The sequence below is a fragment of the Armigeres subalbatus genome, chromosome 1, assembly GCF_024139115.2.
Source record: "Armigeres subalbatus isolate Guangzhou_Male chromosome 1, GZ_Asu_2, whole genome shotgun sequence".
In the NCBI taxonomy this organism is placed as follows: domain Eukaryota; kingdom Metazoa; phylum Arthropoda; class Insecta; order Diptera; family Culicidae; genus Armigeres; species Armigeres subalbatus.
Genome location: NC_085139.1, coordinates 20,767,668 through 20,904,321, shown reverse-complemented (window position 1 = coordinate 20,904,321; position 136,654 = coordinate 20,767,668). Strand labels below are relative to the sequence as shown.

Below are 136,654 nucleotides of genomic sequence, written 5' to 3'. Positions count from 1 at the left end.
TGGGAAAGATGCGCCAACGCGTGATTGGGTGGCAGCCAATCAACGCAAGGATGTGCAAGCTGAGGATAAAAGGCCGTTTCTTCAACTATAGCATCATCAACGTGCACTGCCCACACGAAGGGAGATCCGACGACGAGAAAGAAGCGTTCTATGCGCAGCTGGAGCAGACATACGACGGATGCCCACTGCGGGACGTCAAAATCGTTATCGGTGACATGAACGCTCAGGTAGGAAGGGAGGAAATGTATAGACCGGTCATCGGACCGGATAGTCTGCATACCGTATCGAACGACAACGGCCAACGATTCATAAACTTTGCATCTTCCCGCGGAATGGTAGTCCGAAGCACTTTCTTCCCCCGTAAGAATATCCACAAGGCCACATGGAAATCACCTAATCAAGTAACGGAAAACCAAATCGACCACGTTCTAATCGACGGTAAATTCTTCTCCGACATCACGAACGTACGCACTTACCGCAGTGCGAATATTGAATCCGACCACTACCTCGTCGCAGTATGTCTGCGCTCAAAACTCTCGACGGTGATCAACACGCGTCGGAGTCGTCCGCCGCGGCTAAACATTGGGCGGCTACAAGACGGTAGACTAGCCCAAGACTACGCGCAGCAGCTGGAAGTGGCACTCCCAACGGAAGAGCAGCTAGGCGCAGCATCTCTTGAAGATGGCTGGAGAGATATTCGATCCGCCATTGGAAGCACCGCAACCGCTGCACTAGGCACGGTGGCTCCGGATCAGAGAAACGACTGGTATGACGGCGAATGTGAGCAGTTAGTTGAGGAGAAGAATGCAGCATGGGCGAGATTGCTGCAACACCGCACGAGGGCGAACGAGGCACGATACAAACGGGCGCGGAACAGACAAAACTCGATTTTCCGGAGGAAAAAGCGCCAGCAGGAAGATCGAGACCGTGAAGAGACGGAGGAACTGTACCGCGCTAATAACGCACGAAAGTTTTATGAGAAGTTGAACCGTTCACGTAAGGGCCACGTGCCACAGCCCGATATGTGTAAGGACATAAACGGGAACCTTCTTACGAACGAGCGTGAGGTGATCCAAAGGTGGCGGCAGCACTATGAAGAGCACCTGAATGGCGATATGGCAGACAACGGTGGCGGTATGGTAATGAACCTAGGAGCACGCGCGCAGGACATGCGACTTCCGGCTCCGAATCTCCAGGAAATCCAGGAGGAGATCGGCCGGCTGAAAACAACAAAGCCCCTGGAGTTGACCAACTACCAGGAGAGCTGTTTAAACACGGTGGTGAAGCACTGGCTAGAGCGCTGCACTGGGTGATTACCAAGGTTTGGGAGGATGAGGTTCTGCCGCAGGAGTGGATGGAAGGTGTCGTGTGTCCCATCTACAAAAAGGGCGATAAGCTGGATTGTAGCAACTACCGCGCAATCACATTGCTGAACGCCGCCTACAAGGTACTCTCCCAAATTTTATGCCGTCGACTAACACCAATTGCAAGAGAGTTCGTGGGGCAGTACCAGGCGGGATTTATGGGTGAACGCTCTACCACAGACCAGGTGTTCGCCATACGTCAGGTATTGCAGAAATGCCGCGAATACAACGTGCCCACACATCATCTATTTATCGACTTCATAGCCGCATATGATACAATCGATCGGGACCAGCTATGGCAGCTAATGCACGAAAACGGATTTCCGGATAAACTGATACGGTTGATCAAGGCGACGATGGATCGGGTGATGTGCGTAGTTCGAGTTTCAGGGGCATTCTCGAGTCCCTTCGAAACCCGTAGAGGGTTACGGCAAGGTGATGGTCTTTCGTGTCTGCTATTCAACATCGCTTTGGAGGGAGTAATACGAAGGGCAGGGATTGACACGAGTGGTACGATTTTCACGAAGTCCGTCCAGTTATTTGGCTTCGCCGACGACATTGATATCATGGCACGTAACTTTGAGAGGATGGAGGAAGCCTACATCAGACTGAAAAGCGAAGCTAAACGGATTGGACTAGTCATCAACACGTCGAAGACGAAGTACATGATAGGAAGAGGCTCAAGAGAGGTCAATGTGAGCCACCCACCACGAGTTTCTATCGGTGGTGACGAAATCGAGGTGGTTGAAGAATTCGTGTACTTGGGCTCACTGGTGACCGCCGATAACGATACCAGCAGAGAAATTCGGAGACGCATAGTGGCTGGAAATCGTACGTACTTTGGACTCCGCAAGACGCTCCGATCGAATAGAGTTCGCCGCCGTACCAAACTGACTATCTACAAAACGCTTATAAGACCGGTAGTTCTCTACGGACACGAGACCTGGACGATGCTCGTGGAGGACCAACGCGCACTGGGAGTTTTCGAAAGGAAAGTGTTGCGTACCATCTATGGTGGGGTGCAGATGGCGGACGGTACATGGAGGAGGCGAATGAACCACGAGTTGCATCATCTGTTGGGAGAACCATCCATCGTTCACACCGCAAAAATCGGAAGACTGCGGTGGGCCGGGCACGTAGCCAGAATGTCGGACAGTAATCCGGTGAAAATGGTTCTCGACAACGATCCGACGGGAACAAGAAGGCGAGGTGCACAGCGGGCAAGGTGGATCGATCAGGTGGAGGACGACTTGCGGACCCTCCGCAGACTGCGTGGTTGGCGAAGTGCAGCCTTGAACCGAGCTGAATGGAGAAGTCTTTTATGTGCAGCACAGGCCACTCCGGCCTTAGTCTGATGATAAATAAATAAATAAAATAAATAAAACATCGTCGCCATGGATGGTACATAAAGTCTGCTCAAACCCATAAAACCATTAAGAAACATGCTCCCCGTAGATTTAATTTCAGAAAGAAACTTTTAACATAACTTAACAACATTCGCGAAGCATAGTAGAATCATATAGCTAGTCCGACTATTCATCGATTGTAAATCAAGTGAACATGGTATCAGCATAATCTCAAAATGAAACCCGGGCGCAACGCGAAACACTTCCGAAAAGTAACACAAAATATCGTAACCTTATAGATAGAAAACGAAAGATAGTGTAGAACAATATTGGTTTGGTCTCACCATAATCCATCTGAGACCCGATGAAAACTGTTGCATGCCATCCTTCATAAACGGTTTATTCTGTAGTAATTTTCTTGATGGAACAGGAAGAGCAGAGGGGCGGGGCAGTTGTAACATTACCAACTAGTTGAAAATCAGTAACTACGACTTTGATGGTTGTTTTGATGCTTATGATTTGATTGTGCTTCAGTAATAACAAGTTTATGGGCTGGTTGTGTGTATGCAATCTTGCAATTTTGAGTCTTGAGTCCAAATCCTTCAAAGTCAAACCAAGTCTGCACGCCAGTCATCACCACGTTGATACTCGGAGTACAATTTTTGAATAGAAGTCCACTTCACTTCACGGCGGTCACAATCAACCGCGCTTTACCTATTTGGGTTTCACTAGTGTAAATATTAGGCGGGTTTGGATTTTTTTAGACCAATAATTGAAATTTTTGAAATTATTATGAAATTTAGGCGATTTCTTGATAGATAAATCAATTCAAAATTTAAGTTCAAAATACTTACTGATGATAATATCGCATCAAATTTTATTAAAAATTTAAGTAGTTTTTCCTTTCTTTTCCATGATTGTTATCAAAAATAGGGCAAGATGCATGGCCCCACCCGAGATTGTTCAGTATAACAACTCTCATTTGAATAAAGTCATATTTAGGTAAACTAAAGTTACTAAACTTTGCTTTGGGTAATATGTTTTACGTAGATTAGGGTAAACTACGTGGTGTTAGAAGAGTCATTTTACACTAAATTGACGTCAGCGCTTAAAGTATTTCTGCTTTCTCCAGAGTTATTTGAAAAATTTCATAATTCTCAGTTTTGTATTGGAACGAGAAATTTATTCTTAGTGCATAGTTTTTCACTGTATGACAATTTATTCATTCATTTATTTAGTTAACATCTAAACAGATAACACTGAATCAACAATTTGACGCCACAATGCACGGTTCGAGGCCGCATCTCTCCATCCTCGGATACGCCCCACGCTCGCCAAGTCGTTCTGCACCTGGTCTGCCCATCTCGCTCGCTGCGCTCCACGCCGTCTCGTACCTGCCGGATCGGAAGCGAACACCATCTTTGCAGGGTTGCTGTCCGGCATTCTTGCAACATGTCCTGCCCATCGTACCCTTCCGGCTTTAGCTACCTTCTGGATACTGGGTTCGCCGTAGAGTTGGGCGAGCTCATGGTTCATTCTTCGCCGCCACACACCGTCTTCTTGCACACCGCCAAAGATGGTCCTAAGCACCCGTCTCTCGAATACTCCGAGTGCTTGTAAGTCCTCCTCGAGCATTGTCCATGTTTCATGTCCGTAGAGGACTACCGGTCTTATTAACGTCTTGTACATGACACATTTGGTGCGGTGGCTAATCTTTTTCGACCGCAGTTTCTTCTGGAGCCCGTAGTAGGCCCGACTTCCACAGATGATGCGCCTTCGTATTTCACGACTAACGTTGTTGTCAGCCGTTAGCAAGGATCCGAGGTAGACGAATTCCTCGACCACCTCGAAGGTATCCCCGTCTATCGTAACACTGCTTCCCAGGCGGGCCCTGTCGCGCTCGGTTCCGCCCACAAGCATGTACTTTGTCTTTGACGCATTCACCACCAGTCCAACTTTTGTTGCTTCACGTTTCAGGCGGGTGTACAGTTCTGCCACCTTTGCAAATGTTCGGCCGACAATGTCCATGTCATCCGCGAAGCAAATAAATTGACTGGATCTGTTGAAAATCGTACCCCGGCTGTTACACCCGGCTCTCCGCATGACACCTTCTAGCGCAATGTTGAACAACAGGCACGAAAGTCCATCACCTTGTCTTAGTCCCCGGCGCGATTCGAACGAACTGGAGTGTTCGCCCGAAATCTTCACACAGTTTTGCACACCATCCACCGTTGCTTTGATCAGTCTGGTAAGCTTCCCAGGGAAGCTGTTCTCGTCCATAATTTTCCATAGCTCTACGCGGTCTATACTGTCGTATGCCGCCTTGAAATCAACGAACAGATGGTGCGTTGGGACCTGGTATTCACGGCATTTTGAAGGATTTGCCGTACAGTAAAGATCTGGTCCGTTGTCGAGCGGCCGTCAACGAAGCCGGCTTGATAACTTCCCACGAACTCGTTCACTAATGGTGACAGACGACGGAAGATGATCTGGGATATCACTTTGTAGGCGGCATTAAGGATGGTGATCGCTCGAAAGTTCTCACACTCCAGTTTGTCGCCTTTCTTGTAGATGGGGCATATAACCCCTTCCTTCCACTCCTCCGGTAGCTGTTCGGTTTCCCAGATTCTGACTATCAGTTTGTGCAGGCAGGTGGCCAGCTTTTCCGGGCCCATCTTGATGAGCTCAGCTCCGATACCATCCTTACCAGCTGCTTTATTGGTCTTTAGCTGTTGAATGGCATCCTTAACTTCCCTCAAGGTGGGGGCTGGTTGGCTTCCATCGTCCGCTGAACTGACGTAGTCATCTCCTCCGCTGCCTAAACTTTCACTGCCTGTACTCTCAGCGCCATTCAGATGTTCCTCGTAGTGCTGCTTCCACCTTTCGATCACCACACGTTCGTCCGTCAAGATGCTCCCATCCTTATCCCGGCACATTTCGGCTCGCGGCACGAAGCCTTTGCGAGATGCGTTGAGCTTCTGATAGAACTTGCGTGTATCTTGAGAACGGCACAGCTGTTCCATCTCCTCGCACTCCGCTTCTTCCAGGCGGCGTTTCTTCTCCTGAAAAGGCGGGTCTGCTGTCTCCGCTTCCGTCTATAACGTTCCACGTTCTGCCGGGTACCTTGCTGCAGCGCGACCGCCCGCGCTGCGTCCTTCTCCTCCAGAATCTGTCTGCACTCTTCGTCGAACCAATCGTTCCGTCGACTTCGACCCATATACCCGACGTTGTTCTCCGCTGCGTCGTTAATGGCTGCTTTAACTGTACTCCAGCAGTCCTCAAGAGGGGCCCCATCGAGCTCACCCTCTTCCGGCAACGCTGCCTCGAGATGGCGGCGGCGAAATCAATTAGTCGTAGGCCGTTTTCGTTCGTCAGCCGGTGAGCGCTGAACTTTCCAATAGTCGGTCTAAACTCCTCCTCTTGGCCAACCTGAGCGTTCAAATCTCCTATGATGATTTTGACGTCGTGGCTTGGGCAGCTGTCGTACTCACGTTCCAGCTGCGCGTAGAATGCGTCCTTATCATCATCAGTGCTTCCGGAGTGTGGGCTATGGACGTTGATTATGCTGAAGTTGAAGAACCGGCCTTTGATCCTCAACCTGCACATTCTTTCATTGATCGGCCACCACCCGATCACGCGCCTTTGCATATCGCCCATCACTATGAAAGCTGTTCCCAGCTCATGTGTGTGTAGCCGCAGCTCTGGTAGATGGTATGATTACCTCTAAACGTTCGCACCATTGATCCCTTCTAACAAACCTCCTGGAGCGCTACGATGCCGAATACACGGACCTTGAACACATCGGCGAGTATGCGTGTGCTCCCGATGAAGTTGAGAGATTTGCAGTCCCACGAACCGAGTTTCCAATCGCTAGTCCCTTTTCGTCGCAGTGGTCTTCGCCGATGGTTCCGGTCCGTACTCTCTTGTTGATTGTTCGTTGCTTATGTTTTTTTAAAGGCTGGCTTGCAGGGCCTGACACCAAACCCCCTAAATTTCCGGAGGACCATTCCTCCTTATTTCCGGTGGACCATGGTGCACAGTTTCACTTAGAGTCCCTCGCTGGCACTCGGACGATGATCAGCCGCCCCTAACATGGAGAACAGACGCTGTTGTGAGCCGATCCTAAAATGGAGAACAGACGCTCAATAAGATTTACACCTCCGGAGAGGAGCAAACCCCCCCTTCCCTGTCAGCATACGACCATAGTTCCCACCGGGGTTGGTTACCCGATCTTCCCTAAGGTTGCTCGTATCCCGGCCAGCACCGCGGGGAGGTAGGGATAGGAGTTGCTGGGTAAGAGGCTAAGGACCGCGAGATGGGGTCTATTTTATTCCTTCAGGTACGCGAAGTACCAATGGTACGCTTTACCCAGCATTTGCCGTATGACAATTTAATGCACTTTGAATAATAGTTTCTTTCTCTTTTAAGTCGTTAAAACAATAAAACGATGTATATTTGCTTTGCACAGCTGAAATAATAAAATAAAAGCGACTTGTAAATTAAATTACAGCACCATTCATACTTGTAAAAGAAACTACAAGCCAACGCTAATAATTTGTACTTGTATTTTCTTTATGCAACAGTTACTTGTAAATTCTGCTAATATTATTAGTGCGCTTTACTTGTAATATTAGACTTGTAAAACGATACTTGTAGATTCATTATGCAACAGAAAAATACAAGTTACAAGCTACTCTACTAATATTATTAGTAAAATTTCGATTATGCTACAGGCCCCTGGTCTTGTCTAGAAAATTTTCTCGCCTTCCCTGGGCATAAAGTATCATCGCAGTCTCATGATATACAAATTCAAAAATGGTAACTTGGGCTAGAAACCTCGCAGTTAATAACTGTGGAAGTGCTAAATGAACACTAAACTCCGAGGCAGCATATGTTAGAGTGGTTGATGTAATGCCAATAAGAAGAGGTATTTTTAAATTTAAGGTCACTCCTGACGGAATCCAAGTTCCAAAGTGCTCGCGTTTTCGGGGGCACACCACTCGATTCAGAGGCGGCGCACAACTGTCATTTTTGTTGATTTAGCTTTGCTGCGTCGCAGCATGCGTGAAATAATAAAAATGACAGTTGTGCGTTGCTTCCGTATCGAGTGATGTGCCCCCGAAAACGCGAGCACTTTTAAACTTGGATTCCGTCAGGAGTGACCTTAAGAACATAATATCACTTTTTAACATTTCAAATCAACAAAAAAAAACAAATAAAACCACGAACTAGTTCAAAGTAGTATTTATGTTCCGTATTTCAAACTTGATTTAGCCTCAATGGACGTCTGCATTATGTGACCACTTGTATATGCTACCATCGTGGATAACAGTTTACTTGCATTCTGTTAGTGGTTATCTGGCATTTTGTAGTTTTACTAGATAGTATAAACATTTTTGTAAATGGCTTCCGTTGTTTGCTCCGTGTACTTTGTAAGGCATCTCTGTGATGCGCTCACAAAATTCAAGAACATGGAACTTTAAAATATGATTTTTTTTGGTGATAGCCCGACTGCTATCCAACTGTCACAAAAAGCTCTTATGGCGTCTGTACAGAAATCCAAAAATCTTACACTAAAACTGCAATCCACTTCTTGTGGTAGACTCTCCAATACTTTATAATAACCATTGCATTATTTTCCTTTCAAAACACCTCGTTTAACTAAAAGACTTCGGCAGTAACACCCAGTGAAACCAAGTTGAGCGGGATGGGTTGAGTTACCCTCTGATGTCCAGACTTTACATTTGTCTTGATGGTTTTTTGTTCCGGGCCACAGGGCCGAAAATTTGGTAGACCAATAATCCCACCAGCTAATGTAGCGGAGGAGGGGTTTTATCTAAAATTGTGTCATAGTCTCCTCCTTCCAGAAGATGATTATAAACACAATTGAAATACAATCGAGCATCTTTCTAGACCTGTCCAGCGTTGAATTCTGTTTCTATGATAATAAGTGGACGGTGCCGGGTTGCTGGTTTTTTAATAGACACGTATGAGATATGCAGTTAAGTTACACAAAAATTCGCTATCGAAAAATGAAATATATTTTCGGTGTCAACAGTATTTCTAGCATAACTTCTGGTACTCTCATCATATGAAAAAAAAATTATATGAAAATGTTTCTTAAAGCATCAGGAAAAAAATTTAGAAAATTAAAAATAACTAAAGAACTTGAAGAGAAGACGTTCAATAAATTGTTATTCAAAAATTGACATTTAACGTGTAATTTGCTTAGAATTTAGATCTGGATCGCGCGGATTTGGCGCGGAATGAATTTCATGTCGCGCGGAAATTGCGCGGATTATATTTTAGTCGGCGCGGATTTGGCGCGGAAAATATTTCAGGATCTGTAACCTGTACCAGGATACCGTCGGCGTATATCTGGCATAGTCTTGAAGGACCCCTGTCTCCACCTTCACAGTGTTAGATGATGTTGCACCGAGTTAGACTAGGAAGGACTGACTCCCCCTAACAAATTTTTGACAAAGTGAAGAAGATTTCCAGAAATCCACCAAAGCTTCAGTTTTTTCCAGGATGCCAGGTGTCCAATTCCTATTGTAAGCCCCGGAGATGTCCAGGAAGACTAGTTCGGTGTGATGCCAGCGTGCTTTGTCTCGTCGACTATTTGAGCAAAAGAAGTACGTACTGATGGCTCCCAGCGTCGCAAGGGAACGACGATACTAGGATTCCTCTGTCCAGCCAGAGTGTCGGACACCCACCCCTTGTTAATGCCCTCGAGACAGATGCTTGAGCATTAGATAACCAATGTTGTCTGGACTGACTGACATCCTTTTACTCTTGCGCAGGATCAGGGTACCTTTTACGAAATCTTTCAGGGTACTGACAGTAGGGTTATTGGGACTCGAAATGGTCAGCTACTAGCTTACAACGCCACCGATGGTGAGTGCGATGTCTTTGGATAATCGCTTCTCGGTCAAAAGGCTAGGCGTATATACTTAAATTTCAGGAAAAATATTCAATTTAGTGGGTCACGTGCCCGATCGTGCCCCAGTTTAACTAATGACACAAACTGTTGGTAAAAAAGATTGGATGAACCTTTGCGTGGATTAACGCTCAGTCCATTAACACTAACAAAGCTTTCAATGTTAGTAAGATTCTCTTTCAACAAGATACAATCCGCGTAGATCGTCACTATCGCGTTAGTTATAAATGACGGCAGTTTATACATACCCATGAAAAGAAGCCGCTGGCGTGGCCCAAATGACTACTTTGTGGAACTACTGATTTGAAGTCGAAAAAATCCGATGTATTGTTGAAACATTTTACATACTGAATTCTTCTCAATAGGTATATTTTAACTCATTCAAACTAAATTGCTCTGATACGACCGAAATCGTTTACACGAATTTAGCTATGTATACTAATAACATCGACAGACAACTTGATATCATTTTGGCATATAGTCCGGAACCATGGCCAATCTGCTCCTGGCTTTCCTGAATATCTGGAGATATATATGTACAGCACGGTGCATCCAGGTTCATCACCGCCCCGGTCTTGTAAATCATTTTAGTGGGATTTTGCTTAAAACTTTAGGAAATAAACTACAGCATGTGTAGCAAGGAAGCAAACTACAGCATTTCTACTTTATTGAATTTCCTCTCCATGACTGAGTACTTTGCTCTTGACACCTCTCATGAGGTTTTGTGTAATGGTAGAACCAACTTCTTTTGATACGTTTACCCACTGTTTCTTCAAAACCAGTTCGTTCTGAAATACCTTAGGTGTTTTCCAAAGTTTGGCCTTCATTGTGATGACTTCATGACCTATTTTTTTCCAATTGGACGAAGTTCCGGCGAGTTCGGTGGGTTGAAGTCTTTTGGTACAAAAAAATATTGTTATCTATATTATATATATATATATATATATATATATATATATGTATTATTATATCTATGGTACCACCAGTGTAACACCGGCCGCACGTAGTGACAAGATGCCAAATCCGGCCATAATAACGTCTCGTCTCCGCCCAAGTAACAATCGCAATGCTTCGAAGATTTATGCTAGTTTTATAGAGGTTTTATTACGGCATGTATAAATGCTTAAAGTTTTATTTTGGTTTTATACAGTTGTCATTTAATCAGATCCGCAAGAGTACTTGAGAACTACGTTTTGAATTCCAATATAAAACCACAGCTCTTTAGGTTTTATAACGCTCCTGTGTTCCTCCTCAGAGCTAATAAATGGAACTAACATAAAGCCAACAGTTTAGTTATATGTTGGTTTTGATCAGGACTTATAAAAGCTACCAAGCTTCGTAAAGTCCTGTATAAAACCCGCATATAACCTTTAATCCTGAAGAAGACCTGTATAGGAATACGAAGCTTTAAACTACTACAATGGATAGAAATTTCAAATTCAGCACAAAATGTTTGACCCACGGAAGTCTTTTCATTTCGATTTCAGTCGAAAAGTGCAGTTTTTTCTACGTCGTGAATTATGTAGGGGAACTGTTTTGATAGAGATGGATAACTAAGATGGATGGATAACTGAACATACATTCATCTTATCGGAGAGCAAACAAATACGGTACCAATTTCGTCCCTTCTTTTTGTCAACATAAGGGCTCCTGCTGAAAAAAAAATACAAATCAAATACCTTTCCATTGCTCTGCTTTTGATGGGATGAACATTGGAGCCATGAGATGAAATCCAGGAGTAGTTCCCTTATATATTTAGGTCGTCGAAAAAACTGTTTAAACAGCATTTGCCGATGAGGAGAATGAAAATATGCATTTCATCCATACATGTTTTACCACTTTAACACAGTAAAACACTTTTATGGCTCAAAATGTTCCATTTAACAATTGTCACTATATGCTGTTTAATTGTAATACTTATTTTAAGAATTACCTGCATGCGATGTCGAGGGAAAAAATGTTTGTTTATGATTTTTCTTGTATCTGTCTACGTTGCCATGTTGTCATTATACATAAAACTGCCAAGCTTTTAGTTTGACCAAGATAAAACTTGCTAGTCGTAACATGGTCTTGATAAAGGCCAAGATAAAACCTCTAGTAGATTCAAATGCCAAGATAGGGCCAGTTCAGGAGTAGTGGTTATATAGAGGCATATTTTATGCAATGAAAGTTTTATTCGAAAAAATGTCGCCGATATAAAAAAAAATGAATTTGATAATCGAAATATCATGCACATTTATGTTACACCTTTTAAACGGTAAAATTGATCATCTGAATACTATTTAAGCATAATGCTTTGATTATTTGATCAAACAAAGTGGTTATTCATTGAAATTATTTCGAAAGTAATTAACTAAGGCAATTAATTAAACTTAAAAAATTCTAAATAATAACAAATTAACGAAGCGCATTGCTGAAATACTGATTATTTATCATGGTTTCACCATGAAAAATCTCTGGCACGCCTTCAAACATGCATAGAACACTAAAAGCCAGATATGAACTTTTATTGAACATGGCTGATAATAATTCTTATATTTTTGTTGCTGACATGTAATCCATATAATGCAGGAAGAAAAACATATTCCTATTCGAGTACAAACGATAAACAAATAATCGACCTGAGAGTTGACAGCTGTCTAATTATCGGCTTGTTTGTTATATCATAGTCATGAAGTGGTTGTATCATGGTTATATAGTGGTTCTCAAAACCACCAAGTCTGGAGGAGGTTTTGTGTTGCATGTTTTATGTGAGACTTGAAGTATATTATAAAACCGTTGGTTCTGAACTAGAACGCATATCAGGTTTTAATGATTGCAATAAAACTGGGCCAACTGGCTGTAACATGGTTATATAGAAATCTACAGGAGGTTGTGGAAACTGCGTGGACTGCATGGAAGGTTTTGAGATTAGGTTTTGAAGAACGCTATAAAACTCTGATACAACCTCAATTGTTACTTGGGCGTGATACTGTAAGAAGGGCAGCAGGTGCTTCTAGAGGCACTCTTTTCGGTAGATTTGCCCATCGATGGGTTGTTAAGGGTTGCGTACTTAGTTGGTAGTGTAGCCTGGGCACTGTTGTCCTTCTGACATCAGCTAGAGTGAGAGGGTGCGTCCTGTGGGGTCTGCCTAGGATGTGGTGGAGTTCGACAGTGGGCTCTGTTGAACTTCTATAAAAAGCTGCATGTGTCCCCAAGCAAACCCTATCAAAGCGACCGTGTGCCGCTCAAAGCGCACTAGCCTAGTCCTGGTATTGGGTGGGACTTTGACCAAATTTGACCCGACTGATCGAGCGTCTGTTCACCAAGGAAGTGCGGCTCCAACAGCCTTGTCTGTTCTGACATCCAGCGTCTGAGTATGAAATGCTATTCCCCGGAAGCTATACCTAAGTTAGCAGCCCCATCCCGGTGGATAGGGAACCTTGGGCCAACAACCTACTGTTCCCGAAACATCAATTTGTTTGAGATCCCGATAATGAAAGAATACGGACTGATTTTACGGCGACGACTTTTAGCGCGAAACAACGGACACGAATAGGAACATGGAACGTTTTAACCCTAATCCAGCAGGGTAAATTGGCACAACTTGACAATGAGGCACGCCGCATGAAGCTTGAGATCCTGGGACTGAGTGAAGGCCGTTGGCCAAACTTTGGAGATCACAGAACGCCGTCGGGACAAGTTCTGCTATACTCTGGTTTACGAGGTGAACACGCTCCCCGGCATCGCGGAGTTGGCTTCTTACTAAGCGCTGAGGCACACTCTGCGCTTATGAAGTTGGAACCTATAAGTGAAAGGATAATCGTTGCCAGATTTAGAACACGGGTCCGAAACCTTACTATAATCCAATGTTATGCGCCAACCGATGCTGCCGATCTGCAATACAAAGAGAACTTCTACAGTCAACTTAATGCCATTGTAGATAGAATTCCGAAGAGTGATATCAAGATCTGTTTGGGCGACTTCAATGCGAAGATCGGATCCGACAACTCGAACCATGAGCGCATTATGGGACGCCATGGTCTCGGAGAAATGAGCGAAAATGGAGAGCTGTTCGCAGAATTTTGTGATGATAACGACATGGTGATCGGGGGATCGCTCTTCCCTTATCGACCGGTTCACAAAGTCACGTGGGTCTCACGTGACGGCTTCACAGAAAATCAAATAGACCATATTTGCATCAGCCGAAAATGGAAACGGAGCCTTCTTGATGTACGGAATAAACGTAAAGCCGATATCGCGTCTGATCATCAACTCCTCATCGGCGAAATACGCCTGCGCATTGCGCGGATTCGTCGGCAGGAGGAAAGAGTTGGACGAAGATTCGAACTGGAGACGCGTGCTGCAGATATTCCGGTAGGTGGCAGCGTGGAAGACCAATCACCAGGCCATCAAGACCAGGCCATCAAGAATGCCTTCATCCCCACCAGCGAGAACAATCTGGGCGAACTGCGCACCCAGAGAAAACAATGGATCACCGATGAGACCTGGAGGAAGATAGAGGAGCGAAAGCCGCGATAGAGCGATCAAAAACCAGAGGAGCCAAAGTCTTAGCCCGTCAACGATACGCGGCTCTTGAGAAGGAAGTAAAACGCTCATGTCGACGGGACAAGCGAGCGTGGGTAGACTCTCTGGCCGACCAAGGAGAGAGAGAGCCGCCGCAACCGGGGACATTCGCCTCCTCTACGATATCTCACGACGCTTAAGCGGGGCGAAGATGAATGCAACGATGCCTGTGAAAGACGCGAATGATCAGTTATTGACCGACTCAACTGATCAGCTGAAACGCTGGTTTGAGCACTTCGAACAACTTTTTCAAGTGCCAGCCAGGCCATCACCACCTCGGCATAATCTGCCTAGGATCCGACGTATAACACGTGTCAATACCGAAGCTCCATCACTGCTAGAGATTCAAACAGCCATCCAAAGCATGAAATCGAATAAAGCCCCAGGGGTCGATCGCATATCAGCCGAGATGCTCGAAGCTGACCCCATGACATCCGCTCAACTACTGCATCGTTTATTTTGTAATATCTGGGACACCGCAACTTTCCCGGTCGACTGGATGCAGGTATCTTAGTGAAGGTGCTTAAAAAGGGTGACCTAACTGTATGCGTTAACTGGCGAGGCATTATGTTGCTGTGTACCGTTCTCAAAGTTCTATGCAAAATTATCCTAGCCCGGATTCAGTAGAAGATCGATGCGACTCTCCGGCGGCAGCAGTCTGGATTCCGTGCCGGAAGATCCTGTGTGGACCATATTGTCACGCTTCGCATCATTCTGGAGCAGGTCAACGAATTCCAAGAGTCCCTTTACTTGGTATTCATAGACTACGAAAAAGCCTTCGACCGTCTCAATCACGAGAATATGTGAGGCGGACTGAGACGCAAGGGGGTTCCTGAGAAAATCATCGGCCACATCGAGGCACAGTACTAGGCCTTCTCGTGTAGAGTGCTGCACAATGGGGTCTTGTCCGACTCTATCCGGGTCGTAGCTGGTGTGAGGCAAGGATGTATTCTATCACCGTTACTGTTCCTCATCGTAATCGACGAGATTCTGGTAGATGCAATTGACCGTGAACCAAACCGCGGGCTGTTATGGCAGCCTATAACCATGGAGCACCTAAACGACTCCTCGCTCAACGGCACCCTGATATGCAGAGTAAGCTCAACGACCTTGCCGAGCGCTCCTCTTCGGCAGGTTTAGATATCAACGTTAACAAAACCAAATCGTTTGATGTAAACACGGTGACTCCTTCCAGTTTCACAGTACCCGGGCAACCAGTGGAGAATGTTTAAAGCTTCCAATATCTCGGTAGCCAAATAACGTCAGACGGCGGTACCAAGATCGACATAGGCGCACGGATCAAGAAAGCAAGGGCTGCCTTGGCGAGTTTAAGAAATAGGCAGACCCAGAGGTTCATGGCGTCGAAGCCTCAATAAAGAAATAAAAGAAGTCGACCGCAATCTAACCTGGCAACAGGTTAAAGCGATAGCCGGGCAACGCTCAGGATGGAGATCTTTCAAGTCCTTTGCACCACCGGAAGTGTACAGGATTCATAAGTAAGTAAGTAAGCCCATCGATGGCACCCGTCGTCATGGTGTACGGGTGGCTCACCTTGCCACACCCACATATGGCCTGCCTAATCAAGAACTTTTTGGCGAACATGTCCGCTTTCTTCTTTCTTACATCCTTAGGAATGGCCAGACGTGATGTGGCAACGTAAAGCTCCTGCCGCGGCAATTGCTTTGTTTTCTTTGATGTAAGTCTCGTCGCCCATCACGGTGCACCTCGGTTTCGTCAGCCACTCTTCGTACAGCTTCCTGGTGCGGGTTTTGGATACAAAATTTTGTTTGCCGTTCTGTGTTGGTCCCTTGTTGAAGTGGAAATCACTCGCGCTTTCTTCGTCAAATCGCGGATCTAAAGATTCGGTCGACGAACAGATTTCAATACCTTCCTTGCCTTCTGCGGATTAGTTGTCTTTGTTTTTGCCACTGCCTGGCAGCCGCTAGGTCGTGTCACATTGTAAATTAATGTCCAAGTCGGTGGTTTAATACACGGAACATAGGCAATTAACTTTGATTGAACTGAACCTGAGTTGCGTGTTCTTGCCTATGCAATACGGTCGGGTCTGAGCTTGACGACCGACTGGCAAATAGCACACACAACCTCACCACCAGTCTAGCGTACTGAGGGTCGGGGGTTCAAAGGGAAAGAGGTTACCTTCAATACAATTTTCAAATCAAAATCTTCTACATAATGTACATACATATTCAAATCTGAGTTTTTCAGAACATTGTAAATTAATCTCCAAGTCGGGTGGTTTAGTACCCGGAGCATAGGCAAACCTTGATTGAACTCATTACACTCTTAGCTAGGTTCAGTCAAAATTTCATCAACCTACACGTTCAAAAGGCGGCGAAGAATGAACCATGAGCTCGCCCAACTCTACGGCGAACCCAGTATCCAGAAGGTAACTAAAGCCGGAAGGGTACGATGGGCAGGACATGTTGCAAGAATGCCGGACAGCAACCCTGCAAAGATGGTGTTCGCTTCCGATCCGGCAGGTACGAGACGGCGTGGAGCGCAGCGAGCGAGATGGGCAGACCAGGTGCAGAACGACTTGGCGAGCGTGGGGCGTATCCGAGGATGGAGAGATGCGGCCTCGAACCGTGTATTGTGGCGTCAAATTGTTGATTCAGTGTTATCTGTTTAGATGTTAACTAAATAAATGAATAAATGAAATGAACGTTCAAAAGTTTGGCATTTGCTCAGTTCATTGAGCAGAGATGATTGGTATAGAGCAGTATGCGTCTCCCAGGCTTCTATAAAAAGTTCGTTTTGATATGATATCCGTTCGGTATAAATTTGTGGAACGAGAAAGGCAAAAAGAATGAAAAGGAATTTGATTTGATTTGTGAGCACGCAAAAAAAGCGAAGAGATTATGGTGCTATATTTCTTTTTTCTATAAGATGAATCTATATTCAGTGAGAAGAACATAGGAACAGATCCGCATGTTATAAGTTGTTATGAGAACTGCAACCCTAAGGCAAAAATGCAATTATCGTTCTCTACATATAACTTAAAAATCACCAGGAACAGAAAGTTTGAACAGTTGAGAATCCCTGGTAAGCACGGCGCTCTTGATAATGACCACAAAATGCTGGTATGTATATCTTAAGCTCAAGGAAATCACAGAAGAAGAAAACTAATACATGGCAGAGGTGCGTTAAATCATTCTTGCCAGTGAATCGTCACAGATAGGGTAAAAGCGTACCGGTACGAAAAGGGAAAATATATTTAAGGGTGGAAGCGAAATTGTATACACCTGATAAATAAATTGATGAATGAATTGAATAGATGTTTATGTCATTAATGTGTAAATTGTAAGCACCAAGTGCTTATTAATTGGCATTATATTATCAAAGATGGACCTAGGGCTGCAGCAAGCCTCTTTAATAAAGACAATAATAATAATAATAGCTTATTATACTCAATTTTCAACGTGCTTTTGTGTATACACATATTTATGCTGAGCAGTTTAATTGAACACATATACTGCGGTCATACGCATATTTGTCCCATGTTTGCTAGGATTTCCTATGTGCATGGGACAATGGCAGTATAGTAAAGAATATTTTTGACCACAGTAATTAAGGATATTCTATAATAATATACCTATAAGTAAATATGAATAAATATTTATATGAAAATTCTATTTAGGAAAAAAAAAGAGCTTTGCTGGAATATCTTCACTTGTCATAACTTTAGTTACTATCTCATTCAGTTCACCACTTGATTGAAAGTTTACTACGTATACGTTTAGGAGCAGCAGGGACTATGTTTAAGGGATTGACGAATTGGGCCATCTGCGAGTTGTAGGGCTTGCCTAGGATGTAGTAGGGTTTGTGTCAGGTGGGGTACTAAACAGACCTGACACGACGGCCCTCCGACGAGACAGGAGGTTTGCGCAGTTCAATAAGCCGCTTGTAAAACCAATCATTACGAGCAATATAAGAGATAATGCGACTCGATATAATTTGGCAAAGACCTAGGTGACGAATAAAGGAACACGATTGGAAGCTTGGAACATGGAACTGCATGTCGCTAGGTTTCGCAGGTTGCGACAGGATGATCTACGATGAATTACATCCACGCAACTTCGACGTCGTGGCGCTGCAGAAGATTTGTTAGACAGGACAAAAAGTGTGGAAAAGCGGGCATCGAGCGACTACCTTCTACCAAAGCTGTGGCACCACCAACAAGTTGGGAACCGGCTTCATAGTGTTGTGCAAGATGCGCCAACGTGTGCTTGGATGGCAGCCAATCAACGCAAGGATTAGCAAGCTGAGGATAAAAGGCGGTTTGGTCAACTATACTGCCGTGAATCGCATATTTGCTGGGTTTCCTATTCATATGGGACAAATATGCGATTCACGGCAGTATAGCATCGTCAAATGTAATAGACCGGTAAGAAGGAAATGTATAGACCGGTAAGCGGTACTATAGACTCGCATACAAACATGAAGCGTGGAGGTAAATAGAGGCAGACCAGATTGCAGTGTTTCGACCCAAGACCGACAAAAAGGGGCTTCACAATATACACGCTGCAATGCGGTAGTCAACCAGATTGATAATCATAAATAAATAAAAACAAAGTTTTTTATTCATGGTTTATATTTCTTAAAACATTCAAACTCCAAATCGCGTCTCCGAAACCACAATTATTATCATTTACAAATCTACGTGTTTTAATTTGCTATCACTGTTAACATCAACGTTAACTGTGTTCGCAGTATTTCGACCATGTGACACAATTCGCAGCACCTCTTCCGGTAGCTTAACTTTCCTAATGGCTTTGTGCACCGGTGAACCTAGCAGTAGGTAATCTCCACTTTGCACGGCATGTGCCACAAAATTAGTATAACCATCGTCGCTATGCAGAGCGGCCAGAATGTTACCTTCCCAGTCCAGCCGCAGTACCGTTCCCCGTTTAGGAAACAAAGCGGACATACTGATGAAGTTTCCAATAACATGAGACACCCGCAGTGCTAGATGGTGTCCCGTTTTCTTATAGAGATACTCAAATGGAAGCTCCGCTATGGTCATTAAACGCACTAGGAACTTCCGTACATTTGGATAAGATGCCAACTTAGCTGATAGCGATGGATTGTCACTGTCAACGGCGATCAGTACTGCCGCCCAAATGCCTGTGTCGTCCTCAACTAGGTTATCGATCTGACCCGGAAGTCCATCAATAAATATATCGTGTGTTCCCGCTTTTGGACCTTTAAGATAGTACCGACGAATCAATTGTCCTCCAAGCTCGGCCACCAGAACGAAACTCTCGTCTTTGCTGAGTGCAACTCCACTTGCTCCGAAAACCTCATCAATTAGAACCGTATTTACACCGGAAGCTCGCGAATAATGCACGAGTCGTCCCGACGGATTCAGCAACATAGCTTGGAGCCCGTCCTCAAAACGAAAATCAGACGACATTTCCGACCAATAGATATCTCCGTTCTTTGCCACTTCCAGGTTCATCGGGATTCCGGGCTTTCGTGATACTTTGCCACCTTCAATAACCTGATCTAACGAAACGAGTAGTTTCTTCTGTCCAGTTTTAATATGTACTTGGAAAATTCCGAAGTAGGGCTCAACTACAATCAGGTTGTTGCCCTGGGTATCGAATGCTATACCAAGAGGGTGTCCGCACTCGCGTTCATGGTAGAAGCCCTCTGTAACAAAATCATGAGAAAACTCAATCTGCTGAGTAAACGAGTGAAGGCTACTTACGACATTCAACTCCGAACTTGGTGATAATTCGAATTTGTTGGTCACCGGTGATTTCGACAATTTTCCCACCAGCTATCGATGCATATGTGCTATTCCCTCGTACTAGAATGCTCTCCGGAGCAATTAATATATTTTCAAACCATAGCTCCGGATCGTTGAGCAGCTGATTGGGAGCTAGAACCCCTTCCAGGCGAGGAGGTTGCGATACACTGAAAGAGTTTATGTTATTCGAAACACGTTGCGGTAATAAATAAAATATGATATATAATTAGAGTATGTACGCCACTCGACTGAAGTGATCATGCGTCTTGATTTAAATTATTTAGAATTTGCATTAGCAAACATGCCAGAGTAAATAAATCCGATCTCTGAATTTCATACTCACTTGAACTCTTTGAATGGGAATGTCGGGAATGGTGGTAATCCGGGCAGAGTGGCAACTATTGCGACAAATATTGACAACTTCACCGCAGTTGATTTGAAACCCATATTCCTTGGTGTTAACTGGTGATGTTGATATCAGAAAATAGAATTTATCAACACTGGTCTTTGAACTCACGCATTAGATGCCGGCAAACGATACACCTCTATATAGATAGACGTCTTTTTGCTACTGTTTACAATCCTGATGTGGTAGGATTGAACAGCATCGGATGTTTGTGAGCTAAGCTGTTGAAGACAGACCTTATCGGACTACATGTGCCCAGTGGATAATGGCATACTGCTACATTCTCATTCGCTCGCTTCCTCTCCTATTCCATTGTATTCCATACAATCGACTGTAAACGAGTTTTGGGTGAGAAGGTAGTGAGAGAGATTAATATGTATGGATTTGTTTTCATGTTGATCAAATAAATAATAAAAAAGATTGCTTTTTGTTAAAAATAAATTATCGAACTTTGAACTGTGTACATATAGCGCTTTTTTATGATATATCATCAGGCTGTGTGGGGCCTCAATGATATGATGTTTACTTATATTTTACAAAATGCAAAATTACAGAACTAAACCTTCGGCAAAGGAGTAGACGGGACAAGTTAAAATAAAAAAAGCAACTTTGTTGAATAGTCTTTGAAGACCGCCGATAGGCACACATACCGTAGTTCGTTATGTGCATAGGAACCCTAAACATCGAATTATTCCTAAGGGATCGGGGTTACAAGTGAAGGTTGATTTGTTCCAGAAGAGAAGCGCAATCAAGTCATCCTTGTAAAAGATCTGCTATCAGTAATGTCCTGGTTGTCCATCGGCGTACGGAAAGGGCTTCCAAATCAATCGAACGGCAACGGTTTTCATAGCTTGGAAGGCGGAAGGGTTTTTGCCACGATAATCTGCGCAATGCGAATCTCAGGAAACGATGATGAACGGATTCTATTCTTTCGGCGCCGTTATTATAGTGTGGAGACCTGACAAACCGAGCAGTACTCCAGAACGAAACGAGTTAGGCAACAGTACAACGATTTCAGATAATAGATGTCCGTGAATTCTTAGGCTCACAACGTATGAGACAAGCTGCTTAAAGGTAAGTTTTGAGTCTAGAATAACTTCTAAGTCTTTAACTTGATCGACTCATTCAACCTTGATTCGTTACTCGTCAAGAAAAGCTTGCTTGATCCAGTGTTATGAAAACTCAGATGTGAATGTGTTATGTACATTATGTGGATGATTTTGATTTGAAAAATGTATTGGAGGTAACCACTTTCCTTAGTACGCTAGACTGGTGCTTTAACCAACTAACCTACGAAGGACCTCCGTCGGCCTTTACGCAACTTAGCGGCTACTGAATGACCCCGAGATTCCAAAATTGGACGCATAGTCAAATCACTTACAATCCATTTGTCAAGTCAACTCTTCTACATGTGTATAGTAGACGTTCACATTAGAGGAGCGTGAGTAGTCAGCATGTCTGGCTACACACATGCTTCATCAGTAATTTGTACTGATCAAGTGAGGTTGTATTTGCTCTTTATCAAGCTCAGACCTTAACTTACCAGATCGAGGAGTACTATTTCTGCGATAGGATGAGTACTGAGTAAATTTTGGGGAATTTCGCCATTTCCCCCACATTTTGGCGGTATATGCCGTCGGATTTATGAAGTTTAGGAAGTCTTCCAGGAATCAGATTTTGGCGTCTTGGATGACCGTTCCGCATACATTGTGTTTTTGCTTCAAATTTACAATGCACTTACCTTTATTGGGTAATCAGGGGGAAAGTCAGCGCTCGGATAGTTGTCACGTCAATGGTGGTGGCCGAATTGCCATTAAAAAAAGTGGGTGAACCATCGTTCAGAAAAACTTGTTCTTCCTCCTCGAAAGCTTCGAGTCCAAAAGTACACGAATTTTTCAACCACCTCGATTTCATCACTACCTATAATAACTAGTGGGCTACCGTTGTCGAAAATCGTACCACTCGTGTCATCCCCCTGGCATTCGTATTACCCATCCAAAGCAGGGATTGAACTAATCATTTCATTATCATTTAGTATTCAGCCAGAGGCGGAATTCCGGATTGTGTTGTATAGTGGTCTGGCACTATGTTCCCTCTACCACTTTGTCTAAGAGTATATTGCTCTATGTCTAATGTTTACAGCGTGAAACGCTAGTATCACTTAATATACTAAATGATAATAACACTTATTATCACTTAGTATATTTAGCGATACTAGCATTTTACGCTTCAAATATTAAACATAGAACAATGTACTCTTAGACAAAGTGATATTTAGAGGGATCATAGCGCCAGAGGTGCTGGGTGAAGCGTACCATTGGTACTTCGCGTACCTGAAGGAATAAAATAGACCTCATCTCGCGGTCCTTAGCCTCTTACCCAGCAACTCCTATCCCTACCTCTCCGCGGTGCTGGCCGGGATACGAGCAACCTTAGGTAAGATCGGGTAACCAACCCCGGTGGGAACTATGGTCGTATGCTGACAGGGAAGGGGGGGTTTGCTCCTCTCCGGAGGTGTAAATCTTATTGAGCGTCTGTTCTCCATTTTAGGATCGGCTCACAACAGCGTCTGTTCTCCATGTTAGGGGCGGCTGATCATCGTCCGAGTGCCAGCGAGGGACTCTAAGTGAAACTGTGCACCATGGTCCACCGGAAATAAGGAGGAATGGTCCTCCGGAAATTTAGGGGGTTTGGTGTCAGGCCTTGCAAGCCAGCCAAAAAAAAAAACTCACACAACGAACAATCAACAAGAGAGTCCCAGACAACCAGAATGCATGCATAATAGAATTCTCGGGTACTTATTCAAAAGGACGTATGTGATTTTGTAAACAAAGATTCAAACATCGATTTGTCCAATCTGATGGCACTCCCACGCAAACCATCACTACAGACAGGCAGGGGAAGCCTTCGGCTACCTGTTGGTGGTGTTGGTTTGCGTGGGAGTGTCATTAGATTGGACAAATCGACGTTTGAATCTTTGTTTACAAAATCACATACGTCCTTTTGAATAAGTACCCGAGAATTGTTTTTCTGTTATGCGATGCCTATGCGCACAAATTTCATCGCTTACCAGTCGCGAAAACACTTTTTACGTACAAAAGTGGAGGCGATATATGTGTATTTCTTATCCGACGTTGCACGGAAGTGTATGCGATGTGCACGATTTTTATGCGAGTTTGTTCGTTATGTATTGCGATGTAGTTTGTGATAACAAACTCTGTTTGGCAGATAATCCGATTTCATGTGAGTTTGATTGCAGGAATATGCGATGTCAACAAATGAAGCTGGAATAAACTCGTAAAATAGCCTACTGTGCGGGAAAATTTATAAATAAACTGATGAGCTTTGCACAACAATGCGATTGTGATGAAATTTGGATCGGTAAACGATTTTGATCGTGCATTCTTATGCGATGTGTGGTTGTCTGGGTACGGACCGGAACCATCGGCGAAAACCACTGCGACGAAAAGGGACTAGCGATTGGAAACTCGGTTCGTGGAACTGCAAATCTCTCAACTTCATCGGGAGCACACGCATACTCGCCGATGTGCTCAAGGACCGTGGATTCGGCATCGTAGCGCTGCAGGTGGTTTGTTGGAAGGGATCAATGGTGCGAACGTTTAGAGGTAATCATACCATCTACCAGAGCTGCGGCAACACACACGAGCTGGGAACAGCTTTCATAGTGATGGGCGATATGCAAAGGCGCGTGATCGGGTGGTGGCCGATCAATGAAAGAATGTGCAGGTTGAGGATCAAAGGCCGGTTCTTCAACTTCAGCATAATCAACGTCCATAGCCCACACTCCGGAAGCACTGATGATGATAAGGACGCATTCTACGCGCAGCTGGAACGTGAGTACGACAGCTGCCCAAGCCACGACGTCAAAATCATCATAGGAGATTTGAACGCTCAGGTTGGCCAAGAGGAGGAGTTTAGACCGACTATTGGAAAGTTCAGCGCTCACCGGCTGACGAACGAAAACGGCCTACGACTAATTGATTTCGCCGCCTCCAAGAATATGGCCATTCGCAGCACCTACTTCCAACACAGCCTCCCGTATCGGTACACCTGAAGATCACCACTGCAGACAGAATCACAAATCGACCACGTTCTGATTGATGGACGGCACTTCTCCGACATTATCGACGTCAGGACATATCGTGGCGCTAACATCGACTCTGAGCACTATCTGGTGATGGTTAAACTGCGCCCAAAACTATCCGTCATCAACAATGTTCGGTACCGACGACCGCCGCGGTACGACCTAGAGCGACTGAAGCAACCTGATGTCGCCACTGCATACGCGCAGCATCTCGAGGCAGCGTTGCCGGAAGAGGGTGAGCTCGATGGGGCCCCTCTTGAGGACTGCTGGAATACAGTCAAAGCAGCCATTAACGACGCAGCGGAGAACAACGTCGGGTATATGGGTCGAAGTCGACGGAACGATTGGTTCGACGAAGAGTGCAGACAGATTCTGGAGGAGAAGGACGCAGCGCGGGCGGTCGCGCTTCAGCAAGGTACCCGGCAGAACGTTATAGACGGAAGCGGAGACAGCAGACCCGCCTTTTTCAGGAGAAGAAACGCCGCCTGGAAGAAGCGGAGTGCGAGGAGATGTGCCGTTCTCAAGATACACGCAAGTTCTATCAGAAGCTCAACGCATCCCGCAAAGGCTTCGTGCCGCGAGCCGAAATGTGCCGGGATAAGGATGGGAGCATCTTGACGGACGAACGTGTGGTGATCGAAAGGTGGAAGCAGCACTACGAGGAACATCTGAATGGCGCTGAGAGTACAGGCAGTGAAAGTCAAGGCAGCGGAGGAGATTACTACGTCAGTTCAGCGGATGATGGAAGCCAACCAGCCCCCACCTTGAGGGAAGTTAAGGATGCCATTCAACAGCTAAAGACCAATAAAGCAGCTGGTAAGGATGGCATCGGAGCTGAGCTCATCAAGCTGGCCCGGAAAAGCTGGCCACTTGCCTGCACAAACTGGAGTGTCGACTATCTGGAGTGTGAGAACTTTCGAGCGATCACCATCCTTAATGCCGCCGACAAAGTAATATCCAAGATCATCTTCCGTCGTCTGTCACCATTAGTAAACGAGTTCGTGGGAAGTTATCAAGCCGGCTTCGTTGACGGCCGCTCGACAACGGACCAGATCTTTACTGTACAGCAAATCCTTCAAAAATGCCGTGAATACCAGGTCCCAACGCACCATCTATTCGTTGATTTCAAGGCGGCATACGACAGTATAGACCGCGTAGAGCTATGGAAAATTATGGACGAGAACAGCTTCCCTGGGAAGCTTACCAGACTGATCAAAGCAACGGTGGATGGTGTGCAAAACTGTGTGAAGATTTCGGGCGAACACTCCAGTTCGTTCGAATCGCACCGGGGACTAAGACAAGGTGATGGACTTTCGTGCCTGTTGTTCAACATTGCGCTAGAAGGTGTTATGCGGAGAGCCGGGTGTAACAGCCGGGGTACGATTTTCAACAGATCCAGTCAATTTATTTGCTTCGCGGATGACATGGACATTGTCGGCCGAACATTTGCAAAGGTGGCAGAACTGTACACCCGCCTGAAACGTGAAGCAACAAAAGTTGGACTGGTGGTGAATGCGTCAAAAACAAAGTACATGCTTGTGGGCGGAACCGAGCGCGACAGGGCCCGCCTGGGAAGCAGTGTTACGATAGACGGGGATACCTTCGAGGTGGTCGAGGAATTCGTCTACCTCGGATCCTTGCTAACGGCTGACAACAACGTTAGTCGTGAAATACGAAGGCGCATCATCTGTGGAAGTCGGGCCTACCACGGGCTCCAGAAGAAACTGCGGTCGAAAAAGATTCGCCACCGCACCAAATGTGTCATGTACAAGACGCTTATAAGACCGGTTGTCCTCTACGGATATGAAACATGGACAATGCTCGAGGAGGACTTGCAAGCACTCGGAGTATTCGAGAGACGGGTGCTTAGGACCATCTTTGGTGGTGTACAAGAAGACGGTGTGTGGCGGCGAAGAATGAACCATGAGCTCGCCCAATTCTACGGCGAACCCAATATCCAGAAGGAAGCTAAAGCCGGAAGGGTACGATGGGCAGGACATGTTGCAAGAATGCCGGACAGCAACCCTGCAAAGATGGTGTTCGCTTCCGATCCGGCAGGTACGAGACGGCGTGGAGCGCAGCGAGCGAGGTGGGCAGATTAGGTGCAAAACGACTTGGTGAGCGTGGGGCGTATCCGAGGATGGAGAGATGCGGCCTCGAACCGTGTATTGTGGCGTCAAATTGTTGATTCAGTGTTATCTGTTTAGATGTTAACTAAATAAATGAATGAATAGCGCCAGAGGTCCACCATACAACACATTTTGGAATGAGTTATTGGCTGAATACTAAATGATAGAAAAAAAAATTCGTCTTAGACGGTTTACTAAATGATAATTAAATGATAAGTACAATCCCTGCTCCAAAGCGAAATCAGGCACGAAAAGTAACCCTCTACGCGTTTAACAAAAACTCGAGAATGCTCCTAAAAACTCTAACTTGTTGGAATATCATGTAGTGTGTGACGCTTCGCAGTAGATCGTAGATGGGTAAGAAGCAGGCGCCGGTTAGTCGTAGTTGCTCTTTGGTATAGATTATGAATGTTGATGTGGATGATTATACATACCTGTTGTTGAAAAAAGAGAGCTGCAGCTGCTGGCAGAGCCAATAGCCTGCCGTGGAGTGAGAGGGAACTCTAGTATTGTTATACTTTTTTGAGGGGGTTCCTTTGTTTCGCCCAACAGGTTATGGGCACAGCACAGTTCTGGATCTACATTGTATTGACCGTCGACGTTACAGCTGTGGGATCGTGGATCGGCCGCATAAGTCGCGTGGTGCAGTGGGATCATGATCACGTAAGTCGTGGATAGCGTCGGACGGACTTCATAAGTAGATCGGTAGGATGCTGGCTGGTCAGCAGGAGTTCGAGAGGAGCAACGGGTCGAAACAGAAGTTGGTTGGTAGAACATCAAGAGGCGTCGTACAAGCATCGGTGTCGGGCCACTTGTATGGGCGCATGTGCTAGAGAGCTTGGCGTACAAACAAACTTCGGCGAGAAAGAGCACAGTGTTAGGAGGAGCCAAGATAGTTGCGAGGCGTGCATACTAAGTGTTGGAAAATCAGCTAGTGTGCGATTAGGGTGGTCTAACCGGTAGTACCGAAACCGGTAATACCGGTATTACCGGCCAATTTTGGGTACCGAAAATACCGGTATTAGAAACGGAAAATACCGGTATTTTCGGTATTTCAAATTTTGCTGTCAGTATAAAAAAATCTCGAATAATTTTCACCTACTTTTATCAACTCAACTGCCTGTAAGGGCTCGTGGGACAAATATTCGGTAACAAGCAGTAAAGACTCATCGAGCATAAAATACATCAATTAAATGCGCGCATGAGTAACTTTGCCCAAGTAAGCATCATTGACGAAGTTTACGTTACAACAAAAATCGACCAGCATCGTCATTTATCATACCTGTTGTTTTATTATCTTAGCCATCTGTCAACCTCATGTGACCAGACGTTCCGCGTTTCGCAAGACGCTGCATTTTTCAACCTAGTTTTACAAATTTATTACAATTCATACAACCTTACAAATGTTTTTCCAATTTTTTTGTGCTAAAATCTATGCGAAATGCACTTTTGGAGAATCCATTTTCAAGCCAGTGACGTAATCCAGATAGGCGTCCCGCGTTTCGCAGGACGCTTGCTGGTCACATTAGTCAAACTGCGAATGACTTTTTCGGACGTGGCGTTCCAATTTACGTAGAAAAAAATATTAAATCAAGCCACTATTTCGATGCTTTTAACTTCTAAGGAGTAAATCCAAGAGAGACGGTTCAAATACGCCGATCTTTTTCTTTTTGTATAATTATGCCGTGAAGCAATTAATCAGAAACGATTTTGGCATTTTCTTCGAGGCATCCAAAGCTACTTTGATTAAGCAAGCGTATGGGATCTTGAAGCGTCTTATGATGCGATCGTTGAAACAGAGACAACGATCATACCTGACGATTGGTACGAAGAAGATGCCTCTATGGATTTTTTTTGGTTTATCGGTTAAAGAACAAGTAGTGAAGAGACTGTAGCAGAGCAAAACACTTACGTTGCTGGTGGCAAATACGTTAACGCCAGGATCCTTGCATACAATCCGTAAGGAATTCTTCTACTATGAATCGGAAGGGATTAAGCACAAGTATTTGACACTGATTTTCGATAGTCTTGGAACCATCCGTCCTACTTCGGTTGGACCAGAGAGGGCATTCTCAGTAGTTGCAAACATTGCTAACAAAATCCAATGCGGATTGGAAGATGAGTCGCTCAGTATGTAATGTTTACTTAAGTTTCGCTTTGCCCAGCTCAACAAGCAATGATTTTAACATTTGAAATTTGTCAAATGTTAACATTTGAATGTTGTCATCCAAAAGTCCAAATCGAAAGTTTTTCTTTTACCACCTGAAATTTTCACAAAAACCGGTATTCTACCGGTATTACCGGTATTGACTCCATCAAATACCGAATACCGGTATTTGACAAAAATGGCCAATACCGACCACCCTATGTGCGATGCTTCGCAGAAGATCGCAGAGATGAGTAGGAATCATACGCCGGTCAGTTGTAGTTGGCTCTTTGGTATAGATTAAGGATGATTGTACATACCTGTTATTTAAATAAAGAGAGCTCCAGCTGCTGGCAGAATTTGTCAGTCGCCTGCCGTGGAGTAAAGGAAACTTCAGTACACCCGATTCTTTTTTTACACGGGGGATGCGTTCCGTGTAAAAAAAAGTTTTAATTTCAAAATTTGAAAATCCGTGTAAAAAAAGTTTTATGATTTCTTGACGAATCATGCAAAATGGAGCAACTTTGCAAAAATTTTGTATGGGATTTTTTTTACACGGCCGTGTAAAAACAGAATCGGGCGCATTGTATTGCTCCTTGCTCTGCCCAACAGAACTAGGCAAAAGTGGGTAGGGCAAGACAGCCAACGTTATTTATGCCTTAAATGAGCATTATATTCACACTATTATTACAAGGGATGGTTCACAATAATGTAAAAGGGCTATACAATTGAAAAACGCACTTTGACAACCTCACTTGTTCTTGTAATATTGATTTGAAGATGGTTTAGTTGAAATTTGATTTTTCTTATAATTTTCTAGTTACATAATTTAACAATTGAAGCCTAAATTACTCATTTTTCAGGACAAATTGATATTTACCGAAGCTTTTATATAACTATAGCCTATATACAATAATAATTTGAGGAGATTCACAGTAATTAGGTTCTATAGGATATAAATCTTTGGATATACGTCGGCCTGGGGCGGTATTGTCAACTGTATAGCAGGGCTGGTAGCGATGAATGTTGTTCAAAATAGTGACTTTAGTGACCAATGATGACGAAAAAGTGACCAAATAGTGACCATACTCCATTGCACGGTGACGTCATCACATCGTCTATCTCTTTTCCACTTGTTGAAAATTAGTAAAACAACAGAAGCAGTACTTGTCAAATTTGAAAGGTAGTGGTCCTGTTGTTTTCTAATTTTTATCAAGTGGGAAAGAGATAGCAGAGATTCGTGCAATGATCTATTGCAGAAATAGTGACTTTTGTATGAAGTTTTGAACCGGATATAGAGCTACAAGTTGCATTAGGATTGTTTCGGTATTATTCGTAGATTGCAAACTAGTGTTTTATTTTTGAAATCCTTATCTAGAATGCTATCAGAAATCAAGAAAAGGCAAAAACAACAAAAGCATGAAGATTACTGCTACTGGTCACGCCCATTTTCATCGTAAGGAGGGAGAGGATAGAAGCATGAGGCCAGTGACTGCGACACTCTCATAAGTACACCGGAGTTGGATATTAAGGATGGTATTTGTTGGATCAGCCAGAAGCTAGTGACCATGGACCTCATATTAAGTAACACACCACGAGAAGGGATCTACCCGTCGTCACGACAACGGGTAGTGAGTAACAAGTTGTTTCACAAAATTATGTTTATAATTACAACATTTTTTGTTTAATATGAACTCAAAGTTTTCTGTATAACAGCCAAAGAATGATATACAATTATCTAATTAATTCCTATATACGGTGAACTATTTGGACTCACAAAACTTATAAATCTTTGGTAGGACCATTTCTTTGAAAAATATAAAGTAACTAAAATAATGAAGAAATTTTAAAAATCCGATTTGACCCGTTATTAAAGTATGGTTTATGAAGTTTTTGAGATTTTGAACTTGACGCGGCATTCTAAGAAAAATTTTAAAGTGGCCAAATAAGCTTTCAATCTAATTATTTTTGCCTTTCTCGTATACTAAGTATACGTAAAGGCTATATTTTCGCTCCAAAAATGAACTTTTTATAGAAGGTCCGGAGACCCATAGTGTTATATACCGATCGACTCAGCTCGACGAATTGAGGTGATGTCTGTGTGTGTATGTGTGTGTGTTTGTGCGCAACCACCCAAAAAAAATGTCACTCATTTTTCAGGTACTTATCCTTAACCGATTTACTCGCAACAAGTTGCAACAAGTTGCAACAAGTTGCAGTCGACGCAGGATACTCTACAATTGTTTCCTATTGAAAATTGGTCAGATCGGACTATGGGCTCGGAAGTTATGACCAAAATACTATTTTTTTAATGCACGAAAAAGGCACCATCACCGCTAGGTGGATTAATCAGGGTTTTTTTTATTTTTTTTTTAGATTTTGAAAATCCAACCAATTTTTCACTTCCACACTAGATTTTTGAGTATCTATTCTTAATTGTTAATAAACAGATTTTTTATAGTATATAATACTTATAGTATCATAATACTTATTCAGAAATGATTTCAATCAAAAAGTTTTGAGTTTAGTGGCTTGTGTCAGAGTTATTTCTGGCATAACTTGCTCCACAATTTTTTTCGAGACTTTTCTCGAGGGGTCGCAAGACGGATTTTACAATCATAAACGGATTCTGTCTGCCATCAGCACCTGGAGGGTATTAACGCTCACCAACAGACGTGGTTTTGATTCCCATACCAGACAATTCTGGACTCTTTACTTGAGGTTAGCCCTTCGCATTTTATCAAATTCCATTTGTGAAGGAAAATATTATAGTAGACATGAATAGGAAAAAATAAGATTTTCATATTGCTCACATTTGATTTGGTTGATAATAAGGTACAAATGATTTTTATTTTGAACTTTTTTACAACAGGTAATGCAAAAATAGTGACTTGAGTGACCATTTTTCGAAAAATAGTGACTTTAGTGACTTTTGAATGCAAATAGTGACTTTTTAGTGACTAGACTCAAAATAGTGTTACTATGTCTGAAACTTGATTATGCATATGTACAACATGTGATAGATTTAGTTCGGAAAAGGTATTGGAGGGTAACCGCCCCTTCGGTGGGGTTTGATCCCACGACCCCAGTTCGCATGACAGGTGCTTTCCCTACTAAGCTACGAAGGACCTCCGTCGTCCACCGCAGCTTAGCGGGTACTGATGAAACCAAATTCCCAGCACCAGGTACCAGCCGATCTCCCGCAATACATTTTCAGAACTAACTCTCTCAAATGTATTTTTGTACACATCATGTCAACCAAGTAGGATGAGTATTTAGTATTGTCCGGCTCCTACACACTTGCTTCATCAGCAACGGCGCTCAATGAAGTAGGGTTGTGTGAGGTTGTGCCAGTTTGGTCGTCAGATCCCAACACGACCACACAAGCGAAGAGAGATCGCCACTCGAGATCAGTACATTTCAAAGTTAATTGCCTATATGCCGGGTATTAAGCCACCCGGAGTGGAAATTAATTACTATGTCTGAAACTTGATTATGCATATGTACAACATGTGATAGATTTAGTTCGGAAAAGGTATTGGAGGGTAACCGCCCCTTCGGTGGGGTTTGATCCCCCGACCCCAGTTCGCATGACAGGTGCTTTCCCTACTAAGCTACGAAGGACCTCCGTCGTCCACCGCAGCTTAGCGGGTACTGATGAAACCAAATTCCCAGCACCAGGTACCAGCCGATCTCTCGCAATACATTTTCAGAACTAACTCTCTCAAATGTATTTTTGTACACATCATGTCAACCAAGTAGGATGAGTATTTAGTATTGTCCGGCTCCTACACACTTGCTTCATCAGCAACGGCGCTCAATGAAGTAGGGTTGTGTGAGGTTGTGCCAGTTTGGTCGTCAGATCCCAACACGACCACACAAGCGACATGATGTGTACAAAAATACATTTGAGAGAGTTAGTTCTGAAAATGTATTGCGAGAGATCGGCTGGTACCTGGTGCTGGGAATTTGGTTTCATCAGTACCCGCTAAGCTGCGGTGGACGACGGAGGTCCTTCGTAGCTTAGTAGGGAAAGCACCTGTCATGCGAACTGGGGTCGTGGGATCAAACCCCACCGAAGGGGCGGTTACCCTCCAATACCTTTTCCGAACTAAATCTATCACATGTTGTACATATGCATAATCAAGTTTCAGACATAGTAATTAATTTCCACTCCGGGTGGCTTAATACCCGGCATATAGGCAATTAACTTTGAATGTACTCAAAATAGTGACCAAGTCACTAAAAAGTGACTCGCTACCAGGCCTGGTATAGGAGCAAGGTCATCTCCAGGATGAGGAGTCGCTTATCGCTTAAATGCATTTTAAAAATGGTTAAAAGAATCTCTGCGTGAATCAAAGATGATTTAAAACAAACAGTAAAAATTAGTTTTAGGCAAATTCTGATATTGTCGTAATTTACAATGTTATGGAAACTCATATGTGAATATGTACGTTATGTGGAAGATATTGATTTGAAAAATGTATTGGAGGTAACCACTTTCCCTTCGATGGGACTCGAACCCATGACCCTACTGTAGGGTCATGGGTTCGAGTCCCATCGAAGGGAAAGTGGTTACCTCCAATACATTTTTCAAATCAATATCTTCCACATAACGTACATATTCACATATGAGTTTCCATAACATTGTAAATTAACGTCCAAGTCGGGTGGTTTAATCCCCGGAAATAGGCAATTAACTTTGATTGAACTGATTGTCGTAATGCCAGTTGTCAAGAAATCAACATAAAATACGACATTTTTAAGGATCATTTGAACATTATCCACAGAGGTGCAAGTAAAGTGTCCCCTATTCTAAATAAATTTAGCACACTTTTGATATAGTTTTTGGTCCATGCTCGTCTTGCCACGAGGGGGTGGTCATATTGCCCCATATGGTAAATATAGGCATTAGACTGGCCCAGGAAACAAAAAGTTGTCTAATTCCACGGTGCACCCCCCAGGATTGTGTCTTTTGGTGAGAAAATCAGTCTTTGAAAATTTCAGCTCAATCGCTTGTTGCATAAGCTGGCGCATTTGATTTGAAGTTTGTATGGGGATTTCTGCCAAAATGTATAGGAAAATACACCTCCGTCACTCATTCGATCTGGAAATTGGTTCTGATTGCTCGATTGACCTCAGAATTGCAAAAACGGCAGTTGGTATGCTACAGAACAATTTCACAGAACATTGTATGATGATTAAATGAACTGTAAAATGTATCTTGTATGGCAAAGTACAATGGATACACTATGCCCAGAGTTGTCGAGAAACCCGAAAACATATACTAGACCGGACCGAGAATCGAACTCGCCATCTCCGGATTGGAAATCCTACGCCTTTGCCCGCAAGGCTATTGAAGACCCGGAATCCTGGCTGATACTGCCGCTTAAACTCTCTTGCAATTAATCCTGCTGCTTTCAGCAATGTAATCGCGTAATATTTGCACCAATTCAGCTTGTGGTCTTTGGTAGGTAGGTGGTTGTTGAGTGAGACACACGACACTTTTCATAGCATGTAGCAAATACAGTGGGTCCAAAAAGTATTCGTCTAGCTGCATATTTTTTAGTAAAATGTAAAACTTAGGCGTGATAGAAGTGAAATCAAAAAACTTTCTTCTAAATTTGGTAGAAAACTTATTATCGCATGATTATTATTCAAAAACAAATAGAAATTTCAATTACTTTTTCTGGTATGTAGAGAATATCTAAATTTCGTCAATTTCGCTCGCTCAAAAAGTATTCGTCTAGTCAGAAAATAATCGAATGAAACACGAATATAATAGTTTTATTCGCATGTAGTTACACTAGCACACTCTAGTGATGTCTAGCAACATTTTTGTCAATACTCAATGACAGATCAAATAATGTTTTTGTTTTGTTTGAATTTGGGGCGGAAAATAAAAGCACCATGGGTGGGAAAAGCAAAAAGATGAGTCCCATTGAAAAAAAACTTATTCTACGCCTGCATAATTAGTGCAAGTTGATTCATGACTTTGCAAAAAATGTGGGTAGACCAAGGGTAGCAAGAATTCAACAATTTAATTGATGATTGATCGCATCAGCGCCACAAAAATCTAATAAAACAAATAACAAAGTGGTCGTCAGCGATGGTTTACTGATAACGATGAGCGATTTATTGCGCGGAAAATAAAAAAAAATCCTTGAAAACGAGTTCACAAATATAGGCAAGTGAGCTGGAGGGAAGAAGTGCTCAGATACGAACCAATACGGCGAGTAACACAGAAGAAAATTCAAGTGAGCCATCAAATTATCAAAAACAGCTCGATTTCAGCTAAAAATATCGCTGGAAGAAGGATGACTATCGGAATCAAGTCATGTTATTTGACGAAAGCAAGTACAGTAGACGTTCGATAACTGCAAGTCATTTAATTGCAATGCTTTTTAACTGCAATTCGATAGTTGCAACAGTTTTGCAGTTATCGGACCGCTAAACTTCAAACTGATGTCAAACTCAATGACAGCTGCATTGCGCTGCACATTTAGATGCACTTTTATTGCATCTGACGTCTATTGACAACCGTTTGACGTCTAGAATGCGTTGCAGTTATCGAACGGCATTCGTTAACTGAAAAGTAAACATTTTGCAGTTATCGAACGGCTACTGTACAGCATATTTGGATCAAATGACCGATGTATGGTATGGCGGAAAAGGAATATTGAGATACAGCCGCAGAATCTATTTTGAACAGTAAAGCATGGTTTGGGCTCCGTCATGGGCTCTGAGGTGCTTGAGCGCAACCGGTTTGGGAAAATTTCACATTATTGAAGGAATTATGTATCACAAAAATGTTCATCCGCATTTTGAAAGAAAATTTGAACGCCAGTGCTGAGAAATTAGGCTTACAGGGAACATACATCTTGCGGGGTGATAATTACCTCTAGCACACAGCCCAAAGTACTAAGCTGTAGCTACTCTATAATACCCGAATCAACTCAAAAAGCCTCCTCAGAGCCCAGATATGAATCCAATTTAACTCCATTGGAAGGTTCTGGACGACAAACTTTTCGTGAAATTCGTGAAAGTCATATTTCCAACAACAACGAATTGAAATTAGTGTTGAAAGAATAATAGAAGAATATTCCGTCCCCCGTTACGGCTAATTTGATCAGTTCCATGCCACAAGAACTACAGCCCATCATAGATACACAGGGGAATCCAACAAAATATTGAATTCCATTCTACAACTCCTGTTTTCGTTTGAAAAGCGCGCTAAACCTGAATAGACGAATACTTTTTGAGCCCGTATTTAATGAATTGTTATTTTTTGTTACCTTTGTTTTTGTTATTGTTTTATTTTTCTGTTTGATTTTTAACAATAAAGATGAATTGATTAATTTGCTACAAAATGTAATCGATAGTTTTATTTTGTTGAGCTTACTAGATTCTATCTTTGACATTTTCTAGAAAACACAGAGCTAGACGAATACTTTTTGGACTCACTGTATGTTCAATAAATAGTAAACTTCGACGATATGGTTTCAATGTTCTTTCATTTCTACAATACTAACAAAACACAACAGTTGTACATTTATTAGTCAATTATAAATATCATTTTATTTACTTTATTATTTGCTCGCTTCTCACATTGTGGTTGTTGTGGTGATCTTAAGGTTTTAAGTACTCTTTTTTATGTTGCAAATTTTCAATTTTTCTCTCCCGGAACCACCACTCTACCAATTGCAACTGTTTTGTCTTTCTCCAATGCCACATTGTTTGTTCTCCACTCAAGATTGATTATTTTCCCCTCGGTTGCTGGGTCTCAGTAGGTATGTGCCGTTTTCAAATTCTTGTCATTCGTGTGTTATTCACCGGAGAATAATTTGTTTTTATCAATTATCAGTGTAATACCCTTAAAAGTAGCGATTAGGTATCTGCAATGGCGCCATATAATGTCCCATTCACGCGCATGTCGATTTAAATGCATTCGTAAAACTTTTCTTCAACTACATCAGTGCCGGTATGTATGAGTGCTTTCTTTCTTTTACTGGAAGGTCTTTTTTGGGGGCGTGGATGTTTGATTTATTATGTTTAAAGATAGTTATTTTTTATCAATTTGAATAGAATCGTGGTAATTCGCACTCTTTCAAAAATTATCAAATCAAGCTAAATTTTGTTTTTTTAGATATTTTCTTTTTTAAAGAATTGTTTTTTTTTTGTTAATCTGTATGAAACACGTACACATTTACAATTCTAACATATGGGTTTTTGTAGTTCATTGCTGTCTTATCTATACCGTCCCTAAAGTCTTGTTTTTGGTTTTCGGTGTGGGATCTCATCTAAACAGTCGGTTTTATTGTATTTTGCGATCTGCTCACTTCATTTTACGACAATCCGCATGTGAGTAGTGCACTACCTGCCATGTGATCTGGGAATACGCATTTCCTTGCAATGTTCGGGTACGATTGATGAGGAATATTTACAAGTTATCTTTGGGATATGATGGATAATTTCACTACTTGCTGAGGGGACTCGGGATTAAAATACAAGGTGAAAACACAATCGCCATACATTCATTCCTAGCTTCCACATATTTCACAATTAATGATTTATTTTAATAAATGTTTTGCAGAAGATCATACATATTGTGGTGGTCGATTATTGTGGTTCATCTACAAAATTGTTTTATTATTTTAGGCGTTAAGCATTACATTTCTACTAGATATAAATTTTCTAGTTTTCGCTGTTTGTAACTTTTAAACTAAATGTTAAACATTTGAACAGTATTCCACTTGCTGTATCAGGATTATCTGGCTCCAGTTGATTCAACGTGCCGCTAAAAAGTGGAGGCTTTGTAGGGTATGATGGGGCAAGATGGGTCGCCTAAGGCGAACCCTGAATTTCTCAAAACAGAAACATTTTATTTTAATTTTTCAACATGGATCTATAAAAATAGCTCATAATCTGTAAGCCTGGGGTATGAAATAACAAAAACTCCACTTTTTATTCCATTTTGAGTCATTAAAGTAGAAGTCTATTTTTCTGTCAATAAAAAAATGGCGGGGCAAGATGGGTCACCTTTAAATACTGCAATTAATATTGTTTTTATTCCCAATATTGAATTACACACAGATAGATAGCTTTATTGCCAATGATTATATTGAATAAAAAATAATGTTTAAGCCTTGGATGAAGAAATGGTTCTACATTTAAAAATATCTGCAAATTCTTATGAAAACAAGCCCTCTAAGTATAGCTTTCTTAAAAACAAAAAATATATTTTTTATTGTCTTTATTAACGAGGTTTTCGGCCCTAGAACGGTTCAAAAAAAAAAAAAAAATAGACATTTTCAATGAACAAATTAACATCATTATGTCAAAAGTAACCCTAAAATGATTGAGCCACCAATGGAAAATATGTTTTGAATACGAACTATGCCCCTCAGTATGTGCTGACCCATCTTGCCCCATTTGTAAGTTCACGTTAGAATGTCTAATTTTCGATCAAATTTATTTATTTCAACGCAGTTAGTATAACATCACCTACATTACTTATAATACGTTCACTATGTTACTAAAAATGATTAAATTTCACATTGCTTGACGAGATTACACGTTTCATAGAAAGTGTGCTTCGCATAAGAAACAATGCTGAAAAATATTTTACCTTGCCATACACTACCAAAATAAAATTTTATCATCAAATCGAGTGATAATAAAGTAGAACCAAATTATTCCTCCTACAAAGTCATAATCTCCACATTAAAATGTACACGATGCTCAAAAACGGCCCTGACCCATCTTACCCCGTGACCCATCTTGCCCCGCCTAACCCTACTCATAGAAATTAGACCAGGCAACAGCTGTATACAGCTGTATACATAGGCTCAAAACTGGGACTCTTCTGATATTGAAATATCTGCATATGAAGTAATGTATTTATATGCTTCAATAAGTCAATTGAAAATGTATTAAAAACACTATTGGTCTCCGGACCTTCTATCACAAAATCATCTTGGAAGTGAATATATTATAGCCTTTTCGTTACACATTGGTGTACGAGAAAGGCAAACGGTTTAAATGAAAAGATACAGGAGAAAATAACCCACATTGAAAACACATTCCTTTATCTCAGCGATTGTCAACCTGGGGTCAGGCTTTGCAGAAATCGCTCTTAATAGATAACGAACAACGATAAACGAGAGGAAACAGTTGTTCCGAATCATAACAAGCCATGATAACAAATTTATCAAACTTGTATACAAGTGCGAAAAAACAGAATCGGATAAGAAATTTATCATGGGGTATAGCATCCCGAATCAGTTCTCCATCATGACAGCTTGCGAAAAAAGTCTCTCGCGGTATGCTACATATCGTATATGTATACAGAGATGATAAGTGAGAGACTTGTTCTTTCTCTTTAAAATTCAATCCCTGCCTGGGATACATGTACCCCTGAGGCCCTAAACAGTGTTGTTCTACACTTTGCGCAAAAAATCTTGATTTTTCGCCATTTACCTACACTCCAGCGTCTTTTAAATGCGCGGCTCAAGAAAAGTTGGACGTTGAAAAGAGCTTTCTGAATGATTTACTACCGGCGGGGTGTCATCTGTCTCTTTCCGTCCTTCGAAAGGTCCCTCCCGAAAAATCTCTTAAGGACACGGCAGGTATTTCCGTCCATCGTTGTAGAGGCTAAAACCAACGAAAGCTACGTCCATTTGCTAGAACTCCACTATAGCAAAACGTTTCTCCTGACCATACGATTTGGTACGAATGAGTTTGACAAAAAAGTATTTCTTTTATTGGTTTTCGAGACGAAAACACGAAATGCCTGTAGCCCTAATTAGTGTACCGCACCATGGAGTAAAACTAAAACGTGAAGCAACAAAAGTTGGACTGGTGGGGAATGCGTCAAAGACAAAGTACATGCTTGTGGGAGGAACCGAGCGCGACAGGGCCCGCCTGGGAAGCAGTGTTGCGATAGACGAGGATACCTTCGAGGTGGTCGAGGAATTCGTCTACCTCGGATCCTTGCTAACGGCTGACAACAACGTTAGTCGTGAAATACGAAGGCGCATCATCTGTGGAAGTCGTGCCTACTACGGGCTCCAGAAGAAACTGCGGTCGAAAAAGATTAGCCACCGCACCAAATGTGTCATGTACAAGACGCTAATAAGACCGGTTGTCCTCTACGGACAATGCTCGAGGAGGACTTGCAAGCACTCGGAGTATTCGAGAGAGGGGCGCTTAGGACCATCTTTGGCGGTGTGCAAGAAGACGGTGTGTGGCGGCGAAGAATGAACCATGAGCTCGCCCAACTCTACGGCGAACCCAGTATCCAGAAGGTAGCTAAAGCCGGAAGGGTACGATGGGCAGGACATGTTGCAAGAATGCCGGACAGATACCCTGCAAAGATGGTGTTCGCTTCCGATCCGACAGGTACGAGACGGCGTGGAGCGCAGCGAGTGAGATAGGCAGACCAGGTGCAAAACGACTTGGCGAGCGTGGGGCGTATCCGAGGATGGAGAGATGCGGCCTCGAACCGTGTATTGTGGCGTCAAATTGTTGATTCAGTGTTATCTGTTTAGATTTAAACTAAATAAATGAAATGAACCATGGAGTAAAAAGCAGCCACATCCTGCGAATTATGAATTATGATTAATTGTTGTTCTTTTTCGATGGTAGTTATGGTCCATCATTTTTCGACTTAGAAAATGCCAACGGCACTGACTGAGATTGATCTCTGGCACATTGAAATGAGAGGTAGGCATGCCCAAACCAGGTCTCGTCTCACCTTCAGCATGATCTGCACATGAAAAACTCTTATCATATTTCTGATAACAGGGAATCGTTTTTTTTATAACCGACAACCAGAAATATTCTTTCCATTTCTTGAATTTCACAGTTTCGATTAAGTAATTGATTAAAAAGTACATTGCCCATAAGCCTAACCCCGAAGAAAAAAAATTATGGACTTCCATGCGAAGACTGATTCTTATAACTTGAACCACGAATGCATTATGGGACACCCAGGGGGGCAAATAAGTGAAAACGGAGTGCTGTTTGCAGAACTGCAACATCGTAATGGTAATCGGAGGATCACTTTTTCTTCATACATACAAAACGTCACATGAGTCACATTATCACATTCAATATAGCATCTGTCGGAAATTATTGTATTTAGACACTCTTCATAAATTTAGTAAACTTAGTGCCCAACATTACCAACGAAGTCTGTCTGCGTACCGGTTTGATTCATAGATGAGACAAGAAAATTGTACGACAGTTATTCTACTGAAATATTATCCGAATGTTAAGATCAAGGCTGAGAATAATTCCACCTTCAAAACTGCATCATTAAAGCGACAATTGTGGTGGCAGGTTCAAGACTCCGTTCGATTTTTTTTGAATCGAACTCGATAGTGCTAGAAAACAGCTAACAAATAATCCTTTAAGGCATGGTTTCCCAAACTATGGGTCCCGAACTCCAGGGGGGTCGCGAGCGGATTATTGGTGGGTCGCGCAGAACAAATATTAATTGCAGCTCGAATGCCGAACCTTTTGATCATTTTTTTTCCAGGAACATTATTTCAAGCTCAAACCGCATTTTATTTTTTAAATATCCATCACCACGCTATTTTATTTAACATTTATGCCTAAAACCTGTCCCCTTAATGAAGTAAAATAAAAACGCTAACATTTTGACAAACAATACCATGTTCGTCATTTTTTGCATTTGTACATGTAAGGTAACGTGAATATTTTTTATGTAGAAGAAGCCGAAACAGATGACATTCTGATTCAATTAATGCCTAATACTACTTGGTAAAATGCATTTTTTCATAGGTGGGTCGCGAGACATATAGAATTTTGCTAGGTGGGTCGCATACCCAAAGGTTTGGGAAGCTCTGCTTTAAGGTGATTATAGAATGAAGCCAGAAATCGGCCATTTTGTAAACCACGTGCTTTTCCAATATTTTTTTCAAGAGCACAAGATGAAAGAACCATAACGCGTATGGGGCTGAAATAATGGTAGATCGTTTGCTTAGTTATGCTGAACAATCATAATTTGAGTTTCGGCACTGTACGAAAACTATCACGCCAGATCCAGATTTGGGGTTTTGGAAATGTATGTAGATAAACGTGTGGTAAATTTGAAATTCACCACGGGCTTAATTCTATAATCACCTTTAATATACAATACTAGCGAAAGAAACCCAGCTTTGCCCGGGTGTTGAAAATGTCACAATGATCTATTTGCAGCACCGCACTCTAGATCAATTTCCGTGCGTTTGTTTTGTTTTCCTCAACAGCTGACCCAAAATAATATTCTAATGATTTTTTACATTTCCTGGTTATATTCACCAAATTTTTGTATATACAAACCACAGAGAAACAGACGTCTCACTTAGAACAAAATGCAATCAAAATCATCGTCACGGAAGCATTATCGCCCAGTGCTAAATGCAGTGTGTGTGGTCAAACGGCAACCAGATGGCGGTAGTGTGCAAACGTCAAACACAAGCAAATCCGATGGAAGCGCCATCGGTGGCCGATTGACCACCTACAAAAATTTGAATCCACCGTTAAAAAGGTGAACGATGGAACATGTGTTGAGTGAGACGTCTGTTTCTCTGTGTACAAACCTTGCGGTTGTTCAGCATTGAGACATCAGTATAGGATACAACTGATCCTGGAATTTGGTTCACCTTTTGTTCATATACTTCGATCAAGATCAATTAGTTAAAAATAACGATAAAAGTTTTATTTTCTCCTAATCAAGTTATCATTGTGTGTTATCCTGATCAGTGAGATGATACTTATTTTGTTTTGAATACTAAGATGTTTTTTAGGACACCTCCAAATATGTTTGAATCTCTTCTGATTTTCAAAGTACTCTTCTCTGCTTCTCATGGAATAAATTGGTCCGATGGTAGCACGTGGAGCAAAGCTTCCAGTGTTTCGCATTTCACCACTACCTAATTAAAATAGTAGCTCCACTCTTTCTTTCGTTTTTTGGCCAGCATATTAGGCATATGAAATCTTGGGTTTCACAATCGCCGTATAAATCCATTGAACTGTTGGCTACAATTTCCACTTTTTACGCCTTATTTATCCATAAAGTATTTTGAGTTCAGTGCGAGATTTCTCTTGTTTCGGACTGCAGAACGGTGGCGCGATCGGCCGAAATATTGTGTTCTGCTTTGCGCGGCCGGTAATAAAAATCAGTTCAGTGCGTGATTTCTCTTGTTTCGGACAGAAGAACGATGGCGCGATCGGCCGAAATATTGTGTTCTGCTTTGCGCGGCCGGTAATAAGAATCTGTTCAGTGCGAGATTTCTCTTGTTTCGGACAGCAGAACGATCGCGCGATCGGCCGAAATATTGCGCATAAGCCCCAAAATTTTATTCCCACCTTTGGGTTTCCGCGCCGAGCACTCAGCGCCAGACTCGGCGACAAGGAGATGGTAGTCAAGTTGGTACTCCTGATTTTCTGACAACTGATGTCGATTGGTTGTGTGAGTGCACCGGTGTCAAAAAATAGAGCTTTTAGCTGAAAATTTAATTGTCAAATGTACATTTTGACAGCAATATAGATGTATGAGTGAATGAAATGTGCAAATGCTCTATCGCGGAAGCAGTCGCTGAAGACAAGTGTCAATGCTTTCAGTGACGAAACGAAAAGTTTCAATGCAAAAAGCAATATTGTGTTCTGCATTGCGCGCCCGGTAGGCCGGTAGTTAGTTTGTACTACTTTTCGCGCCCGATTCATGGCTAGGTAAAATCACTGTGTATAAAGAATGGCACGGTCGTATCGCTTATCAGAGTGAATCCAGATCCAACGATGCCTACCAATTAACTGATAATCCTTCCTGTGGTTTTTGTGGAGACGCAGAGGTAAACACGGTCTTCAAATAGCAAAAACCACCTACTAATATTCCTTCCTTCTTCCTAACTGACTACAAGGACGTGGCCGGCGCCGTTATTGATCATTTGAATTTTAGAGTCACTGAAACTTGCACACTGAGAATGCTTGAACAATCCCAGTCAATCATTCAGTTGATTCTTTGTGCAATTTCACTGATTCTGGTCAATCACGGAGTAGCAACCATAGATATGTGTAGTCAGTCAAAGCTAAAAGCTAAGCTAAGCTTATTTATCCATAAAGTATTTTTAGCTTTGCTAATTGTTTCTTCGATATGTAAGTTCCAATTACTTTACCGCTTACTGTCAATTCAAACTTCAAGATACTGACTGAGCTTTGAAGTTTCTACTCTGCTCCTATCAACTTAGAAATAGGAAATGAATTATTTCTTCCCCTTTTAAACGCCACTAACTGTGGTCTTTGAAGGGGTTATATTCAACCCTTTTTTCACACCATAATGTGATAAAATTTAGAGCAATTTGCATTCGGTTAGAAATAATACTGGGTTGAGAAACATGTGAGGATGTGAGCGATATCGGCACTATAGGTTGTGAAGTAAACGGAATGTTTCAGAAGCTTGGAGATTATTATTAGAACATGTTTTATTACACGATTTCACCCATCTCATCTGGCATGAAGCTTTGATATTGACAGTTGTTGTATGACTCACCACAATATGAATGTTTTCCAATTGAAAATTCCAATGAATCCATCAATTTAAAACACTTTCTTTTGAAATCTACAGGGGTTAAACAAAAAGGTTGAGATAGGCAAAAATTTGTCGATTTTCAAATCAGCGTAACTTTGCGTAGAATGATCCAATTTTGATCAAACTGGGACCATCGGACGCGGAAACTCTTCTAGTATACTGGCCCTATACGAAACCTCTGATTGGCCCTTAACCACCGGTGGTGTTCCGGGTTTTCCGAGGGTATGTAAAAATGCATTTTTCTGCTGCTTGTCATTTTATATAACGTTTACTGCCATCATGTTTTATATTTTCCCCAGAAACTAGAACTAATATGCTGAACAATGCTGGCTGCAGATCGACAATCCATTAGATATACGCAGAGATATGGCCATTTTCGTGAAAACGGTACGGGATTGGCCATACTCCCTGAACAAATGTCACTTTCGCAGAACTTCCGGAACCTGTTACAAATTGGCCAAAGAGTCTTACAGTCCTCAAAATATATCTCTAGTAAAGATCCTAGATTCATCGTTTTGGGAAAACATGAATTTTGACACCCATATATGCATGGTTCCAGATGGTGCCAAAACCGGCCCCTCCTGGAAGGCCCATGGAACTTGCTATAAGGGTGGCAGTGGACACTATCATTCTGAAAATGTTTCTGTAATCATTGTCTCGCAAACCCATGAAGTCAGATACTCATATTTGCATTATTTCGATCTGTTATCATCTCATCATGTTCCCAGTACCGTTTTTACGGAAATGGCCGTATCTCTGTGTAGTTTAAATGGATTCTCGATCTACAGCCACCATTGACCGGCATATTAGTTCTAGTTTTCAGAGAAAGTATAAAACATGATGAAAGTTAACATCACATAAAATTACAAGCAGCGGAAAAAATGAATCTTGAACATACCCTCAGAAAACCCGGAACATTTCCGGTGGCCAAGGACCAATCTCAGGTTTTGCAGAAGGACAGTATACTAGAAGAGTGACCGCTTCTGATGGTCCTGGTTTTATCAAAATCGGATTATTATACGCAAAGTTATGCTGATTTGAATTTCGGCTTATTTTTACCTATCTCAACCTTTTTGTCTAACCCCTGTACTATCAAGACGCTCCTCAGACGTATTACTCTTGGGGGCAGCAGGGACCATGTCCAAGGGCTTGACGACCCCTCCCCAGCTGTCTGCGAGTCAGGGAGAACTGCCTAGGGCGTGGTGGGATTTAGCAGTGGGCTCTGCTAAAATCCCTCCCAAAAAACCACAAGTGCCCGTAAGCGGACTCTATCAAAGCGACTGTGTGCCGCTTCAAAAGCACAAGCCCAGGGAGGGAGTGCCAACTGGCATGTGGAGTGTCCCTACTTCGGTAGGGTAGTGCGTGAGCTGCTTTGGCAGGGAGTGAGTGATCTGTTTGTGCTGAGGCAGGAGTGTCATAGCGAGTCGCCGCCGCTATGGCAGCCTCGAAGCGCAGCAGAAGTCTGAGTATGGACTGCACATGCTAAGGTAAGAGTGTCGTAGCGTTGCTACCGCTATCGACACCTCGAGGCATGGCAGTGGAGTGTTAGAATAAGTTGTGGAGTGTACCTACTTCGGTAGGATAGCGCGTGAGCTGCTTCGGCAGGGAGTGAGTGATCTGGTTGTGCTGAGGCAGGAGTGTCATAGCGTGTCTCCGCCGCTATTGTCACCTCGAAGCGCAGCAGAAGTCTGAGTATGGACTGCACATGCTGAGGCAGGAGTCGAGGGACCTATCGACACCTCGAGGCATGGCAGCGGAGTGTTAGAGTGAGCACCCGAAAAAGGGTCACATGGAGCGAATGGTCTTTGGAGAAGCTGCTTCGGCGGCAGGGTAGCAGTGGGTTGTACCCACACACCTACAGTTGTGCACATGTGGTGCATGGGGAGTGTCCCTGCTTCGGCAGGGTAGCGTATGGTCTGCTTCGGCAGTGGTGTGATTGATCTGCTCGTGCTGAGGCAGAGTGTCGTAGCGCAATATCTGTAGGCCCAGGCAGTTACCGCTATTGACACCTCGAGGCATGGCAGCGGAGCGTCCGGGAGAGCATCCAAGTAAGACTCAAATGGAGTGAATGGGGTGCGAGCACCCAAGTCAGTCTCGCGTGGGACGAGTGCCTGTGTGAGCGATAATGAGTGAGTACGCTTAGTACTGCCGTCCCCCCAGAAGTAGTACTGCGAGGTAGTTCCTGGGGGAAACGATGGGAAAGACGTATTACTCAAGTTTTCGGATAATTTCAACCATACTGTGAAGGAAAAAGACAGGAATATTGGGATTCGCAGGATGCGACAGGACGAATTACATCCTCGCCTTGACGTCGTGGCGCTGCAGAAGATTTGCTGCATAGGACAGAGAGTGTGGGAAAACGTGCATCAACTTTCAACCACAGTTGTGGTTTCACCAACTCGCTGGGGATCGCCTTAATAGTGCTGGGCAAGATGCGCCAACGCGTGGGTTGGGTGGCAGCCAGAGTTCTCATAAATCGCTTCCAATAGATGAACCGGTGCCAGCGAAAGTGGTACAAAAACCATTTTTTTCAATTTTGAGTTTTTACCACCAACGGCTTCTATTTGCAAAGATCTAGTAAGGGAATAACGAAGAAGTGATTTTTGGCAACTAAATCTGGAAATATGCAAATTTTATTTTCTGGTATATATCACAATGGCCATTTCGTTGCCAGAAAAAGTGGTACATGTACAGTTCCACCCACTAAAATCTGCTTATTTAAAAGAAAATTCAGCAACATGACTGTTTTCACAACAGATTTTAATCCTATTTTGAATTTCAAGATAGTTTACTGCCGTTTAGAATGATTTTAAAAATGTACATGTACCTTTTTTACTGTCAACGTTTTTCGGTTTCTGTTTCTATTTGTTCCCATTAATAGTGGTACATGTGCAATTTGTTCCAATAAATTTGAAATTTTTCATAAACTTTGCTCATTTTTCACTACTGTCTTTAGGCACATCAGACATAACATGTTGGTACAGTTAATTGCATATTATTCGGCAACTCGGCCGTACGAAAACCATTTTTTTTTTGTTAAATATCTTAGCTGTGCATATGCACAGCATATGTTTCGAAATGGACAAATTGATATGAAATTTGCGAAAAAGAATCCACGTGTCTTGGAGGGACTCGAACCCTCAACCTCCTACTCTCTAGATAGGCGTGATAACCCCTACACAACAAGACCACTTAAAGGTCACGTTTGCGGAAAAGCCATCAGAATCCGAGTACCAACCTCCACCGCGGTTAGCTCTCTTTTTTGCAAATTGAATATCTTTCGGATGCTTGATTTGCCCAATCTCCACATTTGCTTTACTGTTGTATATCCACAGCCAAGCGAGTGCACATTGTTTATTAAACGAGAGGATCGCACTCCATGCCCCCCAGCAACGGACTGGGCGGGACGGTATAGAATGCGAATTCAATATCACTCTGCTGTGCCAAAGGCTTGCTTGGCTAAAGCATTTGATGAGTTTGATTGCCTTCATTGCCTTGTTGGTACAGTTTAGTTGCACAAAACTGCAAAAATTAATTTATTATTCGATATTTGTGGGAAAATGCGTCTCCTGAAAAATTTACTCAATGTAACATGTACCACTTTCGCTGGCACCGGTTCAGATAACGAGCAACGATAAGATAGGCAAAAACTTCTTCGAATCATAACAAGCCAAGGAAACAAGTTTATCGAACTTGTATACTGCCTGTAAAGATTGTATAAACCCAGCAAAGATGGGACTTATTAAGTTCGAAAAAAAACAAATTCCCCCAGGCAGCCCTCACCGGACTATGATAAAACGCTTTGTTCTTCCTCTTCCCATGTTTCGCGAAAATCAAATGCTGCTTTTGCCTCTCCAAATTGATAGAATCTGACGATGCGCCACGATAAGTAGAATGTTCAATACAGCAGTTTTCCTCTTTACTTTCAATCAGTTCATGTGGTGGCGTGGTTATAGTTGGCGCTCTAAACATTTCAAAATTGTTTTAGGTTCGAATCCCGTCGCGGTCCTTAATTTTTGTGCTTGTAATGCTTGTAAAATTTATCTGGTAAAGCGACGAGAAGGAAAATTGGGTGGATCAAAATCCGGCAAGCTCACGAACTTATCACCCGTCATTCTATCCGGCTAAAAATGTTATATGTGAGAATACTTCCTCAGAGGGGAACATGAAAAGCGGAGTGTGCTAAAGGAATTAATCCTAGATTTTAATTCATATGAGTGAGAATTCCGAAGCCTGCGAAGCAGCTTGTGAAAAACGTCTCTCACTGAATGCTATCTATCAAAAATGCATACAGAAATGATAACTAGGGATTTTATTCAAATGGGTGTAATTGTTTTTGACCTTGATTTTTGGAACGGCGATTGTGCGCTTCCTTCAAACTATTTTTGTCAACTAATGTGCTTAGCAGAAAGATTGAATTCCAATCTATCTGGTAGTATCGTTATTATATGCTGTATAGAGGAGTATGACTGCCGTTCTACGTATAACTGTCCCATGTTACCTTTGATAAAAAAAAAAAATCAAAATTCGAGTCAATTTGTCCCACTAGTTTTAGAATCGATTGGATCTTTAATTTTAACAAATATTTTTACTGTTGAGGTCGAAATACGTATCTGTCAAGGTACAATCAAGAGGTGGAATGAAATGAAATATTGTTGGGATGTTATAAACGTAGGCAACACTTCTCCAGGACATACAACGAATCACTACTTATTTAAATGGTTTTCATTCTCAATTATCATCAAACAACAACTTAATTTTTCAGTGAGACAAATTGACTTGAGTTTTAGATTTTTCATCAAAGGCAACATGGGACAATTATGCGTAGAACGGCAGATTAGTTGTTTCAAATTTCAAGGTCAAATACAATTACGCCTATTATTCCTAGATAAGTGAGATTTTTTCATTCTTCTTTGGATTCCATCCCTGCTGGCAATCAATTAACGCCAGGATGTGCTAGCTGAGGATGAAAGGCCGTTTCTTCAACTACAGCATCATTAACGTGCTCTGCCTATATGAAGGGCGAAATAGAAGAGGAGAAAGAAGCGTTTTATGCACAGCTGGAGCAGATGGATGGACTGCGAGCCGTGAAAATCGTCATCGTCGACGGCGACATGAACGCTCCGGTAGGAAGGAAGAAAATGTACCCATCGGTGATGGAACCGCATAGTCTGCATACCGTATCGAATAACAACGGCCAACGATGTATACACTTCCGCGGAATGGTAGTCCGAAGCACTTTCTTCACCGGCAAGAATATCCTTAAGATAACATGGAGATCACCAAAGAAACGAAAAACCAAATCAACCACGTTCTAATCGACGGTAAATTCTTCTCCGACATGACATCACAAAAATCGGACGAAGCAGATAAACATTGGGCGGCTACAAGATGATAGACTAGCCCAAGACCATGCGCAGTATAGCTGAAAGTGCCACTTTCAACGGAAGAATTTCTACTTCCGTTCTTCTCTTGAAGATTCGATTCGGTGAAAATAGGTCTACTAGGGTATCTGTTCCCATATTAATAACAGCCCGTATATTAATCCCAACCGTCGATAAACCAAATAAAAAATCAATTTAATTACAATTTCTCACATCGTATGTACACAATAATGGATGGAACAGATTCTTGAATGTTTCGAATATTATTCAAGATTTTCTTAGAGTAATGTTTTAATGCACAAGAATCAAATTATTAAAAGATAAAATTATTATGCACTTCTATTTTCATTTTCCTACCTCTGAACTGTTGGTTTGATGCACTGCTCGATTGCTACTAGCAGATTCATCCGTTTTCACGCCGGTTTTTTTCCACTCAATTTCAAGCTAACACAAGTGTATCCTTTCGAAATTCACTTCACAACACATAAAGCACATCACATTTTCACTATACATATAATTATATTTGAAAAACTAACACGATTTCCTATAGTTTGATATAGGTTTATTTCGAACAATGTCTAAATTATCCTTGCCCGTATTCCAAACTGTTTACATGCCTTGCAGTACTCTCAAGGGTTGCCGATCTAGATTTTTATTTCAGAAATGCTTGAATAAACTATTACTGTGAAATTCAACTCTTATGTTTGTAAAATAAGGTATATCGAAAAGATAATCTACGACAAACATAAACTTTAACTGATAAGTTGAAAAACTACAACAAAAACTGCAATTTCGTAATTATATTTCAACTCAAATACAAAACATTGTAGAATTCGGCATCACTGCAATCATATCGTTACGTATACACACAAGTAATAGTGTGCGTATTTTATGTTGGAAACAGTATTATTGATATAGGTACAGGCATAGGATTAACTATTCTTGAATGTTATTGAAATAGGTGCATGGCGGTGATGATGTTTTTCAGCTAAATACTTCTAAAATGTGATAATAATTTCATTTTTGAAGTTACCAAATTGTTTTCAATTAAAAATTACGTGAGCCAAGCATAATTATTCTCATGTTTTTTGATTATTGGGTAAGAAATCAATGCATTTTATATGCGCATTGCCTTATTGTTATTGATATAGGAACAGATACCCTAGACAACGATCAGACAAGAACAAAGCATGGTAGGCGACGTGCAGACATGGGCCGAGCTTAAAAGTGACGACTTTTATGTCCTGCAAAGGCAACATCAATCTTAGTCTGTTTGAATAAATAATACGAGTGGAATATAGGGGTAGTAGGGGCAATATGAACATACGGGGCAATATGAGCCACCCTCATTTTGAGCTTATTGACTAGTTTTATCATGTAAAAGTTATATGATCTTTAAGAGGATGCTCCACATATGCATCAACGTGAAAACCGCATTAAAATTTAATTCAAACATGAAAATATACTTGAAAATGTAAATTTTCGCTGCATAGGCAAAATTATTATAAGATTTGAAGTTTATAAATAAGGTTTTGACACAAAACTGATTAAAATACAGGTCAAAAATACACCACAATTAAAAGATATATTAAAATTGAATATTGTGCACACATGTTTGTATTGATACAAATCTGAATTTATCATAAAACTTTTTTTTCCCAAAACCGGTCTCTATGGGGCAATATGGGCATACCTGCACAGAGCAAGATTTAAGGCCTTAAAATGCGAACAAGTTCAAATTTCAGTAGTCAAATACAAGAATATTATCATATATGTAAGATTCATTACGGAGAAATTACAACAGCGCATTACTGCAATTGAAACAGAAAAAATGACCATTGACCAATTGAAATGTGGCTGTTCAAACGGTGAAGAGTGACAAATCGGTTTAGTCCGCTGTTGTGCGGTTTTTTAATTTTATTTGGTATGGAATACTCACAACTATTGTAGAAATATCATATTCTTCCATATTACGATACTTTTTTCGCCTAAATAAAGGTTTTGGATGGGTGGCCCATACTGCCTCAAATGGTGGCTCATATTGCCCCGTATAGTCGGGAACACACATTAAAATCAATACATTTTCAAAAGTGCATTCCAACAATTTCCAAACGCATTTTTTGTCATTCATCGACGTAATATGAAAGGTAACATTCTCTAGTATAAGTCAACTACATTTAAACGATGTTTTTTTGAGTTTTTCGGCGCTTTTCGGAACGATTTCCTTAGGTGGCCCATATTGCCCCGATCACCCCTATATCGTGAGATTGAATGAGGAGAGAAAAGTTCCATAAGAATAACGTTTTCGATTCACGCGCGAGTCCCATCTTCGGGGTGACAATTGGCTAAATGGAGGTGAGAATGGGCCACTGTTTTTACAACTTAGAATTCCTGTATGATGGAGTTAGTGTATACAAGGACAAGAAAATTAAAATATAAGAGATATTTTTGAACGATTCAGTTATCCGACCCACATACTGCTCATGGGAGCAAAGACCCAATCTCACACCCTGGCCCATTGACGGTACTTGAAATCGTTTTATCTCACGTTACTTTTAAAGTAAATTACTACTCGGTTTTTGAGTAATAGTACAATTTAAACATCGATGAACCGTTGTTTTAATGTGTGACCAGAAAAAGCTCATAATAACCACATTAGCTAAATAGATTTTCACTTTTTTTAATTAGTGGAACTGTCATGATAACATCACAGAGAACAGACATGGATGCTCGAACAAAATTTCGTTAAAAACGTGTGTAAAGATTTAAATCGCACCTCAGCGCCGCCAACGCAGGCTGCCCGACATAAAAATTCAATTTCACTAAATGATGGCGTTGGCATACACTACATGAACAATGTAGTGCTGCCACCTAGGAGCGAGCCTAGGAGCAATTCGGAATGATCACTAGCGCTAAAAAGTAAAACACGTCAAATTTTAACCATATTTATCAGCACACTGGCACCGCGCAACGGGGGCATAACGACATACTTTAAAATGACCAGTACAAACTTTTACACAAGCACGCGAATGAAGATGAACGTCTGTTCTCTGTGATAACATTTCCGAACTAAAGATTCCCAGCAACTCAAATAAACTACACAATGAAGTAATAATTACAAACCAACAGAACACAAGGAATATTTCTTTCCATAAAACGAAATGATACACAATCAAGCCGATGCAGAAATAAAACAAAATGAACTTATAAAAATTGTACAAAAAGCATATGTTTATGTAGTTGTTTAAGATCAGCGCGGAAAAGTGCAATATACAGTAATGTACAAATGTCATTGGTTTGCATTCCTATAGAATATAGCTCCAATTACACTAATTATGTGTCGTTCACTAGAACTCTCGTGTTTTGATTCAGTACAAATGTGATAGCTCGATAATATACCACAGAAATAATAGACCTATTAAAACGTCACAATGCGTGATGATGAGTGATCGGTTACGTACGAGCTACTTGCCAAGATTCTAGACAATCGAACAAAATCATATGTAAGAAAGTACAATAATACCTAAAATACACAGTTTTTCTTCCTAATGCTATCTCGCGCGCTAAAATAAGCAGCTAATGGTACGATTCGAACACATTCATATTAATACACAGTAAAACAAATATTATTTAAAAGTCGATACAATGTGTGTCGCGTGTGTAAAAAAAACATAAACATCTATTCAACCTGTAACACAGATAAATGCACTGGGACACAGTATACGAAGTGCGTCGTCCTTCGACGTACGAACCAACAGATTTACATTTACAATAAGCTTTTTTTTTCTGTTTGAATATTCAAGGTACATGTTACTCGGAAAATAAATGGAGAATACTCTGGCGTTGGTTTTGTTTATAGCTTTGTTTTGCGAGTACAAGACTGTATAGGGATTCTTTTTGGGCAAAAACGTACGATTGAATATTCACATTTCAACATTTTGGAATATACTAAAAGGAGAGGAACAAAGCCAGCTCAAATTTGTTAGATTGAATGAAATAAAAAGAGGGATCTTCTTTTATTATATTTTCCACAAGTAGTTGCACCGCGGTATTGCGTTACTAGACATAACTTGTTTTTAGACAAAACTTTGGTGATTTTCGTACGTAATTTTGAAAATATCGAGTAATTAATGGGAATCAGGTAAGACCACTTCGCACATGCACAATAGGATAGAAATTGTTATAAAAAAATTGTCCGCACAGGCGTCAGAAAAAATATTTTTTGTTGTGAGCATAGCCTTTTCATTGCGCTCTAGTGTACGAAAAAGAAAATACCGAAATTTGATTTCTGAGACCAACTTCAGCCATTATAGATCGCACGTTTATTATCAAAACAATCTTTCAAAACTGATGATAAGGTTGTTTCTAGTTTGCATTTTACTAATAAAAAGAGAGCCTTATTAACTGCGTGACGCCCCAGCCCCACGCACGAACAAGTAATGAACCACAATAATTTCTCCACATCGAAATCACAATACGACACACTGTTTTAAATTACGGAATCGAACATGGGCTGCATGAGAATTAAGTAACCGTATTTTGTTTTTCCTAATAGTTGTTGTGTGGGTTGTCGCAAGGTTGCGGTAACATTCGAAACTAAGATTTAGGGTCTGTCTCATTTGGAGAATTATACTGAAATTAAACTTAAAAATGACATTCCAATAATTATCGAATAACCCTGCTCGCAGAGCATAATTACTTTTGACAGATATCGAATCATTTTTCGTAGATGTCCTATTGGAATTGCTGGGTAGCGCCTGCCATTCTTATGACAGGATATTTTTTTAAATTTTCGAACTGTCACTTTTAAGTTTTATTCTCCAAATGAGACAGACCCTTAGAAAGTATCGAGAACATGGTATGATTTGGCTTCAATCGACGTTTCTAGATTTGATTCGTTGTATGAAATCTACGATTGATAGTTTCTCTCTCGGTGAGTTGGGTTGTGTTGAGCTTGGTTCGTTTTGCATTTGTTTTTCTTTTTAATGGAAGTACGCAGAAGTTCTAGTTCTGGAAATTGATCTGGTTTGAATATGGTTTAGATTTTGGAATACAAAATTAACGATTTAATAACGATAGTTGAAAAGATAGTTTAATGTAGATGAAGTAAATGTACGTATTTAGAAGAGGTGAATACTTCTTGCTTCTGGTTCATTGTAAACTTTGGGTCTGACTAAACTGACTTTGTGAACTTGGAAGAAATGAAACCAACTAACCAAAGTGGGTATTTTAATATGGCGTGCGACTACACTTTTGCTCGAATGTTGCATGTAGGAATCCCTTTTATTGGAAGGCTTACATTAGCTTATCAAGAATCAAACGCTGATTTGTAAAATCAGATAATACGTGCATACATCTCTAGGCAGATAATAATTACTTGTGCTTCCTATTGATTTTATTGGTTTTGGGTGACGATGCTATCAGATTTTGCAAATCGACGTTTGATTCATTTGTTTTATCATAAATCAGATAACTTGAATTAGACACTCTTCAAAAATGAAAGAAATTCCTTAATATCATAAAAGAATGTGAGAAACATCATCCAAGATGAATGATGATGGACAAAAACGAACCAGTACTCAACGAAAGATCGACAAAATGCTGCATCAAGATGGTTTCAGCGTGACCTACAATCATAATTTTTGCCACTAAATAAATCGACAGTTGTATTTTTTACTAATAGAAAACTATTTTAAAATAAGGATCACTCGCAATTAAAGCTGTTTTAGAAAGTAGTTAAGAAGGGGACATTATGATCTGAAATTCGGCTTCTACGAAAAAGGCAAAACATTTGGATTCGCTAAAAGAACACAGAAACTGGACATAGGAACACCTAACTAAAACTAAAAATATAAATATTAGTACACAGATACACAGTAATATCAGTTTTGCGCTCTATTGACTTTTCCTAATAATGCGTCTTTGAATTTACACTTTCTATACACAATTGGTTTATTAGTTTGAACAAAAAAAAAACGTTAAGCGCGCACGAGAACAAAGGAAACCAGTCACTAATATGTATAATACGTGGGATTCGCCTATTGCGCTAGAATTTGATTCCGAACAAAATATATTTTTTCACAATAGGTACACTATTCTTCTTCTGACATAATAATAATACTTACAAATTGCATGTCACGAAGACGCAACTTGGGTCAGGGGGGTCGCCCCATTCAGTTCGCTTATTGATTTACAAAAAAAAAATCGAAACTCAATCGAAAACAACAAAGTACATCGTGAAGCTACATGGTTCTGGACAATGGAAACACTACACACGCTTGTTACTACACACACCAATTTAAAGATCCTCAACATACTTTTTGTTTTACTATTTGTTTGTCGGTTCTTGGATTATTCCGAAAGGAGCTCACGCGTTATACACTCTAAATTGAAATTAAACGAGATTCGTTCCTTCTGCGACCACGTTTTGAATGATATTTTGCTTTTAAATTTTGTTCCAATAGGGACTCGCAAGGTGCGGAATGTTTTGGCTACTTACTGATTCGATTTTTTTTATTTTCTCATATCGATTAGTTTTAGGCTTCCAGGATTGTTTTGCCATAATTCCTGTCACTTTTATTCTTATATCCTGCTTGGCGACTTTGTTTTTACTTGTCAATGTCGTTTTCTTAAACTTGTGTGTTTTCTTAAATTTTGAATTATGACCGACTATTATTAATACGGGGTTTGCCTCGAATCTACGTAGGGCTGTTTTCTGTTCCTTGTGTAGTATGCTATTTCTTCAACGTGTTTTTTGTTTACCTAAGCGCGTGTGTATATGTGAGAGTGTGGGTGTGTGAATCTCATGCTTCCGGACTGTTGCTTTACACATTTCACTAGTATTTTAACACAGTATTATAAATATAACAAGTCCCTAGTTTACCATCAAAGTGTGCGATTCCATTGGCGCCGCGGAATCGTACAACGTGTCGGTATCCTGCGTGGGTTCACCCTGCAGCTGACACTGGTTGGTGAGTGTACCAGCACCACAATCACAGAAGAATCTGTAATGAGAATGAAGGGTAATGAAAACATCAAAAATGTGCTGAATTTATTTAACACGGGTGACACATTTCTTGTACTTCTAAGGATCATGTTCTAATGATGTTTCGATTGAAAATATGATAGATTGTTGGCCCTTGGCTAACTGGCAATATCTCAATTTACCTAAAACTAATTTTTACGATTAAAACCATTACCGTTGTTTTGAATCATCTCTGTTTCAGGCTGAAACTATTTTGATGATTTTGGAAATGCATTTAAGGGTTTGGCGATTCTTAATCCTGGATATGACCTTGTTTCTAATACAGTTGGCAATACCGTCCCAAACCGACATATATCCAACGTTTTATATCCTATCGATCTTAATTAATGTAAATCTCCTCAAATTATTAAAGTTGTTCGGTGTGGAATTCTAAGGCTCTGTCTCAATTGGATAATTAAACTCAAATTAAACTTAAAAGTGACAGTTCAATAATTATCGAATAACCCTGCTGGATGAGCAGGATTACTTTTGACAGATATCGAATCATTCTTGATCGATGTCTTATTGGAATTGCTGAGTAGCACGCAGCCATTCTTATGGCCGGGTGATTTTTAAATTTTCGAACTGTCAGTTTTAAGTAAAATTAAATTTAATTCGGGAAATGAGACAGAGCCTAAATGTGTGTTACTGTATTTTTTGAAACCACTGAATGCTTTTGTCGTAGTGGCTGAATGAGTGAAGAATCCTCTTCGAGTGAACGCCTAACTCTTTATTTCTCACCCTTTCAACTGATATATGGATACTCGTATAGCTCAGTAGGTGCGGCACTGCACTTCTACTGTCGTCGGTGTGTCGGCTCAGCTGCGATCGCTTCGCTGCTGTGGTAGCAAGCTATTTGCACTTCTTTTCCTTTGCATTGCATCGTCTCGTTCTTCTCGTGATGTCGCTTGTGTAAGGGGCCGCCCAGAAACCACGTGGTCATATATAGGGGGAGGGGGGGGGGGGGGGGGGTGGAAAATGATCAGGATAAGCCACATGGGGGGGGGGGGTGTTGCTCTTGAACCACGTGGTTTTTTTACACGAAAAACTTTTGGTGAATAACAATAACGGTGAAAAAAATACAAATCATTTAAATTTAATGATTTAATCATTAAACGCAAAGCGCATCTAAGGGCCGATGCCCACGTAGCGTCTTTTCAACTCAGCGTTAAAAAGACGTAGGTGTGCATCGAGAAAAATCGATAACGCAGCGTCAGTCGCAACGCCGATGCATATCTGCATTATTTGACCATCTTAGCCTAAATCCTATATCCATACAAAAATAAACGAAAAAACAGGTTGCGATTCAGTCTCAATTTCCACAATGGTTTGATGGTTTTTGGCATCACGCCGCCGACACTATTGCATCAGCGGACTGCAGCTACAATTTTGAAAAATGTTCATGTTTTTAAAATAATCCAAGAAAAAATTCAAAAGAATTTCTTGTGGATATTCAGGAAAAATCAAGTAAAGAAATTTCCTGTAAAAACTTTGACATTGCTTCATACAATCCTGATAAAGTGCTGGCATTCAGAATTCTTTCTGAAAAAATTTGCTTGGAAATTTTGCTACAAATTGAAAATAAAAAAAAAAAACAAAACATCTCCAGTGTAAATTCCGAAAAATTTTCCTTAAAACTCAGAAAAAAAAAATTTTGTCTGAAAATTAAAGACAGTCCCGTGGGAAATACATATAATTTTCGGTGGAAAAACATTTTAATGAATTTCTTCGACAAGTTCTTCCGAACCTTCGCCAGAAATTCTTCTTCATTTACATTTACTTCAGTTTTTCGAACATTTTAAGGAGTGCACTTCAAAATGTTCAGTCTCCAGTTAGCCTTGCGAGCAAAGGCGTAGGATTGCCAATCCGGAGATGACGAGTTCGATTCTCGTTTCTGTCTAGGATGTTTTCGGGTGGGAAACATTCTCGACACCCTAGGTATAGTGTATCCATCGTACTTGCTACACAAAATATATTATCGTGCAATGGCTGGCATATAAAAGCCTTCAATTTATAACTGAGGAAACTAAGTTGAAAAGCAGACCAACTTCCAGTTGGAATATGGAGCCAATGCCACATGAAACACTTTGATATTTCCGTTGATTTTTTTTTCAATTTTGGAATTTTGAAATGAAAATTTTTCGGAATACTTTTTTACGCTCTTTGTGAATTCTATCACATTTTTTTAAATTTTCCAAGTATTTTTTATTCGAGGCATTATTTAGAATTTCCACGGAAGAGTCTATGGATTATCTTCAAAAAATTCTTTGGATTTTCAAAGAATAAATCTTTAGAATTCTCAAGGTTCATGTTTTTTTGAATTTGAACCAGAAATCATTTCAAAATTTCATCGGGAATTCATTCTTCTTCGGGATGTCATTTTGATTTCTTTGTAGGTTCAGCTAATTGCTTTAAATCTTTACCATGCAAAGATGCACAGGAAATGATTTAGAAAGTTTAAGGAATTTTCACATCAGAAAATCTTTAAAATTTTGATTTAATTTTTTAAGGAATTCCTACTGTAAATGCTTCAAAAGTACAACCTTTACAAGTACTACAAAAGTACAATTTTTTCGTTATTTCCACTTGTAAAAACATCGGAATTTCCTCGGGAAATTCATGATTGGTGTTTCAGGTGAACTTTTTTCGATTTTCCACTGGAAAATCTTAGGAATTTCCATCGGAAATATTTTGGCATATTCCGAATAATTTCTTTTAAAAATTAAAAAAACAGCTGAAAATTTCTAAAAATTTCTTTTGGAAAACGAAAAAAAAATCCATTGGAAATTTAGAAGAATTTCCTTTGAAGATTCATAAAAGTTTCCTAGGATTTTGAAAAAAATCTTTAGAGATTCTGTAAAAAGTTAGTTGGAAATTATTTCTAATTTATACTGGAAATTCTTCGGAATTTGATGTTTATTGGAATTTTCATCGTAAATATGCATTTCGGATCCTTCTACGGATTCTTCTAGTTCTTCAAAATTTCTACCAAACATTTTTCGAAACTCTTCCACAGAATTTCGGAAAAAAATGTCGTTGAAATTCTAAAGATTTTCCGGGGAGACTCCGAAGAATTTCTTATCAATATACCGGAAAGTTTCCCTTGCAACTCCAGAATAATTATTCTTGAAAATTAAGAAGATCTTGGAATTTAAAATTAATCCAAGCAATAAATGTAGGCAATAATTTAGGCTTAAGAAGCCTTGTTTTTATGATATTGAATAGCTAGGATAATTGATCGAAAAAATTAATAATGCACCTAAATGTTCTAAATGCACAAAATTCTAGTAGTGCGCATGAAAAAGGTTAAGACATAGAGAAGCTTGCATTTAAAAAATCAACATAAAATTCTAAATAACATGCTTTTTAAATTCATAAAAGGGTCTTAGAACTAAGGAGATTCCTGCGATATGAAAAAAGTGGCCGTGTTCCAGAAAAAAACACTCCAATTCCTAAAACAATCTAGGTTAAAAAATAGTGTTATAATAACAATTGAAATTAAATTCCAAAACAAACCCTCAACAACCCTTTCAGGAATGATGGGTCATATATGCCCAGCGTTTTAGATTGTCTATAAAATCACAAAAGAGAGCTAGGCCACCATTTTCTTCAGTAAAATTGTTCATCTAGATATTGGCTTTACCGAAAAAATATGGGAGCTCAAATTTGACTGACCATGAAAACTCAGATATCCAAAACCTTAGGAAGATTTCGATTCTAAGAGCATGTAAATAAAGTTTAAATGTTTGAATCATTCTGAACAGATGGGTGGTCAGATAAGATGGGTCATCCTGAACGTTAAGCCAGTGATTAATATTCAGGAATACAAGATGCTCAAGGTACTTCAAAATGCTCTCAAGTTCAGCCCACGAATCTATCAGATCAATCAAGATATTTGCATTGTCTCATCATCGGTATATACTCAATCTGATGAAATAAGCATATGATCCTAATTTTCAATAACATGAGATCCAAGAGACAAGGTACCCAAAATTATCTTGAGTCAACATCAAGTTGCACAATGACTATGAGGTTTGTTCGCAAACTGTTTTTGTAGGGCCTTAGAAGCACTGGGTTCACGGACTTGAATGATCAAGTAGTTCAAACATTACGACTTCCAGGACGTTTTGTATAACCTAAAAAGTCTGTCTACTACTGTATAAATAATAGTGGTAGTCATATCAACCCAATGAACCTACTGGGATATTATATCATACATCATTCATAAGTTGGTTAATTGGATAAATCAAATAATCCGAACTCCAAAATAATAATTGGTCTATAATACATTCATTTCTCTAGGAGTCGCTTATGAAAGGACCATTGACTGAAGCATATTCGAGATGTGGAATAGAAGGTCCTTGGAAAATTATTCCAAAGAACCATCAGAGTGACCGAGAAAATATTTTTAGTATGGCATCATTGGCTTCCACGAGTCGATATCAAAATAAAATTTCAATGAAGAATTAGAAATTTTGAGAGATGAGCCAGCTCTGGATTGAAAATCTCTTTAGTAGAGAAAAAAATAGAAATTTTCCAAAATAAAATATGAAATTAGAATTGCCAATAAAGAACAATAATACACACAATAATAATAAATTAGCACTTGTAAAAGCAAAAATTGCAATTATGAATTAAGAATTTTCCATAAAGAAATCAAAATGTTCAACGAAAAAATGCAAAATTTTCATGAATAAATCAATATTAGCAACGAACAATTAAAAAAAAAATATTTTATAATTATTTATTTCTAATATTGATGATTCTGAAAACAATTCTGAAATTTGTACAAGAATGCTACTCAAAAGAAACAACAGTAGGAGGTTTTATTTTATTTGGGGTCTGCCAAATGACCACGATAAGCCACATGGGGGGAGGGGGGTTGAAAATCTTCAAAAATATGACCACGTGGTTTCTGGATGGCCCCTAACGTCGTATCGAATAGTGATGATGGTTCCTTGAAATGGGACTTGTTTTATACCGTTCGTTTCATTATTGTCTCAGTTTCTGCTCGCTTTGCGATGTCGTTCAGAGCGTGGCTTATTTTCATGACTGGGTTCATTTTTCTATTCGGCATTTGATTGCGGGAGACACAACGGTCGTTCGAAGATCAACGAGAACTCAACGAAGCGAACGGCGACCCGAAGCGACCAGAATACTATGGGAGTTCTACCAGTCAAATAATTCAAGCAGGTTTGATAAGTTTAAAAATTATTATTTTATTGATGTTACTACTACAACTGCTTGATAACGAATGAGCTCCTCACTTCAGCTTCTCTCTATTTATACCCTGACATGCAGAGTCATTGCATACTGTGATTTGTTTACAGCAACATGGCACACTGCGTTGTACACCAGCATAACGTCAACACTCCTCCTCAACGCTGGATTGCCTTGAATTGGAACTTCTTAACAAGCCACAGAGTTGCCTGAGAGTCTCCATGCGAATTCTTGATATTGGTTTTGTTAGTAAATCGGTTGGACAGTACTTGAAAGTTATTAAGCCGGTTTGCTTCAAGTCCTTCGTAAAGTGATATCTTGTGTCAATATGCTTCGTGCGATTACTAAATTTTTCGGTTTCTAACATATGCAAACAACTTTGATTATCTTCAAATAAAGTGATTATTGATTGTTCTTCATCCATATCTTTCAACAATCTTCGTAACCAAAGTGCTTCTTGAGATGCTTCAGATAATGCAACAAATTCGGCTTCTGCGGTAGACTTGCGATCATTCCTTCTGCCCAATCTGCGTCCGCGTATCCCTGAAGTCCAGATTTGTCCATATGGTTGCTTAGTCGTAATTTGAGGTCAATGGTACCTTTTAGATACCGAACTATTCGTTTTAGTTCACTCCAATCGGTTTTGGTAGGTTTGGTTATCTTGCGGCTCAGGATGGAAACTGCAGCAGATATATCCGGTCTAGTATTGACGGTGATGTAGAGCAGCTGTCCAATCAGTCTCTGGTATTCGAAATTGTCCGGGAGCAACTCTTCTATTGATTCCTGTTTACCGTATCCTGTATCCAATGGAATAGCCGATGTTTTCGCATCCTGAAGTCCTGTTGATTTGATAACTTCCTTTACATACTTTTTCTGATGAATGTAGTAATCCCCTGCATCATCACGTTCAACTTCAATTCCGAGGTAGTTTTGCACATTGCCCAAGCTACTTATTTCAAAATTTCTTGAAAGGACATCTGTGCTTCAATCATACGGTCATCTTCACTGACAACGATAAGGTCATCGACGTAAATTAACACATAGCAATGTCTTCCGCCCATCATTTTTCTGTATAAGCAACGATCAGCATCACAACGCTTGAAACCTTCTTCTTCTAAAATCTTGTGTAAACGGTTGTTCCATGATCTAGCAGCTTGTTTGAGACCATATATACTTTTCTTTAAACGGCAAACCTACTCTCTTGACCCTTTCACTGCAAAACCAGGAGGTTGTTTCATGAAAATATAACCTATGGGAGTTCTACCAGTCAAATAATTTTCCTTTTGCCAAATTCAAAGTTAGGTCTTCATCCGGTCTTGCCTCCAAAGCAGTTACAAGTGTTTCATACTCCTCTGGTAAACTACTGAACAGGATCGCAACGAGCCATTGATCATCCAAAATCTTCTCTGGCTCCAAGTCATTCAATTTTTCAAATAGTTCAGTAAGCTTCGCAATGTGGATTTCCATATCTCCATGTTTCTCCAAGCGCATTTGACAGATCTTCCGCATCACGGACACCTTGGTACTCATAGTCCGCTTCACATGGAATTTTTCTAGGTTTTCCCATGCTTCACATGCTGTCTTCGCCTTCTTAATGTGGATAAGTTGGTTATCTTCGACGGCCAATCCGATAGTTGCCAACGCCAGCTCATCTTTGCTTGTCCATGCTTCCGTTACTGGTTCAGGTTTATCTTCCTTGATAGCCTTCCAACATCCTTCTTTGACCAAGAGAAGCTTCATCCGAAAACTCCAGTTGTCATAGTTGGATCCATTCAACCTTGGAAATGACACCAGTTTCTCTGACATGGTAGAACTTGATAAGGATTCTAGCTTCAGTGATTCTAAATCTTGACAGCTTCAGTGATCCGTGACTGGGCCCATAACCTATGGGAGTTCTACCAGTCAAATAATTCAAGCAGGTTTGATAAGTTTAAAAATTATTAGTTTATTGATGTTACTACTACAACTGCTTGATAACGAATGAGCTCCTCACTTCAGTTTCTCTCTATTTATACCCTGACATGAAGAGTCATTGCATACTGTGATTTGTTTACAGCAACATGGCACACTGCGTTGTACACCAGCATAACGTCAACAAATACTACATGCCTCATCATGCAGTACTATGACCAAACAATTATACCACCAAATGCAGAGTTGTTTTCGACGCCAGCGCAAAAGCATCCTAATCCAGCTTATTACTTAACGACGTACTATTGGTGGAACCGGTGGTACAAAGCGAACTGTATGCCATAATGCTACGATTCCGGACGTATAGGTTTGTGTTCACGGCGGACGTAGCAAAAATGTACCGTCAAATTCGATTGCATCCCGACGACACCCATTATCTAAGGATATTCTGGAGAGAATCCCCGAGCGAACGTTTGAAGGTCCTAGCATTGACAATCGTCACTAATGGCGCCGCATCTGCACCCTACCAGGCTACCAAGAGTTTAGTTCAACTCGCCGACGACGAAAGAAAGAAGTTTCCTGTAGCAGCCAAAATAATCAAAACGACTGCTATGTAGACGACATTTCGTCATCCCGAATCAAGACCGACAAACACTGAAGCCATTGTAAGACTGCGAAATCAATCAAGCTCCTCCTGGCTGAATTTACTCCGAAGTAGCATAACTCTTCGACCCGTTAGGATTGTTTTCGCCAGCCATCGTTGCTAGTTCAGCAACTTTGGCGCAACAAGCAAGATTTGGATAATCCTGTGGACGACATCATCAGCCAACAATGGATCGAGCTACGACAATCGTTACACTCGCTGAGACAGTTTTCCATTCCTCGCTGAGCAAGCATCGATGGTGCAGTGCAGTTCGAGCTGCACGGATTTGCGGACGCTTCAACCAAAGCATATGGAGCGTTTCTGTACATCTTCTTCTTCTTCTTCTTATTGGCATTACATCCCCACACTGGGACAGAGCCGCCTCGCAGCTTAGTGTTCATTAAGCACTTCCACAGTTATTAACTGCGAGGTTTCTAAGCCATGTTACCATTTTTACATTCGTATATCATGAGGCTAAAACGATGATACTTTTATTGCCCAGGGAAATCGAGACAATTTCCAATCCGAAAATTGCCTACACCGGCACCGGGAATCGAACCCAGCCACCCTCAGCATGGTCTTGCTTTGTAGCCGTGCGTCTTACCGCACGGCTAAGGAGGGCCCCTTGTTTCTGTACATCAGAAACATTAACCCACATCGCACAGCCACATCAAGACTGCTGACCAGCAAGACAAAGGTAAGGTGCACTTCTTCATGTTATGACGATTCCACGTAAGGAATTATGCGCCGCTTATGTTGGCTTGGCTTCAAAAGCATCCTTGCCAGCTTGAAATCTTTGTTCGCAATCGCACAGCAGAGATACGAAGGTTAACTGGCAGCTACCAGTGGAACTACGTCCGAACTCATCTCAACCCGGCGGACATCATTTCGAGGGACCGACTACCAATCAATTTCATCACGAGCGGACTGTGGTAGGAAGGTTCCAAGTTTATCAACAAACCGATCATCGAGATAGAATCGCCAGACGAACTTTCCGACAACGAGTTGCCCGAGCTAAAAGCAACAACAGTGACAACAGCAGCAATCATCGAAGAAGCACTACCAGTTTTTGGAAAATATGAGTCTTTCCGCAAACTACAACGAATCATCGCATGGATTCTACGCTACGCGACTAACTTGAAGTTGAAGACAATGGAACGAAACCTGACAAATGGTTAACCATCTGCGAACTTCGCCAATCATTAGTTATCAAATCGAACGTACCATGCAAGAAAATAGGACCTCTCAGCCCCATTTACAGCGACAACATCTTGCGTGCAGGTGGACGCCTCAGTCATTCACGTCTACCTGATGAATCGAATCAAAAACTTATCCTGCCACACACGACCCCCATAATAGAAATGCTAATACGAACGGTACACATCGAGCAGATCCACGTCGGACCAGATCATTTAGCAACAATTCGACAGCAGTTCTGGTTAAGGCTTAAGAAACAACTGGACAATTGAAAAAGATTTCCGATCGAGCTACCACCGGCAGTGTGTCGTTTGTCTCTTTCCATCTGCCGCAAAATTATAACTGTGGTAGTGCAACACCGAGCGGCAGCACACTCACTTGAAACACGTAGTTGTCGGTTGCCAATTTTACTTCCTCCTTAGCAAATGCCAGATCTATACGAAACCATCCCATCCCTCTAAATAATCCTCATGTCATATCCACCTGAAAAATCACGTAACTGATATTTTTGGAAGAAATGTCGATTGTTACTTGACGTTAGTAACATTCACCTGAAATTCACGTCACAATTACTAAAAAAAAGGTGAATATAACTGTGTGTTAAGGTGGCTCAAAAAACACTTTTTCAAATTTTTTGATGGGCCGCCCTCTTATTCGGTTCTATTTGTTGCCCTGATGCTCTGGACAAAATTTCAGCCAAATCGGTCAACGTTTGGGCAGTGCTAAACTCGTTGAAAGTTTATATGGAAAATGTATGCAGAAACATCCAAAAACAGTGATTTGCAGTTGGACGGCACAATTTACGATCAAGAACAATGATACTCATTCAGTTCTTGTAGAATTAAATACAGAATGTTATGCTGAAAACCGCGAGAAGATTCGAGTTTATTAGGCAAAGATATTAGCATTTTACTGGAGTGTTGTAGGGGTGAATTTATTTCTTTTCAAAGGTAAAAGAAACGAAATTTGCTCAAACCGCACTTCAGAGAAATGCTAATAACTAAGCAGGGAAAACTCTAATCTTCTCGCGGTTTTCTGCATAACATTCTGTATTAAATTCTTCATAATCTGAATGAGTATCGTAGTTCTTCTTCGTAAGTTGTGCCGTCCAACTGCAATTTACAGTTTTTGGATGTTTCTGCATACATTTTTGCATATAAACTTCCAACGAGTTTAGCACCACCCAAACATTTACCGATTTGGCTGAAATTTTGTCCAGAGCATCAGGGCATCAAATAGAACCGAATAAGAGGGCGGCCCATCAAAAAAATTGGAAAAAGTTTTTCCCATACTAATTTGAGCCACCCTACTGTGTGTGTATGTACACAATTTGAATGAGTTTGTGTTAGTGTTACAGCTTGCGTTACGTGATATTCACGTAAGAAAAAAAATCAAAATGGCGTCGAGTGCGGATTTAATAAATAACCTTCTGACGGATTTGCAATTTCCACGCAATTTACTGCAAAAATTGGACGGTAATTCATGTTTATATTAAGCAAATCAATTATAATATTACTTATTTCTGTTTTAGATTCTGGAATAGGTATACTAAGCCTTATAACTATTTCTGAAGAACAGTTAAGAGATTATTTGCGACTTTTGGATCTGGACGACACTGATTTCGATTCATCATACTACTACGAGCTCTTGCAGTCCTGGAGAGCTCGAAATGTAAGAATATTTGAAAAATTATCGTTTTATGTTTACGTTCAAGTGTGTTTTTTTGTTCCCACAGAAGCCAGCTATACAGCGCTTAGTGAGTTGGTGCATATACAAAGATTTTGCAGCGGAACCACCTGCAACTCCGAAGGAAATCATTGACCCACCAGTCGATGTTTCTTGCCGAGCGCCCTGTCAATCCACAGCGTCGGTAATTCGCACAGACATACTCACAGAAAAACAGATTTTTCAGGCCGCAGCGTCCGATACAGCTTTAGTGCCACTGGACATTTCAAGTGGGAACTGTTTTGTGAAATCGACATTACCTGCAGCCGAGGAAGAAGGAATTATTTCGCCATCATCTGGTCAAGCTACTTCTCGACTTAGCCCACCAGCAATCAATCAGATTTCCGTAGGAGGACAATCGCAGCCCTTGTCGTTAATACTATCTGAAAATCGTGCACCGATCGAGAATCTAAGTTCGAACTATTTTGTCATTGGATTAACAGAACCATCGCCAGAAGCTCCCGACTCGACTTGCCAACTCGTCCCGTCAGCGGTTCGTCCTCAAGTATCTGCAGTAGGACAGGCACAGCACATAGCACAAGCGCTCTCTGAGAATCGCGCACCGTTCGAGATTCCAAATCCAAACTATGTTGTCCCTGGATTAACAGCAACATTGCGACAGCAACAGCATATTCAACAGAAGCTCCCATCAACAGAAGCTCCCGATAAGAAAACTCCTTGCCAACCACCGAAAGCCACTTGTCGAGTTTCTTACCAACTCGCCCCGTCGGCGATTCACCCTCAAGTATCCGCAGTAGGACAGTCACAGGTACAGCACATAGAGCAAGCGCTCTCTGGGAATCGCGCACCGTTCGAGATCCCAAGCACGAACTATTTTGTCGCTGGATTAACTGTAACATCGCCAGAAGCTTCCGAGCAGGAAATCACTCGCCCACCACCCAAAAACAATGATAAAGTCGCTTGCCAACTCATCTCGTCTGTAATTCGCCCTCAAATATCCACAGAAGGACAGGCACAGCCCTTGTCGCTAGTACTTTCTGGAAATCGCGCAAAAGTCAAAAATTCAAGTCCAACCAATTTTGTCCCTAGGTTAACAGCAACATCACCGAAAGCTTTTGAGCAGGAAAGAACTTGCCAACCACTGAAAGCCACTTGTCAAGTTGCTTGCCAACCCACGATTCGCCCTCAATTATACACAGGACAGTCACAGCACTTGTCGCAAGCACTCTCTGGAAATCGCGAACCGATCGAGATTTCAAGTCCGAACTGTTTTCTCACTGAATTAACAGAAGCATCGCAAAAAGCTCCCGAGCAGGAAACCCCTTTCCAACCGCCGAGAGCCACTTGTCAAGTAGCTGGCCAACTCGACTCGTCGGCAATTCGTCATTCAGTACCTCAGCTTGTGTCAGCAATATCAGAAATCCCGGAGAAAGAAACAATTACTCCACAACCAGGAACCTCTAAACAAATTGTTGTATATGCTGTGGAGCAAGGTTCATTGAATACTTCGTCCTGCGCTGAAAGTGATGTCCATGGTGACTTTATCACTAATGTCAGCAATTGTGATCTTGTGGTTCCAGAGTGTTCTCCACAGGTAGCTGCTTGTAGCACAAATAGGATTTCGGCAGAAGCATTTTCGGATCGCAGTGGTTCTAACTCGTTCAACTGTACAGTTCTTCTAGAAATACTTAATCGGTCTGAAGAAGGTAAGGACATCAATGCAAAAGCCCAGAATGGTGAGCTATCCGAAGCAAAGCAACTGCAACTTGCAGGAATAGTTGCCAAATATCACCTGACCTGACCCACCGAGACAAACTAAGCGCCGAAGATTTGAAAACCTACAGCCTTGCGATTTGCACTTTGTTTAAATCTGAGCGGCCGGTAAATATTTTAAACTAAACAAAAATTATAATTTCTAGCGCTTCCAGTAGCTATCAAATTTTGACATTTCATATTTAAAATATTCCATATCCATTATCTTTTATTAAAGGAGAACTACTATATTGCCAGAGGAGGTGATAGAAAAAATCATGGTGGAAAAATTGCAAACAAGGTCAGCAATTTAAAAAAGAAAAAACGTAAGACGGAGGAACTAGAAGTACAACACGCCAAATGCCTCAAGCGAAGTACACAGTCATGTGAAACAGTAAGTCATCTAGATGAAGCAAGCATCCAAGCTTATGAATGGCTCATACTCAATCAAGAACCCTGGACAACCGTAATCGATAAGTGGCCTTTAAGCATACCGAAGCGAAAGCCCTACTTACAAGCAAACTCAACCGCGAGTAGGATTTTTACGGTTTTTCCTCACTACAAAAATCAATACGGTTATCAGTTGGTGAGTTGAATTCTCATATCACTACGTTCATTGTGTACTCATATATTTTTATTTACTTGTATTTAAATACAGATCGATACTGACTACAAGCATCTATTCGGTGGAGGGTCGAATGAAATCCTGAAACTTGAAGCGTTGCAACCAGGTGTCACAGCGTTCATTGCGAGGAAAGCTCTTGATCCATCTAAGGAGCAAATTCTCAAATTGCTTACCAACAACGACACACCCGAAGGTAAATAATGTTTCTCATATATTGTTGATTGTATATATAATTTGTTATGCTCGTTCTTTTTCAGATACAAAGCATTGTGCTTTACTCTTGGGGCACAGTACTGTGTTGCCACCTATTTCGGCCGGAACACATTTCAAGCCCACAATCTGTGTTTCACAAGAAGACACGCTCATATTTGCTGAATCGGAGATTGATGCTTCTGACAAGATACAAGATACCTATCTAAGTTACACTAATCGGAAGTTGCCTCTGGTCCCCAAATTGGTAGTTCTGGGAAAAGATGTGAACGACATTAGAGGACGTTTTGTTGTGTACTTCGAGGATTTCCACTACGAATTACCAACAGCGGCTCGTGCAATCGATGTTATAATAAAAGCATCCGCTGTGTTTGGCCTACCTTTCTCTAAAATTTCAAAATTGGTTTGGCACTTTATCAGCAGCGAAATCTATGGCATTGCCGAACGAGAATCATATGCAAGCATCAACAAACTAAAAACTTACCTGCGATCAACTTCTGACAGCAATACATATTGGTTGTAATAATGATTGGTTGTATGATTACATCATGTACTTCTAGATTCCAAGAGGCAGAAGTATATTTCCAGCATTTGAAAGACTACCACCAAGTGCCTATAATGTATCGATACCATTGCACTGTGCTGTCCTGCCGACAGATATTTACAAACTACCATTCATTCAAAAAACATATCAAAGGACATGGAGCAAAGAATCAGTTAAATCTACCGTCAGTATCACCAACTCCGCCAGTCAGAGATAGAAAAAGAGATGTTGATCCGGTCGTACTCGTCGATGTATCACCACACAAAAAAAAAGTTATAATGGACGAGGAAAACCATCAGGCTGAATGTAGCAATCTACTAATAACTCAAAATGATACCATGTTGTCATCTGCTGTACAATTCACACTTGGGCTACATATGAAAAGTACAATTTGGGCATGCATACTATGCTATCATTCGCAAGTGGGTTCAATGCCACATTTTATTGTAGAATTTGTAGAAGGCCCAAGGAACTTTTGAAAAAAGACACTATTGAGCATACTGATTGTCTTAGACGGAAATCAGACTATGAATATGATGTTCAAACAAATTCATTAAGCGAAACAGGAGTTGTCGGAAATTCAGTGTTTAATTCTTTACCGTCGTTCCATGTCACAAAGAACATAAGTGTCGACCCGATGCATGACCTTTTTAGCTCGGGTGTATGCAAGTACGGGTTCACAAACATTTTGAATCATTGTATTTATGCCAACAAATATTTTACTTTGAAGCAGTTGAACGAAGCTCTTAGAGAAATTAGCAAAACAAGCATAAACGACGAGCTTAGACGAATGGCTGATATATCAGATTATTTCAATAGTCGCGTAAAACAGAAATCTGTAATTCTCAAAATGACGTCAAGTGAAATGCTCAATTTTACACATTACTTTTCATTAATCGTAGCCAAGTTTGTTCCCAGCCATGATTTAGTTTGGAAGTTTTGCACTATAATAATTCGATTAGTTGAACTATGTCTAAAATCTTCCTTTTCCTCAAATGATCTTTCACGACTCAGACATCTCATAGAAAAGCACCATAAATTATACATTGAGTTGTTCAATGATGACTTGAAACCCAAACATCATTTTTTGGTTCACTATCCCACCGTTATTGAAAATTCAGGTCCTGTGTATAAAATGATGTGCTTCAGAAATGAGGCCAAGCATCGCGGGTTTAAACAACATGCACATATAATGCCTTCACGCAAAAATGTTTGCTACACATTGTGCGTCAAAGCGTCATTGCAATTCACTTACAATGCAATTAATGGCACATTTCTTGAAAATGAACCCAATAATGGATTTCAGGCTAGTGATATTCGATTACGTGAATATTTCTGTGAGCTAGTTCAGCCACTAAGTATACAAATAGATTATGAAGTTATGCTTTCAAGTTACGCGAATTACAAAGGAACTAATTATCGAAAAGGAAATTTCGTTACTATGTTTAAAAATGATGCAATACATCTGTATGAGATTGTTGAAATCATGTTACACGAGGGTTCATTGTATTTGATAGCACAAATGTGGCGCGTAGGGCAATACAACGAACATTTCTTAGCATATCCAGCCATAAATATGGTCAAGTTAGTCGAGCTAATTGGTATTGATGTTTTCGACAGCCAGCCCATATCACTGCATCGTATTGATAATTCATATATGTTTAGAGTTAAGAATAATTATAATGACAATTTTTAAAACGTGTATAATAAATAGAAAACATAATGTATGTCCGTTGAAATTTCCAATATTCAATATTGCCCTCTAATTGGGAAAGGAGTTTTCACGTTTTTATGCATCCAATTTAATGTGACAGCTCACATAAAAAACTAAATTTTTAATTTGTAGTGATCGATTCATCCTTTGAATTAAAGAGCTCCGCATATATGATACGATTGCGTTTGACAAATTTCTCATGGGAAAATTGTCAAACGCAAACGTATGCTATGTGCAAGGCTCTTAATAAAGTACATCGAAATTACGCAAATGACTCCCCCAATTAGTGGGCAGTTAGTGATTTATGTTTTATTTATTTTAAAATCTAGTACAATTTACTTAAAATGCTTTTTAGACATACTGGAATACCAGGTAAAACTTACCGGTAATCATGTAGTTTTTACTAAAAGTTCACGTAATCTGTACGTAGAAATCACGTCAGCTTCACCTAATCGATCACGTAACTATTTCAAACTTTCACGCCATTGGTACGGGAAAATCCAGTCAGATTCACCTGACTTTTCACGTAACTCGTCAGAGCTAAAAAATTTGAGGTTACGTATCATTCAGGTCAATCTTACGTGAAAAGGTGGTGGATGAGAATAACATTTATTTTCAGGTAAATATGACGTGAAGATTATTTTGAGTGCACGTCACTCAACTACAGGGCTGACCAAATTCTAATCCGCGAAATCCGCGACTACAAAAACAAAACCGCGACAAAAAAAAATAAGCGCCTTTTCACGTAAAAACAAATTTCAATGAAAATTTCAATACTGTTGCTTTTAATCTATCAAAGTTTTGATCAGTATAAAAAATGATAAAAAATATGCTGTTTTGCCTGGTGAAGCAGAAATAATTTCATGATTTATAAATAAATGGATCTTTGCATTCATAATAGCCTAGCTTCCAGGCTTTCCCACTTGATATTGTTATGATGTTCCAAGTCCACACTAAATAAAGTACATGACGTTTCATATCAAGATACATTATTTTATCAAATGATAGAACTAGTAAAAAGTTATACGTTCGAGCAGAACTGACTTAAATTCAGCCAAAATAATTGATGGCTATTCCACAGTCAATTGAAGGGTTTCGGGTTTTAAAATTAAAAAATCACTTAAAGGAGAAAAAAACATGTGTTTGGATGGAATGATAAGAACATTTGACGATTCCGAACGCATGGTGGAACCAAAGTGGGAAGCCACCAGTTTATATTCTACACACTCGAACTAACATCGATACGAGGTTCTAAGTAGGTTATTTAGATGGCGTTTGTCACAGGTAGATCACAATTTGGTAAATGATAATATTGAAGAGCAATAACTTGGTTGAAATGTATTAACTACTAGTTGACCCGACAGACGTTGTCCTGCATAGTAGGCGAAAATGCGCGTTGTAAACTGCCCATGCCAAATTCCCATACGATTCTTAGTTTTATTTTATCTCGATTTTCTCGACATAACTTATGATTTTTGCATGAGGAAATATCATATAAACCCGTCGGAAACGACAACGAACATATCTTTTGAAGGAATGAAGAAAATCCATCCAGCCGTTTTCGAGTTATGCGGATACGAACACAGACCATTTCATTTTTATATATATAGATTTAGAAACCCCGAAGAAAAGAACCCTTATGCAACGTTTTGATAGGGCAAGGGAATTCAATTGACTTAACAAAAGTTAAACATATAAAAACAAACAAAAGTCATTTTTTTCGTTCGAGTGAATTGAACGGAAATGTTTAGACGTTCAATTCGCGTTCAATAAATTCGAGCAACTTGTTCAATTCACTTGCCCTTTCTAAACGTAGCATTAAGAACCAAAGAGGCCCTAAAATCTTATCCAAAAAAAAAGCTTGAAGAACTCTCTGAAAAATAGATGCAGAGGCGGATAGAACAGCGGATTATTCAACAAATTGTCAATAAACGGTGTGCTGTCCACGAAGTGCAGAATGGAGTTATCTTTACTGCATAGTTTATATTGGAGCAAAGGGAAATACAGGAGTTGCGATATTATGGTCCCCATGAACATTAGTACCCAAATTGTATAAGAACAAAGGAATTGCATCGTCTATTGACCATTGAACAATTGCGAGCAGTGGATCGTCAAATTTACAACCAACCGTGTTTTCCTATCGTGTCTCAATTTCTGTAATTTGGCTAATTTCTCAAAACCTTTTTCAGAAGCACAATATCAAATTAAAAGGTGTAACGAACTTATAGCTCTTAAAAGGTCATATAACTTTGTCTAACAGGTCTAACAGGACATTAGCTTAGCTTAGCTTAGCTTAGACTGACTGTACATATCAATGGTTGCTACTCCGTGATTGATCAGAACTGGTGCAAATTGCACTACGATCCAAGTGAATAGTGTTTGGGATTTACCAACTATTCTCGAAGTGCACGCTTCAGCAGCTCGCAAATGTTGATCAATAACGGCGCCGGCCAAGTCCTTACAGTCAGTTGGGAAAGGGAGGGAATGTGAGTGTGTGGTTATTGTTGCTACTAGAGACCGAGAATACCTCTGCATACCACATTTACCACGGGAAGGAAGTAGTGTTAGTTGGGTGGGGTAATCAGTAACATAGATCGGGATTCACCATGGAAAGTGATGTGACCTATGAAACTTCTACACAGCAGTATTAGCATTTCCTTAATTTGTTCAATTGTTCATTCTTCGCGAGAATAAACAATCAATCGCTCAAAGTGAGCGATTGTTCATTTGAATTTCGGATTAGGCGCCCGCGTTATCATTTCATTAACGTAAGAAAAGTAAAAAAGAAACGGGATTAATTGAAAATAATTGATAGTAATCGGAAAGCTAATGTTATTCAGCAACCCTTATTTTATCTCTATTCTACACGTTCATTTTACATGTCGTTTATTTTGCATTACTTTCGCGCGCGTGTGTGTCACTTGCCTTGACCAATATACCGTAATCAGGATCTCACTTGTATTAATCCTGATGTGCCGGTTGGCACTCGTGTTGGGCTTGTGCGCTTTGAGCGGCACACGGTCGCTTCCCAGTCTACATAAAATCGCACATGGTGCAATACAAGATGCTAAATTAGAGACGATATACATACATGTTGTGTGGAAAAGTACCTTTATCGCCTGCACTTCAGCATCCTACACGACACCATATACGTTCATATGTTGACTGGGTTTGATAGGGCCTGCTTATGGACACATGCAGCTTTTTGTAGAGGTTTAACAGAGCCCACTGTCAAACCCCACCACATCCTAGGCAGGCCCCCTAACTCGCAGTGGCCATGGGGAGGGGTCGTCAAGCCCTTGGACATAGTCCCTGCTGCCCCTTGTCTAACAGGTCTAACAGGACATTGTTGTTAAAATAGTCTGACACGTGGGAGGCAAAATGTTATTCAAACGACAAGCGACATTTTGAAAAGATTCCACCAGGTGGCAGAAACGTGTTTACGAAACGTATTACGTATTGCGAAATGGCAGAAACGTATTTACCGAAAATAGTTCTAACCAAACAATGATGGTAATTGAACATTCCCGTCAAAAATTTGTATTCGCTCAATCGATTTTCAATTTATTTAAGATCAACTTTCCCAAAGAACGCCTCTGGCTATTATTGAAATCCAAAACAAGAAATCGAAAAAGTGCTGATGATCAAATTGGCCTTATATTCGCAATTTTGAACCAACATCAGGCGAATCCTTGTGGCCGATTTATTTGTGCAACACTTTTCTATTTTTTTTTTCGATTTTTTGATATACGGGTTTTTTGGGAATGTTGACCTCAAATTAATCAAACTGAGCCTATAAAATTATTTGACAGGAAAGGTCAATTATTGAGTTTGGATGCAAAACAAGGGACAAAAGAGAACCAACGACAATGCTATCGGAGATAATAATGACAAAGATCCAAAAAAATTGTCAACATCAAAACAGAAGCAGCTGTCAAAACTTTCAGTTATTGTATCGGGTCGGATCGCGATCCGTTCCACTTTATTAAGCTCTCCCTTTTAGATGGCCGCCTTCCGGGTTTCCATTCCACCGTTCGTTAAGGTCATTGTATGCTATTTGGTGCGAGACTCATGCATTAACTATTCTAATTACTCACCAGTGAAGAACCAAAAAAATCAAAATTCATGATAAAAAAAGTAAACAATCACTCACCTATCATGCCGGATGAACTCGACATCATGGCCCGCATGACACGTTTTGATACAGTTCACGCAGATAGCGTTCCGATCGGTCGTATTGCACGTATGACACCGGTAGAAGTCGTGCATCGGAAACGAGGTGTACGAGCTGATCTTATACAGACACTGGCCACCCGACACGGCCTTCTCCACTTCGTCCTGGTTGTTGAAGATTTTATTCCCTCGCGTAATCGGCTGTACGCCACTCGCCAAACATAAACCACCAAACTTGTTGTTGAATATCTGGTTGAACTCCAACGTCGCCGTGGCATTGTTGGTGATTTCAACGCCCGCCGCCAGTCCGTCGAATATCCTATTCCGCTTCAGAATCGGATGACTTTGCGTAGAAATCAGCACTCCGGCTTGAGTATTTCGGAAAATATCGTTCTCCTCTAGAACCCCCTTTCCACCGTTAAATATGCAAATCCCACCATCACGACCATCGTAAATTTTATTTCTTTTCAACGTTGGGTTCGAATCAGTCTTGATCCACACTCCTGCCATTGCATTGTCGAATATTTCGTTCTGCTCCAGCAACCCCAGTCCCCCATTATACACTAACACTCCGCCGTTCTGGCCGCCCCAAATCTTGTTTCCTCGAATCACCGGATTGCTTCCCGTCCGGATTTGCACTCCCGAATACAGATGATTGAAGATGTCGTTATCCTCCAACTTTCCGTGGCCATTGTCGTAGAAGTATACGCCAACTTGTTTGCCCGAATGGATACGATTGCGCCTTAAAACTGGCGTACTCCCGGTCGTAATCCAAACCCCAGCGAGCGTGTTTGCATACACCTCGTTCTCCTCTATCAATCCCTGGCCCTTCTCGTGCACATAGATGCCTCCGTGCTGCCCATGATGTATCTTATTGTGTCGCACTATCGGATCACTTGTCGTACGGATTTGAATGCCCGCCAGCGCATTGCCGTAGATATTGTTATGTTCAATCAGTCCTCGGCCTTCGCCGAATATGTACACTCCGCCCTGGTGACCGTTGTATATTTCATTCTTCCGTATCGTTGGGTTGCTGTTGGAGGTGATCCAAACACCTGCAATTGAATAATAACAATTTACTATTTATGTTTCTAGTGAGGACTTGTGGTATATGATAGTTACCCGCAAAGTTATTGGAATGGATCTTATTCTCTATAAACTGGCCAAGCCCATTCTCGTGTACGTAGATTCCACCGGTTTGACCATGATGGATCTCGCATTTGACCACCGTAGGATTGGCTCCCGCTTTCACCTCAAAACCCGCTATTCGATTATTATGAATGTCATTCTTTTCAAAGTAACCCTGAAAAAGACGAAGATGATTGTTAGTTCTAAAATGGTGAACCTGTCGTGACACGTACCATCCCGTTATCGAAGGTGAATATTCCAACATCCCGGCCGTGGTGGATGTGATTTTCACGCATGATTGGACTAGCATAGTTTTTCACCCAAATGCCGGCCAGCGCATTCCGGCTAATCTCGTTATGTTCGTACGTTCCCTGGGCGTAATCCGTCACATACAAGCCAACATTTTCGCAATCGCTAATGTCGCAATACTTGATGAGTGGATTTGCACCCACACCACTGACGCAGACCGCCGCTCCCACTGTTGACAAAAATAGAGAATATATTTTAGGAGACTGTTACTTCCTTCCTTTGTGTGGTTGTGGTTCTAATAAGTATCTATTTTATTACTGTTTTTTTCTAGTTTTTCTCCATTTACTTAATTATAAAGTGTGAGACTGCAATACTTTCCAATTCGCATGTCTATTTTAAACTTAACTAATTGAAACTACTAATCTCTAATCTGAACAACCATCAACCACACAGTTATCAGTCAATAAAAAATTCACATTTATTTCGCTATCGCTCAAACTTACCCACTGAAGTACTCCGGATAATGCAGTGGTCGATCGTCGGACTGCAGTTCTCGCTTACCTCCAAGCAGTAGTGTTTGTGGTGTGGTACCGTTGACGTCACATCCGGTGAAAATTTTAACGTCATGTGACCTACGTAAGCGTGCTTGGCACCCTCCACAAACATCACAGTCGATTCCGATTCCCGCTCCAGAACAATCGACTCTGCCACGTTTCCCGCTGCTGCACCAATCAGCGCCACATCAGAGTCGATCACCAGGAATTCTCCCCGGTATGTGCCATGATGTAGGAATATAAGCGATCCATTGTTTTCCAGGGGACAATTTTCGTCACCACCGGCGGCAGCAGCACCGCCACCAGCGGATCCGGATCCAGAATTGTTACTAGAGCTACTATTGTTACCATTATTACTACTGCTAGTGTTGCTATTACTACTATTGCTTCCGCCCACCACGCCGGCAGGGTTGTTGTTGGCCGAGTTTTTCTCATCGGCGTAGTCCAATGCTGCCTGAACCGTGTTAAAGTACGCTATACTCCGACCCTGATACCTCCGATCCTGGTAACCGGGCCGTACATGAATTCCTCTGTACAACTGCCGATAGCTTTCCTTCCATGGGTTTGCGTAGTCCGAATCTTCCGATTTGACAAAGATGAATTTGCATGGTTCTGGGTTGAACAAAGGAAGATCGTATTCGTACACACTCTGATAAAGCCGCTTCCACAGTTCCGTATCATTGGCAATTGTCTGGAAGCGTTTGCATACTAGCGAAACCCGGCAGAGATCCTGCTCCAACAAGTAGGAGAAGATGGTCAACAGAACTTCGTCGGGCATTTCGTACTGCAGATAATGAGCAGCCGATTGCATACAATGCGCCGTCACAGCGGTAATACTGGAAGTAATGGTGGAATTGCCTAACCCACTGCCAACGCATGTTCCTGGGTTGGCCGTTACCGTGGCTGTCGTTTCAGTGCTGGTAGAGTAAGCACGTCTAGGTCGCTTCCGTGCCGGAAGCATATAGGCAGCATTGCCATCGTAGGCTTGAGATTGTAAAATGCTATGACTACTATTACTGCTAGTGCTTGAGCTTCCATCGGAGGACGACGGCCCTGCCCCACTGGATCCGCCAGAGCTGCCAGATCCGGCAAGCCAGCTGCCGGAGTCATGTGCTGCCAAGGGGGACTTCTTTCTTAAATCATAGGGCGAGTTTGAGTTCTGTTTGACCTCGGACAGGGCAACCGAGGAGATGGCATTCGAAGAAACTGACGGCGACGACGTGGACGATGAAGCCACCGCCAGGGAAGATGACGAAGATGCTGCCCCTCCGGTTAGCAAAGCCGAGGAAGATACGGAAGAACATCCTTGTGACGAAGACGAACCGGAGGACGAAGACGACGATGGTGCTGCTGTGCTTGCGCTTGTGCTGATTGGTATATTCGGATTGTTTACGTTGGAGGAGCTGTTGCCACCAGAGCCGCTACTGGAGGAATTGGAAGAGGCGGGATTGACAGACGAACCGGAACCGGGAGCCGCGGCCAGGGTGAGACCGTTGTTCTGCTGACCGGCCGGCGCTGCGCCCACGTTCGGGGCCGGAATGTTTTGACATGGTGGTTCGCAGAGAGCTGAAAAAATAAGGAAGACGATGGTTAACTTTCTCATTATGATAAAACAATTGGAATATTACAGAATGCAAGGAATATCTTTTTTGTATAACATAAAGAAAATTCATGAGCTCCTCGGAATATGATTTCAGACGTATTTAGCTAACTCTGAGACTGAACTCCAGTAATTTTTCTGATGGTCTCTAGGCTCGGTATGCGAAAAATTCTTTCAGTCCGATGCTGGCTCGTCTCAACAGCTCGTCATTGATCATTGATTATACCGTGGACCCATTTTTAATCTGAACACTTTTTAATTTGAACCCCGTTCGTTTGAACATCGTTCAAATTAATCGTGAAGCGGAACGCAGAATCAATACAAACCAGCAAAGAGTGCAGCCAGAAAACAATTTTTCTGATGGCAATAATGTAACCAGAAGTTCAAATTAAAAATGAACCTCGTTAATTTGAATGAGGTACCGTTTAAATTATTGGGGATCCACGGTATATGTTTTGCCATTGAATTTTGTTAAATCTCAAGGTTAATGCACTAAAAGGTTGTCAGATTTTCCACCATGTTTTAGAATGACTGGTTCAGTCGATCTTGTGCCTACGACAACGTAGGAGCGAAAATTAAATGAAACTTGTCCAAAGCACCCCTCCCCCTAGAAAGTGTTGTTAGCAAATTGCCAACCACCACCCCACCCTGAGTTTTTTTTTCAGGGTATTCGGTAGGAGCTAACTAGTAGCTTAGTTTGGTAAGGCTGGACCAATCCCTACGTTTCCCCTAATAAGGACGCATACCGATAATGGATTAGCCTATGATGGCCACTTGAACATTGTGTGCGATAGTTTTTTTTTAATTCGCTATTTCCCCATTAATAGCGTTCGAATCATTTTTCCAGTTCCTATCAAACAAAAGAAGCCCCTTTTGAAAATTTCTTAATTCAATGCCATATGAACCGTAACCGTAATGCCAATGAACCGTAACCCTTAGTGGAGGTAGTGAGGTCCTAATGAGATTTTTCATAATTATACACTCTACGATGGTTTCAGTGATGGTGATCTGATTATAAGTTTCTAAAAAAAGCAATGCGTAATGTTTTTAACATAACCGCGAGTAGACGTAGGACTTGTATAAACGTAACGTATTTACATTTAACTTTTGGATCTATGGAGTTTGATTATAGGTATTGATATTGGAAACGACGTCTTCCATGCTGTGTAGAATTAATAATTTCTTTATTCAAAACTTCTGTAAATAAAACTAACAATTAATTACATAATTAGAATTGCTTTGTTTCTAATTATTGAGCCCCAATTTACTCAAGCAAAAGTAGGGCATTTATAGATGTCTGACAGTATTTAAAGTATAAAAATTCTATTAATAAAACTTGGGCAAAATGTGCTATTTTAGGGAAACTGTCAAACTGGAACAAAGAAATACAGCACCAATCTCGTTGCTTCTTTTTACTAACATGTGTGCTTACTGCTGAAAAAAATCACAACAATAAGAAACAAGTCAAGGAGCAGTAACCCTACTAAAATAGATGAGGCACTGCTAACACGTCAACGAAAAATTATTCAATGCTTTGGCTCCAAACTCCGAGTCTAATTCACGGCGAAAGTTTCTAATCTAAAATGGATATTAACACTATTTCTGATTATGCATCTTTAATTGCTAATGCCTTATGCGAATGATTTTCATTTTCATCAGTGTAGTTGATTTTTTTGCTGCGGAATCAGAACTGTTATAGTATAACCATGTTTTAATGTACGTGTCGTTTAGTACCGACCACAACTTAACATATGGTCAGTCATTGCCATGACTCGTACCCATCCTGGTATCATGTGGATTGTGAAACCAATCACTTTCCGTGGATGAGCAATCCAAATCTCTCTAGGCTAATTTTTTTCTTCATCTACCACCGCTGCCATCGCTGCCTCAGTCATCATCAGCATCTAGCCGTGAACTCCGAGCGATCCGATAGACGATCGCATCCAACGCAACCGATACCGCTGCATCCGACAATCATCAAGTACAGATTGACAAAAAAGCGCCCTCTTCTTTCATGCATATTCGTAGATCCACCCAGCAGCTCTACCGCTGGTGATTGCATGCTGTGTAGGTAGACACAGCGAACGAACGAACGAAACGAAAAATGCGAGAGCAAAAAGCACGCCAGTACGCGCTGCTGTCAAGAATTATAATGACTCGCACACGACAGGCGCTGCTTCTTTTATACACAAAGAAAATCTTGCGGTGGACCCGAAGGACCGCGGCATACTGCATTCTGAAGTCCGTGTTAGGAATGCACAGGATTGGTTATACAGTCGCCTCTCCACATCTCGATATTGAAGGGACCATCGAGATAAGGAGAGATCGAGGAATGGAAGGAAAATTGAAATGGGTACTAGATTGGAAAAAGCTCGTTGCTATGAAAAACGACAACAAAACAAATGTCATATCTAGTTTTTCATGGATTTGTTATTGTCCAAAAATGGTCTAGTAGCCTAGAAATATGAATACATCGACATAGGGAGAGAGATTTCTGAGCTAAATATGACAAGAACACATCGAGATAGAGAGATATCGAGATAGGGAGGTTATCGAGATGTAGAATACCCAAATGTACGTAGATTGAAGGGACCGAGAAAACTATCGACATAGGGAGAGATATCGAGATATAGAGAGTCGACTGAATATGAAATTTTTATTGAATTTGACAAAAATTGAAAATTTCAACAACTTATCTTAGCTTAGCTTAGACTGACTGTACATATCAATGGTTGCTACTTCGTGATTGATCAGAACTGGTGCAAATTGCACTACGATCCAAGTGAATAGTGGTTGGGGTTTACCATCTATTCTCGAAGTGCACGTTTCAGCAGCTCTCAAATGTTAATCAATAACGGCGCAGGCCAAATCCTTACAGTCAGTTCGGGAAAGGGAGGGAATGTTAGTGTGTGTTTATTGTTGCTACTAGAGACCGAGAATACCTCTGCATCTCCACAATTACCACGGGAAGGAAGTTGAGTTAGTTGGGAGGGGTAATCAGTAACATAGATCGGGATTCATCATGGAAAGCGATGTGGCTATGCAACTTCTATACTACAGTATTAGCATTTCCTTGATTTGTTCAATTGTTTATCCTTCGTGAGAATAAACATTTAATCGCTTGAATTTGATTGTTGAATTTCGGATGAGGCGCCCGCGGCATCATTTCTTCAACGCAAGGAAAGTAAAAAAGAAACGGGATTTAAATTGAAAATAAAGTAATAATCACGGCTGTTCAACCAAATTGATAGTAATCGGAAAGCTATGTTATTATGTTATCTCTATTTGACGTTAAATAAGAATGTTCAGCCAGACATATTTTGTTAATTTACGTTTATTTTACATGTCGTTTATTTTGCATTACTTTCGCGCGTGTGTTTGTCGCTTGCCGTGACCAGTATACCGTAATCAGGATCTTACTGGTATTAATCCTGATAGGCCGGTTGGCACTCGTGTTGGGCTTGTGCGCTTTGAGTGGCACACGGTCGCTTTTCAGTCAATATAAAGTCGTACATGGTGCAATACAAGATGCTAAATTGGAGACGATATAGATACCCGATATACATACATGTTGTATGGAGAAGCACCTTTATCGCCTCCACTTCAACAGCCTACACGGCACCATATACTTTCATGTGTTGACTGGGTTTGATAGGACCTGCCTATAGACACATGCAGCTTTTTGCAGAGGTTCAACAGAGCCCACTGTCAAACCCCACCACATCCTAGGCAGGCCCCCTAACTCGCAGTGGCCATGGGGAGGGGTCGTCAAGCCCTTGGACATAGTCCCTGCTGTCCCCTGAAAATTTCAACAACTTATCGTTAATAATCTCAAGTTTCAATGAAATTGACAAATTGCTGGAGAGTGTCCGAGTCGATTGATATATAAATCTTCAAAATCCATCGAAAGATAAAGGCGCTAGAAACGTTTGAAATCTTCCCTCTCAGCGTAACGCTCTCGCAGTGGCGTTTAACCTCAATCTACCTGTGCACTGGGTTTAAATTTGAGGAATAAGGCATTTTATGAGACGTTTCGCGGTGGCCCGTTTATTTACTTCTAATGTTTTGTTTTGGTATGCTTCTGCGTGAACATTCCGTTAGGTCCGAACACAAAATAATGTTTGTAACGTTTTACTTTTCATTCGTGTTTTCTTCAGCATTTCATGCTTAGAATGCAATGGTATGAATTATCTAACGATACATTTTAAGAATCATATGAAAAACTTTGTTCTAAAACCCTGGTAGACGAAAAGTAAAACAGGCAGAATTGATGATGGGACCCATCGGAATATTCGGCGCGAAATTACCAAACAAACGGGCTCCCACTAATTGTCAAAGTAGATAAACACGAGAAAAACAGCTGTTGGGATCTGTCTCATAAAATGCCTTATTAGTGTGCGGAAATGCATACAATAACTACATTTTGATTAGTTTAAACGAGTCTGATAATTTTATTTCCCATTTAAGCTGTCAAAATACCATAATATTCATTTTTTTGGGTCAGTGCACAGGTAAAAAATGAGGTTACGCGACGCCACTGCGCTCTCGATTTCCAAAAATCTAAATGACACCCAGTATAGTAAAGAAAGACGTTATTCCTACGTCAAAAAAATGCTCAAAGAGGACTATCTACAAACCAATAAAAAAAGACTTTTTGAAAGTTTCAAAAACTTTTTCTTTCACAAAATATATCTTTTCATAAATTATGAGTCAATTCAAACTTTCTGATGAAGTTACAATGTTGCACAAAAGTTACTCTAACCCCTATACAACCGAACTTAGTCACATTTGAGTTGCTGCAAACAAATTGGTTTCGATTGTGCTGCTAGGATGAAAAGTCGAGGTTGGAAATCGACTAAAACAATCTTTCATTCCATCTATCAGATTTCACCTAGTCAGTTGATAAAACTAAACATTCAAAGACTATTCACAAACTTTAATCAAAATTGATAAAGATTATACAGGTTACAATTATGCGATCATGGTCAGTATTCTATTTCAAGAAACCTTACTACTAACAATTGTGTGAAAGAGCTTAATGGATACTAAGCTGCGGTACGGCAACGCTCCACTTGTGAGATGCGATGTCATCAAAAAAAGAATCAACAACTCATTAACTTATCATTCAAGCTGTCGAGAAATGTGTTGTTGTTTTCGACTTTCTAGCCTGGTATCCATTCATCAAAAACTCGGTGCACTTCCCTTCCTTCGCTTTCTCGTTTGGTTATAGTTCCGCCCCAACCCAAACCAACCATCAAAACTGGAAATTTTATTTTTGTTTTTCCACATTGCAAAACACGGGCGCATACGTACACATACAAAAGAGAGTATGAAATATAGGTATGACTACCTTGTAGGGATATCTTGTTTTGGCTGCCACCTTCTGGTTATAAGATTTTTAACGCGCTTAACTGCGCTTCTGCATGCGAGTACGCTCGTGCACGAGCTATCGATAATCTTCGTTCTCGTGTTGTGTTGTGTCTTTGTGTGAACACGCAGGACTTGTTTCTTAGGTCTCATCCATTTCTGCGGCAAACAAAGCAAGAAAGATTGGTAATGGATCAAAACAGTATTTTCATAGCAGTAGTACATCCGCTAATAAACTTTAATTATTTTGGGGCCACATAGAGAATCAGCATGTTTGAGCAAGTTAACTATTTTAAACAGATTTAGTATTTTTTTGCGATTTTTTTATCAATTCAACACGGCACATAGCAATAAAAATACAATGGATCCATATTTAACTGGAGATTGGCCTGCTTTTCATCTTAGTGTTCTATTGGCGTGTCCACAGTTTTTACTCCGTCCGTGGTACTTATGAGGGTGTCGCTATGTCGGTGGCCTCTCGTTAAATAAGTACCACCTCAACACTTCCTTCCTCTCCGTAGTTACGGTGAAGATGAGCGTGGCCAGGAGTAGTAATCCTCATGCTTTTGTTATTTTTGTTTAAGACTGGAATCAAGGACTACTCCTCTTCTTGATTTCTGATACCCTTCTAGATAAGGATCTCAAAAGTAAAACATGAGTATCATTAGTGTCCAATCTACGAATTACACCGTAACAATGTTAATGCTAATACTATTGGCATGTCCACAGTTTTTAATTGAAAGCTTTTTCTATACCCGCCAATTGTATGAATATGTACCCTGTGCCTGTGTACACCTGTGTAGCAAGTATAATGGGTGCACAAAGATCACGGAGACGAAAATGTTTCCCACCCGAAAACATCCTAGGCCGGACCGAGAAAACGAGCTCGTAATCCTACGCCATCTCTGGCAATCCAACGCCTTTGCCCGGAAAGCTTACTTGAGCTTGAGCTTGAGCTTGATTGACTGCTCGTAGTTGCTACTCCATTATGACCAGATCAGCTGCTCTTGCACAGAGAACCAACAGATGTTTGCTTGGGACTAGCACACATCTTCAATGTACAAGTACTGGTGATCTCATTTGTTAGGTCATACTGGCGCCTGCCACGTCAGAATGCAAGTCAATGTAGGGAAGGGGGAGGAAATGATGATGCAATCACTCGCACACTGCAAGCCGAATATACCTCTGCACTTGCCACGAGTTCATGCGGAATTTGTTGGAATTTTTGGGTTAGGTTCGGAGAGGCAGAGGTCCGTCTTGGTTAACGAGCTGCCAATGTGATAGATAGGAGAAAGCTGATGGAATTTCTAATTGGATGTTTGGAAACGCGCTTTATAGTTCATTTCCAATTCTAGCAGATTACTGTTAGAATATTCAAGTTGAAGGTATAGGAATTGAGATGGAAACGGTATGGAAGTCCATTTCCAGTTCTAGCGATTGCTAGAACATGAGAAATATAGAGAAAGATACAAAGTAGGAGAATGGAGCGGACCTGGGATTGAACCCACGACCTCCTGCGTATGAGGCAGAAGCAGTAGCCATATGACTACCAAGCCCGCTAAAACCCCTTTGCCCGGAAAGCTTACTCTGAAAATCTCGTAAATAATAATAGTGGAACTGGAAGTGTGAAGCGCTTATTTACATCAAAAGAAATCCTTTGTTACAGTGCATATTTTTTATCTTTCTCGTACAACAAAGTTGTACCGAAAGGCTATCATTTCACTCCGAGAACGAACTCTTTTTAGAAGGCTCGTAGACCCAGAGTGTTATATACCAATCGACTCAGCTCGACGAACTGAGCACATGTCTGTCCGTCCGTGTGCGTGTGTTTTTTTTTTCTTGAGCAAGGGTAAACGGAAATCTGCAAACAGACACCTGAGGAAGTTAACTCAGGTAGTGTGGGGATGGGATCACCCGACCCACTAAAACCAAAACTCTTTCGCCAGTTCGTATCCCTCGGCCCGCAATTAGGCAATACATCAAGGGAGGACTATTGAGAACGCTAACGCACTCGACGTTATAACGCAACATCGACTTCAAGGGTGGAAACCTCACCACCCGTCGATCGCAAGCCATGATAGTAACCTATCGGTCTTTATCATAAACTCGCGTAGGGGACGAGCACCCCCACAACAAACGCCACCCGTGAACCGCAATTACCTCTATATCTACATACGGAGGACCCCGCAGCCCACTCGCGACGTTTTTGTTGTCGAGGTGAGCATAGTGTTCACTGCATCACAGTCTTAGTCTCTACTGCAGACGCCATCAGCGCTGTAGTTTCGACAAAATCTGTTGAGACGCATTCCATATAACCTCTTACCGACACATCCTCTGAACGAGGTTGTCCGGGATTGTATCCATGCCGCTGACAGGCAGCATGGCATGGCGTTCAACATCGAATCGCGGGCATGCAAACATCACATGCCCTGCCGACTCTACCTCACCTACACATTCCGGGCACTCCGCAGAATTTGCGAAACCAAACCTATGCAGGAACTTTTTAAAGCAGCCATGTTCAGACAAGACCTGTGATAGGTGGAAGTTGACTTGACCATGCTTCCTACTAATCCAATTTGATACCTCCGGAATCAGTCTGTGGATCCAACGACCTTTGACTGCAGTGTCTCTTTGCCATTTGAGCAACGAAGCTGCTCTCTTGACACTTTGCATTTGCACCGAGTCCCTGTCGTTGAAACACTCCACATCTTCCACCAGAAGTATGTCTATCGGCATCATACCAGCAATGACGCACACCGCCTCATAAGATATGGTGCGGTATGCGCTTGCAACCAGCAGACACATCAGCTGGTATCCTGGTTAATTTCTCACCATTGCACCGGCTTCTAGTACGTTGGACCATGCTGGTACGCCGTATCGGATAATAGACAATGCTACATCCGCTATAAGCCTACGCACCTGACTTTGCATCGCCGATCCGTTGGACATCATTCGCGATAAAGATTTTATCGCCAATGAAGCCCTTTGGCATACATAATCGATGTGGCTCGTAAAATCGAGCTTATCGTCGATCATCACGCCCAGATGATTTTACGGAGTTAACTGTGCAGGTCTCTACGTATATCCTCGCTTGCTGCAACCAATGCACCACAACAACCTCAGTCTTATGATGTGCTAACACCAACCTCCTTGAGTTGAGCCATTCTTCGACTCTGTTAATCGCGTACGAAGCTTTCAATTCAACTTCGTCGAGAGTGTCCCCTGTGACCTCTAGCATTACATCATCCGCAACGCCTTCTATTTTCAAACCAGCCGGGAGATTTAAGCGTAATACTCCGTCATACATGATATTCCACAGAACCTGTTCGAGAATCGATCCCTGTGGAACACCTGCTGACACACCTGAAAATAGCTTTTCAGAATCCTGCAGATAATCCAGGACTTTCAAGCGATGCTAGCGTTATTAAGCGTTATTAGCTAGCGTTATTAAATGCATTCGTTACATCTAGTGTAATCAATGCACAGTAGCTAATACCTCTCCTATTAAAACCACGCGCTATCTTAGCCGTTTCCGTTACCATCCGAATTGCTTTGATGGTAGAATGGCCTTTACGGAACCCATACTAGCACACTCCGTATAGTCCGTCAATCTATTCAGGATCACCCTCTCTAACAACTTAACAGTAGGGTCGAGTATACTAATTGGTCTGTATGCCGAAGGATCTCCCGGGGATTTCCTAGGCTTAGGCAATAGCACCAACTTCTGCCGTTTCCAACGATCTGGGAAGTCTTGGTCCAGGTAACGTTGGAGGCAGCTCCTGAACATATCTGGAGCGGCAAGAATCGCGTGCTTAAGCACCAGGTTAGAAAAACAGTAAGGCCCTGGTGCCTTATTTAGCTTAAGTTTTCTTGCAACGGCGATAAGCTCATCGTTAGTCACATGCGGTACCACGTTCACTGACTCGTACGGTGTGGCGGGCCACTCCGATGAGTCATGCTTCGGAAACAAACCTTCAACGATCCTGGCTAACATCTCCGGGGATTTCTCAGAAGGTGTGTTGTTGGTCCTAGCCATCACTACCCTGTATGCATCCCCCCATGAAGTATTATTGGCCATCCTACACAGATCTTCGAATCAGAATCTTTTACTGCATTCGATTTCGTAGTTCAGAGCTCTGCTCGCTGTTCGGAACACCCGGCGGCTTACTATCCTGTCCCCTTCGGTTTTAGCACGTCGCAACCTTCTTTTAGCTCTAAGACAGGTTCTGCGAAGATCAGCTATCGTGCTCGTCCACCAGTGCACCGGTTTGCGATTGCCGGTTGGTATAGTCCTCCTGGGCATTGTCACGTCACATGCTCGTGTTAGGACATTGGATAACTCGTCACCACTAAGGCCTAGAGTCCGATTTTCCCACCGTAGTAATTCTTCCAGCAGTTCTGGGTCGAATTGCGAGGTACGCCATCCTAGATCAGCTTTACTGACCCGCCTGCAACTTGCCAAAATTCGCAAAACCATATGAAACTTGCTTGAAATTTGTCATAAAGAAACTATATGCAACTTGCCAATGAAACACGCCGCATGAAGCTTGAGATCCTGGGACTGAGTGAAGTCCGTTGGCTAAACTTTGGGGAACACAGAATGCCGTCGGGACAAATTTACGAGGTGAACACGCTCCCCGGCATCGCGTAGTTGGCTTCCTACTAAACACCCAGGCACACTTTGCGGACGAATAAAGCCCCATGTTCGACAGGTTTAGCCATCAACGTCAACAAAACCAAATCGTTGCATGTAAACAAGGTGACCCCTTCCAGTTTCACAGTACATATCTTGGTAGCCAAATGGCGCTAGACGGCGGTACCAAGATCGACATAGGCGCACGGATTAAGAAGGCAAGTGCTGCCTTTGCGAATTTAAGAAATATTTGGAAAAACAGGCAGATAAGTGAACGCACCAAAATACGAATTTTCAACTCTAACGTGAAATCTGTGCTGTTATACGCTAGCGGTGTGTATCAATGGAGAACACTCAACGGCTGCAGGTATTCATCAAGAAATGCCTGCGGTACATAATAGAGGGGACTGGTGGCCTCACAACTGGATCTCAAACAATGAGCTCCATCGTGGTTGTCACCAGAGGCCGATAGCAACATAAATTCGGGATCCGAAGTGAAGCTGGGTCACTATACGTAGGGGCGTAAACGAAATCTGTAAACAAGCATTAGATTGAAACCCAGTGGGACATCGTAGCAAAGGCAGACCCAGAGGCTCATGGAGGCGAAGCCTCAACAAAGAAATTAAAGTCGACCGAAATCTAACCTGGCAACAGGTTAAAGCGATAGCGACATCGCTTAGAATGGGGATCTTTCGAAACGGCCCTTTGCACCACCGGAGGTGTACAGGATCCATAAGTAAGTAAAAACCCAACTTAATTCACCGAGTGGTGTTACTGCCTTTCTCGCATTTAGCCAAGACACCAACCTTATATGGCGCTTATATAGTTCGATTCCATTTTCTTAATAATTTTTAAATGCAAATAACGATCGTTATCAAATTCAATAGTGATCAATAAGGCTTTGTCCCCTGTCGAATGCAGCTTGTTGCGAGAAAATCGGTTAAGAATTACTATATGCAAAAGTGCCTAATGTTTTTCGGTTTTCGTGTGCACACACACACATACACACGGACAGAGAGACATTTGTTCAGTTCGACGAGCTGAGTCGATTGGTCTCCGAGGCTTCTATAAAAAGTTCGATTTTGGAGTGAAATGATAGCCTTTCGGTACAACTTTGTTGTACGAGAAAGGCTAAACTGTAAAAAAAAACAGATTAATCCACCTAGCGGTGATGATGCCTTTCTCGTGCGGTAAAAAAAAGTATTTTGGGCATTACTTCTGAGTCCATCGTCCGATCCGGCCAATTTTCAAAAGGAAATAATGAGACAAGATTCTGCGTCGAATGCAACCTGTTGCGAGAAAATCGGTTTAGGGTAAGTGCATTAAACGTGAGCTAGAATTTTTTACGCGCTTTTTTTATGAGAAAAAGTATTTTGGCCATAACTACCAAGCCCATTGTCCGATCCGGCCAGTTTTTAATAGGAGAAAATGGGGCAGTATACTGCGTCGAATGCAACCTGTTGCGAAGAAATCGGTCTAGGGTAAGTACAAAAAAAAGTGAGCGAGACTTTTTTACGCGCTTTTTTATGAGAAAAAGTATTTTGGCCATAACTTTCAAGTCCATTGTCCGATCCGGCCAATTTTCAATAGGAAACAATGGGGCAGAATACTGCGTCGAATGCAACCTGTTGCGAAGAAATCGGTCAAGGGTAAGTACAAAAAAGTCTTTTTGACTTTTTGCTCTTTTGGCGCGCGCACACACACACACACAGACATCATCTCAATTCGTCGATTGATTGGTATATAACACTATGCGTCTCCGAGCCTTCTATAAAAAGTTGGTTTTTGGAGCGAACATATAGCCTTTACGTATACTTAGTATACGAGAAAGGCAAAAATGAGAACAAAGACTAAGTTCTTAACACATTCCAATCAATTTCATAAAAATTTCGCAATTTTTGAAAAAGTGCCATAATAGGAATCCGCGATTTTTGCGACAACATTTAAAGGAACCGCTATTTTTGCTACTGGAGGATCAAATCCACGACTATTGTAACAGCCCTGCAATTGCTCATATACATTTTCAAAAATGTGTAGGGTTGTTACGGAGATCCTGAAATATTTTCCGCGCCAAATCCGCGCCGACTAAAATCAAATCCGCGCCATTTCCGCGTGACATGAAATCCATTCCGCGCCAAATCCGCGCGATCCAGATCTAAATTCTAAGCAAATACACGTTAAATGTCAATTTTTGTATAACAATTTATTGAGCGTCTTCTCTTCAAGTTCTTTTTTTTTACAATTATTACTGATTTCAAATATGATTTTAAACTGCAACATATGTTTGTATCAAAATGCTAATAGGACTAATAAACCGGTGATAAGTATTACAACCCTTCTAAATGGCCTTATTCGCCACTAGAAGTAATGAATCTAAGGGAACAAGAACTAAATAGTCAAAACTATTTGCATAAGCTCTGCTTTTTGGATTAGATGATGGCTTTCGCATGTTTTGTTATTATCAGGTTCTTTTTGTTGATAGAACTTTATAAAATTCGGCACAAGGTACGTTGATTACAAATGAATGTTAAGGCCAGATTTGATCATAATTTATTAAAAATAAACGTGGCAAATATTAAAATATCTGCCAAAACCGCAATTTCTTTTAAAGTAATTAATTGCTTGCTTAGATATTGAGGAATTAGACAATGAAGCTCCGTTTTTAAACAAAACTTCTGTGAAACAAATATTTGAATTCATATCTAGACACAAATAATACAAAATCTAACATAGTTGCTCAAGCTCCGTTGATTTTTATGTCAGAATCAAGCGTAAATTCCTTCAAAAATTCCAGAGAAATATTTTTAGAAATTTCAGAAGAAATTTCTTTGGAAATACGGCAGAATAATTTGCGTAAACTCCAACAGAAATTAGTCCGTTATTTCTCCTTCAATTCATGTAACAAGCTTTTCTAAAAATTCACGCAGATTTTTTTTGACCGTTCTTACTGGAATTTCATTTAAAAACTCCGAGAACTCCTGTAGAAATCCATCTTTCGAGCGCCGATTCAACGATTGGTGACTTCCTGCGGAAAAACTCCCGGTTTTATTTTTGAGCACTTATTAAAGAAATATCTGTGATCATCGCTATAACTCTTTTGTAAATTCAAGGCGGCATTCTTTTCGATTTTCTATAGTCATTCCTGCGGTCACCGCTCCAGGAAATTCCTCCAAAAATGTCTTTATAATTTTTCGGGTTTTTAATGCTGCAGAAATCCTCTTTACGCTGTGGAAATTTATTTGCAAGGAATTTATACAAGGATCATCATAGGGTCCTTGTGGAAATTTCTTTAGGAAGTTTCTTCGGTTTCTGTTGGTAATCCTGTAAAATACCATCGGAGTTAACCGAAAATTATCATTAAAAACCGCCAGAGCCCAGAAATAACTTTTGAGAATCATCTTCTAATTTTTGATCGACTTTCTATCAAAGAACTTATTAAAATGAGGCATCTGCATTAAATCACAGAACATTTTTATGTTTTCAATTGTTGTATAAACCTTTATTCGTACTAGATGAATGTTATAGAGGAAATATAAAATGTTCCAATATTATGAAAGAATTCCTGACGACTTTGGCGTATCCCTCCTCATACCATTTGTTTAAATAATGCTTGAGAGTGTAATTAAATCGTGGGTGGCTATACAATGCTCAATTCAAGCTCCACCCGGAATAAGGGCGAATGTCGCAAGAGAAGACTCTCCCCGTCGACCCCCTCTCCCTTAAACAAAAGTGACAAGCAGCAGATCTCTCTCTGGTTTATCACTTCAGAACGAAAGAAAACAATGCGAACTTGCATTCTGAGGTGATAAACTGGAAAGAAACTCCCTGCCTGTCACTTTCATTCAAATGAGGGGAAGTCGACGAAGAGAACCCTCTCCAGCGACACCCGCCCCCCCACCAGACAGAGCTTGAATTGAGCAATCTACTGTATATTGTCGCAAATTGGTACTTGGGATTAGTACCTTTTCCTATACAGTAGCAGTTGTATACCTGGCCACGTCCTTACAATCACGGAAGGAAGGGAAGGAATGTTAGTTCAACATCTACTAGTGAAGATGCAGGGAACCCATACTACCTTCATAGATGTCTCGGGAAGGAAAATTTGTGTTAGTGGGAAAGGTGAATAATAGGGAGCTCTATTCGACAATATAGAGCGTCTGTCAATAACAGTATATGCTGTAAAAGTAATAAAATATATTCATCAATTTACTTACGAACCGTCCTAAGGGAAAAACAAAACAAAACACAAAATTTCGGCAAATCGCGCGATCGTTCTGCCGTCCGAAACAAGAGCCGACACGCACTGAACTAATTAACTTTATTACCGGCCGCGCAATGCAAAACACAAAATTTCGGCAAATCGCGCGATCGTTCTGCCGTCTGAAACAAGAGCCAACACGCACTGAACTAATTAACTTTATTACCGGCCGCGCAATGCAAAACACGAAATTTCGGCAAATCGCGCGGTCGTTCTGCCGTCCGAAGCAAGAGCCAACACGCACTGAACTAATTAACTTTATTACCGGCCGCGCAATGCAAAACACGAAATTTCGGCAAATCGCGCGATCGTTCTGCCGTCCGAAACAAGAGCCAACACGCACTGAACTAATTAACTTTATTACCGGCCGCGCAATGCAAAACACGAAATTTCGGCAAATCGCGCGGTCGTTCTGCCGTCCGAAACAAGAGCCAACACGCACTAATTAAATAAGGACCTTGACATATACGAAAAATAATGTTAATAAGCTTGAAACGTAAATTTGTTCTCAACTACATTTGGTAATGAAAATAAAGCCCATCTAGATAAGCATAAAACTAATTTTCAAATAAACTTCCTTAGATTTTTTCTTAGAAATTTCGACCTAAAACTAAATCCGCGCCAAATCCGCGAAAACCACGAAATCCGCGTAGTCGTAACAACCCTGTGTGTATGAACCGTGGACATTCGGCATACACTCCCTCCCCCTAAATTGTCCACGTAGTATATGGACAGACCCTTTTAGTTCTCCATGGTGTGGACCCATAGAATGAGCCGTCCTGCCACGACAAGGTACAAAAAGTGGTTAAGAGGAGGAAATCATTTATTTGCAGTCAGTTACAAATAAATAACTATTATGTGTGAAATCCATAATGAGGACCACAGTGTACGAGAACGGTAAACATGTTTTTGAACAGCACATCTTTTCCTAGTACGAGAAGGACAAAATATCGATAATCCATCCATGATACATATCTGTTCTAGCGTATTGCAATTCATACGAAAATAATAAATCCATTTTATGACTGATATCAAGAAGTACGATGTACACGACACGATGTATACCAGTTGTGGATTCTTTTCCTTCCATGCACGACTACTCCTCAACATTACATTGTTGTCGTCTTATTTCGTGTGAGTCGTGAACTTGTTTTCGTTCGGGTTGGGTTGTTGGGAATCAAATGCGTTCTGTTCGCTGCCTGAATGATGTTTTTTCCATCCTTGTTTTTGCCCTGTTAAGAGAAAACTTTATCAACACGCAATCTCTGAATATCTCAGTAAAGACCGACCGCAACAGAAGCTGTTTTCGTTTCATTTGGCAGCAGAAAACGGTATGCTTCTGCAGCCGTTTACAGCTCGTATATCGATTATTAGGTGTTTTGGATTATCTCGCATGTGGTGAAAAATGTTTTGACATAACGTGTGCTTGCTTGCCATTGTCTATCCGAGGAAGGGACTAAATATGCAGATTCAAATTGGTCCTCCGGGAGCGCAGATAGCTTTGAGATTGTTCTCATGTTTGCTTATACCGTATACAAGACATCCGTGCCCCTTCAGTGATTTTAGTATTGGACATCATCATGGCATTCAAGTAAAAGATGAAGCTTGGAACAAAAATGTTTCACCTCAGCTACCTGGCATCGGACGATAAAGGCTGACCAGAGGTGCACATTCAAGGTTCATTTATCCTTCGACCCGATCTTTCGAATGGGCTGTGATTGCGCATATATATGTGTGTCAATAAAGGTTATGAACGGATTTTTTGTGGACCATGTTGCACAAAAAAGGTAAACTTTACCTGGCTATGTTTAATTCATCAGCCTCAGAAATATCCCAAAATGAACGGTTCATACTCGATCATAAATGTTGTAGCTGTCGCTCCTAGGTTGCTATAAATATGAATCTTGCATTCCTTCTGAAACTTTCACTTGATGTCTGCTAAAGTATTAAACTCACTCACATGGGCAATCAAACCGCTGGGCAGAGTAGCATCGTTCTCGTTTACAGCGGGAGAAAGCATTTGGTGCGTAGTAAAATTCTAGTATAAATATAATAATTAATAAAGAATCTATTTATAAGCCGCATCGCACGCGCATCCAAAGCAGTCGTCGCGACAGCATCCATGCATAGGAGCTCAACATTCATAGTGAAAGGCTTTAAACAAAAAGCTGCCAAAAGTCAAAATCATGTTCAAATTAAATATGCTAACATCAAAATTTTATTCAATCTGTCGAGATCCAATAATATAAGTTTTGATGTATTTTCTTCTTCTTCTAATTGGCATTACATCCCTTACTGGGGACATTGCCGCCTAGTAGCTTAGTGTTCTCTAAGCAAATAAAAAAAGAAGAAGACAAAAGCTAAGGAAGGCCCCCGATGTACTACATATTGATTATTTTATTATGGTAGATGATACGACTCAGCTAATAAATGAAACTGTTTTGCTGAAATTCTATTTCAAGATTTTTATCCGGAATAGATGTAGTTAAAGGATCTGAGGATGACGACTGCAGCATTGTCGGGTAAAATCAGCGCATGTAAATGTATTACTACCCATGTTATTCCCATTTTTCGATTACTCAGCGAGATATTACACTGGACATTAGCGGATTGAAGCAAGACACTTGATGCGTAAGTTGAAAAAGAACTATTAGTTAATTGCTATAAGCAATTAGTTTTTCAAATGTCTAGAAGAAGTAATAGCGCCATGTTGGACATGAAAAATAAGTTATTCATTTTGAGATTTGTACACTGGGGTCACTATTTATGCGGACTGTTTTGGCCTTTGGATTTATTAAAATATTGTGTTGATTCCACAAAATAAATTTCAAAAATTAAACAGAAATTATTTATAAATCTATGAAAATACATGTAAATCGAGATCAGACCGAGTAAAAATCGACCCCAGTGTAAAATCTCTACCGTGGGGCATCGAAATCCGTACACTTAAGCACCTTAGTATATGAAAAAGTCATTAGAAAATAGGAATCGAATGTAAATAAAAGTTTGTCATTGACACAGGCGCATGAAGGCTTCTACTTTTGAAGTGTTTCACATTTACTCATTAAAAACTCCGAAAAACATGATAAAATAATGAATTAAATCAACTACTGCTGACTCGAAATCCGTCCACCGTGGACGGATTTCGAATCAAAGGATCATAATCCGTACAGCTATTTCTTCACTAAATATTTAAATTGAAACAGTCTGATTGACTAAACTACCACTGGAAATAGTTCGATACGCACCTTTAGAAGCGATCCCTTCCATTTGTATTCCGCTTATCTTATGTAATGATTTGCAATTAGCAATTAAAACACACTTACTTTTGGTGCAATTATGCTCTACCCGAAAACAAAATGGCGGCACAAACTCCGCGTTTGGTGGGTGGAGATTTGTTTTTGATTTTTGTTGTTTTAAATTCAAAGCCTTTTTTCCAATTCTATGCCCTAGAAGCTTACTGTCAAGTATCTGAACAGGATAAGATTAATTATTCCTACATTAATTACCTTTAACCTCCTTTAATTTATTGATATCTCATGAGGTGGACGGATTTCGGTGCTGTACGGATTTCGGTCCCGCACGGTAGCCTAGATATCATATTCTCAAATCGAAGTTCCGCCCACTGTGCGCCACCCAGCATCCAGTTTCATCAACAGTGATGAACGTTTTTCGGTGTCATCAACTTCCCATCAACGTGCATTTTTCGTCGCCAAGATGAAAACTGACGACGACCCAACATGCGACAGGTTTTCAACCTTCCTTCCTTACAAATTATTTGACTTGCGTTACACTTTTATCCGAACGCGCAGGCAGGCGGGCAGGCATCCAAGCGAGTGGTTTTGCTGATTCATTCATAAACTTCCATCCTCCACTGATCGCGCTGCGCTGGCTGAGCGACGTCGCCGCGTCGGTCGGTTGTTGGTCGTGGGAGCTAACCGTGCACAGTGGTGCGTGCGATGAAGAATGTGATGAATGGTTTCTTTAGGTGGGCACATGGTAAACTAGCTGGGGACGTCTGTTGAGAGGAGGCCATAACAGCGATGGATAAGTCTACTTATGCTCTTCAGTGAACGCGCATTACTGAATGGATAATGTCACAGTTCAAATGCGTGGAGGGGGTTAGCGTTAATAACACCAACTGGCTGGCGGTAGAAAATTTGAAGGTTCGTTTAAGATTCACTGGTTTTAGTCGCACTATATTATAGTCCCAACCATGAGCCTTCAAACTAAGAGAATTGGCATAGCTGTCATACCCATCGCATACTGATTCAAAGATGTTTTTAACTCGCATTAGGTCCATCAACATTGCTGCCTTTTGGCTTGGTGTTCTTAAGGCACCAGCACAGTTATGAAGGGCGGCGGGGTTCACGACTATTCCTTGCCCATGAATAACGTACATCTGTGCATCACCGTTGGTAATTTCATGACGATAGACCAATTATGGACGGATGGCTAACATTACAAGCTACCAACACTTTATTTTATTTTCATATAATTTTATCGACAGTTAATGTGAAACTAAACTATTGAAAAAACGATTGTCGATTGAGAAGGGGCCCGTTCTGTTTTGGCCATATGGCGTTCGACTAAAAGTCAACAACTGAATAAGCATGGGTTAGCTTAGCTTAGCTTGATTGACTGTACACATCGTAGTTGCTAGTCGTCATTGACCCAGTTTACCAATTGAATAGTCTTCTTGGACCTAGAAAGGTATTCTCACAGTAAATGCTCCAGACTCTCTTTAATTCAAGACCAATAACGATGCCGGTTATGTTCTCACAGTCATTTGGATAGGAAGAGGAAAATTAGTTCGACACTCATTGCTACAAGAGACCGAGGAATCCTCTGCATCTCCATGAGCGCACTTGAAAGGAGTAAGGCTACTGGTCCTGGATTTTATCTCAGAAGAAGGAGCGGAGTGCGAGGAGATTTTTTTTCTTTTTTTTATGGCCCACCACTTCTCCCACACAAAAAAACTTGCACAGAGAGCTTCCTGGAAATGGACGCATCTAATATTTTAAACAAACAAAAAAGACTAACAAATAATACAAATTAATTAAAATGCTAAGGTATGTGTGATGAGCAATTACCGCAATAAGTTTATCAGGGTGTACCCAGTGGAATTAAATTCCTTTTAAGGGATCCCTATTAGAGTAGCAAAAAATAATAAAAATAAGCCGATATAGTGTAAAACAAATTTAAATAAAAGAGTGTATTTTCATATTTATGACTGGCAAGTTATAATAAGAAATCATTTATTTTTTATTTGAAATATAATTTTAATTTGGTTTTGAATAAGAGACGACTATTTATGTTTTTCAAAAATTCTGGTAGTAAATTATATGAAGATGGACCGTAGAAAGAGATACGCATTTGACCCAGACAAGTTGATGCTCTCGAACGTAATACATTATTTGCGGATCGAGTATTATGCCCGTGATTCATAGTAGTAAGCGTGATATTGTAGCGCAAATTTTGATCTTTTAGCATGTCATACACAAATAAACAAGTATGTAACTTGCATAATCCGCGAAGTGGAAATGATAACCGTTTGTATAGAGTTGACTGGTGGGATATAATTGCGGCAGTTGAATTATAATTTTTAGGCATCTATTCTGTAGGACTTGTAGTTTTCTTATATTGGACTTGCTAACATGACCCCATACGATTATGAGGTATTGTAAAAGATAATGAATACAGCCATAATAATAACTGAAAAGTGCACGTTGTGGGACAAATTTTCTAACACGATACATAAGACCACATAAAGCCGACATTCTTTTTCGAGTTTGCTCTATATGGCTGTTCCAAGAGAGTATAGGGTCCAATATCAAACCTAGATATTTGAAGTGTGAAACCTTCTCGATCACCTCAGTTCCTACGCATGGATCATTGTGTGGATTATTTTTTTTTCCTCGGAGAATGAAATAACATGTATTTTGTTTTACACAAATTCAATGAAAGAAGATTGGTATCAAAATATTTCATAAGCAAATTCATATCACTTGTTATATGTTGTATGATGTACAAAGCATCAGTATCTGGGTAGAAAAGTGCTGTGTCGTCGGCAAATAATTTCGGTATTCCTTTTCATGGTAGATTTCCAATATCATTGATATAAATCAAAAATAGAAGAGGGCCGATGTTGCTCCCTTGTGGGACCTCAATATCAATAGACCTTGGAGTACTTCGGGCATCGTTCAAAACTACAAACTGTTTCCTGTCGTTTACATAACTACGAATGATATCATTAGCTAGGCCACGTATACCATAGCACTCCAGTTTCTGCAAAAGAGAGACCTCCAACAATACATTTCTGATCAATATTTTGCAACAGAAAATCAACAAGCTCAACAATTTCTGTTGTAGTACTACATCCTTTTCTAAATCCGTATTGGTATTTATATAATACATCATGCCTAATTAGACAATCCATGATTCTATTGACAAGTAGTTTTTCAAAGACTTTACTAAACACCGATAAAGTTGAGATAGGACGATAGTTACATGTATCACAAGCATCTCCAGATTTAAAAATAGGTATAACCCTAGCAGTTTTAAGGCAATCAGGGTATTTTCCCTGGTTTAGTATTTGATTGAAGAGTTGAGTTAAAATCCTACCGAATACATTCGCGTTATTTTTGACGATACTTGCTGGAAACTTATCGGAACCACAGCTTTTCTTAACGTTTGACTCTTTCATAATTAAATTAACTTCAGCGACATCAGCTGGACGCAAGAAGATTGATTGTTCTAAACAAGATACGGTGCTCAAAGGGTTATAATTATTTGCTGGAATAGAAGCAGCTAAATTTGTACCTATGTTTGTAAAGAATTGGTTAAATATTTCGCATATTTCAAAATTGTCTGAGATTATGTGTTCTTCATGTTTAAGAACAGTTTTCTCAACACCTTTCTTTCTTCCCATGACTTCATTCAAATTTTTCCATAGATTGGCATGACATGTGGTGTCCAAAAGTTGCCTAAAATACTTATTTTTGCATGCTTTTTAGCACTATTTGTTTTGTTGGCTACATACTTGAAAATATCTCTCAAGTGATTATTGCTTGGATTATTTTTAACTTTTTTTCTATATTTATTTTTCAATTTGATCCATTGCCACACATAATAATTTAACCATGGGCAATGCTTAACTTTTATTTTACTTTTTCATGTTTAATGCTAGTACATTCGGCAACCATTCTGTTATAAGTAGATGTTATTGTTTGGATTGTTTCGTCAACATCTTCATAGCAAGACAAATTATTTAAAAAGTTTGTAAATAGATCGTTTAGTTTAGCTTTGTTTATGATTGTCTTTGTGAGTTCCACACACTCTTTTGAATTGCAAGTTTTTATTGATGAAACTATAATCAAATGATCACTAATATCCGAATAAATAGTATCATTTCTAACATCATCACAGTTCTCTTTCCTTATAATAAAGTGATCCAAAACATTATTACTGCTAGAGCGAGTTACATGTGAGTTTGAACAAATACAATCATAGGAGTCTAAAAGGCTTCTGTATCGTAGAACAACATTATTATTTATGATATTTATTGGAATGTTTATATCTCCAGCTATGTAAATTTGATGTGAACTTTGAGCTGATAAGCTGAGCTGAGGAATGGAACAGCTGTGCCGTTCTCAAGAAACACGCAAGTTCTATCAGAAGCTCAACGCATCCCGCAAAGGCTTCGTGCCACGAGTCGAAATGTGATAATGATGGGAGTACTTGACGGACAAACGTGTGGATATCGGAGACGAGCCAGCCTCGGGCTGAAAGTCTCTTTAATAGACACAAAAAAAAAAACAAACGTGTGGTGATCGAAAGGTGGAAGCAGCACTACGAGGAATATTTAAATGGCGCTGAGAGTACAGGCAGTGAAAGTCAAGGCAGCGGAGAAGATGACTGCGTCAGTTCAGCGGACGATGGAAGCCAACCAGCCCCAACCTTGGGAAGTTAAGGATGCCATCCAACAGATAAAGATCAATGAAACAGCTGGTAAGGATGGTATTGGAGCTGAGCTCATCAAGATGGGCCCAGAAAAGCTAGCCACTTGCCTGCACAAATTGATAGTCAGAATCTGGGAAACTGAACAGCTACCGGAGGAGTGGAAGGAAGGGGTTGTATGCCCCATCTACAAGAAAGGCGACTAGCTGGAGTGTGAGAACTTTCGAGCGATCACCATCCTTAATGCCGCTGTGAATAAGTTCGTGGGAAGTTATCAAGCCGGCTTCGTTGACGGCCGATCGACAACTGACCAGATCTTTACTGTACGGCAAATCCTTGAAAAATGCCGTGATTACCAGGTCCCAACTCACCATCTGTTCGTTGATTTCAAGGCGGCATACGACAGTATAGACCGCGTAGAGCTATGGAAAATTATGGACGAGAACAGCTTACCAGACTGGTTAAAGCAACGGTTCGAATCGCGCTGGGGACTAAGACAAGGTTATGGACTTTCGTGCCTGTTTTTCAACATTGCGCTAGAAGGTGTCATGCGGAGAGCCGGGTGTAACAGCAGGGGTACGATTTTCAACAGATCCAGTCAATTTATTTGTTTCGCGGATGACATGGACATTGTCGGCCGAACATTTGCAAAGGTGGCAGAACTGTACACCCGCCTGAAACGTGAAGCAACAAAAGTTGGACTAGTGGCGAATGCGTCAAAGACAAAGTACATGCTTGTGGGCGGAACCGAGCGCGACAGGGCCCGCCTGGGAAGCAGTGTGATGATAGCCGGGGATACCTTCGAGGTGATCGAGGAATTCGTCTACCTCGGATCCTTGCTAACGGCTGATAACAATGTTAGTCAGTCGTGAAATACGAAGGCGCATAATCTGTGGAAGTCGGACCTACTACGGGCGCCAGAAGAAACTGCGGTCAAAAAAGATTCGCCACAGCGCCAAATGTGTCATGTACAAGACGCTAATAAGACTGGTTGTCCTCTACGGACATGAAACATGGACAATGCTCGAGGAGGACTTGCAAGCACTCGGAGTATTCGAGAGACGGGTGCTTAGGACCAACTTTGGCGGTGTGCAAGAAGACGGTGTGTGGCGGAGAAGAATGGACCACGAGCTCGCTCAACTCTACAGCGAACCCAGTATCAGAAGGTAGCTAAAGCCGGAAGGGTACGATGGGCAGAACATGTTGCAAGAATGCCGGACAGCAACCCTGCAAAGATGGTGTTTGCTTCCGATCCGGCAGGTACGAGACGGCGTGGAGCGCAGCCAGCGAGATGGGCAGACCAGGTACAAAACGACTTGGCGAGCGTGGGGCGTATTCGAGGATGGAGAGATGCGGACTCGAACCGTGTATTGTGGCGTCAAATTGTTGATTCAGTGTTATCTGGGGGTTTGATAAAACCTTTTGTTCTCAATGATATGGAAATGCTAATATCATTTTGAAAACCTAGACATACATGTTCATGATAGAATTAGAGGCGAAAGTATAGAATTGATCTTGGAATTGATAGTTCCGTTAGGATACGGCAGGCATGATGAATCTTATATATAAAAATGAAATGGTCTGTGTTCGTATCCGCATAACTCGAAAACGGATGGATGGATTTTTTTCATTTCTTCAGCAGAAACATTCGTTATAGTTTCCGACGGGTTTATATGATATTTCCTAATGCGAAAATTACGAGTAAAGTTGAGCAAATCGTGAAATACTAAAATCAAGATTCGCATGGATATTTCGCATGGGCAGTTCTCAATGTGTATTTTCGCCTACTATGCAGGACAACGTCTGCCGGGTCAACTAGTGTTTTTATAGAAGTCGATTTGAAAACGAGCGGAGGGCAATATTTGTGATGGTAATAAATCGCACGACCTTCCGTATGAAGGGGGAGGGAAGAATATCAGTGTGGAAGCTGATATATCTTCACTGGCAAAAGGAAGGTGGTTCGATTTGCTCATATGCCATCGCGTGCGGGTTTTCTATCGGGTTTTCTATCAACGAGTACTGTCTCTACATTTCTAATATGACATCAGCATAGTCATATCGTCGAATAGGATTTTTATTGCGCAGTTCTGTTTTATGTTGGGAACCTTTTTTTTCGCAAAGCTGTGTAAAACAAGTTGAAATGCATAATCAGAACCGGTACACCCAATCTTGACGCTTTTTAATATAACTTTATCATGAGGTATAGCCCTCCGAATCAGTTCATTATCTTAACAGCTTCCGAAAAACGTCTCACATGTCTCTCATGGTAAGCTACCTATCGAAAGTGTATACAGACCTGATAAGTGAGAGATTTTTCAATCTCCTTTGGATTCAAACCCTGGATGCAACAAATCTTGCAACGAAACGGCTTCGCAGTTTGTTCAAGTTAACTACGTGAACGAAAAAAAAAGGTACGAGAGAAAATTTTAGGAAACTGCGAGCATAATATCGACGCCTTCTCACATTTCGTTGCAACTCATTCAAAACTTGAACGAGCAAGAGACATATTCTAGGTCGCTTCAACTAATATGGAATGTGCGGAATACAAATCTACGCATGATACGGGTGTCAGTAGTAACAGTAAATTCTTGACTTATTTTTTGAGAAAAGCTTGGTTCAGCATATTTCTAAATGAGAGCATCATACAGGGTGTCTGCAAAATATCCGTACAACAAAATAGGTCCACAAGTATTTTTTTTAATGAATTAAAAAACAACAATATGCATTGCATATTATTATAATAGATTTACACGAAACAAGCTGCATTTGATCATATCAAAATGACCGTTTTACGCCTTTGAACGTGTCGAAAAATTCAAGACAAAATTTTCAAAACGACTTATCTGCTTTTGTAAACAAAAATTCAAACGACGATAGGTGAAGGATTCCGCTACCTGTTGATGGTGTTGGTTTGCGTGGGAGAGCTATCAGATTCGTCAAAGCGTCGTTTGAATCTTTGTTTACAAAAGCAGATAAGTCGTTTTGAAAATTTTGTCTTGAATTATCACAATGGCCGCACGTTTTCATAACGATACTACGATAATTCAACGTGAGTTAACTCGATAATTTCGTTTTGAAACAATACATTTATCGAGAAGAAGTTGGTGTTCTTGTGCATATAAGTGCAGTTTTTGTTACGATTATGAATGGGAGGTTCAACAATTTCCCCGCATGCTGCGTCTGCTTGGCTAGTCACCGGACAGACAAACAGGGCTACTATATATAGTAGGGTGGTTCAAAAAATCGATTTTGCTCCACAGTGCTCATCTGATTCTTTACCATGTTCTGAGTGTCCTTTGATAATTTGAGCTCATTTGGATTAAAACTGATTTAGCACAAGCCGTTTCAAGTTTGCATGCAAATTAGCATGGGGAAATTTATTTTTTCATCATACTGTTAATGACGCTCCCCCATTATGCGCACGTTAAAAGAAAACCTACATAGCTAAAAGGAATACTCAACAGCTTTCACCCAACGAAAACCGCATGTTGATTAACCACCCCAATAATTAGTAATCGATTTTAAGACAGGTTGCGAATCTTTAGTCATGATCATTCAACTTCTTTGAGGGCATCACTGAAATGTGCAGTGCAACATAGTAGCCTGAATTTGTGTGTGCTATCTTTCGCACCACGAGCAGCAATGTTGCCTGTTGATGAGTTATGCAATTAGCTCCACAAAACCACGGTATAGATTAAATTCGATTACTAATTATTGGAACGATTAATTGAGATGCGGTTTTCACTGAGTGAAAGCTGTTGAGTATTCCTTTTAGCTATATAGGTTTTCTTTTAAGGTGATTATAGAATGAAGCCCGTGGTGAATTTCAAATTCACCACACGTTTATCTACATACATTTCAAAAAGCTTACATCTGGCGGAATAGTTTTCGTACAGTGCCGAAACTCAAATTATGATTGTTCAGCATAACTGAGCAATCGATCTACCATTATTTCAGCCCCATACGGGTTATTGTTTTTATATCTCGTGCGCTTGAAAAAAAATATTGGAAAAGCACGTGGTTTACAAAATGGCCGATTTCTGGCTTCATTCTATAATCACCTTAACCTGCGCTTGATGGGGAAGCGTCATAGTATAATGAAAAAATAAATTTCCCCATACTTATTTGCATGCAAACTTAAAACGGCTTGTGCTAAATCAGTTTTAATCCAATTGAGCTCAAATTTTCAGAGGACACTCAGAACATGGTAAAGAATCAGATGAGCACTGTGGAGCAAAATAGATTTTTTGAACCACCCTAATAGTATAATAAATGTTTTATCCTTTCATTCAGTACATATTCTCTTCAATTTTACTCCAGAGGAAACATGAATGGAACGATGAAAAATTCCAAACGGAGTTGAATGCTAAGAGGAGTAAACGAGACAACGATACCAAAACCATGCCGATCACGCAGAAAGTTCTGCATGATGCCGTTGACGCCCTTACAATTAATTAAGGTCTGGACTTTAGCAACGTTGATTTCATTTATTTCAAAAGAATAGCTGAATTGGGATTACCAGACAGTATGACGGTTGGATGTCGACAATCACTAACAAAACGTATGGATGAGAAAATGAGAAAATGAAGATACAGCTATAATATAATAGTTTTCAAAGGACTGGATTAGGAACGTTACAATAATTTTTCTGCTGACGACAACAAGGCAACAGCCCCCCGGTCAGCTGACAATCCTACGTGTGGAGAAGATTTCGTGTAGTAGTGAACCCAGTGAACCAGTGGAGAATTTTCCGCTTTACGAAAAGTTGTCTTACTAGGCCAGAAATCGAAGCCACACTGCACGACCACGAAGCCCCAAAAAGATGGAATAATTTAATGGATGGATTAGAACGGACTCCATTACGATAATTGTTCTGCGAATTTCCATTTTGATCTCTTGGATTTTGAAGGATTCGGCTGCTTATGTTGATGAGGAATCTGAGCAATGATCGGCGTTCAGTTGCGGGCTACACAGAGCAACGACCTCTTTGAAAGTCAGATAGCAGATGTGAGTATAGCATTGTCGACGACTTCATGGCGGCTCGCTAGTCTGTGTCAACTAACTGCAAGGCATTTATTATTCAAACTAAAGCCAGTGTGACCAGTGCAGTACACAAAAGATTCCTCCACTGGAATGAAGCCTTTTGCAAGCGCGCAGTCTACAAAGCCTTCTTGTGTTGTGGCAGGGGCCCTCCTTAGCTGTGCGGTAAGACGCGCGGCTACAAAGCAAGACCATGCTGAGGGTGGCTGGGTTCGATTCCCGGTGCCGGTCTAGGCAATTTTCGGATTGGAAATTGTCTCGACATCCCTGGGCATAAAAGTATTATCGTGCTAGCCTCATGATATACGAATGCAAAAATGGTAACCTGGCTTAGAAACCTCGCAGTTAATAACTGCGGAAGTGCTTAATGAACACTAAGCTGCGAGGCGGCTCTGTCCCAGTGTGGGGATGTAATGCCAATAAGAAGAAGAAGAAGTTGTGTTGTGGCAGACGGATTGCTATCGAGAATATTATTTTCACCGAGTTATTATCCGACATTTTGGCTACGTGCCCGGCCCACAATAGTTATTGCAATCAATTGCCAACAGCTATTGCAATCAATCAGTCAGCCGATCACCGATAGCAATGTGAATGGAGAAGTCATGATGTTTTGGTGATGTCCTTTAATTTATTTTACACAGTAGTGCAAAAAAAAGTGTTGCAAACAGTAAATAAACAAAAACAGATAATTTTACCGCCATATGAATTGGAGAGTGTGGAAACGCTTCTTGGATTCATTTTAGATCGCACTTGCACGCTGCTCAAAAAATTATGCCTCTTTCATCGTCAAATAGCAATTCCATTGAAAGTAAATTCTGCAGCCTAGCGGAAATATAATTATGATAGAAGATGTTTTATGTTACGAACAACGCACATACTTTTTTTTAAGTCAAAGTTGGGCTAAGGAAGTTTTAAGACGTTTGAGAATTAAATTATTTGAAAATTACGTTTACTAATTGAAAAATATCCATCCTTTAGCAATGAAGGTAGCCTTATCGGCAAAGCCACGGTGTTACCAAGCCGGGAGAAATTTTCTCTTCTTCTATAGGCATAGTATACCATTGTGCTTGCCAAACATAACAATGGGGTCTAATCATATAAGAAATTTTCCGAGACTTGTCCAAGCCGACTTAGGACAAAAAATCCGGTGCGATTGTCGATCCGGTCAGTGATGCTTTCAATGTCTTACATCCCCAGGGCGTAAGTTTGCGCCTTTGATTCTGCTTATAAGGCTTATTCTGCTTATAAGTAGTAGTACAATGCCTTCAAGTATTTTTAATGGAATGAATTACATATTATTTTTATTTTCATCACCTCGCTAGATTATTGCTGGGAATAACTGTCTGTGTCCTATTTTACAATTTTTGTTCTTTTCAGGTAGTCCGACATCCTGGGTTAAAACAGTTTTTTTATATGTGTAGATGGGCTACAGAATGTTAATCAAATAATTTTGGATTCGCAGGTAGATATGTTTGCATAATTTATTCAAAGCAAATCAGTTGCACAAACGTAGGAATTATCCTTGCATTCTATACCAGTTAGGAGGACTTCGATTCCCGTAACCCTCTTCAATGGATATCGTTTGCTGAAATTTTCTTACCTGACGTTCTCGACGGCAATGGAATTCGATTTCCCTTCCTGCGGGATCGCCGCACGTACGACCGGGATGAGGAGAACGAAGCACTCGGCATTTTTCTCTCTGTTGGCTTCTTTCTTCCGTGCTCTGTCCTCGGCCTGTCCCCCGCCCTCGTATGTGCGGGATTCCCTGTTCTTTTGGCCTTTTTGTTGATACTTGAAATAGGTCTGTGCTGTCTGCTGTTCTTGGGGGTTTATTTTCTGACAGACACACCACAGTCCTTCCTGTATAGATATATTTTAAGCTTATGCACTCTTCTCCTAGCCTAAGTTGTGTATACCAACGATGACGACGATGTACCCAGAGCCAGAAGAACAAATCGATTTTCCAGCTGCTTCCTTTCTCACTCTTTCCGATGGCTCTCTTATGGGGCCTGCACTCTTTCACACCTCACCGGAGCTGGAAGCGCTTCCTACTGCTGCTTCGACGGCTATTAGCTCATCTGGTACAAGATTTTCCTCTTCCACAGACATTGCCACTGAAATTTTCATTGTGCACCAACTTTCCGGAAATGCTTACTGGACAAAAAAACAATGAACAAAAATATGTATCACCTACAATTAATTCACACGCACAAAATTGCTTGACCACGGAACACTTTCAATACACTTTGCATTCAATCTGCAGGGGCCCTTCCACTATTTGGTTTGCCTTCGGCGGAGTTGTGCAAACCTTATTTTCCTGAAATACACACACCCGTTACGATTACGACTATTTTGTGGGCTCTGCTGGGGCTACACTTTTCGGGCCAAAGTTTTGCCTAGATTTTGAGCACCGTAGCTGATTCAATTCACCAGCACTGCCGACAATTCGTGGTTGAACAAAGAAGGTGACGACGACGTCGACGTCGACGACCGAAAAACCGTGTCCAGCAGTAGAGCAGCAGCAATCGACGGTACCAGTCCTCCAGTGCGGCGAGCCGACGTCGAATTGGATGCGGCCATTTTTCAACTTTTCGAAAGCATAATACACACTGGGCGATGCTTCCTATGTGTGCATGTTCTGTGTGTCGAGTCCAGCGTATGCTTTAGGGTGTTCCGGGGACTAGTTTATGTTGTTGGGATTATGAGATTTTTACGTTGCTTAGATATTTTCTCACGCAAAAATACAATTTCTTCAATACAAATTAATCCCATTAACCTTCTCGATTGGGGATCGCCAGTCTATAACACGTAACCAATCCCGATGATAATTTAAAAGCATCTATTAAGACTAACATAATCTATTACAACTAACAGGTTACTATCTCAATATAATATTTTGATCAAAAAACAGAAGCAGTCAACTACAGTTTGTTGGTCATGAAAACGACGAATAATACGTCGATCTGCCAGAAGTAGCACTGACCCACGAAACCACAGGCGATTTCATATTGATGCGCGGCTACAAAACAATACAATACTGAAAGCGGCTGGGTTCTATACTTCGGTCCGGTCTAGAAAACTTTCGGTTTGGAAATTTTCTCGACCTCCCTTCCAAATGCAAAAATGGCAGCTTGTTTTAGAAAACTCGTAGTTAGTAACTGTGGAAGACGTGAATGAACACTTGGCTGCGATTTCTTGTGTCAATAGTGCAATGCAGTTGTATTACTTACTTTCCTTCTACGGGACTCGAACCCACGAGCTTCTGTAGCTAGACTGGTACTTTTACCAACTAAGCTACGAAAGACCGCCGTCGATCTCCGCTACTACCGATGAACCCGAAATTCTCAAACAGGACACAATGTTCGATGCATTCACAATCTTCTTCTTCCTCTTTTTTAATCTACATTCCAACTGGGACTTGACCTACTTTTTAATTTAATTTTCTATTCGCATTTTCCACAGATTAATTGAAAGCTTTTCTATGCCAGCCAATTGCATGACTATGTATCTTGTTTGACAAGTATTAAAATGGATACACCATCTGCTGAGAATGTTTCTCATTCGAAAACATCCTAGACCGAACCGAGCGTTTAAGCATTTAAAATCTAATTTCCAGCACCAACGCTTCCACCGTACACATTCACATCGAGTGGAAGTAAGTGTTTTATTATTATCTGACAGCTACACACATTCTTCGTCAGCAAATTAACTAATCGAGTAGAGGTTGTGTGAACTATTGTCAGTTGGTTGTCACTTACTAACCTAACCACAAAAGATAACCAGACAAGAACTCTAGTTTGGTGCAATTAAAGTTGAAACCCTATTGTTTTCGGGAATTTGAAAACTAGACATGAACATTAACTACAACGTTTGATAAACGATGTGTATATACGGAGGATGTAAAACATTTTATTGGAAAATATAATAGAAGTAACTACTTTTTTCGTTGCGTACAGAACTTACGACCCTCAGAACGCTAGAGTTATGCTTTACCAATGAAGAACTTCCGTCGGCCCTGCTACTTAGCGGATCGACGATAAGCTCAACATGACATTGCTTTTGAAGTTTAACGCCAAGACTTCCAAAATTAAGTTTTTGGATCACCCTAAGGTCAAACTCCGTGTATACACCTTTTGGTGTCTAGCTCTGGTGTGAGTGGATGTGAACAGTAAACTGGCACAGGCCTGGCTACTGATTCGGCTGGCTCTTGCAGCTCATAACAGCAGATATACACACAATGTTTTCTCGCACACATAGGGCTATGATGTGATGTTTTTTATGCTTTCGACTCCTACGGGCTATGTTTCGTTGCCGGCACTGTGTTGTCAGATTGTATTTAATATTGAATGAGTAATAATAAATTCTCCTCTACAATTCTCTGTGCCACCTATTGTGCAAAAACGCGCCTTAGACAGAGTAGCAACGCATGCTTTGCTGTCTCTATCTTTCGCCTTGGATATACGGTAGTGCCGTTCGTCGATTATTGCTACACAAAAAGCCTACTTTGAAATTTGCAGTTTGTTCTATGATACCTATCTGTTTTGTGTATTGTGGGAATGCATTTCTGTTGTTTTAAAAAGTTATATTTTTTTTCTGTGCAATCAAGCTAATATTTGTTTACAGGGACGTAAACACTCGATGTTGGATTGTCTTGATGTGATAATTGCATCTGTTGGATTTGACTTGATGTGATAAATGTATCCCAAAGTTTATCGACTACATTTTGGCGAATAAATATTTTGAAGCATTTTATTCATGCTGATAATCATGGATTACATCACGGATAATTTGAGTTATGATTCAATGTGTGAATGTGAATGTATTTGTTCATCAAAAACTTTAAACGTTATTCAAACGATTTGATTTATTGACAAACAAAAACAATAACGTCCAACTAGGATCGTTTCTCCGTCAAATGAAATCTGTTGCACTCGAGTGTGTTGTGCGAGACAGGCCATAATTATTTTCATTTATTTATCAGGCTTGCTCTAAAGAAGAGATGATTTTTGATTTGAAATCGCTTTATTTAGAGTTTCATTGAAATGCCATAGGCGAATACCTTTACTTATAATTGAATGTCTTGTTTGAAAAATTCTACCGTCCGAATATTTTTAATTGCGTTTAGCAGTAAATAAAAAGGAAATCCTTCGAAGCAAAGGATGAATGAAAATAGTAACCGGGAAAGCTTAACTTATCGCATTCCTTCTGGAGTAATTAAAACCGATTCAAATTTTGTCGGTTGCAATAATGCATAACAAAATTTTAACAAAAGGAGTTATTTATTTTAAAAAAATATTGTAGCAAAATGTGTTAAAATAACAAAAAATATATCAACAATCCCTAAAGCCGTAACGCAATTAAAACAGAGGTTGATACCTTCATATCAACATTATAACAAACGTTGGTATAATTATTCTGTACAAAAATCTACTTTCGAGGTAATATTTCGTAAAACTATCTAATTATCTTATTATAACACACGTTGTTTTTAATAACAACCGTTGATAGAATTAAGTTATAATTTTGTTATGCATTTCTTATCGGGTAGTAACCCAAATTTGTGTTGCGTCTATCTGCCAAAAAAATATTCACAAAATTGAACTAAAGGTTTTTCAGTTATTCAAAGAGCATGTCCGCCGACTAGGGTAAAGTGCCCAATAGTGGACCCCCAACCAATAGTGGACCCTCCAGCCATTTTTGCATTATTACAGCACAATGTAAACATGTTGCTATGAAATTCCATCGGGAGAACCTACCTGACAGTCCTATGATTTGATTACATGCATTGGAAATGCTATGGAAAGTAAAATTAGATGAATTTTTACAACTTTATAAAAAATAAACACGAGAGTGTCCATTATAGGAATATTTTGGGGGGTCCATAATAGGGAAGAAGAACGTCACGAAATGGAACATGAAAATCAAATGAAGTGTCGACTATAGGGAAGCAATTTCCTATTATGGACCCCCAGGGGGTCTACTATAGGGCGAATTCAGTCAGACTTTAAAATGTTAATTTCAACGAATAACGTCGTGTATTTGCGTGTTTTATGTATGTATCGTGAAGAGGAGATGCAGAACTTGTTATTAGATATCCTGCAGACTTAATATGTTGAAAATTTCTACTCCTTATGCCAGGAAGAGCAAAATTCCGCTACTAGGGGATCCACTATTGGGCATTTTACCCTACATTACAAAATGAAAATCAATCCTGAATTTGACATGAAAAGAATTTGACTTTCACGTTATAAAATAATTCTGGCAACGCTGGCCGTGACCCCAAATGTGTGCTGTCTCTTTTGCACTTCCACGAAATTCTTCACCTTCGCAACCCACCCCCGCACAAACTCACACAATCAAAACAAAAACAGATTGCGCGAACACAAACATCGGACCGCAATGTACGAAACAGCACGATATCCTCTTTCACTTGCACTAACACATTTTCCCCGCGTACTAACCAAACATCCAAAAAGTTCCGTTCTCTTGTTTCCCTTGCTGGGTCGACTGCACCCCTGCTCTCTCACTCTACCGTTAGTCACTGATAGTCCTACCCGATCGTTCGTTCCTCGTTACTCCCACAGTGCCGACGGCGGGGTTCAATGTAAATAAATACTAAGGTATGGAAATCCATATATTGTGTGCGTGCCTTTTGTGTATGGCGAAAAATCTTTCACTACTACATTCGAACGAGCTCCCATAAGAAGCCGTGCAAATATGTACGTCACCATTTGCTGTTTACATTTTTCATCATCCACTAATACACTTGCATTTGGTCTTCTTCCTCACCTTCTATTTAGTCTCATTGGGCGGGGTTGGCGTTTTTCTTTTTCCACTCACTCCGCCATCAAAACCCAAATTTTTTGACCCAACTTTTCCGATCGATTTTTCACCCTTTTGCGATCGCTCGGGACGCCACAAACGGTTCGCAACGGCAGTACACCCGACGAGCTCGCGATCGTCGCTAGACACGGCCCGGAACGACGAACATAAATTGCACAATTTTTGCACTTTTCCGCGACTGCACAGAAATTTGCTGCTGGTTCACAGATCCGAGAGACACGATTCGAATTCACCATCTCACCCAGTCGTTGTGGCTGTGTGGGTTTCGTTGCGTTGATGTGCAGCAGCCATGACGGTGAAATCGAACGCATACTTGCACAATGCGGGTTTTGTTTTGTAAACCAAAACACCAACACCACTAACAAGAGGGGGGTTCAGCACACGAGAGTCGAATTTTTCGAAGTTCGAATGTTGAAGCACACGGATGATTCAATTTATTCAAAAGGTGTTCAAAACTATCAAAGCTCGTCAAAACTACACTCAGAAATATAATAATTCTAGAATAGTATAAAAACAAATCGGTTTTTATATTTTTGATGTTTATTTTTGGCATAGTTTAAATAATAATCTTCTCAAGTTTATCATTTAATCTTTAATCGAATTCTGCAAAATTATTCAACAAGTGCATTAGTTTGTTTGAAATTGCAGTGAACGCAGTTTTTCTTATCTGCTCAAAATAAAATGGCCAAAAAAATCCGGGACTAAGGATAAGTTTCGGCAGTTGGCAACTGCCAAGCCTCGACCACAGATGGAGAGAAACGGATACGGATTTACGATGTTGTAGGTAACAAACATTGAAGGTTGGTTTTTTGAATCGTTTTCCGAAGAAAATTTCGCTTATTGTGCACTATTGGCCATCGATTTCAGATGATGACACTTTGGTTCCGATACCCTTCTCGGAGATTAGTATAAAAGCCGAAGCTATGATCCTGTTAATTTTCGGGCGGTGATCCTGTCAATTTTTGGGCGAGGAAAAACCGAGCGAAAAACATATTCATCGGAACTGGAGGTATATGAAGATGTTAAAACCGTCGTGCAAGTGGAAGATGCTCACTGAAAACCTCTAATTAAACCGACCAAGAAAGGAAAGTTCCTTATCAACAAACAAGAACTTCCGGACACAACATTCAATATCGAATTCTTATACCACGGATGATGGATACACGATGCAAGGTCTCACCGGACGTGAAAAGCAAGAGCTTCTTGTTGAACGTATTTGACACACCAGGGCATGTTCTTCTAGTGGACGCAGCAAAATGAGTGTCCTCAAGTTAGTCCATCAATGCGGTTAGATTACTGAATCATACATTACCGGTTCCTTACATGAAATTCAACAATATTGGAATATATGAGTCGCTGAAAATCTTGATCAACATTTAGATGATAAGCAATTGTTAATTTATATTTCGAAGTCCGTCGGTGCCTGCATTGCTTTTGTAGGATCTTTCACCGAATCACTAAAAACATTTTTAATGGTGACTGTTTTGCTCATCTAGAATAAATATTTTTTGCGAGTTTTTCTGTCCTGTTTTTGTTTTGTTTTTGGAAATGATGAATGGTTTCAATAAACCAAAACAAAAGTTGTCCAAGAATATTAATTTCAATAGCTCCGCACTATACTATTCTCATATATATGAAAGTTATACTATCCAAGTATAACCAGAACATAAAACACATAGATTCAACATCCGGAAACAGGCAGATCTTGGTCACTGCCCTTTTGAACTCGCTGCTCGCCGTCTTGACGGTGACCACTCGCACCACCTTATCCTCGCCTGGATGTGTGGCTGTGATACGGCCTAACTTCCACTGCTGGGATGGAACGTTCTCTTCTCGCAATAACACCAAGGCTCCTATCTTGATGTCCAAAACACCGTCCTTCCATTTTTGTCGAGTTTGTAGTGTATGGAGATAGTCTGCGGACCACCTCTTCCAAAAATGATCTCTCATGTACTGCACATGCTGCCATCTTGACAGTCTGCCGATCTTTTCCTGGTCATATGAAGGTTCCGGAATTGCTTGACCAGTGCGCCCAATCAAGAAATGCGATGGTGTTAAAGCCTGGAAATCATTTGGGTCGTCCGATGAGGGGCACATTGGACGTGAATTCATTATCGCCTCCGCTTCCGTCAAGAACGTCGTCATCTCTTCGTACGTCAATCTCGTTTCTCCAACAACACGCTTAAGCAAATGTTTCATTGCCTTGACTCCGGCTTCCCAAATACCGCCGAAGTGCGGGCTTCGTGGCGGTATAAAATGCCAGGTGATGCCTTTTGCTGTACAGAACTCTGCTAGCTTGTCCTTGTGCAATTGGCTTTGGAAAAGTTGTCGTAATTCCGCTAGCACGTTAGCAGAATAGCAGCACCGGTGAATGTAGTGGCATTATCCGAAAAAACATCAGATGGAATGCCACGTCGACTCGAAAACCTCTGTAACGCTGCCAAGAACGTCTCTGATCGCAGATCTGTGCACAGCTCTAAATGTACTGCTTTAACGGCCATGCACACGAACACCGCAACGTACGCTTTTACGAACTTCGGTTTCTTGCCACTCTCCCTGAGTATGAACGGTCCAGCAAAATCTACGCCAGTCGAAGCAAATACTGGTGCAGGTGTGACGCGGTAACTTGGCAGCTGGCCCATGAATTGGTTCAACTGCTGTGGCTTGTGTTTGTAACATCTAAAACATCGACTAGTAATCCGCTTGACCGTTGTCTTCACCTTGATCGGCCAATACTGCTGACGAACGATTGAGATCAACGCGTTCTGCCCGATGTGGAGGTTTTTCTCATGTAAGTGACGGACCAGTAGTTCAACCACCGGATGCCTTTCCGGAAGCAGTAGTTGGTGCTTGCCTTCGTATGGAATGTTTGAGTACTTCAGTCGTCCGCCAACTCTGATGAAACCTTCGTTGTCCACAAAGGGTGCCAGACTCGACAAATTGTTTCGCTTCTTGTCTCCTGACTGCAAGTACTTATACTCCTCCTTGAATTCCTCCTGTTGTACAATTTTGAAGATAGTTTTAGTGGCTCTGGACAACTCGTCAACAGTGATCGGATTGCTGACAGGATTTCTCTTCTTCGTACGGGCTATTTCAACAAATCGCCACACGTATGCCCAAGCATGTTGCAATCGACTAAAGTTGCTGACTCGACACCAGTTGTTACACGATTTCTCCACGATCGTAGCAAGGACGCTTTTCGAACTCCGTAGTTCCGGTAGTTCATTATCTGCTAGCAAAGGCACGCCTTCATCTTCCACTTCATGATGCTGTCTCTGCTCTGGTGCGGCTCTCCACCAAAGTTCTTCCTCAATCAGCTGCTCCGGATGCAGGCCTCGTGACAACACATCAGCGGGATTGTTCTCGGACCTGATGTATTCCCATTTGTAGTTCTGCGTTAGTTCGACGATAGTAGCGACTCGATTGCACACAAACTCGTTCAAAACCGCCGGAGACTTTTTCAACCAGCTAAGACAAATCATCGAATCGGAGTACAGTGTAACGCTGTCAAACTTTACTTTCAAGGATACAATCGCCTTCTGAGCCAGCTGCGCCAGTACCAGTGCCCCACATAATTCGAGTCTGGGTATAGTCATCGGTTTAAGAGGGGCAACTCGGGATTTACTGCACACTAACTGAATGTTGATTGTGCCGTCGCTGACCTCAGTCCGAACGTACAGAACCGCACCATATGCGCGTTTCGATGCATCACAGTAACCAAGTAGCTCGACCTTCGTGGCATCACCGGGGATGACGCATCTCTTTTTCCTGATCTGTCGCACTGCAACTAATTGTTTACGAAACGCTAGCCACATCTGCATTTGTTCATCGGGTAACTCATCGTTCCAGCCAAGCTTTAAACGCCATAGCTCCTGCATCAACAGCTTCGCAGTTGTCACCACCGGTCCCAGAAACTCCAGAGGATCAAAAAGCTTACTGATCTCCGAGAGCACTATCCTTTTCGTGGGCTTACCTCCGTTGAGCAATGGGAGCGGTACGTTGAACACGAAGTAGTCATGGCCAGGATTCCATATCAATCCTAAAGTCTTGATGGTGTCGTTGATCTCGGACATCTCGAAATCTACCTGCTTCTCCTGTAACTCCAGTGGAATCAATTGTAGAACTTCTAGGCTATTGGAGCAAAATTTGTGCACGCCGAATCCACCTCGTTTCAGCATAGCCGTTAACTGTTTGTAGATTTCCTTGACTTCTGCTGCTGATCTGCCACCCGTAAGGAAATCATCTATATAGCTATCCTCCTTGACAACTTGTGCTGCCACTGGAAAGTTGTACGCTTCGTCCGTAGCTAGTTGTGTCAATGCCTTCGTTGCCAGGTAGGGAGCACTAGAACAGCCATATGTGACTGTTGTCAATTCGAAGGTAGACATTTCGTTCACTTCGTTCAGCCATAAAATTCTCTGGTACTTTCGATCATCAGGGTGTATTTGTACCTGACGGTATATTTTAGGTAAGTCCGCTGTTAGTACTACCTGATGCGTACAGAAGCGTAGCATGATAGTAATCAAATCGCTCTGTACTGTAGGACCCACCTGCTGAGTGTCGTTCAGTGATACGCCAGTCGATGACGCCGCCGAGGCGTCGAATACCACTCGTACTTTTGTAGTAGAGCTGGCTTCCTTATAAACTGCGTGATGCGGCAGAAAGTAACCTTGATCGAAATCGTGGGAGACCTCCTGCATGTGGCCCAAAGCCACGTATTCCTTCATGAACTGCTTGTAGGCTTCTTGTTTGGAGGGGTATTTGGCGAGACTAATCATCAGTCTCCCAAAACGACGCTTCGCATTCTCGTATGAGTTGCCTAGTTGACTCTTTCGATCATTGAACGGTAGTCTGACTACATACCGTCCCTCGCTATTACGGCTGTGGGTCCTTTCAAAGTGTTGCTCTACTGCACGCTCTGCTGCAGTCATCTTGCTAGTATAATACCCTACCTCCAATTCCCAGAACTTGGAGAGGGTACGGTTGACGTCTTCGTGGGTGGTGTTCAGTTGACAAACTCGTTTCTTGATGTCTGGTTGCTGGGTTTTCGCAGGTCCACTTACGACCCACCCGAATACTGTTTCAGCCAGTATCGGGAAGTCGGTCCCAATCTTGAGACGTCCTTTCTTCAGAACGTCGTAGTACAGCTCAGCTCCGATAATAACATCAACATCGTCCGGGACATTGAATGTAGGGTCTGCCAGCTCTATGCCGACAGGGAGTATGGCCAGTTCTGGGTTTCTACCTTACCTGTTGGTAACTTGGTGATAGACGGCGTTACGATGAAGTCAAGAATAGCAGAAAACTCGCCATCCCGAAAGGACACTTTCGTCTGGACAACCGTGTTAACTGTTGTCTTCATACCATTGAGCCCGCAAATAGCAATCGGCGGACTCATCAACGAGAACTGAATTTTCAGCTTCTTAGCCAACCTCTCCGTGATGATGTTGGACTCGGAGCAAAAAAAATTAGTGTGATAACAAGTTTTCAACAGTGCCTGGCGAGGCGAAATCATAAATTGTGCGAATGGCTTTGCCTTTTGTTCTGATAAAATCATCATTCGGGCTTCGTGGCCGTGTGTTTAGCGCAGTTAATCATCTAGACACATGCGCTATGGAGTGTGGGTTCAGTCGGCAACTTGGCCGTACCTAGAGAGGAGGTTGAGGGCGAGGTTGAGGGTTCGAGTCCCTCCAAGACACGTTGATTCTTTTTCGCAAATTTCATATCAATTTGTTCATTTCGAAACATGTGCTCTGCCTATATGCACAGCTAAAATATTTAACAAAAAAAATGTATGTTTTCTTTAAATGTAGGCAAATATGTAGGTTAGAAATCGGAAGAATGTTGAGTTAAACTTGAAAAATAGCATTTTTTCGATTTTTTTGTTTTAAATTTTAATAATATACATTTTCTATCTTTTTTAAGTGATTTTGTTTATTGTAGAGTTCACTAAATTTTAAAAATAGACGTCAATAAATATTATGTTCTTTGAGATAGTTTATCTCAATAAAATTCAAAAATCGATTGAGCGAATGGAAAAAAATGACGGGAAATGTCAATCTAAAACCGAAAACTTCCGAAAAGTTTCCCCACCCATGGAAACAAATCCTATCCTTAATGTGCGCATGTAAGAAAAAGATGATTAAACATCAGCAAGCCTTATAGAGGAAAAAAAACCTTTATTCCTATAAAACATTATAATAATTTCAATAAATATAATAATTACGCGGAACCCAGCCATGTTCAAATTTTCGAATCAAAATGTTTGAAAGCCATTCGACCAACGATGCCTCAATCCTTCTTCACAGTGAATTCGAATGTAATGCGAACTGTCATATCGTTGAATTGCTTCCCAAAAAGTAAACAAGCACTGAAGGAGTGTTGTGAAAAACATTTCCAATTTTGTATAAATTGAGTGATAAAAAACTGTTTATTACACTAACGCAAGGGAGACTATCATAATTCGGGTTCATAATGGAAGAACCCCGTAATTTAACGGAGTACAAGTGCTACAAAACCGACGAAGAAGGTCGAAAAACTTTCTCGTCTATGGAACAGGTAATGTGCGTTCAACTCGTGTGAATCATTGCGTGAGCGTGATTTGACTTATTTTAAAAATAGAATAAATTGCGGTGAAAATATGTATCCTGGTCCACTATTCTACATCTTGTATCGATTATTGTTCTTGTAGATCAAAACGGAAAAATCTATCGAACGTTTCTACGATCGTTACGAACAGCTGGCCGCACTCGATTCGTCTCTGCCGAAACTAACGCGAACCGAGCATGCCCGCTATCTAGAGATCTCCCTCGAACGATTGTCCTGCGGATATGAATGCTTGGACAGCAGTCGTCCCTGGCTTGTATACTGGATTATGAATGCAGCCAGTGTGCTGGGGGTAAAGTTTAATGATAGTTTGCTCAACCGAGTGGTGGATTTCTTGATCAAGTAAGGAGGCTGTTAATCATTCACTAAAAGTCCCTAAAAGAGATTTACATATTCTAAATTTGGATACATTTTCAGATGCCGTAGTCAAGATGGTGGATTTGCCGGAGGGCCGGGACAAGATCCGCATCTGGCACCGACTTACGCTGCAGTTAACGCCCTTTGCATTATTGGAACCGAAAAGGCGCTTAATGCGATTAACCGAAGAACTCTCAAAAAATTCCTCTGGGCCGTGAGGGAGTCCAACGGAGCATTTAGGATGCATGTTGGGGGCGAGCTGGATGTCCGCGGGGCATACTGTGCTATCTCATCGGCAAAGTTAGCTGCGTTCTCCGCGGAGGACGAGGCAAAGCTGTTTGAAGGCACTGCTAGTTGGATTGCCGAATGTCAAACTTATGAAGGTGGATTCGGGGGTGCTCCGGACTTGGAAGCCCACGGAGGGTACTCGTTTTGTGCGGCAGCTGCCTTGGCCATTCTGGGAGGGGAGGATAAATGCGACTTGAACGCACTGCTTCGCTGGGCTGTGAATCGCCAGATGGCTTACGAGGGTGGATTTCAGGGACGTACAAACAAATTGGTCGATGGGTGTTACTCGTTTTGGCAGGGAGCGCTGATCCCGGTTATTCAAAGTTTGATTGCGCGGAAGGAGAACTACAGGGAGATCATGAATACAACATTGTTCAATCGTACTGCTTTGCAAGAGTACGTTTTTATTTGCTGTCAGAAGCCAACGGGAGGATTGATTGACAAACCCGGGAAGTGAGTATAAAAACGCGTTATTAATGCTCAATAGTTTGAGTACCAGAAATGGCTATGTGATTGTGCTGAGCTACTGTTATACCGTTTCTATGATATAACATTCTTTTGAATTTATAATCATTTTGCGTATATCGGCTTTTGATTATTTTATTTTTTTCAGACCAGCTGATCTCTACCACACATGCTACACCCTAAGTGGTGTCGCAGTTGCTCAGCACTGTGAAACAAATAAACCCCCGCTGGTTCTAGGCCATCCGGATAACGAACTGCTGCCGACCCACCCGGTTCACAACATCCCCCCGAAGTCCGTCATTGATGCCTACAAGTACTTTTTGAAGAACGAAATGATCGAAGCGGAGCATACCAACGGTCAGTGCAATGGCGACGCTAGAGATGCTGCATCGGCAGCTCAGGTAGCCGGTGCCGATGTCGATGTGGTGGATGTAGAAATGAGAGAATCATCGGTGGAGTCGGTACGATCTGGTCAGTCGGAAACGACAACGGATTCGATGTCCGGCGTCACGAGTAGCACCAGCCAAAGGAGCTCCGAGGAGCGTTCGGAGTCCATCGATTGAAACAACATCGGTGGGGATGAAGAAAGTATCAAACTTTTTTTTTAACTTTTGCTAGGAGCAACAATACAAAATGAATTATGTAAACCAATAGGCCTGACAATGGAAACAAGTTAGCTTTAAACAGTTGTTCAATCCCTTCTTTATTATCTATACCTATGCTCCGATTTAATACATAAATTATATTTCTATACACTGGCACTGATGCTGATTTCTTTGACACGATTGAACATGAGATGCTATGTGTAAAACAATCCGAACTCCTTATATGTAATTTTTTTAGAATAACTCTTTGATCTGTTATAAAATGGTAGAGTAGGAGAACATGTAGGGTGTACAAGATTCTGATGGGCCAATAGAGGTAATAAACTATTGAGGAAGATTGTCGCTGTCGTTACTGGCGAAAATCTTTTGCTGGCGAGGATAGGGCACTAAATGTCAATGAAGGAAAAATCAGTACATTTTGACAGATGTACCCAACATGTTTGTGAACGATAACAAAGGGAACCGCAGCGACAATCGTCCTCTATAGTTTATTAAGGTACAGTGGGGCAAGTGGGTAAAGGAAATCGTATATTTCATGTTCATCAAGTCATAAAAGTTGAATATAATATTGAAAATGATCATATTCATGACATAACGAATCATCTATCCAATCTGTATATGCCTTGGAACAAGATCTTTGAAAAATACTTTTAGGATACAAAATATTTGGAAAACAAAAAAATCGGTTTCAATTTTTCACTTGCCCCACATGTGGGGTAAGTGAAAAAAATATTTTAAAAGAGGATTTTTCAATATAAGAACACATTTTCTGTTCATATATTTCATGCAAATGATAATTATACTGAATAGAACATAACTGTGATCTGTTGTGATGCTTTTTGACACTTCATGAAAGTCAAAGGGCACTAGAGTGCCTCCATTAAATGATTTTTATGTTTTTATGTTTTCTTTACTTGAATTTTTTGAGATCTAATATCTCATCTCCATTTGTGTCTAACACTACTTTCTATTTCAGGTTTATAGTAAGATAATGAACCTTGGCGATAATGCAGAGAAATTATCTTTGAAATATTCATCAAACCTGGAATCATATTGTGTTTCATTAACAATCCACTTATGATTTCAGTAGAAGAGTCTACATTAACAAATAAATAAATTTTATAAATTTCAACTAAATAAATCATAATTGTTGATATATTTGCAATAATAGTGATTCTTGTATTTAAGCTATATAAATAACATTTTTCACGAATTATTTATCGAACATGGATTATTTAAAACACTGACACGCTTGGCACTTTGAATTCCTGATTTAGTATTACCACGTATCACTGTAATAACCAAAAGCCTTAGAATGAGTTCGAATTGGTATCATTTGTTTATATACGCTTAATAGAAATAATTTGTGTTTGGAAAAATAGAGAAATGCATTCAGTGTCGGCAAATTTTCACTTGCCCCACCCATGGTAGAAAACAGGCAAAGCAATAAAATATTTTTTTCAAAATTTTTGATGTTCCTATCAATATTTTTGTGGCTGGAATTCAAAACTACAAAGAAAACCAACTTATCAATGCACTAATTGAATGTGTTATGGAAACCAACATAAAAAAATATTTGTATTTATTGACACGCAAAACAACTTGTGCAAAAGATAAACTTGAAATGTTAATAAACTTCTACTCTCGCATGTTGAAATGGTTCATTATTTCATGTTTCACTTATTCAACGCATTGATTTGAATGGCCTTGTATGATTGTGAAGTGAAATTGAATAATTCTGTGCTTCATCAGTGAAATACTTGCGTTTTTTTCACTTACCCCATTTACCCACTTACCCCACTGTACCTTACCTCTATTGATGGGCCCCCATCACGGAAGGTGCACCGCAGGGATCAATCTTGGGTCCACTGCTGTAGAATGGGATGTAGGATGATGTCCTTAGGTTAAAGCTCCCGCCAGGAGTCAGCTAGTGGGTTTCGCTGAAGCCGTCACATGGACTGTGTATGGAGAGTCAAGGAGGTCGAACTGCCTGAAGCAGTCGTCGATGAGTGATTGCGCAGCTTGAAGGGGCAGCTGGCGTATGATTAAACGGAAATACTCGTCAACAATCAGAAATTGGTACATAGCAGGCGTCAATTACGTCGACTGCAAGCGCGTTTTGCCGGCGATAGCAAAACTATCGAGGATGCTCATGCATATGCTCTGTCGGTTTCAATACTGCTCCCGAAAACTGAAAAGTACGCAGAGACTGATGTGCCTTAGCCTCATCAGCGCATCTGCACCGTATCGCGAGGCAGCATGTGCACTCACGGGCATGGCGCTCATAAAACTGGTGGTCAAGGAAGACGAAGAGTGCCATGCTCTCAAGGGATCCGCCAGTACTCAAAATAATATCAAGACAATAGTAGTCATATGGCAACAGGTTAAAGCGATAGCCGGGCATCGCTCAGGATGGAGATCTTTCAAGTCGGCCCTTTGCACCACCGGAGGTGTACAGGATCCATAAGTAAGTAAGTAAAGTAGTCATATGGGAGAGGGAGTAGGATAATTCGTCTTAGGACAGGAGGACCCACCGCCTAGTTCCGCTCCCAAGTATCTTGACCTGGATCAACAGACTCTATGGAGAGCCAAACTTTGCCTTGACCCAGTTCTTAACAGGCCACGTATGCTTCAGGTGGTGTTTGTGCAGGTTCGAACTTCTCCCGATTCTCCGAGATTTCCAGACGTGACAAAAACGGCTGAGCACATTCTGTTCAAATGTCCCCGTTTCGCCTTGTCACAAGACACCGAAGAGGGAAACACTCCTAAAGAAGATCCAGAGCTTGAGACTAGGGCAAAGATAAGCCACCCCACCACTGAATAAGGGGGCAGCAGGGACTATGTCCAAGGGCCTTACGAACCCTCCCCACGGCCTCTGCGAGTCAGGGGGCCTGTCTAGGACGTGGTGGGGTTTGGCAGTGGGCTCTGTTAAACCCCTACGAAAAGCTACATGTGTCCGCAAGCAGGCCCTACCAAAGCGACCTTGCGCCGCTCAAAGCGCACAACAGCCCAGGGAGTGCCAATTGGCATGGGGAGTGTCCCTACTTCGGTAGGGTAGCGCGTGAGCTGCTTCGGCAGGGAGTGAGTGATCTGTTTGTGCTGAGGCAGGAGTGTCATAGCGCGTCCCCGCTATTGTCACATCGAAGCGCAGCAGAAGTCTGAGTATGGACTGCACATGCTGAGGTAGGAGTGTCGTAGCGTAGTATCGTTGATTGGTCCCTACATACCGCTATCGACACCTCGAGGCATGGCAGTGGAGTGTTAGAGTGAGTACCCGAATAAGAGTCACATGGAGCGAATGGTCTTTGGAGAAGCTGCTTCGGCGGCAGGGTAGCAGTGGGTTGTACACACACACCTACACTGCCGTGAATCGCATATCTGTCCCATCTTTGCTGGGTTTCCTATTCATATGGGACAAATATGCGATTCACGGCAGTACAGTTGTGCACATGTGGTGCATGGGGAGTGTCCCTGCTTCGGCAGGGTAGCGTGTGGTCTGCTTCGGCAGTGGTGTGATTGATCTGCTCGTGCTGAGGCAGGAGTGTCGTAGCGTAATATCTGTAGGCCCAGGCTGTTACCGCTATTGACACCTCGAGGCATGGCAGCGGAGCGTCTGGGAGAGCATCCAAGTAAGACTCAAATGGTGTGAATGCCTGTGAGGGTGGGCACACAAGTTATAGACCCGCACGGCATGACAGAGGTGCAACAGAGTATGTAGGGTGTGTTTGAGGGTGCGATAGAGCGAGCACCCAAGTCAGTCTCGCATGGGACGGGTGCCTGTGTGAGCGATAATGAGCGAGTACGTTTAGTACTGCCATCCCCCAGAAGTAGTACTGGGAGGTAGTTCCTGGGGGAAACGATGGTGGAGCCCAAGGGAGTTTAGTCGGTATTACCGGTATGGTCGAGTCCGACACTCCAGTACACTTCCGTGTGGTAGTTTGGCAACTACAATGCACGTGTACTGGGTTAGTGTGTAAATGCATTCTCCCTTGTAAAAAAAAAAACACTGAATAAAGAAGCGGAAAGATGCTTAAAATGTTAGGACTTTATAAACCGGGCGGAAGCTTCTAATGGTCCGGAGAGTTTAAACATGTTTAGGAAATGTGGGAAGACAGGTCATCTTGTGAAAGACTGAAGTGCATACTTTGCTTCCCTGAGAGCGATGTGACCGAATTCTCCGTCGAATCCCCAGTAACATTTTAGTTTTATGCTGGTTTTATAACACTCTTGAAGAGTAAATTATGGTCTTCAAGAGCGTTATAAAACTTAAAATGTTATTTAGGATGCAACTTGTTGCGAGTAAATCGAGTAATGCTAAGTTCCAAAAAGTATCTTCAAAATTTGTACACAAACACACACACATACAGACAACACCTCAGTTAGTCGAGCTGAGTCGATCGGTTTATAACAATGTGGGTCACCGGGCCTTCTATCAAAAGTTCTTTTTTGGAGCAATCCTATAGGCCTTTAGGTACAACTTTGTTATACGAAAATGATGAAACATACACCTGAGATTTTTGGTCACAAAGCACACAGGCTAAACTTCCCACTTCCTACCTTCCCATTTATATTAATAATATAAATGTAGCGAAAAAATAGATTTCAACAATTCGGGCATGCTATTTCACCGTTGTGCTCGGAATGTTCCATGGCCGACCGACTAGATATTGCCAATGCCGAACTAAAGAAAGACATCGCTTAGCACGGAAAACAAATTGCACAGTAACAGTTGTCCAACGGAATTTCATCCTTAACACCCACGAATTTGTCACAAAGATACATCATTCGCCCACCATCTCTAAGATACGCCGCGAGGAAGGATCGGTCTGTGGTACGAAATCTCCGGATGACAGTGTTTTGGCCAATGTTGTCACCGCTCCTGAGTCCAAAGAACTATTTTAGCTGTACTATCTCGAATCCATCCGAGTCTGAAACTAGAGTCAATTGACAAAAATGGTCGTGCAATGCGAGGAACCAGTGAAGATCGTGCCGCTAGTAAAGAAATGGACTGAAGCAGGATGAATTTCATCTCATACATAATCGGGATGGATTCCAAACTACAGCTCTGAGACAGGATACACGGCCGAACGGCATTCTGTTCCGCGAATTTATTTTTAGGATGTTACTATTGAACACACATACCATTGTAATATCTCCTGCATCAGGTCTCTCTACATTTTTGACTCCAACTTCCGGACTAGATCAAATTTGTTAAATCACATGCTGCACAGTACTGCCAATGTGGCTTTGGAGGGTGCAATATCTCATATCAAGGTCTTCAATTCGCCTATTAATGAGTATTCACATCGCCGCTCATATCAGCCGCTGGGACGCACCCCTGCCTCATGCATTATGAAGGTCTATAAACTCCCTATTACAGTCGAGTCTCTGTGTCTGGTCTGTCGGGTGTCAAAGAAGTCTTCCGCAAACCATGCAAGTACCATGCCTTATCGAGCAATCCTCGGCCTGAAAGCCTTTTGAGTTTCTGTTTTGCTCGACGACGAGTCAACGCTAATCTAAATAGCATTTCTATTGCATCTCCAATTCAATCATCCGACTCTACTCAGAATCGTTTCGTCTTCCGCTCATCGTCTGGACCTTCTTCGCCAAAAATCAGCATAGATTCCCGAGCACGACGACGACCTCGATAACAGAAGTTTTGCCCGCCGTTCGTGAAGAAAGTTCCCGAAACTGGGCCTCGTGGCCGTGCGGTTAGTGACGTCAAGTAAACTTTTTCGTAAAAGCGAAAAGTTCTCTACTGGTCCACTGGATGATGTGTAAATGTCCTGTCCGTTGTCTCATGCTATATGTATTTTGAAACCCTCGTACATCTTGTTCTATCACCTTATGAGCACATCATCCAACCCGGGGCCCAGACTTGCCACCAGTCATGTGGAAGCGTCTAGTTCACTAATCACAGTCGAGCCCATCTAGCCAGTGACCCACAGTCGTCCCGGTCATGTGTTTGAGCTGGATGAGAAGGTCCTCCGCACACCATCGGCAAGCAAGTACAGTACAGCAACTATCTCAGTCATCTTTCAACCGATTTTGAGGATTTTGGCATCATTCGATTGACGAACTCTCTAAGATTTTGCATAACTATTAAAAAATGGGTATAAAACGCTAATCTATTGTAAAATTGAATTTCGCCAGGCACTGTCAAAATTTGGTAAACCAATCAGTCCCGTATGTGCATCGCAAGCACAGACATCAAAATCGTGCAACTTACGGGCTGGGCTCTAATCCCCACATCAATTAAGATTTCACGGACAGCAAACGCGAGGGCCGCACAGTACTGTCGCTGCGATGATGCCGGTAGCAGCAGGCCCAGCAGAAAGCGGATCATCGAGAGGACGCCGTCAACAGCAGCAGCACTCAACTAACATTTCAACGCAATGTTCGGACCATTGTTTTGATTGCTGTGAGAGGCGCATTGTGAAAATAACCTCATGGCCAACATTTTTTGAGAGGAAAGGGTTGATTGCGAAAATTGCGTCGGTTGCGTTCCTGACAAATCAGCGTTCTGAAAATGTTTTCTAGATGGTGGTATCTTAGCGGAAATCCCTTCCTTCGGTGAGCGCGGCTGGGTCCCTGAAATAAGGACCGTTTTAGGTGGAACTACACCCTCATTCTCGTTCTCTGGGAGCTGGTGTACGGGAGGCCTCAGCCGCGATACGCTCGAATATGTCATTTATGAAGCTGTTCACGAAGCTTATCGCCTTCGACGAGACGCCAGTTTCCAGGTGGACCTGCTTCAACGCCTTGTAAATGTAATAGTTTTCTTTCCTCCGTGGCTTCCGCTTATTGCTTCCTCGGTTGCTTATCGTCCTTGACGATGTTTTTCTGAACCTGCCCGTTACAACCGCCATAGCAGCCATCGTCGCTGTAGTCTTTATCGCTGCCTTTCCGATGCCGGCTTTCGGTGCCAGGATGTTTGGTCGTTCGGTCGTTTTGGTCGGTTTGTTCCAGTCGTTCTGTTGATCGGTCGCGTGAACCGGACGATGCAATGGAGATCGAGGCTCCGCCCCTCCGGCGGCCAGTACTATTGGCGTCCGTTGGTTACGCTTTTCGCTCGTTCAATGCCAGTACTTGTGCGGCCCAGTTCTGCCGAACGAGCTATGCGTCACGGGGTGTGCTGTCTTATCGCGCGTGCTACTCCGTTCGTTGTGCCACGAGGGAAGAGGCAAAGTCGTGGCCTGCTGTTTACTAGTCGGTGTTGGCAACCAAACCGTTATACGATATAGACTAACGCAAAATGAACTCCCCCAAGAAATTATGACGTTTGAGCGGGTCGCATAATGAACGCAAAATGAACTTTTGTTCGAGAAGACGACCCGCTCAAATGTCAAAATCCATCAGGTGAGTGAAATTGATGAACTCCTGCACAGGTCTATTTGCATATCTGTCATCAATACACTCTAAAAGTCGATTGCCCAATTCCTAATATATCTCACCCTCACAGTACTCTCGAGCAAAACCAGGGTCAAGGCATTTTCTTCAAAGTGCAAATCATATTCGTTTGGCGTCAGTAGCAGAGCAAGTGCTCGTTGGATGGAGACGCTGTGAAAATCAATTTGCATGAATAGTGTCTATCATGTTTCAGCAGAAAATCATCGATTGGCTTCAAAGTCAATCATGTAAAGCAGTGATCCCCAAAGTGCGGCCCGCGGGCCGCATGCGGCCCTTGAAGCCTTTTCCTGCGGCCCGCGAAGGTTTTCAGAATATACACTACATGTGGCCCATTGACAAACATCAATAGCTTTCATTGTGTCCAGTTTTTCGTTGTACTCTGGCTGGGTATAAGTCAAGTTCACATCATTATGATGTTCAAGAAACATATAAACCAAGAATCTTTTTATCAGCATGATTAAATGAATTTCTCACTTCATACATGCTATGAAGACTAACGGCAACATACTTTGATGGTATTTTTGGCGCTGAATATACAACGTTTTTAGGTAAAAATAATGTTGTCATACATTGCACCCTAATATGAATTCTTACCTTCTTCAAAATAAGTTAAGTTGTGGCAAAATTCGATTAAAAATAGCTTGATTTATAATTCCTGAAAATGCGTCATGTTAACGTACTTCACACTAAGAAAAATGTTCAACGAAATCAAGATTTTGTCATGCTGCTATTAGTTGGGATGATAAAGAAAAGGTTTCCGGAAAATTCAATTACTTAGAAATAATGGAAACACGGTAAACAGTTCAGAGTTCAGATTTACTCAATTTTCTATTCAATACTGCTGGTAAGTGATTGTACTTCGACTGGGATAATTGTTCTCATTTTCTGAATTAGTTAGTTTGAGACATTCAAACGGGTTTACATTTGCAGAGTCCGACGTTCCGGCCCGTTACTGAGTCTTTTTCCTGATAAGCATTTTCCTTGAAAAACGATTAAATAAACGAGTCGACACGTCGGGTAATGCAGGTGTAATTCCGTTTGAATATCTCAGATCGAAAATGTAGAAGGTTGTATCAAATACACGACTGCAAATTGAACGTAGAATTACGTATAGTTCCATTGTGGATGCGAAATTCAATTTTTTTGTGCATGTTCATTGCGGATGGATATAGCCGAAATGTAGGCAATTTACTGTGATTGTGAAATTTGAACACTACGTGTCGAAATTGGATTTTCAATAGTTAAATGTATTTTATCAATTATTTACAATAGTAGTATGAAATCTTAAAGAGTTAATTGTTCGATTCATACCAAAATATCCAGAGTCCGTTGAAAAACGGCTGGGTTATTGGCTTTTACTTCCTGGCCTCTTTTCGTGACAGTTCCAAATTTGAAATTTTGGAATGACCCCCTATCCTACCGAAAGACGTAATTCTACGTCAAAAAGTCAGAAAATTAGTACTGCTGGTAAGTTCACATGGCTTCAGAAGCACGTTTCAAACATGCTGTCGTTATTTGCAACAACAATCATCGAGGATAAAAACAGTTCAAACTCTTAGAATCGGTCGACAGATTTTTGTTTGGTAAAGCAAAGGAGATTTTGTTGCAAAACTAAAATTTCACGCTAAGTCCTCTATCGTAGAAGTGTGTAATATGAACTTAAACTCAGCTACACTGTAGAATGTAATGCCCCTACAAGTATGTTTTTTAAACAGATTCTTTGATTACATTGTATTATTGTATCAAAATTCAATTCGGAATGATAATTATCATATTATTTATAAACAAAAATTACAAATAAACCGCGGCCCGCTTCAACAGTTCAAAATTGCTGTGTGGCCCTCGATAGTAAGCAGGCTGGGGACCACTGATGTAAAGTTTTCTTTTAAGATTCTGATTTTGATTTCTTTCTGTTCGTGATTGGAATGGCACAGTATTGAATATCAGAATCACCATTTTTCGCAAGAGAATGTTTAGCCGAGACAGATTTTCTTTAAAGTGCAAATCATAATTGCTTGGCGACGGCAGAAAGTTGCCCCCGGTAGCAGACTCACAAGCGCTCGTCGGAGGGAGACGCTGCAAACCTGGGTGGTGCGGATAGAATCGATTTGGTTGTCAAACTGAAGCCAAAATTTTCTATTGTGCCGGAGCCAAACATTGAAGATTGTGGTTATGTTCGTTTCTGATCTAATATTGAGAAGTATTGTTATTATTTTGGGAAAAAATAAAAATAAACTTTGTTTGAGTTTTGTATTCTTTGTAACAATTATTCTCACATTATATTTCGAGTGGAAATTTAGTGGGAATGCAACTAAAAAGCATTCGTTACGAAATTTCACGAGATTCAGCAGCTGATCGGAGCATGAATGTTTGTAAACAATCGTAAAGTCATGTAGAGTCTAGCGCATTTGTGCGCTCTCATGCAGCGTGGAAAGAGAAATTCGAAGAGCGGGAAATGTTTGACAGCCAAGTAACTGCAAAATAATTTTGTTTATGGGAGTGATTTCAAAATATCCCTCTGCTCGCTTGAGCGCAGAAAAGCGGCTCTATCCGCAGTACCCAGCTGCAAACATTGATTCTAATGGACGGGTCTATCGCGGATACAACCTTCTACTTTTTTCCCTCAGACGAGGTTTTTCCTACCAACGCTTTAACTGCGTCTGAGTGACTGCTTTGTCGTGTTTTTGCTCGGTGAGCAGATAGTTCGCACGGACCGATTTTGTTGCCCTGTGCGGTCTGAATGAAAACCAATCAGTGCCTGTTTTGTTGTGTTTCTGCTCACTAAGCAGATAGTTTGCGCGGGCAGGGCTTTGTGCAGAAAGCAAAACGATCAATCGGTCACCGAAATTTTGTTCTGCATTGTGCGGATGAGTAAATTAATCAGAAAGTTTAAATTTGTTTCTTGTCCAGTCGTGTTTCTACAGTAAGCAGAGCGATCGGCCGGTCATCGAAATTTAGTTCTGCTTTGTGCGGAAAGCAAAACGATCGACCGGTCACCGAAATTTTGTTCTGCATTGTGCGGGTGAGTAAATTGAGCATGAGCATGAGTATGAGAAGGATGACCATACAATTCGTAGTTGCTACTCCGTGATTGACCAGAACGATCGAAGTTGCACAAGGAACCAATAGATGGAGACTGGGATTAATTTCACATCATCAATGTGCACAATGCGAGGGTTCTGTTATTCAAAGAGTCAATAACGGCGCCGGCCACGTCTTTATGGTCATCGAGGAAGGGAAGGAATATTTGTGTGACATTCGTTCTTACTAGAGACCGAGAACACCTCTGCATCTCCACGTATGTCATAGGAGTTGGACGTTGTTGGTAAGGATGGGTAAGGATAAAAGTAACATAGGTCTGGATTCACATTGGTATGTGATATGATCTATGAAACTATGGACAATAAATTTACAGACACTACTACAGCATGGATAGATTTATTAAGATACAGTTTTAATTAGTATAGAAACGAACATTAGCTCATTTCTTGTTCTAGCATTGCTAGAACTTATGATAGATATCATAGTTTTATTACAGCTTACACTACGTAAGAAATATAAAGCGGAGAGGAAGAAACATTAAACAAATGAAATAATATATGAAACATGTAGAGTATTGGATTCATTACTAATAACATGTTCCCATATCAATCATACATATTTGTAAAATGAGCGATGTAGTCGCAATATGTGTCGTTTTATTATTGAAACGAAAAAAAAGAAAGATAATGGTTTCCATTTAGCCTTGCGAGCAAATGCGTGGGATAACCATTCCGTAGATTGCAAGTTCGATTGTCGATCCCGATCTAGCATGTTTTCGGGTGGAAAACATTCTCGAAACCCTGGAATAAATGTATCTTGTGTGGCAAGCACAATAAGTTGAAAAACATTCCAAGCTGTAGTTGAAATGTAGAGCCATTTAGAGAAAAACAAAACAGTTTGAGCTCCAACTCATTGTTTTTTATGGTGATTGATATGGGCACATGAGATTAATTCAAGGAGCAGTAAACCTATAAACGGTGAGAAAAATGAAACCGGAGAGAGATCAAGTAGAAATATTTTTATAAATATGTTACAGTATTCTGTATGTTCTATTATTATTAGCGGTTAAGATAGTTGTGTAATTGTTTGACATTGTTGAGTAAAAATTTGACAAAACTCATGCAGCGACATATAGCGATTTAGTATTTCTATTGTGTGTATTTGTTGAAAAATATTGACAGCAAATACAAAAACTGATACCTTGAAACATCGAATTATATCAAAATGTATCAATATCTACAACTATCTCCATTCCCAATGACGTGTGTGTTACAGATCTTGCTAATTGTTCCATAAGCACTTCACTGTTCAAAGCCACAGAGAAGATTTCTTTTGATTGACTGTACTACGAATCGACTAATTGAAAGGCTATGGAATTTATTGACGTGTTGTAAGATGAATACAGCAGAAAAGACTTTAGTTGTGGTAGAAGTAAAATCAAGTAAACAGAAAGAACACCTCTTTCGATACGAAAATAATTTCAAGATTTTTGGTGGAATGTAATTACTTGTCATAGTCTGCACTACTCCACCCAACTCCACCACCCCACTGCACCCCCGACAGACACGCACCCCGACCCCATCCGCAGGGCCGCCTCCAGCGTCTCGCACTCGACTCGACTTCGTACTTGAAGTCGAATCAAGCACGAGACATCGAAGACGGCCCCACTACCGAGGCCGAAACACGCATCCGCCAAACGCACAATAAAGTAGCGGAACCAAATGGAACAGCACAAGCTCCTCCTATGACCAAGCTCCTCCTATGACCTACCCTACCCACTACCTTCTAGAGCCTACAAAGGAAAAACAACATGAAACACGCTCACCAAATTAATCTTTCGCCTTGCAGTTCGAAGTCTGCAGGAACAACACTTTAAATATGCTAGTTCACCATTTGTATTTAAAAACTACACACGCGCTTCATGTTTCATACATTTCGCGATCGTAATTAATATCCACGAAATCCACTAAACACAATAGAAAAAACCCAGATTAATCCACCTAGCGGTGATGGTGCCTTTCTCGTTTGTTCAAAAGGTTTGGAAAATTTTCAAATAACACCAATATGTGGATTGGTCTTATTTTTCATATTTGTTTATATGCATAAAAAAAAAATCTCGCCAAACGCAATTTGTTGCAAACGAATCGGATGAGCATAAGAGCAAAAAATGGCATTTTATTTAGTAGTTTTAAAATTAGTATTTTCGCCATAACTTTTGACCCAATTGTACGATCCGGCCAAGTTTCTATAGGAAACAATGGGACAAGATTCTGCGTCGAATGCAATCTGTTGCAAAAGACCTGAGAAGCACACATATTGCACATCAATCACAGTAACTTATATATGACCGGATTCAGTCACAATATGGTTACTGCAACCAGATTTGTTGAAATTGTGTTGCTTGGGGAATAGATGAAGTCTAAATGCTAAGAAAGTGAGCTAGACTTTTTTGAACTCTTTTTCACAATAAATAGTAATTTGACCATAACATCTAAGCCCATAGTCCGATCGCTAGTTTTCAATAAGAAAATATGAGACATTCTGCGTCGAATGCAATTTAATGCGAGCAAATCGGTTGAGTGCCTGAAAAATGAATTTTTTGTATCGATTTTTTCATAAAAAAATGGTATAATTTTCGATCCCATAGTCCTATATGGCCAATTTTCAATAGGAAACAACGGGACAGGATTCTACGTCGAATGCAACTTGTTGTGAGCAAATCGATTGAGGATAAGTGCCCGAAAAATGAGTGACATTTTTTACGCGATTTTTTCGTATGAATTTGTATTTTGGCCATAACTTTCGATCCCATAGTTCGATCTGGCCAATTTCAAATAGGAAACAATGGGACAGGATTCTGCATCGAATGCAACTTGTTGCGAGCAAATCGGTTGAGAATAAGTTCCCGAAAAATAAGTGACATTTTTTACGCGATTTTTTCGTATGAATTTGTATTTTATTATAACTTCTGATCCCATAGTCCGATCTGACCAATTTCAAATAGGAAACAATGGGACAAGATTATGCGTCGAATGCAACTTGTTGCGAGCAAATCGATTGAGGATAAGTGCCCGAAAAATGAGTGACATTTCTTACGCGATTTTTTCGTATGAATTTGTATTTTGGCCATAACTTCTGATCCCATAGTCCGATCTGACCAATTTCAAATAGGAAACAATGGGACAAGATTATGCGTCGAATGCAACTTGTTGCGAGCAAATCGGTTGAGGATAAGTGCCCGAAAAATGAGTGACATTTCTTACGCGATTTTTTCGTATGAATTTATATTTTGGCCATAACTTTCGATCCCATAGTTCGATCTGGCCAATTTCAAATAGGAAACAATAGGACGGGATTCTGCGTCGAATGCAAATCGGTTGAGGCAAGTGCAAAGCAAAGCAAATCGGTTGAGGATAAGTGCCCGAAAAATGAGTGACATTTTTTGAGTAGTTTTGCGCACACACACACACACACACACACACACACACACACACACACACACACACACACACACACACACACACACACACACACACACACACACACACACACATCACCTCGATTCGTCGAACTGAGTCGATTGGTATATAACACTATGGGTCTCCGGGCCTTCTATAAAAAGTTTGTTTTTGGAGCGATCATATAGCCTTTACCGTATACTTACTATACGAGAAAGGCAAAAATCACCATCAATAGAACACAGAATCGGCTGGGTGACATAGCCCGATTCACCACCCGCCGAGTCTTGCAAAATGCCGAAAACGAGACAAACCGACGCGAAAACAAAATTACGTGCG

At 41.1% G+C, this 136,654-nt stretch overlaps 4 protein-coding genes across 10 annotated transcripts; 1 reads left to right on the top strand and 3 right to left on the bottom strand.

The window, feature by feature from the left end:
* Positions 1-18,781: 18,781 nt before the first annotated feature.
* LOC134208173 (adipocyte plasma membrane-associated protein Hemomucin-like) lies at positions 18,782-20,668 on the bottom strand. Its single transcript, XM_062684234.1, has 3 exons — positions 20,333-20,668; positions 19,948-20,156; positions 18,782-19,889 (listed from the first exon to the last, which is right to left on the bottom strand). The coding sequence occupies exons 1-3, from the start codon at positions 20,434-20,436 to the stop codon at positions 18,886-18,888; spliced, it is 1,317 nt and encodes a 438-aa protein (XP_062540218.1). The 5' UTR covers positions 20,437-20,668; the 3' UTR covers positions 18,782-18,885.
* A 32,290-nt stretch (positions 20,669-52,958) lies between these two features.
* LOC134222603 (F-box only protein 11) lies at positions 52,959-114,329 on the bottom strand. Of its 7 annotated transcripts, none has more exons than XM_062701763.1 (7): positions 114,031-114,329; positions 108,842-109,395; positions 78,334-79,950; positions 77,815-78,059; positions 77,576-77,756; positions 76,434-77,508; positions 52,959-56,758 (listed from the first exon to the last, which is right to left on the bottom strand). In XM_062701763.1, the coding sequence occupies exons 2-7, from the start codon at positions 108,930-108,932 to the stop codon at positions 56,629-56,631; spliced, it is 3,339 nt and encodes a 1,112-aa protein (XP_062557747.1). In that variant the 5' UTR covers positions 108,933-109,395; positions 114,031-114,329; the 3' UTR covers positions 52,959-56,628. The 7 variants fall into 7 exon arrangements, with proteins under 7 accessions (XP_062557747.1, XP_062557758.1, XP_062557765.1 ...); XM_062701774.1 differs by having other exon boundaries at positions 114,082-114,329; XM_062701781.1 differs by having other exon boundaries at positions 114,115-114,329.
* Positions 114,330-116,423: 2,094 nt separating this feature from the next.
* Positions 116,424-119,641, bottom strand: LOC134206011 (uncharacterized). The gene is made up of 2 exons (XM_062681700.1): positions 119,335-119,641; positions 116,424-119,290 (listed from the first exon to the last, which is right to left on the bottom strand). Exons 1-2 carry the CDS (start codon positions 119,639-119,641, stop codon positions 116,424-116,426), a joined length of 3,174 nt encoding a protein of 1,057 aa, XP_062537684.1.
* A 779-nt stretch (positions 119,642-120,420) lies between these two features.
* Positions 120,421-122,580, top strand: LOC134208171 (protein farnesyltransferase subunit beta). The gene is made up of 4 exons (XM_062684233.1): positions 120,421-120,642; positions 120,776-121,032; positions 121,108-121,788; positions 121,949-122,580. Exons 1-4 carry the CDS (start codon positions 120,559-120,561, stop codon positions 122,361-122,363), a joined length of 1,437 nt encoding a protein of 478 aa, XP_062540217.1. The 5' UTR covers positions 120,421-120,558; the 3' UTR covers positions 122,364-122,580.
* The last annotated feature ends 14,074 nt before the right edge of the window (positions 122,581-136,654 follow it).

What these genes read in the sequence shown, in the direction of transcription:
- LOC134222603 (XM_062701763.1), bottom strand. Translation starts at nt 108,932, where the DNA reads ATGCCGAGTGCTTCGTTCTCCTCATCCCGGTCGTACGTGCGGCGATCC. An exon ending in TCACCTTCGATAACGGGATG is followed by an intron (nt 77,757 to 77,814) that starts GTACGTGTCACG and finishes CGTCTTTTTCAG; the next exon opens with GGTTACTTTGAAAAGAATGA. An exon ending in CCATTCCAATAACTTTGCGG is followed by an intron (nt 77,509 to 77,575) that starts GTAACTATCATA and finishes ATTCAATTGCAG; the next exon opens with GTGTTTGGATCACCTCCAAC.
- LOC134208171 (XM_062684233.1), top strand. Translation starts at nt 120,559, where the DNA reads ATGGAAGAACCCCGTAATTTAACGGAGTACAAGTGCTACAAAACCGAC. An exon ending in CTTTCTCGTCTATGGAACAG is followed by an intron (nt 120,643 to 120,775) that starts GTAATGTGCGTT and finishes TTGTTCTTGTAG; the next exon opens with ATCAAAACGGAAAAATCTAT. An exon ending in TTGATTGACAAACCCGGGAA is followed by an intron (nt 121,789 to 121,948) that starts GTGAGTATAAAA and finishes TATTTTTTTCAG; the next exon opens with ACCAGCTGATCTCTACCACA.
- LOC134208173 (XM_062684234.1), bottom strand. Translation starts at nt 20,436, where the DNA reads ATGGGTTTCAAATCAACTGCGGTGAAGTTGTCAATATTTGTCGCAATA. An exon ending in TTCCCATTCAAAGAGTTCAA is followed by an intron (nt 20,157 to 20,332) that starts GTGAGTATGAAA and finishes AAACTCTTTCAG; the next exon opens with TGTATCGCAACCTCCTCGCC. An exon ending in CAAGTTCGGAGTTGAATGTC is followed by an intron (nt 19,890 to 19,947) that starts GTAAGTAGCCTT and finishes ATTTTGTTACAG; the next exon opens with AGGGCTTCTACCATGAACGC.
- LOC134206011 (XM_062681700.1), bottom strand. Translation starts at nt 119,641, where the DNA reads ATGATTTTATCAGAACAAAAGGCAAAGCCATTCGCACAATTTATGATT. An exon ending in TATCACCAAGTTACCAACAG is followed by an intron (nt 119,291 to 119,334) that starts GTAAGGTAGAAA and finishes CTGTCGGCATAG; the next exon opens with AGCTGGCAGACCCTACATTC.